General features: G+C 44.4%; 5 protein-coding genes across 7 annotated transcripts; 2 read left to right on the forward strand and 3 right to left on the reverse strand.

The window, feature by feature from the left end:
- Positions 1-12,133: 12,133 nt before the first annotated feature.
- On the reverse strand, positions 12,134-12,718 carry ARL14 (ADP ribosylation factor like GTPase 14). The gene has a single exon (XM_027745273.2). It carries the CDS (start codon positions 12,716-12,718, stop codon positions 12,134-12,136), a length of 585 nt encoding a protein of 194 aa, XP_027601074.1.
- A 2,846-nt stretch (positions 12,719-15,564) lies between these two features.
- On the forward strand, positions 15,565-21,704 carry B3GALNT1 (beta-1,3-N-acetylgalactosaminyltransferase 1 (globoside blood group)). 2 transcript variants are annotated; one of them, XM_027745270.2, is made up of 2 exons: positions 15,565-15,666; positions 18,429-21,704. In XM_027745270.2, exon 2 carries the CDS (start codon positions 18,497-18,499, stop codon positions 19,481-19,483), a length of 987 nt encoding a protein of 328 aa, XP_027601071.1. In that variant the 5' UTR covers positions 15,565-15,666; positions 18,429-18,496; the 3' UTR covers positions 19,484-21,704. The 2 variants fall into 2 exon arrangements, with proteins under 2 accessions (XP_027601071.1, XP_027601072.1); XM_027745271.2 differs by lacking the exon at positions 15,565-15,666 and adding an exon at positions 17,424-17,702.
- Positions 21,705-27,512: 5,808 nt separating this feature from the next.
- PPM1L (protein phosphatase, Mg2+/Mn2+ dependent 1L) lies at positions 27,513-103,348 on the reverse strand. Its single transcript, XM_027745267.2, has 4 exons — positions 102,344-103,348; positions 38,626-38,800; positions 31,097-31,258; positions 27,513-28,019 (listed from the first exon to the last, which is right to left on the reverse strand). Exons 1-4 carry the CDS (start codon positions 102,740-102,742, stop codon positions 27,670-27,672), a joined length of 1,086 nt encoding a protein of 361 aa, XP_027601068.1. The 5' UTR covers positions 102,743-103,348; the 3' UTR covers positions 27,513-27,669.
- An 18,444-nt stretch (positions 103,349-121,792) lies between these two features.
- Positions 121,793-122,035, forward strand: LOC120324963 (serine palmitoyltransferase small subunit B-like). The gene has a single exon (XM_039389950.1). The coding sequence runs from the start codon at positions 121,793-121,795 to the stop codon at positions 122,033-122,035; it is 243 nt and encodes an 80-aa protein (XP_039245884.1).
- Positions 122,036-129,659: 7,624 nt separating this feature from the next.
- NMD3 (NMD3 ribosome export adaptor) lies at positions 129,660-137,753 on the reverse strand. 2 transcript variants are annotated; one of them, XM_027745293.2, is made up of 15 exons: positions 137,694-137,753; positions 137,210-137,344; positions 136,522-136,618; positions 135,815-135,895; positions 135,414-135,542; positions 134,784-134,874; positions 134,542-134,620; positions 134,134-134,230; positions 133,762-133,879; positions 133,056-133,201; positions 132,372-132,484; positions 131,635-131,707; positions 131,245-131,351; positions 130,897-130,967; positions 129,660-130,490 (listed from the first exon to the last, which is right to left on the reverse strand). In XM_027745293.2, the coding sequence occupies exons 1-15, from the start codon at positions 137,732-137,734 to the stop codon at positions 130,357-130,359; spliced, it is 1,512 nt and encodes a 503-aa protein (XP_027601094.2). In that variant the 5' UTR covers positions 137,735-137,753; the 3' UTR covers positions 129,660-130,356. The 2 variants fall into 2 exon arrangements, with proteins under 2 accessions (XP_027601094.2, XP_027601093.2); XM_027745292.2 differs by lacking the exon at positions 137,694-137,753 and adding an exon at positions 137,484-137,543.
- Positions 137,754-143,635: the final 5,882 nt, after the last annotated feature.

The raw sequence follows: 143,635 nt of genomic DNA on the forward strand, positions 1-143,635 counted from the left end.
TTAACAGTTTAATCCTTCTCCTCACTACACTTTGGATTTGTGCCCCTCATGGAGCCGAAAGTTAACTCTTTAATCCTTCCCCTCTCTAACTACACCTTGGATTCGCTCCCCTCATGGAGCCGAGCTGGTCTTTGCATTCACTCCCCTCACAGAGCCAAAAGTTAGCAGTTTAATCTTTCCCCTCTCTAGAGTTTGCATTTGCCCCCATCATGGAGCCAAAAGTTAATACTTTAATACATCCCCTCACTACGGTTTGCATTTGCTCCCCTCATGGTGCCAAAATTTGACAGTCTAATCCTTCTCCTCACTTGACTTTGCATTCGCCCGCCTCATGGAGTCAAAATTTGACAGTTTAATTCCTCACCTTGCTACACTTTGTATTTGCCCCTCTCCCAGAACCACTCCTAACTCTAAAAAAATTACTTATTGGAAACTTGTATCTGACAAGCTATTGCCTCTTGACAGTGAGTCTTCAGAAATACAAAAGAAATCTCTTAATTCTGCACCTTTTCTGTGATGCAGGTGATCAGACCGCAGAAAGTTTGTGGTAAGGTGGAGAGATCAACAAGAGCCAGGAAAACAAAGTGATTTATTTACAAAATACCCAGGGTATTTCCTTCTGAAAGCTCACAACACCCGTGATATTTGGGACACAGCTTTAACTTATTAAGAAAATATGCTCAGAGTTATACCTGTTCCTCCCAGGCTTCCAGAATATTGGGGGGGGGGGGGGGGGGGGGAAAGCGCTGCTGTTCAAACTCTTGTTAATTTTTATTGAAATGAGGTAAAGAGTATTGAAAGAAATAAACATACACTTGCAGAGCAGAGAGGATGGTAAATTTGTTCCCTCTTCTATAATTTGATCTAGAAAATGATACCTCTGTGCATAACTAGAAGTACTCTTTGGAAAGTGTGTCTATATGAATATATATATATATATATATTCTGCCCTGATCCTGCTTGTAGTCTGTACTCACTTCTAGTGACTGGAAAATCAGTCAGGGGCTGTGGGGATTCCTCTCTGTCGTCTTGCATGTTGACAGAAAAGAAGTCAAAGCTCTGGTGGGAAATGCAGCCTCCCAGGCGTGAAAACTGAGTCACCGAGTCAGTCAGACACTGACACTGAGTATCAGAAAAGAGAACTTGGTTCAGCTCTTTGTGAAAACAGGGACGATGATTTTTCAGACTGTGAGGAACTGTGTGTTTTGTCTCTGGATGTTTCTCAGAGGATGAGGCTCTGATAGTTCCAGACAGTTCTCACTGAGACCAGAAGTGGCAGAAGCTGAGTCACCACAGCCACATCTGTTGCATAAATGTAGCAGCTATGTCACAGCAGCACGAGGAGGGTAAATTAGTCAGGGCTAATTAGTCTGCTTGTCTACCAATATGTAAAGTGTTTTATTCCAGCCTGGTACAGGGACAGCAGCCCTTTCACATTGCAGTCTGGGTAGACAAAAAGGACATTTTCTCGATACACCTATTTACATTTTAAAAAGTAATGCGCTTTGTCCGTCTGGCAATGTTTTAGAAGACTGCACAGAGAAAAAGTGAAAAAATCATCTCTTTAATTAGTGTTCTGTCTCATTTACAGGCTGGGAGAGCTGGGGATGCTCACCTGGAGAAGAGAAGGCTCCAGGGAGACCTGAGAGCCCCTTCCAGGGGCTCCAGGAGAGCTGGAGAGGGACTCGGGACAAGGGAGGGAGGGACAGGCTTCAAACTGAAAGGGCGTAGGTTTAGATTAGATATTGGGAAGAAAGTCTCTGATGAATAATGAAATTGGGCTCTAATACATTGGTACTACGTGTTCCATTCCTGCCCATGCCTTCGGCCTGTAATTAGTCAGGCTATGAAGTAAAAAATACAAACTGTCCAAGGCCCAGCCCAGAAGTTTATGAAAGGAAAGAAAAGCCCTTTTCTTCGATCACCACCCTTTTCATCACCGCCTTCTCCATGTCTTTGCTGACCCAAACCTGCTCATCCCACCTCCACCACCCCCCACTGTCGCCCCCGATTACCCAAAACGTGTGCTTTGGGAATGATGGAATTGGAAAGGCAGCACATTCTGGAGCGAGCAGACTGACTCAGTGCCCCAGCTGGTGACAGTGACCTTTCAGTGGAGTCATCCCTGCCGACCTTCCGCCTGTGCTCTTGGAAAAAGATTGACAGAGTCAAGGGGCTGAGAACAATCACGTTTTATGAGTAACCATTTGAAAATAACTGAGAATCACCCCGGAGAATCCTCCTTCAAATCCAGACCTGCCTACAAATGGCACTGCTGCATCCCCAGGTCTAACAGCCCACTCTGACGAGCACAGTTCCCTTCCGTGTAACTTCATGTGAAATACAAAACATGCTTCGCTCTTCCTAAATTATGGATGTTCCGAGGAAGACAATCCTTCAGTGCTCTTTGATCTGGTGCCGTCTGAAGAATAATTTATATTGTGACTTCATTGAAGACATAATCAGCGGTTAATCAAGTGCATTTTGTGTAACTGTAGTCTAATTAATCTGTTTTGCTCTCGGAGGAACAATTACCACGTTATTTGTGTTTGATTTTACCTCAGATCTGCAGTGCAAAAACACTCAGAAGGCAAATTCTGAAGAATAGACAGGATTCCCTCTGAATTCTTGACCCAGTGTCACTGGGCTGTCTTTAAAAACACCCAAACAACTGGATATTTTGAGTCTAAATTAGCTTTTCCTAGAAGGATATTTTTTGGCTCAGTGTAGGTGCCTACAACGTAATAAATTATGCATGTAACACAAATTCTCTTGTTATGATACTGTTCAAACTTCATGTGCTACTGCAGTACAAAGCTCTGCATCTCTGATATTTTTGCATAGTTCTCAGACTGGGAAATAGCAATTCAAGGAGGAAATTTTTATTAGCAACAGATATATATAAATACATATTATATATTTACTAAACATATATTTAGGTAAAAGGCAGTTCCTGCGAGTGGCTTTTCACAGCAAGTAAAACTATCTCCCTAATATAAGAAACAAAGTCTTATGTAAAGCTGCAAAGATTTGTGGTGCACGTAGAAAAATTCCCATTAATCCGGGCGTTTATACAAATGGAATAGCTGCTATTAACAAGAAAGCAGCCCACGGGACTGCTGGTAGGATATTTTCTGGATATCTTTCGTGTGGTGTGCCAAACACAGGGTTGTCCAAAAGACAGGTCTGAAGGTGGTTGTGGATGGAAGTTGGCTGAAGGCCTTTGGATGACAGTGGGAATAAAAGACGAGGCCCACAGACACTTAAACAGCTCTCCTGTCCCTGGTTATGCTCACATTCAGGGGTCATTCTCTTGTGTGGGGACATTTCTGCTGGATGCCAAAGCTGTGGAGTTCCTGGGCATGTTTCCCTTGGATTTGCTCATTTAGAATCACTGGTTATGCTGTATTTTAGCTTTTCTTGTACTTAAAAAAAAAAAAAAAGAGGTATTTTTCTTCAGAAAATACTCTTTAGTTGGGATGGTGCTAAAACCTCACTGTCTAACATCACAGTTTCTTAAAGTAATGGACTGTACAGACTTGAAAAAGAAAATCAGCCTAAAATGTAGGTAGGAATCAATGCCTTTCCATTTATAACACTTTGATCATGTTGTGTGAGACACTGAAATTACTGAGGCTGTTCTGGCTCCTGGAGCCAGTGCTGGCCCCTCTCAGATGTTAACACGGCCAAAGCCCTGTGGATGTCCCTGATGTAGTTTGGGAGCAATCCCTCATTTACCCTGTCCCTCCCCAGGCTGGCTCTCCTGCGTTCCTTCCAGCCAGAGCATTCCAGCTGCCCAGAGGATCTCCTCCCACGAGGCCTCTTTGAGTGTGAAACACCCCCTAATGAACCCTTTTTTTCTTAATCAAAGAGTCTCTATATTTTTATTTTCGTTTTTTGAACCTACCATGTCATTAGTTCTAAGATAACAGCCAGTATTCTGTTCCTCCCAAAGCACAGCTCCCCAGATGGTGCAAATGAAAGGTGGTTCCTCTGGCTCCTGTGGCCTTTGCTGATTCCCATCAGCTGAACATCTGCTCCTGCGAGCAGAGAATCCACCCAGGGCTCCCACATTCCTGCGGACACAGAGCAGGAGGCATCAGCTTCAAATTTATCCTCAGAGTTCCAAAGCTGCCTCTGGAATAACACACCAGCCTATTTCTGATCTCAGCCCTTCTCTTTTAATATCACTTTTTGCCGAATAGAACCTTTGATTTGGGGATTGCTTTTAATTTCCATTGATGACATTTTTTACAATTCAGCCCATAAACATTCAGTTTTTAATGCACCGGATCAGACAAAATTATAGATGAGGAAATGACCGTTGGAAAAAAAAAAAGTTTCTTTGTATCAGAGCTGGAGTCAATCCCAAAAATCCATCAGCTGCAAATAGCCCAGGAAGAAGAGGAATTGATCATCAATCAGCAGATTGTGGAGCTGCACTTCCCTGCCTGTGTTCCAGCTGCTCCACCTTTCCAACAGAACAATTCCCCATTAAAGGCAAGGGAAGAAAATTTAACTTGAGATAAAAAGTGAGAAAATGCAGAGTGAAATGAGCCATTTTGGTGTGGCCTGAACGATCCAGGGATATAGTCTTTCCATGCCAAAACAAATCCTTCTTAAGAAGCCCCTGGTAGCACCACTGATGGTAGGACAGTGCCAGAAAACATTTCTGGGTTTGGGTGGGTTCCAGAACGTTTCAGAAGGGAAAGGAAAACCTAATATCTGCTGGCAGGCCTGGGAACTCCAGTACTCTGGATCCTGTTCCACTTGACTGTCTGCAGAAAGGGAAGTTTCTTGTCCTCACACTCCCTCAGGTTTCCAAACGGGAGGCTGATCCTCAGAGCTGTGTCAGAAAAATTAACAATATAATATGCTTAGATAATTAAATGCTGGTGTGAAGTGTTCGATAACGTGTGTTGGACACAGAAACACTGAAAGGATCCCAAAGCCAGAGACATTTCTGGGAGCATCTCATATTTAAGCTCTTTTAGCACTGCCAGGGAGCAGAGTTTAGCACATAAAACAGCATCAAATCCAAGATGCATCTTTGAGGCAACAAAAATGTAAATGTCCAGATGCAGATTGCCATTGTCAGGGCTGTGCTTCGGGCTCCTTCTGAAAGGAAACTGGGATACACACTGAATAAGGAATTCTGAAAGGCTCAGGGACTCATATTGGGCAGGGATGTGAAAACACTCCCAAGTTTGCATGCCTCTTTGTTTCCCTGTAATGAAGAAAATGAGGGCTCTGAGCAGCTCTAACGAGGCCCATTCTCCCAAGGATTAGGACTGACATTTCCTTGATTTCCTGCTGTCTGATAGAGGGTGATATTTCTGTTTCAGCTTTTCTTTTGAGGGGGAGTAATGGCCAAAGAATTTTCCTGAAATACACAGCATTTTAGCAGCTTCAGGAACTGGAGATCACCGAGATCAACTTTCTTTTAATATTCATTTCTTCTCTTTATATTCAAATCTCATTTTAGTTATGAACTGCTTCTCAGGGCTCTTACAAATCACAACCAACTTAATGTAAAAAAAACCCCCAATAAAGGCAATTCCAGTTTAGGAATCTGCTTGTTTGGACCTCACTGTTGTGAAATTTCAGTGCCACAAAATTCTGCACTTGTGAAATATTCATCTTAAGGCGTAATGACAACGAATGTGAATTTATCAGAAATTTGTATTTAACATATATCAGAAATTTGTATTTAACAAATTGTTACTATCAGATTTGAAATACTTCCTGTCTGAAAATAAGTCCCAGCAACGCTGTAATTAGGCTGGTTTTGTTTCAAAAAAATGAGGTACGGGATTTTTAGCTGTGTGGTTTAAGCCTCTCAGAATGAATTTGCCATCCCCCCAGTTTAGTTTTGCTGAGCTGCAGGACACCTGACACACCACAAGATGTCTCAGCACGGAAACACTGAATTTTATGCAGGAATTTTTTTATAATACCACTCGATGAGATAAAGATTTTCTAGTGTTTGCCTTGGGTTTTCCTTAATACTCGACAGGGGATTTTAGTAGCACATGGGGGAGAACAGCCTCATAGTGTCAGCAATAAATGATTCTTTTAAATAATCAGTGAACCAAATGACTCATTGGAAAAGCTTAAACTTCCAAAAGGAAAGGCTCAATCAGCTCTTAATAAGCATCTGAGAAATATCAAAGTCTTCCCGTGTAGGTTAAATGGAAGAAGTATTTGAAACTATGTCTAATTTCCACGACATTTGATTTTAATCGTGCGTTCTATATTTTTAGTTGTTCGTACTCAGGGTTCATATTGTTTAGAGTTACTACAAGCCAGTTATTTGCATAATATTTTCTCTAGGGTTACGTCTTTGGGGCCTCTAAAATCTACGAAACTGTTGCCTTCAGTGTTCAGAGGGAACCCAGGGAAGTTCTGACCTGTTTGTCCACATTAAATGTTGACTTTAGGAGAAGAGAAGGCTTTTCAACAAACTCTTAGCGCAAGAGTGGTGCAGAAACCACTCCAGACTTGATGGCTGGAAGGTGATTTTGCTTTCTATTGCTTTGTGTATCTCCACACACTCAGGACTTTGTTTGCCCTCAGAACGTTTCTCATTTATTTTTCTTTTCTCTTCCCTTTTCCATTGTGTTGCTTTAGTTTATCTTCCCCCACTTCCCCTCCTGATTAACTCCTGAAGTTCTTTTTTCTGTAACATCCTCTTTCTTATTTTGTTTAACCTTTTTCAGAGGAATTCAGGCTGGGTTTGTATGCACTCAACATACGAGGAGCACACAAACATATTGTGACCAATATATACTTTAAATACATTGAACCTTACAGTGTAAATCCTCAATAAAGGAACCACCACGTAAATTCAGTCAGAAATCCACTGCCTTTTGTTGGGAAGAGCTGATGGCACCAGCAGTGGGCTCTGGGGATGAGACCCCTCCGATGAGGAGATTAATTTATCATAGATTAATTAAGCTGTTTGCAAAATGACTTTACATTTTGTTTGCATCCAAATGATAGGAGGGATTCTCACAGGAATCTGCCCGACAGTCCTGTAAGAAACAGAATTTTCAGGCTCCTGAATCAGTTGAGGGAAGGTCGAGAGCCCCACATTCTTCAGTGATTAATGTGTGTGCTTTAGATAAAGTAACTGAAAACTATTGATTAAGGCACAGTTACCCTTTAACGGCCAAGGAGAATTCCAGAGGAGATTAGCCTTTGTCTGGATCAATGAAATTGTTGCTGCAGTTGCCATCTAGATTTGCTAAAAAGAAACAACACACATGGCTCAGGTTTCAGAGCCTGATGGTTTATTAAACTCACAAAATTCCTTGTTTTAGGAGATATTTCACCAGATTCAGGCTGCTTACAGCAGATATAAGGCCTAGGAACTTCTCATCAGTGCAGAAGCACAGAATAAACAGGTGATCTTTGCACCAAAGAAAGCACGACAAGGGAACAGATGAATAAATACGGGGAGAACAAGGAAATAATAAAAAATACTCATCAAAAGATATGGGTCAAGGGCCTGGTCATAAAACCCTAACAGCCATCGGCAGGAGCTTTACACACATCGTGGGAAAGGAGTGCTTTGAGGAAGGACCTGGAGGAAAACAATGACATGGGATTGTAACTGTGTTTAGGTAATTCCAAGCACAAGGAGTGGCATGAGAACGAGCATAAAAGCACCGTGAAAATCTGATAAAGAGACCAGGAAAACAGGCATTGCCTTTGTGATACCTGGGGAAGGACAAGAGGACGAGAAAGCTCTGCTGGGGCGGGACCTGCAGGTGTAAATGTGTAGCTGGGGAGGGGACACAGAGGTGACAGGGGTGAGGGGCAGTGTCTTTGGTGACCAAAGAACCCAAAGTTATCACATCCAGCCCTGCCCAGAGCTGGATGAGGGGGACAGGCACACTGCAAACACGTCCTGGATGAGCAGGAGGGGTACAAGAACATTCATCACAGCTGGAGGACAGAACATTGCAGAAACTGGAGCACAAAGTAATGCACAACCTGCTAAAATCCCTTCAAAATCAGATGTGTTTGGACTTGTTGCTGTTCATGAATTTACATTTGCAAATGGTCCCTGCAGTGTGGTGTGTGCTTTGGAAGCAGGGCCTCCGCCCTCCAGAGTTTCCATCCTAAATTACAGAGCCTTGGATAATCCAGGCTGTGGGATCTGAGGAGATACATCTCCACAATCTTGTGCTGAACAGAAATACCTGAGCTAATTAGAAGTGGAAGAAGCCTGGTTGTAGCTTGGGTTATTTGCTTTGAGAAGAAAACCTGCTTTAAGCTCTTTAATGTTTATTCAGCACTTCAAGGCATTGTTGTCTCCCTTTGCAGTAGATTTAGGACTCGTTTATCCAGGAAAGTCTTTCCTTTAGTTCAGTTACTTGTCAGGAATGAGGAGGAGACACAGAGACATTTGAGTAACGCCCAGCACTGCACTGTCTGATATTGGAAAAGCCTTGTCCTGCATTCCTCAGACATTACACTTCCCTCTGATTCTGCAGAGTGCTCAAGTTGTTGGAGAGTTGTCTCCCAGGCAAAGGAGGAGGGAGTGTTACCATCCAAACTTGCAGTGCTCCACACCTTCCCTTCCAACGGCATTGCATCCTGCTGGATCTGTGTCCAGGGAGCTCCATGACTTATTTCAGGTCTCTGAAAACCCATCATGATTTCACACCACAGCGATCTCGTCAACAAATGGCCAAAAGGACAGGTCCCCATCCTCAACTTTTAAATTGTCCCATCCAAACACGTCCCGGTGGACGATCTCCTTGAGAGGGCCCAGGGTCCTGCATGCCTTGGGTCTCACAGATCCTTCTTCCCCTTGTGACTCCTGATGTCAGGTGTGTTCCAGCACACCATGGATGACTCTTCTGTCAGCAGAAGGGAACAGGAACAGCAAACTGTGTAAGGAATGTGAGCAGACACCGGAGGACTGGAGCAGTTTAGCTACTTGACAGAATCCAGTGATAAAAAAATGCAAGAATACCAGGGTGACTAATGGAAAAAATTCCCAAACCTGAAGCAATAGAAACACCTGACCCAAACTCTTTAAGGCCTTTCATCCCATGCAAACTTTGCAGCTCACGGGCTTCAGTTCCCCTCCCACAGAGGGCAGTGTTCTTAGTATTCTGAGTTCTCACCTTCCCAAAGCCTTCAAAAACCCTAAAATTGTTTTCACTGAGTGACCTATAAGATTGTAAATAATGAAAAAAACCTATCCAGGAATAAATTTTTCTTATGGTACTGTGGAATGCATTTTTAGCAGCAGTAGAATTCCACTTGGCTGTGCTCTGAAACTCAAAGACAATTCTGCTCATCTTGCTCAGCCAAGCAGCTGAAAGATCCCAAGCTCTCCAGAGCAGGATAAAGCTGTGGAACACCTTTGTGACTCCCTGGATATTGATTTCCCCACGGAGCACGTGATGGGATCAGATATCCAACAATTCCCAGGCCCTGGGGCGAGCCTGCGGCACCAGCTCTGCTCCGCTCCGGCCACAGCTGAGCCACAAAGTTCCGCTTCCTCTGCCCCTTCCTGCCCGTGGAACTTCCCAGACCTTGCTGAGTGGTCACAGAGGTTCTTTGCTGCAGGCCCAGAAAGGCAGTTTGGAGCAGTGGATCCATCTCCTGGGTCTCCCCACCCTAAGGAAGCCCCCAAGTATTTTGCTTATTCCTGCAGGATGGAAAAGACCAACCAGCTCCGGCAGCAAAGGAACTAATTAAAGCCAGGCTCTGTGGATTGATGATCCCTTGGCTCTCCTGTGACTCAGAGGGAACATTTATCTCCATGGGGATTCCTTTTGTTCCTTATCAGCCTTGCCCTCACCGGGGGCACTGCTGTGGTCACTTTTTTCTGATTTTTTTTAATTAAGCTTTCAGGCATATAATTCCTTTGAGAACCTGCACCTCCAGCTCGATTGATATTTATTTTAAAGCTTCAAAATTATTCCAAAAGGTTGGGGTCTCCATGGGCAGATATAACAGGCTTCACTTCTCCGGGAAAGCAAGCTCTTAGAAAATTCAATTTTTAAGTACTTGATATTCCGCAAAGTGAATGGAATAGAGTTTATCTCTCTCCTTTAAAGCATAATGTAAAATATTTCTTCAAGCTGATGTGTCATTTGCTGTAATTTGCTAACCTGCAGAAGGGCCTGTGTGCCTGAAAGCTTATTCTCATTTTTAGCTGTAAGAGCTGGCCTATTATAGGACTTTATTTCTCCCTTCAGAACTTGCTTCTTGTCTAATTAGAGACCCTGGTGCACCCTCATTAAATCTCTCAGGAGTGTTTCTCCCTGAGGGAGTCCTGAGGCCACAGAACTAAGCTGAGGTTTATAACAGACCCATGATTAGATTAAGAGAATTCAATATATACCATAAAATGCAAACGCTTATGAATGTATTCATTTGAAATATTACTTTTCTTAACGTTGAATTGCTGGTTTTGGAAAACTCATGTTAATGATTTTTAAAGATCTTTCTAGGGCCAGAGGATGGTATTTGATATTGAACCTAAATCATCAGCCCAGGCAATGAGAAATCCAGATCCCTGCTCTCCTTTTAGCAACAGAGTCTCAACATGAGTCAGGATTTAGCCCCTGGTAATTAGTCTCAGTATTAACAACAGCTTCTGTTGAGAAACCTCCCTTTGTTTGCTATTTCAGCAAATTCACCTGGTGATTTTTTGGCCTTTGAGTAATATGTTCATGAGACAACAGGGTATGTCTGGGTGATTTTATTGCTGCTTCACCCTCCTGTAACTTGAAATTCCTGCCTGTTTATTAGTAAGAACGAAACACAAATTCCCTCTGTGAATGACTTGGCATCATCATTTTGTCACCAAAGAAAAGGTGCATAAGAGGACCCCTTTTCCAGGATCATGGCCACGACTTTTCCAGAACCCATGCCTGGGAAATTCATCTTTCTGAGGTGCTGTTGAGGCACAGAGTGGTTGAATGACTTGTCTGTGGTCAAAGATCGTGGTAGGAATAGGGATAAAAAAATCCAGGCATCTAGGAAAGCATCCTAAGCACTGGGGCATCCCATCTTCTGCCAAGGAGGCAGAAGGAATTGAACTGGATTACAACCAACAATTCAATGATCTATTTTCTCCTGCTTTTACAGAGCAGGCCTTATTAACTCGTCAGCCTTAAACTGCTTCCATGGTTGATAGAGTTCAATTAGTCTTCTAGTTATCAATCCTTCATTGCCTTAATTCAGGATATTAATTCCCTCCTTCAGCCAGCAGGAAATCTGCACAGAAATTTCCTTTGGAATTGTTTTGTACAAACTGTAGTAATGGGATTAGTTATGTCAAATTTAATCAAACCTAAATTTATCAGTAACAATATTTCAGATGGTTTCAGTAAAGGCAGGACAGGATCTGTCAAGATCTATTAAAAAAATGACCACGGAGCCAATTCTCCCGTTCCTCCCCCACCCCAAAAATATTGGGATTCAGCACTTTCTGGACTGATCCCATCCCTCTGCTCCTGGCTAAGGAGAGCAATCCAGCAGTGAAACAAGGAAAGCAGCAAATGGAAATCTGGGACAACGGGACATCAGACCTACACCTTAGAGACAGCACTGGATCCCAGCTCTGCCTGGGGCTGATTGAGGGGCAGATCCTGCTTGTTAAAACCTGTCTGGAGTAATTGTTTCTAGAATGCAGTAATAGCCAACAAGTTCTCTTGTACATAATTAAGAGTTTAAGCTCTAAAACCACTATTTCATATATATAAATATACATATAAGAGAAATACATCCACAGAGTATTTATTAAAACAGCGTTTTATCATTGCTGAACAAATGACTTGGCTCGTTTGCCTCTTACAAAATGACCTGATTTAAGGGATTTAAACACTTCTCACCTATTTCGTTTCCAGGTGCTCAACTCCACCTTTCTCATCGTTCAACAGCCACATTTCTGAGCTGAACAACCCTGAGCAAATAAAAAAAAATAATAAAATGCTGCAGAGTCGTATCTCGGGAGCATCTGCAGGTATAACAGTAGACTTCAATATTGTCAAAGTTCTTTATAAATATTTATGTATAAAAGTTCCCCAGACTCCAATATTTCCAGATTTAGTCAGTCCAACAAGATCTGTTAACATTCTCCAGGGTTTGATGATAGAAATCCTTAAAGTGTTTCGAATTCCTTCAGGATTTTGAAGGACTCCTTGGATCTGCTGTACTGTTTGGCAAACGTGGTCACTCTATGGAGAGCTTCTTCCAGCCCCTCTCCCGTGATGGCACAGCAGGGCTGCACGTACCAAGTCCTGTCACTGCAGTACTTCTTCATCTTGAACCTCCTGGTGATTTCCTCGGCGTTCAAAGCTCCAGGCAAGTCCTGCTTGTTCGCCAGCACCACGACCGGCACGTTTTTTATGGATTCGTTCTTCAAGATGAGCTCAAACTCTCTCCTGGATTCCTCCAGCCGTCGCTTATCAGAGCTGTCCACCACGTACAGCAGTCCATCTGTGCCCTCCAGGAAATTGCTCCAGACCTGCCTCATTTTCTCTTGCCCTCCAACATCCCAAAACGTCAGTGTAAAATCTCTCCCGGTTTCAATCATATCCACATTAAAGCCGATGGTTGGCGTGGTCAGAAAAGCATCTTTATACCTGAGCTTGTACAACAGCGTGGATTTTCCTGCAGAATCCAGTCCCAGCATCACTATATTGGCTTGCTTCTCTCTGTGGGGTTTGGTGTTCTGGTGGCCCATTTCTGCCCTGGAGTTCTCCACTCCAGCCAGGCTGGGATATTCCCTCTCTTCCGTGAAGCCAATTTGCATCGATGTCTTTCCTCCTCCGTGAGATGAAGCACAAAGAGGCAGGAAGGGGAAGAAGCAGCTCTGTGCTCTGCAGTCAGTAAAACCTCTGTGCAAATACACCGGGTGGTTTATCGGGTTGATAACAGGCCAGCAGTGCTCAGGAAGGTGCACCCTCCGTGCCAAGCCTGTGGGTGGGACACCATGAGTAACCTACAATTGGTCACGGGCACAAAGGTTACTGCCTTCCAACAGGTCTTCCAGCACTTCCAGGACCAGCAGCCTGGCTGTACTCCCTGATCCATGGGCTGGGGAAAGTCTGCCCTGTCTCAGTGTGTGCTCAGAGATCAATCCCTGCATCCACATCCATTCTGGAAAAGGAATTATGTATAAACACAACCAGGGAGGAGGGGAAGTCCTAAGGTTTGTTCATACTTATCAATCCATAAACCGACAAGGTGCCCTCAAAGTGCAACTTCCAGCAACAAACTGATGTCACCTTGCGTTCTGTGTGCAGTTTTGGGCACCACAATATAAGAAAGATATTAAGCTATTAGAGAGAATCCAAAGGAGGCCACAAGGATGGGAAGGGTCTAGAGGGGAAGCCACAAGAGGAGCAGCTGAGGGCACTTGGTCTGTTCAGCTGGAGGAGACTGAGGTCAGACCCCACTGGGGTCTTCAACATCCTCCCAAGGGGCAGCAGAGGGGCAGGTACCAATCTCTTCACTCTGTGACCAGTGACAGGACTCGAGGGAATGGCTGGAAGTTGTGTCGGGGGAGGTTTAGGTTGGATCTCAGGAAAAGGCTCTTCCCCCACAGGGTGTTGGGCACTGCCCAGGCTCCCCAGGGTGGTGGGCACAGCACCAAGGCTGCCAGAGCTCCAGGAGGGTTTGGACAAGGCTCTCAGGCACAAAGTGTCATTCTTGGGGTGTCCTGTGCAGGGCCAGGAGTTGGACTTGATGACCCTGCTTGGTCCCTGCCAGCTCAGCATTCTCTGTGATTCTGTGTCAGTGGTTTCTAATCTGAGTCTCTCCAGGCCCAGGGACTCAATCAAACTGTAACAGAGCTCCTCTAAGGGCGGGCTCTGCTCCACCCGCCTGCCTCTGACCACGGCACTGCCTCCTCCTGCCACAGCTGTGAGCTGGGGGTTCTGTTTGTATAAACAACTTTAACTGCACTTTGTATGATGATATAATGAGTAAATATAGACCTTACAAACCAGTCATCGCTGAGACTCTGCTGCCTGAAATTAAAAATCTCTGTTAGCTTCATTCTGCTCTACTCTGCCTGCCCACTGATGAAGATTTCCTTCAGTAGAGGGAAAAGAGTCAGGGAAATAACCGTGTCTTGATAATTTCTTTTGCCAGCATTCTAAATAGTAAAACAAACCAAGAGGAGACAGAAAATTTAGTCTGATATTATTGAATTCCTATTGAGTCTCCATTTTTCAGACAGTAGACAGACCTACACCGGGCTGGCCCAACACATACCAGGTACTGTAGTACTAACTTGCTCTCACATCCAAGAAACCATTTGTCTTTGCTTCAGAAAATATATAATCAGCAAAAAGCTGTGAAGGTCTTGGTGGCCAAAGGAGCTGCTGACTGATAGCACAATCATTTCAATAATTACGACATTGATTGCTCACATATTACACGTTGCGTAAAATAGCCTTGTCAGACAAGTTATAATCTGGTATCTCTTGAAGCTAAAAGGGTTAGACCAGAACTAATTGGGGGCAACAAAATATGACAGTGATGTTCTCAGTGCTGTGCATTTTTCATAGTTAATAAGACGTATAGATTACGTGGAGGACTTTTTGCAGGAGCAGGTCATGATGTATTAAATCCGGGAAGAAAGGGTTTGTGTTTCCTTATAAATAATGTATATGAACGAACTGAAAGACAGGGAGGCAACTCTGAGATGTGTAATACAGTCAAATGAATCAGAATTCCCTGGAAAACAGCATGCAGTTCTGAGGAAACATGGTATCTTGAGCAAGGGCAAAGCCTGGCAGGGATGGGTGGTGCTGTGATTTGAAGCTCACACAGTTCTCTGCTCTGTGTCTGCTCCAGCTGTGTTCAGTGTTTATGGTCACCACTGTCATTCCTTACATCAGGCCGTCACTTCATGGCAGTGATCAAGCAGAGTCTGATTTTCACCAGCTAATTAAAGTGAAGGCCAGCACAGAGCAGCTGCCCTGGGAGGGCATCGGGGGCTGGTCATTTCTAACAGTACCAGAGCCCACACGAGTTCAGTTCAGAGCAGGATCCTGTGATCCAGAGCTGCTTCCAGTGAGGATTCCCTGCATTGCTTCGGAGTTCATAACTAGTGTGAGATCAAACCACAGGACAGGGTGTGATGCAGCTCCTGCTGCTGGGTTCTAACCCCATATCTGCTCCCGAGCATGGATGGAACATCCACCTTTGCTTTGTCCAAAGGTGTGTTTGCCCGGCTGGGCCGGGACTATCCTGTGTTTAGGGTTTGCCTGTAGGTTCGGTTGCACAACCCCGAGTCATAAACCCGAGACAGCTGATTTAGCTCCAACTAATCTGCGCCCAAAGCACAATAACCCTTTTGTACACCCGGCGGTTTTGTGTAAACTCTGCAGGTCGCCGAGTTGCCCGGGCAGGTTATTCCACTCGCTAAAGTCAGCAGATGGGATGGAGGGAGTGAATCCTCACGAGGGCCATTCCAGCGGCCGAGGCAGGAGGGGGAGAAAGCGCCGCTTGCTCTGCCCGGCCCTGCACGGCCTTAGCCCGGGATTCCTGCCGGAGGGAGCCACCGGGATGCTCCGGGAGCCGGGCGGGGCAAGGCGGGGATCGGCGGGGCCGCTCCCGGCGCTCGGGGAGGCGGAAGGGGAGGTGCCGCTTCCCGGGCCCGGCAGCGACAGGAGGGACACGGTAATGGGAACGGGAATGGGAAATTGGGATGGGAGTGGGAGCGGGTCCCCCCCGGGCCGCGGTGGCTGCGGTGGGTGCTCGGGGGGAGCCCAATGACCGCGGGCACCGAGCGCGGCTCCGGTGCCTGATTTTAATAAAAACCACTGAAACGGCCTTAAATCGCTGCCTGGGTTCAGCAGAGGGCGGCAGAGCCCCTCGCACCGTCCCTCCCTGCTGCTTCTCAATCCATGGCACGAGAGAAGGCGCCTGGAACAGAGAACCGGCGTTGCTCGGGCGGTCAGAAGTGAGAGCAAGTCGTTGTTAAAACTCCTTTAAAGTAGTTCGTAAAGTATTGTTATATTAGAGCATCGTACACCGGCGTCTTGCAAAATTTCCCCTAGATTGGTTGTAAACCGCATGGAATCACTGGCTGGTCTGGGTTGGAAGGTCTTAAGGATCATCCAGTTCCACCCCTTGCCATGGGAGGGGACACCTTCCATAGACCAAGTTGCCCAGAGGTCCATCCAACCTGACCTTGAGGCCAAGGGACAGGAATAAATTTCCAAATAATTTCTGCTGGTAGCTTTATAAAGCAAAAGGATTTGTTTTTCTATGCATCTAACATTAAGATATTTAAAAATCTTTAAATTGGACGATATCATAGTTAATTGGAATTGTCAGTCTTCAGTGAATATGAGATTTTCCCACCATTTTCCTGCCAAGCGTGTTCACACTCCGTAATTCCCTGGCTGAAGCAGAGTGTGAGAGACAGATCTAAAATCCCTGTGGAGCATGTTCAGCACATGTTGCCTCACCTTTGTTCCAAAGTTCATCGGTTTGATCTCTTGGCTCAATCTCAGAGCCGGGGAGTTGTGAGCTTGGAAGAAAATGAAAGGAATTCCCTGGAAGGAGCAGTTCCTGACCTGGTGCTGCTCCTGATGCGCCTGCTGTACAGCTGGAAGGGGAAAACTGCCAGCAGATAAAGCCTGGAAGTGGTAGAGAACCCACCCTGGGAAGCTGGAAGGGCTGCACCTGCACCAGGACCGGGCAGAAGGTCCAGCTCCACTCAGACCTCGTTGCTTCAACCTCCTTCCTTTGCTTTACCCTTTTGAAATAGGAAGAGATGGAGATTTTCTGAGGGCTGTGTTTGGGGTTTCCCCTTGGATTTGCCTGTTTTCCTGCCTGTGTTTGAAGTGGTCAATGATCCTGGAGGGTGACTGCCATAAAAAATCAAAGTCCTTATGGTTTTTTTCCATTAGGCAGCCAAGAACTGATCCAGCTGTGACATGCTTTTACTTTAAGTTGGTCATCAAACCCTGATAAATGTTATTGATATAATATCAAATAATAAGCACTGATATATAAAACTTAAATTATTTTCTTCCACTATGTATTTTCATATTGTTCACTGAAAGTCAAGTTGGTGGATATAGAGAGAAGATTCCTATTAGTTACTTCCTGGTTTTGAGAGGGATCAGTCCAAAAATCTTCTATTAAATACTTATTTATATAAAATTGCTTTAAATCCATTTTAAAGATACATCTTTGGTGAATTTTAAAGAAACGTGCTCCAGATTTTTCTTTTAAAGGATGATGAATTTAAAGTCAGATCCTACACAGAAATATGAGGCAGGTGGGCTCTGGCAAATCAAATTTCCTTGGATTCCAGTGTGCTGTGTATTTGTCAAATACAAAACACTTAGAAGCCCTGTGGTGATATTTTTGAAGTTAAACAGTAATTGTGCTGAGAAATTGAACCTTCCCTCACCCTTACTGTGTCTTTGTGAGTACTTTACAGTGCAGGGTAAATATTATTATTGCAAACATCAGAAATCCTCTGGAATTCCTAAAGATGTCTAATGTATGAGCACAGCATGTGCAGTTTTAAAGAAATACAGGAAAGGTAAACAGTGGTACATGGAGGGTACAGGGTTTAAACTGAGTTTTGGGAAGATGTGTTGATTGGAATCTCTAATCCTGACACTGTAGGAATGGCTTCAGCACGGATTCCATGGGGTTTGGAAGTACCTGCTGAGGAGCTGGGGCTCCAGGCCAAGGTGTGTGTCTCAAATCCAAACATGACTTGGCTAATGGTAAAAATGGTGATGGTTTTGGTCAAAAATGGCTTTATTAAATCACTTAATTTAATTAAATGAGTTGATTTTTACATTCTTGCACCTTCAGAACAAGCAGCCGCTCAACCCTTAAATAGGGGATGAAATATTTTTGTGTACTTTTGCTGTCTTTGCTGATTTGCTCCAGCTCATACAAACCAGTAGGAATTCCTGTGTTTAAGAGAAATCCCACATTTTGAAGCCTCTGAACATCCACTTGCTTTGTAGCCACTGGATTTTGTTCCTTCCCGGCGGTGGAATCGAGAGTGAGATCTCGAGAGCACAACATGGATCTCTGAGATCTGTGGGATCACAACATGGATCTCTGAGATCTGTGGGATCACAACATGGATCTCTGAGATCTCTGGGATCACAACATGGATCTCTGAGATCTGTGGGATCACAACATGGATCTCTGAGATCTGTGGGATCACAACACTGGCTCAGATCTATGCAGGGGGGATTTCCAAGGAGAAAGCCGGGAGGTTTCAGTCCAGGCCGTGCTCCATGCTCTGCTGTGATCCATGGAGTGCAGGATGGAACAGCTGGATCAGGGAGGCTTGGATTTGTCTTCACTTTACACCACGCTTCCTGCTGACACTTTAGAGAAGGAAAAGGTAATATTTGGATAACACTGCTCTGAATGCTACTTGTTCCTTTCTTTTCCAGCAAGAAAGATGCTTCAGGACTCATGCAATGGATTCTGAAGGTCACCAGTGCACTTCCACAGATAGACCATGACGCTGCTTCCAGTGGGTGCCACGTACAGGAGGCCCTTGAAGTGGGTTTTTGTGTTTCTCCTGGTGTTTTCCATGGTAACAATGTTGTACATAACCTTTCCTTCCAACACTGTGCTTGAGAAGGTGAACCTGATGTATTTCTACGAGTATGAACCCGTTTACAAGCAGAACTACCTGTTCACGCTGCGGGAGCGCTGGAAGTGCCGGGACATCCACCCATTCCTGGTCATCCTGGTGTCTTCCCGCCCGAAGGAGGTGAAGGCCAGGCAGGCCATCAGGATAACGTGGGGCTCTCGGAGCTCCTGGTGGGGCCACCGAGTCCTGACCCTGTTCTTGCTGGGGCAGGACACCCAGAGGGGAGACAACGCGGCAGAGCTGTCGGTGGAGGACGAGAGCATCCTCTATGGAGACATCATCCGGCAGGATTTCCTGGACACCTACGACAACCTCACCCTGAAGACCATCATGGGGTTCCAATGGGTCTCCGAGTTCTGCCCCAGCACCAGGTTCCTCATGAAGACTGACAGTGATGTCTTCATCAACACCCCCAACCTGGTGAAGTTCCTGCTGCAGCAGAATTCCTCGGAGAACCTTTTCACTGGTTACCCCCTCATCGACAACTTTGCCTACAGGGGCTCTGACAAAACCAGATCCATCTCCTACCAGGAATATCCCTTCAGGCTGTACCCTCCCTACTGTAGTGGGTTGGGCTATGTCCTGGATGGAAAGCTGGCCCTGAGGATTTATGAGCTGATGAGCCACGTCAAACCCGTGAAATTTGAGGATGTTTATGTTGGAATTTGCTTAAATATTCTTAAAGTCAACGTCAGTGTTCCAGAAGATGCAGAACAGTTCTTCCTGTATAAAGTTAATTTTGATGTCTGTAAGTACAGGCACCTGATTGCAGTTCATGGCCTTACACCGAGTGAACTCATCCAGTTTTGGCAGGATTTGTCATCCAGCAGTTCCGTGACTTGCCTTTGATTCTGGATTAACACGCAAACTTAAAAACCTGTTTGGTGTAAAAACATTTAAAGGGCAGGGAAATGCAAACCAAAAGCAGTTCTAGAGATGCCTTTGACAACACTGCAGTAGCAGCATTTCCCTGGAACATCCCAGTAGTCTTAAATAAAAATACCAGGAATTCACAAAGCACTTTTCCATGTGGGTATCCCACACACTCAGGGTACTTTGGAATGCTCAGGGTACTTTGGAATGCTCTGTCCCATCTGCCTCTGACACCTCCCCACATGGTCAGCTACAGGGATTTCTGCCTGAATCTTCTGGAATGGATGAAAAGGAATAATGTTTATGCCAAGAAACCAGCTTTGAGGACGCTTCCCAAATTCCTGCCTGGATTGTTTTTATGGTTTTATGGCCACTCTTCATTATTTGTTCTCTGCCCTGTGTGAAGCAAAACAACCTTCTTTCTGTGTCTCACCTCTGTGACCCTTCTGAGAGTGTCACACCTGGGTATTTAAATGTATCACCTCTGTAAGGCTTCTGAGAACATTCCAAGCCTGTGGGATCTGCAGGACCTGATGGGAAATTCTGGGAAAGTGGGGCACTTTTTGTGTGTGTCTCTACAGACATAAAATAGAATGGCTTTGGTGCCTTTGACAGTGTTCCCAGACTCCTGGAGGGCAGGTGGAGTTCGCTGGTTATGAGACATCCCAAAACCACTGGGATAATCCACCCCCATATATAAACATCTCTCTGTGTGTACTGATGCATCCCCAGAGCTTTGGAAGCCACAGGGAAGATGAAAGCAGAATAATTTCTCCTGTGATTTATGTCTGCTTTTCTCAATTAGTTTCCTTCCCCCACATTTTAAAACGTGAAAAAGGAAGAACCCCCCGATATTTATATTTAAAGAAGACAAACTCTGCCCTGTGTGTAAAGACCAGTTTTTAATCACTTTATTCATATCAGCAAGGCCCAGTTTTCAGTAGTTTACACTTCTAAGAGACAACAATACAGAATTTTGCAATTGCATGAACATAATTAATCTGGACACATCCACTACACGGGGAGGAGACTACGGTGACATCCTGTCCATGGAGCAGCTCCTGTTCCCAGGGATTTTGCCTGGCAGAATTCCACAGTGTCTCCTAGAGACAAACCACAAGAGGTGCAGAAACCTCCAGGACCACGGGGGGAGGTTTCAGCAGTGCCTTCATTCCCTTGTGGTCAGGATTGAGTTTGGCTCTTTTCCAACGGCTGCACGTGGGGTTCGGGTGGGATCGGAGGACGGGTTATTTTTTTAGGTATAAAAGTGAGATTTTGGGGACAACACTCTCTAGACAAGATGTCAGTGTTCTAAGGATGGATGGTAAGCTCGAAGTTTTTAAAAAATAAGAGGGTTTGGGTTTTTTTTTTTTTGTTAAATAGCTGAAGATACAGAATTGGGTAACTGAGGGAAGGATGCTCTTGTATTTCCAGAAACAGGTACAACTACAGCTGTGCCACGGGTTTAGGATCTGGGATTTGATTGTTCTCTGGGCAGATCCTGAGAGCTCTGTGAGAAATATTTGCCTCGTTCTATGATTGTTCTTGCATCTCAGAACCCAAACCCCTCTGTTTTTTCGAAGCCTGCCATGTTATGTGTTCAGAAATAAATTATTTGCCACAAGAACACTGATACTACAGCACAGTTTTTATTGCTTCCCCCCCCACACCAAAAAAAAATGTAATTATGACTCTGCAGGCTTCAGAAAATAGATAAAGCAGAGAGTGGTCCTGGTGAGGGAGAAAGGAGGGTCACAGAGGACCAGAAACACACCCATCACCTGCCAGTATTTGGGGTTTCTGTGCCCCAAGTGCTGACACTGCTCAACAAACAAAGGTTTGTACACAGTGATCAGTTTGAAATTAATTGTCATCTACAGTGACAGCAACTCTGCAACGAATCCCACTGGAAAATGAGTCCTGGTTTTCTGAAAAACCCCTCCTTTCCAAATCTGATTTGTGTTTGAGTCTGACCTTATTATTGCTTAAAAGGCTGGAAAATTCCTAACTGTAAAATTCCTAACTAAGCTCCTGTTTCTGCTTAAAGCCATGATTAGGGAAGTTTTTAGCATGAGCAGCCATGCAAGAGGTGAAAAACCTTCAGACCATGAGCTAATCTAAGAATTGAAGTCAGAGGTGGGCCCAAATTTTATTGCATCTGCCTAAAATATTGTATTAAAAATGCCTAAAATTTTTCCAGATCCTAAGGGTTGGGTTTTTTTCTCATGCAGTAAGTGGTTTAAAAGCTGTAGTAAATCAGAATTCCAAGTACTTGTGATCTTATAGGAAAATTGGGGTTTCTGACTTGAAAAGCCTAATGGTAATAATCCATTGGGCAAAGATGTTTGGGAATTGCTGCTGGATGGGGAGCAAAGGGGGGTTCTGATGTGGAATTCCCTGCCTGGATGTTACTCCAGAGGAGTTAAAATGCTGAAATGCTTTGTGTGCATTTGGAACAAACAAATTCCAAATAAACCAGGCAGGGGCAGCATTCCCTGTGATCAGTATTCCCAGGACACTTGGCATATTTTCCAAAGTTTTGCCTTATGTTTCCCAGTCCCTGCTAAAGCATTTCAATGCAAGTAACTCACAGATGCCTGGATGCACAGCAAACAATGGAAGTTTATCAGGTTTCTGTCAAATTTAAACTAAAACCTGAGTGAAGGATGTGCCACTGAGTTCCTGATCCGGCTCCATCTGTTTCCTTAGGGATGCTGAAGGAGTGTGGAGCACCATATTTCCCAAATTTCCCTTTGTGTCCAAGCAGCCTGTTCCACTCTGGCCCACTTATGAAGTGTTGACAGTTTGCCCAAGGCAGAGGTGGCAGGGACAGGGATCCCAAATTTTGGCAGGACAGGGATCTCATTCCTCCCTGGGAGGGTGGGGGGGCCCTGGCACAGGTTGCCCAGAGAAGCTGTGGCTGCCCCTGGATCCCTGGAAGTGTCCAAGGCCAGGCTGGAGCAACCTGGGACAGTGGAAGGTGTCCCTGCCCATGGCAGGGGTGGAACTGGATGGGCTTTAAGGTCCTTTCCAGCCCAAACCATTCCATGATCCAGGGATTTAATTAGAAACATAATATGGTTCTCTGTTTCAAGTATAAACCCATAAAATAATACCTTATACAGCCAGGTAGGAATTGTTCTGTGTTGGACATTAAGCTTCAATCTTACAGGTTCAAAGTAATTTCTATATATCTCTAAGAACCTGATGTTTCTTTTAATCTATTTTAAAAGAGGGAGTTCTTTTAATTTTCGGGAAGAAAACCCCACATTATGTTGAGATGATTAAAGAATTATGAGGCCTTGGATTTTCGGGATGGTTATTTTTAGGTTCAGACTTTGCAGAACTGATTTTTGAGGAGGAATTTTGTTCACTGGGAGATGGGGCAGGTGCAGCTCATTGCAGGAAACACCAGCACTGAGGGATTTGGGAATTGGTGCCTGGATGGTGTGTTGGCTGTTTGGTCCCACACACTTTGAAAGACATTTGAGGAAAAGGAGGTGGGTGCTTTAAAAATCCACATTTTGAAAGCTGTTGGGAGCATTCACAGGCACTTAGCCCAGCAATTTGCCAAAATTGTGTATTTTGGAGATTATAACAGCATTTTCCCCAACCTGTGGAGCTTCTGCTGAAAGAAGTTACGTGGCTATTTAAACATTTCATAACCTAGAAAGGAGTGAAGGACAAACTGTTGTCTCAAGAATTGCTCCTGAGCCTCTTATTTATGGTTCTAGAAAGGCTTCAGCTGCATCCATTTGCTTACCAGAGCACCCAGACCATCCTGGAGAACTGGAGACACCTGGAACTTTTGAGTTACCTAAGGGAAAACTCTGGAACAGCTGCTTCCCTAAACCTTGTCTGGTCAGCACCACAGAAATAAAACTAATTAAACTTCAACTCAGTAGTAACTCTTTTTTTTTTTGCTGAGTTCTCAGGTTTAGAAAGGTCATTTATGAATATATGGAGCACAGCAAGGGGCAGCAGCTCCGGGCTCTGCAGTTGCCAAATTCCAGCAGAACATTCTCAACTGTAAACTTGGAATTTTGTACAGAGGCCTAAAAACCTACTTTGGGAAATGAAAGGCTGGAAAGTTGGTTGTTTTTTTTTTTTCTGTAGTATAATCACTCACTAAATGTTTCTCTGTGTAAAACAAGTATCAGCTACATTAGCAATATATCCATATTATTTAAAGCAGGGCTGTCCTGTATTCTGAGAGGCAGCTGGACACAAAATCCCTTATTTTCAGGCTGTGGCGTTGGTGTTTCTGCAGCAAACACTGTTCAGGCTGGTGCAGCACTTCAGTTCTAACTCCTGGATTCGAAAACCTTCCCAATATTTTACTTTTACCTCTGTAAATGGTTTAACTGTGTAAGAACAGCAGCAGCACCCAGTCAGTGGACAGTCCATGATGCTGGATAGCATTTGCCTTATTTATATTTATATTAATCTAGACAATCTATCAGTAAAACTGGCTCATTCATGTCAAATTGGGTGTTTTTAGACATTTTAGGAGTACAGGTGGTGCCACCATCACAGTGCCACCCGTGCCACCCCTCCCTGTGGGATGAGATCCCTGTGCCTGGTGCTGGATGGTGCAACAGGAGTGGGATCGGTTTGGTGTGAAATAAAACGGTGTCTCCTGCCAGCCCTGAGGTGAGCAACGAATTCCTGACTCCAGCTCGGGAGACAAGGGACAAGGGGGACTTTAAATCCCTCCCCTTTGCCCCACGGGCTGAGAGAGCCGCTGTGGAATTGGAGGGAATGCTGCGGAGTTCCCATTCCCAGGGCAGGCTCAGGCCACTAGACGGAGCCACAACGCCACCAACCCCAGCCCTGGAGGGACAAGCAGGGAAAGTCCCAGCCCTTCCAGGAATTCTAGGAAGGATCAGCCTGTCTGAACCCCTCCCAGTGTATAATCAGAGTGGTGAACTCCATGGCACTCCAGGATCCCAATCCTGATCACTGAACATTAAAATGTCCCACGTGAGTTAATGGGGAGCTTGTGACATCCCTGGGAACAGCCCCAATTCCTTAAGCACTGGACCAGCTGAACTAATGAACAAGGTACATTTTGTCACATTGGACCACAGGAAAGATGCTCTGGCAGCAACTCAGTCCCTCAGTTCTGTGCCACAGGAGGCTCTTCCCAAGGGAACAGATGTCACCAGCGGAGCCACTCGGGCTCGGGCTACAAAAAACTTCCATGGCAAGAGGAGCTCCCAGCTGTGTTCTGGCCACTGCCACCAAAAGGCAGCTCTTTTTTTTGGAGAGGTGCCCAGGCAGGAGAGCAGCAGGGAGGAACCCCTTCTGCCACGGCGGATATTTCTGGCTACAGCACCTGGCAACCCTTCCCAGCTGGAGGATGGAGCGTTAAGGCAGTGGGAGAACCCTGGATTGTTCAGGTTGCATCAGCAAAAGGTACATTACTCAACCTTGTCGTCCCACAGCTGTGTCACGACAGAATTTGGCACAAATCAGCAAAGTTCTACATGTCTGGGTTTGGATGAAAAGCTTTGCAGGCTGGCAGCAGAGAGCACAGGCAGGCACTGAGCACGGAGGTGGAAGAGCACACAAAGCCTCTCACCTCCTTCAGGCCTTCAGCTTCACACCTAAAGCAGCTGAAACTCGTTTTTTAAAGTAATAAAAGCCCAAATCACCAGCTCAACAGAGATGATGGGCCTGGATGGCCAGGACAGTGCAGAGGGAGGGGGAGAGGAGGCTGCAGAGGAAGCTGAAGGTGCTCCAGCAGCTCTTGCTGCAGCTGCAGACACTTGAAGGCTGGAGCAGGGCTGATTTGGTGCCTGCCTGGAGGGGCTGGGAGTGACAGAGGGAATGATCCTGGAATAAACATCCAGGCAAACCCCTTCTGTACTGCACTGCACTGTTTTCCTAAATCCTGTGAGCAGGGCTTGCTTCCAGAGTGCTCCCACTGCTCCTCATGGCTGGGAATTCCTGCCACCTTGTCATCCTGTCTGTCATGAGTGCTGGAGCACAGCCAGTGAGCCAAGCTGTGGAGAAGGTCATGGATCCCTCAGGGATGCTCAGGAAAAGGTCACAGATCCCTCAGGGATTCTCACCTCAGGAGTGGGAGCTGCAGGAGGCTCAGTGCAGCCAGCAGCTTTCACTCCAGTGCTTTTAATCTACTATGTTTTTTTGGGAGCTGACCATCATTGCAGTTCCAACTCCCCCAGTTCCTGTGAAGGTGATGCCTCTGCTACACAAACATCCCTCTCCTTTGGAGCTGCTGGGTCAGATTCTCCTTCTCCCTGGGCAGCTCCCCAGGCTGTGTCCTCCAAAGGAGAGCTGGTGCAATGGAATATCTCCTGTGAAGGACACAGGAGCTCTGACACTGCTGCTGTGCCATTCCTGGCTCCAGGACTGAGCACTCCCAGGGAAATACCACACAAGGTTTGCATTTCCCAGCCTTCTGACCTCAAACACCTTCTCAAAGTAAAACAACTGAAGTGCTCTGCAGTTTTTAACGTTTCCTGGGAGCTGCTCAATTGAACTGCCAAGCTGCATTGCCAAGTCACTGCATGTACTGCTCAAGGGATTAAAAAAGTTGGGAGCCTCCCATTCTCCAGGGAAGGAGCAGTGCTGGACACTTCCCTCTCCTGCTTTTCACTTTTCAGAGTCAAAGGGCTCCACTTGGAGTCTGGGATGAGCAGAGGCTGCAAAGGGATCCCTTACACGTTTTGGACAGCACTGGTAAAGGCAACAGATCCAATTAAGAGCTGTGATTATCCCCAACAAATTAAAGGAGGGAGGTCCCTTGGGGAAGAGGTAACCTAGGAACAAAACTGAAAAGACTAAGATAGGAATTCCCTCTTGAGCAGGATTTTGTGCTCTTTGATTTTCTCCTTGAGAGACCCAGACCTGCTCAGCACCCAAGAACAGGCCAGTTAATGCAGCAGATCCCTGATTCCCCTCCAGACCCAAACACCAACAACCTCCAGCACCCTGAACCTTGAGCAGATGGTCCAGGACCACGTTTTGCAGGGAGATTCCAAGGATTATTACAATTCTCCAGCCTGGTCCGTTCATGTCACACACCCTGTCCCTCAGCAGTTGTTACCACGTGCAGAACAAACTCACACTGTCCTCCTTCAAACTTACAGCAGCCACAGGTTCCAAAACACAATTAAATACTGAAAGTTAGATCTAAGCAGGCTTTTCTCTAGATTTAACACAAGCTTTCATCTCTACAGTGCAACGACGCTGCCTGGCATTTGTACATTATCCCAAAACACGGCTGTGCCCCGGGATTAACACCACGAATCCATCTGCAGTTGGTACCAGGAATAACCACGTGAGCAGCCCTGACTCAGGCAGCTCTGAGGAACTCCCTGCTCTGAGGAGTTTTCCAAAAGTCACTAATGAAATTAATTTTACCTTGCATTGCTTTCCAAGTCCATGCCAACAAAATAAGGTCAGGGTGATCCTTGGTGGAGGACAAACACTCTGCTCTCACAGCTGAGCTGTTTTCTCACACAGAAGGTGTCAGACCTCAGAGTATTTCGCTGAAGTTTACCATGAGTTGGTTTGGATACAATATGGCCTAGAATTGTTATAGAGTAATGCACAGCCTGAATAAACATGTGGCTTCAGGTAATTCAGTATCTCTACCTACTCACATGCTTGGCAGGGATTTGTTGAAGGGGGGTGAGGTTAAATGAAGCGAGAGAGCCAAGAGTGTGGCAGCAGGGGGAGAGTTGGCTCCTCTTCCTCCTTCATATAAGAGGCCAATAATCACAAACCTTTTCCTATTCAGCCTTATCACTGTGGGTTTAAGGGATGAGGAACATGAGCAGTCCCAGCTATGGGGGAAAAGCAGCAGCACTGCCCTGACCCTGCCGTGCACCTGGACCGACCTCGGAGACGGGAGGGGAGGAATCCAACGGGAAGTCTGCACAGGATTCGTAAAGAAAATGGTGCAATGGAAGGTTCCAGTCAGTTTTGGAGGAGCAGCAGCAAGGTCACCAGAGGCAGGGACACGTGGACAAACTGAATTCCTGTCATTGCTCAGCATGGATTTGTTGTATTGCTCCTGTTGTCAAGCACAGAACAAAGAGCAGAGGCGTCCGCTCCTCCCGCGGGGAATCGGAGCGGCTTTTACTCGAGCTTCCTACTGTGTTTGTGCCGAGTTCAGAGGGAGCCTCTGCTCACTGCTGCTCTTCTGCTTTGCTGCTACTCCTGAACTTCACCACCATGACTGTGATGTTGTCAGGGCACCCTCTGTAGAAGGACTGGAGGACGATGCTCTTGGCCCCGAAGTGCGGCTCGTCCAGGCGCTCCTTGATGAACCTCACGGCCTCCTCGTTGCTGAAGGCGTCCCACAGCCCGTCAGAGGCCAGGATCATGAACTCTGGCTGCAGTTTGTCCAGGTCAAAGCTGAGGATGTCGGGATCAGGGATCACAACGTTCAGGTTCTTCAGGGGGTAGTCTCCCAGGGAGCGGGACATGGCCAGGATCCCCTGCACGCGCCACGAGCCGTTGAAGCTGATGAAACCACCTGCAGAGAGACACCAGCACTTAGAGCAGCTCTTTGAAACCTTAAAAGCATTCCTCTGGTTCCTGCCAGACCCAGCCTAAACTCCATCCTGAGGGATACAGGGGTTACAGAGCTCAACGTGCAGGAGATGCCTTCAGCACATCTCAGAGTGCTGAGCAGGATTGCAAGAGCTGAAGCAGAGGAATCAGCAGTGGATCTGCCTTCAAACAAAGCAGCTCCCCCAGAGAGACCCCCAGCTCATGGAACAGCACAGGAATTCCTGTCCTACACAACTCAGTGCTCAGGAAAACTCCCGGTGATGCGCAGAGGAAAACAGCGAAACAAATCTTTCCATTCCTGTCTGTGAACGCCTCTTCCTGTGTGGGTCACGTTTCCCATTTCACATCCCTGAAGGAGACAGCACTGAGAACACCCTGCAGTGGGACACACGTCTGCCTTCAAGGCACAAAGCAAAGAAACAAGTGCAAAAACATTTACAGGCTCTTCCCAAACTGCCTCTGTCAAACAGGACCAAAATTCTGTCGGGGACAAACCGATGGCAAAACTCGACTTCGAGTCAGGAAAATGCACCGTGGGCCCTGACTGGTTTTGCCATCACCAGGATTTAAGGATCTGGTTGAGTCTCTTTTCTTTAGGGCTGGCTTGGAGGGAGGTCTGTTCTGCACTGCACTTGCTGGCTCTGCCACAGCCACACCTGGCTGCTCCACGGTGCCAGTGTGCCAGGAATGGGAATCAGGCAGCACTCAAGGTCACCCAGGAGACTTGTGGCACCTCCAGTTCCTGTGCATCCATCTGCACACCAACAGCTGTTCCATCACAGTGTTCCTGTCATCCTAACGGGAAGGAGAAGTCACTCGAGGACAAACAATTTGCAAACATGGAACACTAAATGTAGGACAGGATTTTCTATCTGCAAACTGTCTGCTCTGGTGTTCTTACAAATGTCTTTGTTCTTTCTTCAGCCTGGGTGTTATTTGTCACCTGTCTCCTAAATCTTCTCATAGCATTCCCATTCCTGGCTGGCTGATCTTATCTGTAAATTCCTTCTGCTTTCAGGTGAAACTATTTCATTTAAGGATTCATTGTTGCCTAAAGCTTGAAACTTGATTTGTGTTAAAACCAGCAGAAACAAAGTTCTTTAACTGGGTGTTCTTCTGAACATTCCTCTGGAGCCTCCATGAGGAAGATGTTTCCTTCCATAGTCCAAAGAATTTGGGAGCATCCTCTTTGGATCCACAGCCATGCAAAGCTTACTCCACACTTCCTCCAGGCTTTGCATGTCCTATGTGGACAAAGAGACTTTTGGTGCCATTCTCAGGTGGCACCTGGAACTGCCCGTGGCACAAGTGGTTTCCTCAAGTGTCTTTGGCACTTGCAATATTTTCTTTTGTAAAGGAATCCCAATCAAATCCATAGAAATGCTCGGGAAAAGCAAACACTGCAGTGCTGGCTGTGCCTGGAGAAAAAGGCATTAAAGGAACTGAGGCTTCTTGGCAACAGCACAAATGTTTTCCCTGTGAACGAGGGCTGAGCTCACAAGATTATGCTCAAGGTGAATAACTTGAATTTCTGTCAGTGACAGTCACCTTGTGCTTCCTCCCAAGCCAAACCCAGGCTGTTCCAAGGCCATTCTCCTACACCAACAGGGCAATGTAAAGCTGGAAAATGTCAGTGAAACCTGGTGATGTGGTTATTGTCACCTCCTCCAGTTCCTCCCAGCAGGGATCTGGATGCTGGGAAAAGCCAGGTGCCTTTTGTCACAGGAGCAGATAATTCAGCTGGGGCACTTTGCTTCAATTTTACACTTAGTGGATGGAAAAAAAAGGGATGTTCCAGAATGTAAAAGTACCTGGCAGTGGAATAAAAAGTGAACTGTATGTTTTTAACAGCACTCTGAGGCCATAGCAGTGATGAGGTAACAGAGGAGGGAATTCATGAAGTCACAGGTCTAGAGAGAATATTTCTTGTTCTGACATTTACCTGCCCATTAAAATAATTTCTTCCCAAGTTGGAAGTTCCTGCAAAAATCCAGGTTCATTTTACCTGCTGTTGTGTTATAAAGCCTCATTTTCAGACAAACCAAATAATCAGATTATTTTTTTTCTCCTCAGTGAATTCCTCCTGGGCTTGGCTGAGAGGGAAGTGACTTTATAGATAAATTTTATGAATACATGCCCCAAATACAAAAGGGGAAGCAAAGAGAGACCAAGATTTTTCTATTCCTTCTTCTCAGGACTTGTATGGTTTTCCTTCCTTCCCCTGGGGGGAGCACACGTGGCCTTGGCTCTGCCATCATAGTGATGACCTGTGGGTTTTAAGTATGTTTTGTACTCATGGAAAATCTTGTTATTTCCATTTTACAGCCAGAGGAAGGCTTGGAGGCAGAGAGGCCCTGCTCCTCTGGGGGCAATGCTCAGGGGGGGGTTAACACAAACCAGAGCAACTCCTTTCCTTCAGCAAGTAATTTGCTGCTGCTGTGGGAGCCAAAGCAGAAATGGGTTCAAAAAGACTTTGACAAATTCCTGGAGAATTGGCCATTAAACTTGATGATCCCAATGTAATTTCTAGCCCAGGAGGTGGCTGAACTGACGAGTGATGAAAGCGAGGAAGATTTATTGCAGAAAGGCTCCTGTTTGTTCCATCCTTTCCCTCTACTCCTGCCACAATTTCCACGTTTGTGCTCATTAGATGGGAAGAAAAAATAGCTTTGATGAATTAGGTTCATGCTCTGCTTATTTTGGAGACTAAAGCTGGCTCAGGCTCAGACCCAGCCAGGCTGTGGGCAGGGTTGGGGTGAAGCAGCTGCTGCTCCTGGTTATTCACTGCTCCCTGCAGAGATCCCAAGGGATGGGATGGTCCACGGACTGTTGTTGCTTTTTCTACCCCAACACCAGCTTGTTAAGGAGTGGATCATCTGCTGCCATCTCTGTCTGCACTGTGATATCCCACTGGAAGGGGGAGATTTGCTCTGCTGATCCCTCAGTTGGGCACTTCCCAGCCTCTCTCAGGGAAAAAACTGTATTTTATCGGCGGGACAAAAAAAGATGGACTTTCACCCCAAAGCCAAACCAACTCACCAGCTCTCTTAATCCTCTTCCTCTCCTTCAGCTGGTAGGGCTTGTGGTCGTGGGACAGGGGGATGGCATTCCCGTCCTTGTCACACAGGACTCCTCGGGAATCCCCCACGTTGGCCACGGTGAGCTCCTTGTCGGACAGGAGCGCGATCAGACACGTCGTACCTGGGAGAGCAGAGGGAGTGGGGAGCAGAGCAGACACACAGGGGGGGTGTGTACACACAGAGATGTGAATTATTAGCTGGGAAATGTTCTTCCTGCCACAGAATCCCTGAATCACTGAGGTTGGGAAAGCCCTCCAAGAGCAGTGAGTCTGGTGATGATCCCGGCTTGTCACCCGGCCCAGAGCTCTGATCCACACTCACGGTGGCAGAGAGTGGGAGGAGTGTTTCCCATCTCCATCCTGGAACTGGGCCTTTCCTAATGGCCAAGGAAAGTAATTAAAGCACAAATTAGCCCCAGAGCCCCCTGGCTGCTCCCAAGAACTGAACCTGGAGCTCTGGGATAACCCAGAGCTCCCCCCCCTCGTCCCCTCCACAGCTGAGGTCACTTCTTTATGGTTTTACTGGAAAAAAAAAGGAAAAAATTGGACATTTTTAATTACTTTAGCCTCTAAATATACAGCAAATGTAATTAGTCATTGATCACTATATCCAACAGGTGTTTTTTGGCTCATATGGCAGGAAATCCTTGGAAAAATGGGGTGTTTTTCAAGTATGAACATTATAGTTTGTATTTTCCTCGTTTAATTGATAGAGTGGGATGGATATTGAACAAAGCAGACCTTAGTAAGACCATGACTTTTCTATATTTCCCCTCCAGCTACTAGGAGCTGCATTTATAAAAACTCCAGCTATTACAAATATTCCTTGCACGGGCTTTGGACCAGACAGCACCATTTCATCCATGCCCCAGAATCCAAAGATGGAAAGGAAGTTTTTAGACACACAGGTAAAAAGGGAACAAAGATTAAAAGGGAATTTTAGCACTGATGGCACAGTTACAAAAGGCACTCTGGTATCTCTCAACAGTAAATCAAATTAACTTAACGCTGTGCCCTTTTTCTTTTAGGCAGACCAGAGAAGCACAGGGTTGAGTTTTCACCTCTGTTATTAATTTACAAGTGATTATTCATTGATAAAAAGCTTTATCTCTGGGAGAAGCCTGCCCAGTCTTGGGGATGAAACTCCAGCACCAGCACTGGGACAGAGCAGGGCTTCAGCCTGTGCTCTGTGGCCTGAAAACCAATTTCTCATGGCTGCTGCTTGTTGCATCTCTGCCCAAAACACAGTTAAAAGTTCTGCTTTGCTGTTCCCATGTCAGTAGCTAAATATCCCATGACTGGTATAAATAAAATAGCCAGTAATAAACAAATTGTGCCCAGATGCCCTGTGTCCCCAGGGTTTATTTTTGACTGCCCTGCACAGCCCTAAACTAGAGCTATTTTTTCACAAGGCAGGCACAGATAAATATATATATTTATTAGTAATTTTTTTGCCATGGATGGACACATTGCAGACCTGTATGGATATAGTTTCTCATTTGTTGGTAATGGCTCACTGCAGACAGAACACAGAGAGGAACCTGCCCACCAGGATCCCCTCAGGAACCCAAAAAATGAGTGTCCTGCTCCAGAATTATCTCCTCTGAAGCCTCCAGGATTTGGCCCTGAGGGCGTGAAGGCTGTGCCAAGAGGGGCAATAAGAGAATTACAGCAACAAACAGCACCTCCCTTGCTTTTATTTATGGAACTTTCCCTGACAAACATCCCAGCAGCCTCGGGCTGCCCTCCTGCATCCTGGAGGGCTGGGACCTGCCCTGGCTGGGCAGAGATTCCCAGAATCCACCGGGTTGGAAAAGAAATCAGCAGCTTCAGGGAGAGAAAGAACAGCTGCCTTGGGAGTTTGGGTGGGAAACAAAACCTGGGAGATGTAAAATTGAGTCCTGCTGGAGCCAAAACAGCCCCAGGAGGACCCCAGGGTGCTGCAGGACAGGAGACTCCAGGATCCACCACCCAACTCACTCTGAAGGTCAAAGCTTTACCTGCCCAACACTTCCATGTCTAAATTCCTGGATTCTCCTGCGTCCCAGCCCACCCTCCTGCTCTGCACCCCCCCAGACTGTATTTTTCCCTCAGGGAGCACCAACATCATGTTTCCTACCGAGAAAAACTGCGAATAACCCTGTGCAGCCCCCGTGCTCAGGAAGTGAAATGCTTCCCAAATAGAGCCATTATGAGCACAATTTATATAAAAATGATAACACTGAACATAGTCTTCTTGGTTATATGATCTGTGTGGACGAGGGAGAACGGAGAGTCTGCGACAGAGGGTGATTTGCAAGGTGATTTAGGAAGGATCAGCTCTCTCCAGCTCCCTGATGGATGGCTGGGATACCCTTCCATCCCCCACCTGCCCCGAGAAAGCAAAACTCATTTTGCTTTGTTTTCCTTCCCATCTATTTTTATTTCAGTCGTTTAACCTTGTGTGGAGCGAGGGAAACACCGAGCCCTTGTCAGCAGCCTCAGATTTAATGCAATTGCCCGACGGAAAATTCCCAGCAGAAAAGGGCCTGGAATTGAGAACACATGTTGGATGAGTCCCTTGGGGTGGCAGCCTCAACAACCCAGCCCTCTGCAAAGGAAAGCAGCTGAAAAGTTAAACCCTGGACTAGACTGGCTGTGGAGATGTTGGATTTTTTTAAGTCAGGTAAGATTATTGGTGTATTTTAATATTTTAGCATCAGAAAAGGCACTTGGTAGAAGTCCAAGTAGCAGTTTGTGGATAATTGTTTCAGAAGGGGAGAAAACACCTCATCAATACATTAATTATATTCATAGAATATTATATATAATTTTATATATAAAATATATTTAAAATATATTCTATATATAATAGGGAATATAATTAAATATGTTATAATTAACACATCAATTATATTTATATAATATTATATCTATAATGTATATGCATATATTTTATATACTAGAATATATTTTATATGCATTATATACAATACATATAATATATATTATAAATTATATATAATATATATTAATATATTATATATTATATATATTATATATATTATATATTATATATATTATATAATATATAACATACACTATTTATAATATATTATATAATATATATTAATATATATTATTATATTATACATAATATATATTATATATTATATATTATGTATAATATATATTAATAATATATATATTATATACAATATAACATGTATATATTTTATATATATTTTATATATTGTATATTAAATATATATTCCTCTTTCTGGCTCTTCTCTTCCTCCTGTACAACTGTTGTTTTTAATCATATTTAGGGCATCACTTTATTTCCTGCTCTTATAAACCCTCCTAAAAACTTACAGGAAGATTTTCAGTCATTTTCCAGGCTCAGGCCATTTCACTTCCAGCACTGTTCCATGTTCCTGCAGGATCACTGTCCCTGCACAGTTGTGGGATTACAGATGTCTGCTCTCAGCAGGGTGAGCCCAAGCTCTGCCTCCCTGGGAACAGCTTTAGCCAAGGCTGGGAGAGAAACATTCCCAAAACTCCTTGTCAGGACAAGGATTTAAACACACCTGGTGAGTTATTACTATTGGAAGTGTATTCCCATATTTCCCCAAAGGACCAAACAGAGCCCTAAAGCACAACCCAAGAATGACTCTGGATCAGTAATTTTTTTTAATTTTAAGGAAAGATATAAATCCAACAGATTTAGTCTTCAGTTTTAACGGGTTGCTCTGACAATGACCCACAACATCCCACCACAGGTAACTTATTTATCCTCACTGCAATAGAGCATAATGATAAATTCCCTGTTAAAGCTCTTTGCAGAGAGAAAAAACCCCATTTTTCCCTAACAAAGCATTTATTATCCCTGTTATTTATGATTTCTGCTGCAATTTTCCTGCTTTAATGTTCTCGTTTTCTCCTTGTAAGCATTTTCTCTGGGGGGAAATCACCTCCTTCCTGCAGTGGCAGAAAGGGAGCAGTGTCCTGGGAAAGGGGGCATCCCAGGAAAGGCTGAGCTCAACCCCCCACCTCACCCACAGCTGCACCCAGCAAACATCAGCTCAGAAAACACATTTTTGGGCTGACACCTGGCTCTGGATGCAGCTCCTAAATATCAATATCTTCCCTGACTGCCTGACAGCAGGGAAAACCGGAATTCATCTCTTTTGTCGGGCAATAATGAAACTCAATTTCTACAGGACTCTGAGGGGAGAGGGACCATCCATTACGGAAAAACCAATTGCCCACAGGACAAAACCACCTCTGGAATCTCCCAGCAGGTTTGAGCTCCCTGTTAAAATTCTAAAAATTGCCTTTAAATGCCCAAACTTTGCGTTTTTCCACCCCGGATGTTTGGAGGTGCCATAAATCAAAGGAATAGGATTAAGGGGCCGACAAAGCTTCGGTGGGAGAAAATATTCCTGCACAAAATTACCTCGGCCTCAGTCAAGAATGCCACTTTTTAAACGAAGGGATTTAAAGATTATGAGAGGATTTGTATCCATCTGTCACTTTTGGCCTCCTTTCATTTAGTAAAGCTTCCTTAGTCAAACCTCAAATCTTGCCAGCGTTGGCTGTTTTCAGACGGATTCGTTTTATTTGGGTGCTCCGAGGGATTGATTTCCTGAAGGGAAAAGATTCCCAAAGAGGCACTGGGATGTTGAGCCCACGGAAGCTGAGTTTTATTAAAATTGAATCTCGTCAGAAAGGCCAAATCAACCTGCAAAATTGTGCCAAAGCCCAAGGCATTTTAGGGCAGTTCTGTTTGATTCTGGGCAAATGGATGCAACTGGATTCTACCCCCTTTGGGAGACACTCCTGGGAGAATGGAGTGAGCTGGGGGTGCAAACTCTTGGAAAATGGCCCTTCCAAGAGGGATGGGAAAGGTTTCCTGGATGGAAAAGGTGTGGAAGTGCTCCTGTACATGCAGCTACTGACCCCTGGATCACCTTAAACATCTCCCTTTCCAGTTCCCCCGGCTGACGTGTGGCAGAATTCCACGTGATTACTGAAATGAAACCCTTGACAACACACTCCAGGCTGGGTTTGGTTGATCCCTCAACTAATTCCCTTTCACCACAATCACTTCATTTTCCCAATTTGGATTTTGAAAGACTGTTTCTTTTGGTTTTCCTGTCCCACCAGCAGCTGGAGTTTCTCCCTGAGTTGATTTTGGTGTGGAAAAAGGCCAATAAAAGGAAAATGCCCCCCCCCAAGAGCTGACTGGTTGGAGCACCTGGGATCACCCACAGCTGCTCAGTTCTATTTAACTGCCCATTTTCTGTGCTTTGCTCACAATCACATCTTGTTTGAAGAGCAGGGAGCACCATTTCTGCCTTTCTAGTAAACAAGTGCCATGATTAGGATGATGACAGGGCTCCCTCACCGTGTTTTCATCTCTAGAGGTGTCTCCACCTGACTGAAGCTGAAATTTGGGGGTTTTTATTTACAGCTCTGCTGTCTCTCCCTTCTGAATGTGTGTAAATGCTGGGACTTTCCTAAACCAGTTATTTCTGTGGCTTCTCATTTGCACCTGATTGTTTATTGTGTGACAGAAATCCCCAAATATGGGTTTCAAGCAGTTTTAATCTTAATTTTCACTGTACATAGTTTTCCATAGAGGAAAAAGCTTTTTTTTCCTTCTGACAGGAGTCAGTGATTTCCTCCATTTCATTTTTTCCTTCCTAACAAAATCCCATCCATCAAAATATCTGGAGAGCTGGAGTGACCAAACCAGGGGACAAGATTTACACGACTCACCGGACTGGGAAATTCTGCGTGAAAAGACATAAAGAGAAGCAACAACTTTGGAAGCTGATTTTTTTATGCATCATTAAAAACAGGCCGTGTGTGATTAAGGAGATGTTCTGCACCCTCATTTTAACTCTTGATTTTGAGAACTTGAGTGACTCTGAGCTCCTTCTGTCTGCAAAGGCAGCACCCGGGGCTCCAGAGCACCTCAGATCACAGGAGTTGAGGGAACCAGCCTTATTTATTGGGTTAATGAGGGGATATCACCCATAAAGAGACAGAGCTTTGTAATTACTTGACTCCAGCAGAGCTCCCAGCCCTGTGAGCACCCTGTGAGCTCCATCTGCAAAGGGCATTTGGAGCTGCTCGAGCGCCCTGGAGATCAAAGGAGGTCCAAGAGAATCTCACTGCTGGTGAGTGGGAGGCTGAGGAGGAGCCTGAACAAAGCTGATAAGTAGTTGGAGCATCTTAAGCACTTCAGGGCACTGCAGTGTGAGTAGAAATCATAGAATAAAGTACCAGCAGCTTGGCAGGGCTGGGTCTGCCAGAGCTGGGAGTGACAAGGGACTCGGATGGTGACAAATTCATCAGGGTGCAGAAACCAACCCAGAGGGATCCACAGGGCAGTGTCTGCAAAAATCATCTAAGGAGGGTGAAAAACCATCTAAATAGAGTGAAAATCCATCTAAACAGGGTGAAAAACCCAGTTATGAGTTCAAGGCTCCTGCCTAAAGCAGCTGGGAGGAAAACCTGGAGCCGAGCTCAGCACAGTTCCCCAAGGGCACCAGGGGAGGGACAGAGCAAGAAAGAACCCCAAAGTGGGGTCATACTAAGTATAAACCCTCTTTTTGTACTACAAGGCTGCCTGAGGCTGGTGGTTGATGGGGCTGTGGATGAAAGGAGATGGTGAGTTCCAGCCCTCAGCCACGAGTGGAGAACAAAGAACAGGATCTTTCAGATCTCCATACACACCTCCAGCCCAACTCCTTGCCAGGAATATTAATTCAGCAGTAAAATCATGAACTGCTCTGTCTGCTTGATTCTTTCTTTGCAAGGTTGCAAGTTAATAACTTACTGAAACACTAAGAAACTCGGTAAAATTCAGGGCATACAGCATTTATTGGGGGCTATTTTGGAAAATCAGTGAAAAGCATCAAGAGTGTGTTTTTTCCTTGTAACTGTAAAGGAGTCCCTGCATCAGGACAACTCTGAAGGATCTAAAAGCTGGAAGAGATTTCTACCTACTAGAGAACAACATGCTAGTAAAAAGGAAGTATCAAAGCTGAAAACCCCTGGAACTGCACTGTTAAAATGCCTCCAAACCACACAAACTACCTGGGTTTTACTGTCCACGTGCATCGCGGACATTTAAAATCAGGTTCTGGGACCAGCCAGCACACTCTGAGCTGGGAAAGCCCAAAAATAAGTTAGTTGTGAAGGAGAAAAGAGCAAAAAAGCAGAGACAATAAGGAGGCACAGGCAGATCAATCACCATCAGTGCCCAGAGGACAAAGTGCTGGGAGAAGAAGAAGTGTCCTCTCAGTTGGTTGACACTCCATCACTCAAGGGGAACATTTTCTATCTCAGCCTGAGGAGGAAGAAATATTTCACCGAGTCACCTCATACCTGTGAGGACAAAGTTCAACCTTCCAGCACAAGGTTGTTTGGGGAGAGACTGAGCTGAGCAGCTTTTTTGCTGCAGGAAAATGTAACTTCGAAAGGGACATGGCCGTACCTGCTTCGTCGTAGGACACAGTCAGCTTTTCCAGCATTTCCCGGTCGATGGATAAGATCTGCTGCTCCAGGATGGTCTGGTAGGACAGGACACTGTTCTCCTTGTCCTTCTCATAGTCTTGGAGGTGCTGCTTCAGGACCTCGGGCAGGCGGGACTTCACGTACTCTGCCGCCGACTGGGGAGAGAAGAGGCAAAGCTTTAATTAGTTCCTATTTATTAATTAGAGTCAGGGATATATAATGGACCAAATTCCCCTGAGCTAGGACACAACCCACCCTCCAGCAGGGAGTTTGGGGCAGTCCAGAGTCACCCACACCTCCCACAGCAGCTCGACTTTGGCGCTGAGGTATGTGGAAAACAAAACCACGAAATCCAACGTCTTTATTCGGAATTTTAAAGCACAAAGTGCATCCACTGGCAGAAAATTGTCAGAATTTCTCTCTCTGACTGCTCGAGGCCACGAGGAGACAGCAGCTGACACAAGGTGGCATGGTTGTACTGGTGTTACACAGCCTGGTGTAACAATGTAGTAACGTGGTAGTAACAAGGAGAGCATCTGCCCCTGCAGAGGTGCCAGTTCCATCCCTCTGGAACTGGGCTCTGAGAGACCCCAACACACCCTGGCTTCCTGCTTTTCAGCACTACCACCCCTCTCCTGTGAGTATCACACTCCCACTGTAAGAGGGAATAGGAATTCCCTCCTTCTGGCACGGGTTGGAGTTGGTTTTGGAGCTGGAAAAGCAGGATGCAGCAAGGGATGCTGCTCCCTGCTCCAGCTTTCCTGCCGACCTCGAGAAAAAAGAGCAAAATAAATCATAGCAAGGTTGTTTTATTCCAGGCCTGGGACTGACCAGAAGTTACCTCTGCTCTCCAACAGGCTCTTCCTGGGGTTATGTTTACTTTTCCAAAGTCAATCACCGATTAAATTGCAACCTTAAAATATCCCTGAAGTTGTGTTCCATGTTTCTGCACGCTGAGCCATGTGAGACCGAGGGAATTACTCTGGGAAAACTAAAGGAACTCTCCACCTGAGTCCAGAGTAACCAATGTTACATTTTTATAGTTGTTTTCTTACCTGGGAAGGCCAAAAGATACATTGGACAGGGATTAATTTAGCCCAAGTTCAGGCATTTGTGTGTCATCTTTGAGAAGAGGTTTGACTCTGGGGGGGGGGGGATTTCTGTGCTCTCCCTAAGGGAGAATTTAGGAATTCTCAAGCAGAAGAAAAGCAGAATTGATGCACATTCATTTTCTGAAACACATCTTGTGCCAGTGAGTGAATGTTGGTATAATACAGGCTGTACACGTGGAGGGAAGAACACCCATCCTGTCCCAAAGACCTTGGGAACTGGAAACCAGGAGACAGATGGGAAAACCATCAGGACCATCATCAAGTTTTTCCACAGGGATGACACCTATTCCAAGTGTGATCTCACAGGTGGGGGCTTTCCCCCCTCAGTGAGAAGCAAAACCCAACACTTGCTTAGCCCACGGCCTTTATCGTTGTGTGGAGATGTTATTGAAGATTTAAACTCCAAAGATTTAAACTCCTCTCCCTTTGGAGCAGGAAAGGGGCTCAGCCCTGTGGCAGTAATCCCATTCCAGCTGCACTGCAGGGACCAGATGGATTGTGCCACATCCTACTCGGGGCAAAAGCCATTTTATCTCAGTTTTTCAAAGTAACTGGATATTGAAAAAGAAATAATGTGAGGGGGTGAGTGCAGGTGTTCATCCAGAGAGTTGTGGATTCTCCATCCCTGGAAGTGTCCAAGGCCAGGTTGGACAGGACTTGGAGCAACCTGGGCTAGGGGAAGGTGTCCCTGCCCATGGCAGGGGGTGGGATGAGATGGGCTTTAAGGTCCCTTCCCACCCAAACCATTCTGGGATTCTGTGATCGTGGTTTTAAAGAGACCAAGAAGCCAACTGTGCCAGGTGAATGAAAATCAAACAGCACCTAAAAAAGGATGACTTCCCCCATTTCCAGGCTCTCCATCTCATCCCACAGACCACGAGACTCAACTTCTGACCAGGCCAGGAACTCCCTCCATGTGCCTCCCCCTCATGGATTTTGGTGCAGACCCATTTGTTGGGATGCTGCTCCTCCTCCAGCCAGTCCTGAGGTCCCCCTGCATTCCCAAAATCTCTTTTCATTAATCTGTGGGTTTGTGTCACAGGCAGAAATCAAGGTAAAAAAACTATTTTTGAAGCTCCAGACCAGCTTTATCCTCTTTTCCTCAGTATGGTCCCTCTTACAGGAAGGAATTACAAATGCAGCTGCTCCTGGAAAACACCTGAGCTCAGGGATTAGATTTGTTGGGCATTCTCCCTCATCCCTGTGGGAAAACAACTCGGAGCTGTGGCCACTTCTTTTATAAATTGAAACTCCACCATCCCCCATAAATCTGCTTCCAGTCTGAAACACCCTCCTCCAAATTAAATACAGGATTGGCTTTAATACCTTAACTGACTTTAGGGTATTTTGTCCTACCATGGAAAATTAATATTTCATATGTAGAGAATATATTTCAAAATGTCTACATACGATGAAATACACTTGAAAAGCTTATTCACAAAAAAAAAATAAAAATAAAAATAAATCACATTTTACTCTGTTCACTAAAAAAAATCCCTGATAAAAATCCCATCAGGAATTGCTGCAATCCCTCGTTCTGCAGCAAACTGAACCCCAAACACAGCCAGTGTCCTTCTGTCACCCTGCCCAAATCTGCCCACAGTTTTTAACTGCTGAGAAATCCTTACTCAAAGTAAATTTGCCTTTTATAAATTATGCCAACCACACGCTGAAATTTGTTCTGCTTTTCTCAAGTGGATCCTTCTGGGAGCCGCTTCGTACGTGGGGAAGGAAAGGTCTAAAATGGTTAACTAAAGGTTTCTTTATGAAGCTACTTCAAAAGTCAAGTGGTGGCTTGAGAAAGCATCTCCTCACACACTTATTTGGGGGATTTTGGAAAGGTTTCCAACGTGCAGCAGAGTTTTGGTGGGTGGGAACCCACCATACCCAGCAGGGAGAGCTGCATCCTTCCTCATCCTCATCCTCATCCTCCTCATGTTCCACGGGCTCACCACGTCCCAAACCCTGACTTCACCAACCCACCTGACCTTTCAAATTCAAATTTCACCAAATCCTGCATGTTTTTGGCCCTTGAAACACTCAGACAGGTCTCATGAAATGGTGCTATTGGCTGATAAATGCCGGGGGAAAATGGAAGACCCTTTCCAAGAGGCAAAGCCCTGGGAATGCTGTTCACCCCGTGGTGGGGAGGAGGAGGAGGAGGGAGGCAGAACATCCTAAATTACATGGTTCTCCACACAAACGCCCACACAGGGAAGAGATTCCCTCCGTGGGCACAAGTGGGAACATTCCGGGAGCGACCCGAGCGCTCCGTGACAAAATGTGTTAATTAGGACGACGAGGGTTAAGTGGCTCCACGACCCCGTGAAGCCAAACAAAGGCCATGGGAAGAGCAGAACACAGCGATGGGAAGCACCAAGGGACCAAAATTAGCTGGAAAAGCCATTATTTGCAGTCACACAATTCCAATTTAAGGAATGGAAGATGGAGATTTTGCTGCCTCAGACCAACTCTCGGCACCGACTCCCAGGAGTTACAGGGGGAGGAGGGACCCCACAAATTTATGATCTTAATGTTCTTGAGACAATTAATTCTCCCTGCCCAGCTGCTGCAAACATTCAGGGAGCAGGGGAAATACAGGATCCAGTTTGTAGTGTGGCACTGGGGTGTAGCTCCCACACCAAGATCCCTCTGTCACATCTCACTCCCCCTGTTTTCCACAGGTTTCCTTTCCCTCCAAAGACACGTGGGTCACTGCAAGTTTCCTTCTTCAGAGATGATGATCATCATTCTTCCAGATGATCCCTGGAAGTGGATCCAAGGCCAGGTTGGACAGGACTTGGAGCAATGGGGATACTGGAAGGTGTCCCTGCCCATGGCAGAGGGTGGGGCTGGATGGGTTTCAAGGTCCTTTCCAACCCAAACCATTCCAGGATTTTATACATAGCGACCATGCAAAGATGTCTCTTGTGTTTTGAATATTACTGGTTATGTATTTCAGAGCATCCCAAAAACCAGTTTGGGTGTGGAATGTTCCAGCACTGAGAAGCCCCCTAAGATAAGGAAGTCAAAAGAAAACTTGTATGAAGGTGAAGATTAATTCTTCAAGGAGAAAACAACATAATAAAGACAAAAGACTTCAAAGGAAGAACAATTCTGAGGCTTGACAGTACAAAAGGTCCAAGAGCTGCAAGTCCAAGGAGAAAAGAAGATACAGGGAACAAACCTCAGAGAAATGATCTGAGTGAAAACTATCCCAATGCATAAAAACCTGGAATTAACCTGGCTAAGTCATCTCCAACTCACGGACACACAGACACAGTCAGAACACCACCCAAGTATAAAAGAACAACAAACACTGAGAAACAACTGGAGACTAAAGAGGAAAATGACCTGGAGCTGGGAAAGGCAGCGAGAAAAGGTTCTACAAATCCACGTGTAATAAGGAAAAATCCAGGGATTTGTACTGCTGAGTACAAGAACTATTGACAGGTGAGGCCATGAAAGCTCAATATTTAATGCACCACTCACTACCCCACCCTTGTTGGGTTCAACTGGCAGCTAAATCCGAGGCAAACAACCAAAATCCCGAGGCAGAACAGGGCAGGAACAGGTTGGGAAGTGCTTCTAAAGATATGATATTTTCCAGCTGGCTGGGGCAGCTCAAATCCACTTGGGAATATGCAGGTAATGGGTGGAAATAATGTCTTTAAGGACCTCTACCACTGAGAATTCCCAGGGGATGCTGAGACGCTGTTTGGGAAGGGCAAATGTTGGGGTTCCTTTTAAAATGGTCTAAAGGGAGAAAGGCAGAATTCCAAGCTGAACTTGGATGCCTAAAAAACCAGGAGAGCAGATCAAGGGATTTCTCCACACAGGATTTTGTGAGGCACAGAGAACAAAGTGGCTCCTCGGGGTGTCCGACCTGCCGGTTCCATTCCCATCCGCTGCAGCCTCAGGAGCAAATATTCCCATGCTCATTCCAGCAAAAACCTTGTGCTGCAAAGCCTCGGGACCACTGGGCACACCCTGAGCACACACAAATGTTCCCTCTGTTTTCCTAAGCCTTAGGGGATCCTGAGGGACAGCCTCCCGTGGAAATCAGGATGCTGAATCCCACTTGGATTAAGAATTTTCCAGGATAAAGATGCATCTCCAACACTGTTGGGTGCTCTTGGGGCATGGGAGACTCTCGCTGTCACCACCCAACACTCATGGAAAAGATTCCAGCTGGAGGTGCTGTTTGAAATATATGATGATCCCCTTTGGAATTTCACATTCCACGTTTCGCTCCTGAGCAAAAATCCCTTTATATTGAGGTTTTTGGACTTGCATCTTAAAATTAAAAAAAAAAAAAAAAAAAAGCCCAAATCCACCCACACAATTCATTGTTCTGAGAATCTGAGAACAGTGCACTTAACTTATTAGGTATCTCCCAATAGGATAGTAAAAACCATGGAATGATGAGGTTCTGGACAAGAAATACATTCCAGAGAGTCCATTAATGATTTTTTTTGCAGCAATGCTATAAGGCTTTCATGGTCATTTCCAAAAAGTACAGATATATATATATAGTTACATATATATATATGTATATATACACATATATATATAAATTAAGATTTTTAGATTAAATAAATCACATCCCAGACTAAAGAAAAGACCTGGAAGTCCATCTCTCCATGATCCACTTGATTCTGGTAGGGATGTCCCTGTTTCCAGGGGTGAACTAGGACCACTTTGGGAGCACATTTCATGCCCAGCCACGTTGTCCTCAAACCTGGTGAGGATTTGTTCCCATTTAACATCATTCCAGGAGTTGTTTCTTGGCATTCTGGAAATGACTAAAGAATATTCTTTGTGTTCCTGCCTCCCTGAGAGCTCAGCTTAGGGCAGACAAACCAGGAAAAGCTGGTGGTGATGGAATTAGACACCAAAATTCTGCTTCCAGCCCCACTGATTTCAGAGAAATTCCCACTCCTCAGCCCCAGCTCTCCCATCCCACACTCATTTTTGGGATCAGCTGCCTGGCCTTCAGCAGCAGGAACATGAATAACTGCCCTGAAGTCAGTGGGATTTTGCTGAGCCAAACCTCTTGGAATAAGGACATGGAGCTATGAATAGTTATTCAAAGGGAAAACACATGAGAGCAAAACATAATCTGCTCTCGAGAGGATAATGCAAGATCTACAAATGGCACCAGGACAAACAGTTTGCCCTCTAAAGCAAAGAACTATTTAAAGGACAAAGATGCCAACAGAAACTATTAGGAGAGTTTTCCCCTAACACAAAATTCTGGTACATTTAGACTATTATTTCTCTTAAAAATGTCCTTTTTTTCCCCTCCACAATTACCATTCAGTTCAATACTATTGAACTAGGGGAGCCAAACTCACCATTCAAAACCAATTCATCGGCTGAAAATGTTTGAGGAACTCAGAGATCCTCTCCCAGGATTTTCAACAGCACTGAACACTGAAAACACCACTATTATTTTGCAGTCCATGTACAGTTATTTCCACAGCAAGAAAAATATTAGCCTGACAAACGTCTTCACTTAATCAGACACTGTATAATCACGAGAAAATTAACCTGATTCCAAGGGGGTGTCGAAAGTTCAAATTAACATCCACACTGGACTGTCAGAGATATATGAAATCTATAATTACAATAATCTACAGCTGCTTCAACTGTGGAAAATAATGACTTGCCCCGTGAGGACTGGGGTCCATGAACTGGGAAGCAAAGGCCATCTGGTGTGAGCTTTGCTCCCACTTCACTCCCTGAGCATGGAGAGCTCCATCTCCTTTGACACAGCCTATATGTGGATTTATGGCTACCAGAAATGCAGATAACCACATCCCCACACGGCTAAAAATACAAATGTGACGATTTTCTGCCTTTAAACTCCGCGTTTCAGTTCATTCCCTAAAATAGCCCTTGTCGCTCACTGCTTAAATGGAATTATGGAAGTGTCCAAGAAGGGGGAGCGAGGAAGTCAACGAGATTTGTGACTCGGGAAAATGTTCTCCCTCCCACTCCCCCCCAACATCAGGCACGTTGGAATGGGTGGCATTGCAGGAGCACACACGTGAGGGCTGGAATGGGACTTCATCTGGGATGGGGAGGAGGAAGAGACCAGGGGACAATAAATACACACCCAATTATCCTCCATCTTCCCATGATGGTGAAGTACTTGTACCAGTCATGCTCTTCAAAACCTAATTTTAATTAATTAATTAAAATGAGCAAAGACATGCTCCAAGCAGTGCCACAGACGAGGGAAGACAAAGCACCAAGAATGATTTCTCTTCACTGCACTTGGCAGAGCTGCGAGGAATATTCTGGAATCTGGATGGCTGATGAAAAGATTAATTGTATCAAGTCAAGGGGCATCATTCTAATTATCTTGTCTGGCATCTTGAATCAGGACCACAGCACTTCCCTGTCTCGTCCTCTGAAGGAATAAGTCATTTTGAAAAATATGAAAATATTCACGGACAGAATCTTTCACAGCCCTCGGAAGTTAATTATCTTTGCTGGGAGAGGATAAATTCACATTCCACTGAAAACTGTTCACTGTTATTTCCAATCTGAATCCTCTGTTATCTGTGACTTTCAGCCACTGAATCAAGTCAAATGTCTGCTCACCTACATTCCCCTTTCTCATGTAAATGCATGCAAATGGCTCAGATCACCCCATTATCTTCCCATTGATAAACTCAACAGCTGGAGCTCCCTGAATGGCACATTAGTACCTGTCACATTTTCCTGCACCCTTGTTCATCTTCTCTGCCATTCACCTGGTTCTCCTTGGAACACTCCCATTTTCCAGCTTTGTTTTTTAGGGGGGGAATGGTCCCAGCGAGGCAACACCCCACGGAGAGGGAGGAAAACTCATTAACGCCAAAACTACTTCCTTACTTTTATTAACCGTGTGCCTTCCTGGCTCACCACTGCCTTGGGATCTCCTGGACAGCTCATGGAGCCCCTGAATCTTCCTTTGGGACCTGTGCAATATTGGATACACAGACTTGTGGTTGATTACACTGAATTTCACGTGATCACCCAACAAATGAGTCAAATCCCTCTGGATCGATAATTGAACGTCATTATTTGCCACAATCTTTGATGACATTTTAAGTCACATCCCCACAAGGACCAGGATGTTCACCAACTCAACAACTTCTGTTTATCTGGCTTGGGGTTGAGCCCAGAAAGCTCTGGAAGTCAAGGTAGATTGGGAAGTTTTCAGCTAAAAATTACAAAATTAAAAAATTTCTGTGACTGGGACTCAACCACGATCCTTGCCTTGGACAACTGTTACGAGACTCATGGAAAATAACAGGTCGAGTGGGAATAATTCTGTGGGAAAAATCCAGATGGAATAATCAGCAGCAGGGAAAAAAAAATCCCACCAGAGTTCATCCATCCTCAGGGGGGATGATAATTTATGATCCTTCAGAACGGGCACAAGCTGAAATACAGGAAATTCCACTGAAACCTGAATAAAAGCTCTTCTTTCATGGCCAAACACTGAGGCTGTGGAGTCACCATCCTTGGAGACATCAAAGCCCAACTGGACTGTTCTGGATGAACCTGCTCCAGGTGTCCCTTCTCCAGCAAAGACTGGACTGGAGGGTCTCCAGAGGCACCTCCAACCTCAGCCCCTCTGTGACCCTGGACAAATATTTCCAGGGAATCCAATGGGATGGCTACTCCACCCAGAATATTTATTCCAGTGGTTTAGACAACTGCACAGATTCACCCCAAAATATTTAGTGAGTATATTAAGAATAATGAGAGTCAAAGGAGTTGTTCCCCTCGTGAAAGGAAAAGCACTTAAACTGCATTTGCACTGACACAAACTCTGAATTTCCATTGTGCTGGGAAGGCAATTATTACCCATGTCCTTTTTAGGAGAAGAATTAAGATTAGTGGGGAAATTGAGAATTAGCCACAGACAAAGCACTTTTAGAACATTCCTAGTTTAAACAAGCAGGAACCTGAAGCTGAGTGTAAGGGTGATGGATTTCCTAAATCCTGGAGGATGCACAAGCACAGACACAAAAGAATTCTGATTTTCACATCTACGTGGCCACAGGTAAAGGATATTAATATTTGGGACATGAAACTGATGTTTTCATTTACCAAAGGGCATGATTTAGTTGATGGAACAAAGCAAAATATGTTTGATTGAAGTACTTTAAAAAAAAAAAAAAAGATATGTCAAGATTTCACCTGATTTTTATGCTAATTGGTTGTAACTATCAACACAGATGAGCTGAATATTAAATTAGGATATAGAAAAAAAAGGTTTTCAAATGCATGGAAAGACTCGTCCATCACCAGTTAACAGTGCAGAAAAAGCTAGGTGCCAAAATCCAATTTATTTACTAAATATAAATGTTAGAGAGCTCTACAGCAGGGACTGCACTTGCTCAAGGCCTGCCAGAAACACTTCACCCAAACAGGATGAACTGAAACATCTTCTTTTATCACTGAAATCAAATCCAAGCAAAGGGGGATCATTTTTTATATTGGCACCAACAAGCAGAAGTGAGAGAAGGAGCAACAACCCAGAAAATAAGGGTCGAAATGTCATAAACCAACTGTTGAAGTGCTCATTTTGTGCTCCTTTTCCATACAGCAAAATACTGCATTTTGTCTTTTACTGAGCTCACCAACTTCAACACAGAAGGGGAAAAAAGGAGGTTTGCAAAACAACTGCAACTTAAATGACATTTAAAACTTGGTGACTGTAACCTCGAATCAACGCAGGCCCCGCACGGAAAGCTTTTATCAGGAATTAAAATGCCTTAAAACTACTCCAGGGGATTTCTACAGGTGTTTCTGTGCAGAAGCTTTTGCAAATAGCTATTTTTTTTTTTTTGAGTGAAAAACCAGTTTTACCAGAAGCCTTTCATTCTGTAGCTGAGGGGGAAAAAAAATATATTTATAGCCTATTAGACTCAATTAAATAGCAAGGAGCATTCATCTTTCTTTGCCATTGTTCTCTCCCTCCGAGCACAGAGTAGAGGGGAATATTTCAGTCTAAATGGTCTCTCCTGATTTAGAGACATCACTTTGTGCCAAGCAGAAATCATCACAAAAAACAGAGAGATTCAGCCTGGCTTTGTTACACAGGGGACCAAAAAGACTGTATTTTTCACTCAGAATTCCACCAATATTCAACCATCTGCTCACAAACAAACCTGTCTCCCGTTCCTCCTTCTCCCGCTCCGAAAAGAAGCATCTCCGTAATTTCATCCAGTACGACTCCAAAGCCTTGCAAGTACAAAGCAGAGAGGAATTTTCAAATATCAGCCAAGTGCCAACGTCCAAAAGGTTATTATTTTGCCTTCCTCAGCCATAAATCATCTGCACGTCCTCGCCTGAGACAACCAGCAAAGCTGGAGCAGGAGCTTTAACCCCGGAGCCAAGTCCTGTCCCGATAAGGCCTTTACTAAATGGGTTAAATCTAATGCTGGAAACAATTCTTAAGCTTCTGTTTAAGTTTCTCTTACGAGTGACCTTAAAAAAAAATCTGTATTAAGAAATCCTGTTGCTAATTAGCCCCGTGTTACATCCAGGGAGGAGAAGGAGATAAGACCAAGATAAACCCCCTCGGTGAGAGAAGGAAAGTCTGTGAAGCTGCAGAGCCTCGGGGTTAATCCCAGCAGCTCCCAGGGAGGGATTCCTGGATGGAGACACAACTGGGAGCTGTTCCAGGTGGATTTACCACAGTGTGTCTCTTCCAAAGCTGAACAAACCCTGCACAGGAAGAGTTAATAAGGAAAAGGGAATCCTTTCCATGATTCACCTCCGGCCCGATGACATTTTCCTTCAGCGATGGATTAAAATCTGGGAGGAGAACAACTCTGGGACTCGCTGAGCTCTATTTAAAGGTAATTATTGCTCTTTTGCTCAGGTCCTCTCCTCTCTCTGGCTTTGAAAAGGCCACTGTGTTGCCCCATGTCACGAATAACCAGCTGGAGCCAGCGAGGAAAGCGCCGCATTCCCGGTTCGTGTCCAACTAATCCAAGGGTGTGCAGGAATAAAGCAAACTTTTGTCTCCTCTCCGTGTGCTACTGTAAAACCAGCCTGCCAGGAAAAGAGATTTCTCCTGCCTGCCAGACTTGGTGATCATGTGGGTGATAAGCAGCTGAAACACAAGATTATGGGACAGCACAGTGTTTAAAAAGGAATCCCAACATGTGTAAATAGTGGGGTAATAATGAGTGACTGGGGTAAAGTTATTGAGGAGTTGTTAGAGGGGGAAACTGTGTCCAGTTGTTACAGCTGGAATGTGAGAATCAAGAGAACAACTGAGAGTTTAAGAAAACAAGGACAAAAAGAGAAAACAATTAGGAAAAAAAAAAACCCAAAGGGTTTTCCCAGAGAAGGAAACTTTCCCTCTGAGGAGCAACAGGTCCAAGAGGTGAGGATGTGGAGAAGGTCCTGGAGCAAGAGGGGCCTAGAGATGCTGTACTGACACAGACTGGATCACAGCTCCTCTTCCTAAAAAGAGGAGGAATCAGAGAATTCCTTGGTACATCAGAAAGTGAGGAGAAGAAGAATGGCCTTGGCAGGATCTCACCCCACCCAGCTCAGCTCATCCTGCTGCAGGAAATGTCTTTGCCTTGGGATTCTCCATTTCTGTGGGGGGTTTTATCTCCCAAGCTGAAGGACCTGGCAACTCACATTAAATAAAACACCTTCTTCAGTAAGAAAAGACAAACCTTTCAGAGTGGACAGAATTGATGTCAGGGAGTAATTAGATAAACCACTTAATGAAATGGCACAGACTCAAAGACAGGGACTTCATTAAATATAAAAAGCAGCCAAGTCGAATCCATAAATAGTTTCCAAAGTGTGTTCATTTTCTGGGGCCATTTCAGTGCATAAACACTGAGAGCTGGACCCTTGAGACAAGGAGAGGCATAAATCAGGCCTCAGTCAGGATAAACACCAATGTCTGGGTGTCATTCCTTCTTGCCTCTAAAAACGCACATGTCAAAGAATAAAACCAGGATTTCTCCTGCCTGTGGGATCAGCACACCTCTGGTTATTGAGCCCAAAAGCACAGGGGCAGCAGGGAATGCTTTGGGGGTGCTCCTGCTCACATCCCTGAAGGGCCTGACCAGCCAGATCACACCAAAAAGATAGGAAAAAAGAATGGAGATACTAATTAAAGGGAGCAGGGTGAGAGAAGGGGAATGAAGTCAAAAAAAGGGAAGAAAAAAACAATTTCATTCAAGGAATGACTGGATGTCGCACTCGGAGCTCTGGTCGGGTTGACAAAGTGGTGGTTGGTCAAAAGTTGGACTTGATGATCTTGGAGGTCTTTTCCAGCCTCTATGAGTCTGTGATTCAGTGCCAGGGAAATGTGAGTGACCATTTAAGCGACATTTTCCTGAAACACAATTTAATTAAATAAGGTGGTACACAGTAATTTTGTTTCTCTAGCTCATTAGGACAAGGGTTGTTAAATTAACAAGGGAGAAGGTCAAGTAGATTTTGCAGCTCTTGAATGGATGGAGAATGGGGGGGCTGAGCAGGGAATTATTCAGCTGAGGGGAGAAAACTAAATATTCAGGATATGCCTATCTACAGACAGGAATAAGCAGAGCCCTGTCACGAGCTGAGCCCTCACCCACAGACACACACTCTGAGTCTCTGATAACATTAAAGAGTGTGTTGTAGTCATCCTTTAGTACTTTTTCTCTCCCTGCACATCACCAGGCTGTGCTACACCCAAACACCACCACTCCAAGTGACAGCCCTGCCCGGGGCTCCTCCTGGCAGGGACAGAACCAGCCACCCCTGTCAAGTGAGGCTGATTAAATCCATGTTCAAGCAGCTCCTTCCCCTTCCTGCTTCCCTTTGCAATTCCTCTTTCCAAGAGCACGGATTAAATGTCCATGATAGCACACCATAAAAACTTCAAAGAAGCGACTGGAAGTCATTCTGCTCCTGCATTAGAACCTCCTTGAAAAAGCTCCTGGTCTGCAGAGATAAGAGCACACAGCTTTGATTTTTTTTGAGGCTTTTTGTATTGCTTGGAGTGTTTGTGTATTAAAGTGACACAGCCTGGAGTTTTCAGATTTCACGGCGAGCCTGGAGACAACAAAAAGCACACACACCTTTCATCGGGAGCACGGAGCAAAGCAACTCACGCAGCAGGGCTTAATATTTTGGAAATGTTCCCGAAAATATTCAACCTTTTACTTCCAGGAGTTTAAACCAGAAATGGAAGCGAATGTTTCTAAAGGAAAACAGATTGGAAATTCGGAGAAACCCAAGAAATCACAGAGGTTTCTGAGGGTTTTCCTCCCGTGGGGTGGTTGCTGGTGAACAGCAGCGCCCTGGGAGATGGGTTGTGCTCCAACCCACCCATCCCAGGGACGAGGACCCAAACCTGGGACCCAAACCCACTGGGGCATGGCTGGAGAACTGCTCAGGAGCAGCGGTGCTTCCTTTACTCCAGAGCATCATTTTTAGGATCCCAACATTCCAGCGCTCTGGCTCATGGGAGAAGAACAATATTGCTCAGATTTGCACCAAAAGCAACACCAAATATAACATGAACAGGGCTAACAAGCTGCTCCCCTCAGAGCCTTCCCTTCCCAAACCTCACAGAACCTCCTGAGCTGGAAGGGACCCACAAGGATCAGCACCTGCCTCTCGGGAATAAATTCCTCAGGTTTTCCTGATTCGGCTCACTGGGAGTTACAGAGCTGAGAGCTGGTGAGATCCAGTTTATTTTCTCAGCAAAAAAGGGCTGGTAGCAAATCATTCCTGTGCTGTCACTCAGGTTTTGATATATTATTTTCTGAATTCATTAATATTTTCCCCCAAACTCTCTGGCACTTGGTCTCTTTGGTGAGATGCTGCGCCCTGTCCTTCAGCTGGTGCTGTGCCCTACCTTCAGCGTTTTTCCCCTGAGGATGGATGAACTCTGTTGTTTTGTTTTGTTTTGTTTTTTTCCCTGCTGCTAATTATTCCATCTGGATCTTTCCCACAGAATTATTCCCATCCCACCTGTTATTTTCCCTGAGTTTCATAACAGTTGTCCCAGACAAGGATTGTGGCCGAGTCCCCTCACAGCAACCCCACCAGCTGTGATCTTTAGCTCATGGCTTCCCAATCTACCTTGACTTCCAGAGCTTTCTGGGCTAAAATCCAAGCCAGGCAGCTCTGGGGATATTCCCACAGTGCTGCAGGATGAAGCAGTGGAAGCACCACTCTTAATCCTCTCCTGCAAGTCCTCCTCTCATCCTCTTATCCCAGAGACCAGGAAACCCCCAGGATTACTCTTAGAAGGATGTCTCCAAGGTGTTATCTCTGACTTAGCTGTGTTCACTACACCTGATTACTAAACCATGTCTAAACCTTCCCTGTTGTTCCAGCACATCATCTCGAGGTGCAGCTGCTTTTAAACCCACGTAGGTGACACGTTCCCTCCAGGCACTGCACGATCCCAGCTCCTGGATCACCCTTCCTGCTGTCATCCAGATTTAATTCCAGCCTTTCCAGCAACACTGTTCCTCTGCCAACGCTGCTGCAAACTCTATTTTGAGCAGTAAGGGGATGAACTGTGGTGAAACCAAAAGAGTGGAAAAGTATGTTACTCTGGAGTGTCTCGACAGATCAGGACAAAAAATGTGAGAAAATAATTCAGAGCAGGAAACTGGGGGGGTTGTGGTTTCCCCCACCAGAAAGTGGGTTTGGTTTCTTGGTGACCGAAGTGGGGACACAAACGGAGAGTGAGAAAACAACCTCTGAAAGAATCCCCGGTGTCGTGAGTCAGGTTGAAAAAATGATGCCAATCTTGAGCAAAAAAAAGGATAAAACAGGGTTTGGGAATGCTGTGGGTGTGATAGAAACTAATCTAAATAGAGACAAATAAAATATCACCAGGAAATGTTGGGGGGGGTGGGAAAACAACCTGGCAGACACACGGGGTGGAGAAGACTGAGAAACCAATTTTGGAGCCAACACTTGTGTACAGCCAAAGAATGATGGCAAGGGAGGACAAGGGACAAAAGGGAAGGCTATCCATCAAAAACTGATTAAAGGACAGGAAATTTTAAGAGCCACCTTTAAAGAGAGGTTTGCTAAGAGGTTAAAAGAGGTGCTTGAGGCATGTTGGGAATCAGAGAATGTCGTCATGGACACACACCTGCCTTTGGGTGCCTTTCAGGGTGTCCAAAATCCACGCACTGGGCTCCAGTTATGTACAAAACTACACTCCAGTGACAGGAGTTTCCAAGAGAAAGTCACAGCCAGGGAGTTCCAGCTGCTGCTCCAGCTCCTGGTGCCCACAAATCCCGGGGTCTGGCACTGCCCAGTGCCCTGACAGGGATTAAGTCACCACCCAGAGCCCGTGGATTCCCTGTTTTTGGAGAAAAGCCCATTTGGGTGGGACGAGTGTTGATGAGAGCACTAAGCTGGACTCCTCTCAGAGGGGAACTTGCAGCCCAAGGTGCCAATCCCTGCCCAGGTGTCTGTGCCAGCTCAGGGCACCCAAACCAGATTAGTTCCCCTGGCTTGGCCTTTTGATTGAATCTTGGCTATTTTTAATCCATCCCATTATAGAAAGGAGAAAATCCCCTGCAAAATAAACACTGAGAGGGAGCTTTACCTTAAAGAGCTACTGATATTTCTATTTAACACCTGGAATACCCCAGAACGGGAATCTGAGAGGAAATTCATGGGATGAGATAAAACTGGACACACGTGTGGCTTTGGGAGGCAAAAATGCTGCTTGAAGGAAACATTTCATTTCGTTTCCCACCTAAGAGGCTTCACCAGAACAAAATACAGAAGCAAAAAAGCCCAAGGAAATGTAATTAGGGCTATTTCTGAACTCCTTATCTCAATTTCTGAGCCCATAAATCCCCTTTCCCCTCCATGTCGGTGCAGGATTTTCATAAAGTGGATTTTAGTCAAGTGGTAAATCAAATTTGCGAGAGCAATGACTGCGGGAAATCATGATAAAATGCCTGATGTTTCCTGACACTTAAAATAATATTCTAATCTGGTTTTTCTAAAATAATATTCCAGTCTGTTTTTCTAAAGTTTTGCAATAAACTCTGCTGCTTGGAAATCAGGAGAAACCACGGAGGGAATGAATTCAAATAAAAAAAAATTATGTAATGAAAGTTTCCACTGGATACAAATACGAGGGATTATATTTTTAAAGAACTGCAGATTAAACCACCTGAAAGTGAAATCTTTAATCCCAGCAATCAAACTGAGAGAGAAAACTGAGTTTATCCTGATTTTATGGGTAAAAAGATTCTTCATCACCTCCATCCACCCATGGATTTCTGGGGAGCTGGTATGGAAAGATCCTGGATTTCTCTTCCAGGAAGGTTATTTTGGTCACTATTCGAGTTTCACATGGACATGAGGAGCTACAGGCTATTTTTTGGGACCAGGATGATCTTTATCCTGCTATTTTTACTTCTCATTGCCAGGCTTTTGCCCTTGGCACAGCTTTCCTGCTCCTGTTCCTCCCCCAGCCTCAGATTTTTGGCACCCTTTCCCAGAGCATCCCAGTTTATTCTCCTTAAATCCATTAACAACTTCGAATTTATGGACTCAGCTTTCCAGTGTGGCCTCGACACCGTCACCCAACCTCATGTATTTTTCCCACAGTGAAACATTTTGAATATTAAAGTGTATTTGACGGGATTTTTGGGGCAATGATACGTTAAATATGGCAGGACTTGATGAAAAGGCTTTTCACTGCTGATTCCTGTGATTTTATACAGGTGGCAGCTTTTTGCCTTTGTGTTACGGCTCATAGCAATGAAATAAAATAAAATATATAAATACAGGGCCAAGCAAAATGCTGTTCAAATATTTTCATAGTTAGGTGTCCAAGAAATAATCTGATTTTCACTTAGAAACCAAATTAGAAACCCATTCATTCAAACAATACCTCGTGTACTTTTTGTAGGGAAATCAATTCCCAGAAAAATCTGCGCTCTCTTTTCTTCTCTTCCCAAATATTGCCACAATAACATAATAATTTTCTTTCTAAGAGGACTGGCCTGGGCTTTAACTTTGAAAGGCCTCTAATAAAATAATTTCTGTGCAATTTCTCTGAGAATTCATCTAGAGAACAACATGAGCTGTTAATACAACAGGGAATTTGGGGTAAATCCCATCTTTAATGTTTGGATCTCCAGCATTCCCGGGACTGTTTTCCTTTCCATTAAAGGTGTTTTGCCTAAAAACTTACATCATGTTTGGCCTTTTGAGTTTTTTTTTTAATAAAACACAAATGTTTTAACCATAAAGAAGGGAAGCAAAAAATTCCCCTTAATTCTCTCCATGACTTTTTTTTGAACCTTCTCATATTTTTTTGGTCACGATCAACTCCAGCAATCCCAGGTGACACAGGGGAAGCCTGGCTTAAATTTCTGCATCCTGGGACACTGGGATCAGCACAAAATACATTTGATTTATGCCAGAGGTCCAAAATGGAGGTTTTTGCCCGGACAGACACGGCGACTTCAACTCTTGTGGAGACTTAGGCCTGGAAGTGTGAATATTTGATTTTTTTTCCCAAAAAAAGGAAAAATGGGCTGTTTGCAGCACTGACCTGCTCCTTTGCAACAAGCCAATGAAGAAACTAAAGCCATTTTGCCAAGGAATGGGTCAGCAACTGGGAAAAAAAGTCAAATACTCCCAATTCCAGGCCTAAATCTCTGTGAGAGTTGAAGTTGCCGTGTCTGTCTGGGCAAAAACCTCAATTTTGGACCTCTGGCATAAATCAAATCTATTTTGTGCTGATCCCAATGCCTTTTCTGACTGGAATAAATACTCCAAGGCATTATCTTGGATTTAAAAATGGAGTTTTTCTGGCCTGCCTGAAGGCTGGGAGGCACCATTATATGTTGCAGTGTAAAACCCTGCTTTGAGCTTTATTGCTGGTTTGCCTCGTTCTGTGGAATTAAAGAGCTCAGGCAGGGCACAGAAAGACAAAACCAAGGCCATAAAGTGCTTAAATCAGACTCACAGAAGAATCTTGGTTAGAAAAAGTAGTGGCCATGAAGGAAAATTGAAGGAAGCTACAGAGCTACAACGGTCTGAACAAAACAGAAAATATCTGATATGTTCCTAAAGCTCAATAAATAGAGGAAAAAAATTCTCATTGTCCTGGACAGACCATGATAAATTGTGGGGGTAATTTATAGACAGCTTCTAAATAAAGTGGTTGGAGCATCCCGTTCCTGGAGGTATCACATTCCAGGGGAATCATTATGGGCAGCATAACTTAATTAATTTTTTCACCACTGCACACATGCAGGTAAGATGTAGAACTGAAGGAAAAGCCAGCCTGCCTTAACTGTAACTCATAAATCCAATTAAAACCCACTGTATTGAAAGCACTGGCACAGAAAATGCTTTATAAATAGATAAACCCTGAAGTTCACAGATCCTTTTTCAACAAGGAAGCAACAAAAAATATTATTAACACCCACATCCTATGCAGGGTTTTGTTTGCAGGATTATTTTAGATGGAGGGGAAAAAAATTGACAAGGTCCCTCTTTGATGTGTCCTTTTCAGCGTTTTCCTAAGAGACATTTTTGGAAGTGGTATCACAAAAAGTGCACAGGATGTTTGTACATTCTGTATTTGAAAATGGAATTATTGTGCCCCGGAACAAACAGCAACGCTTGATGTTCAAAACACACGCTTCTCATGGCAGCTGCCAGAATAAAAACTGGAATAGCATTCAACCCATGAACATTCCTGGTCCAAAACCCACCCTCTGGTAGGTTTGCACAGTCCCCACTCAACACCAACCATCTGCGAGGAGAGCCAGGGCTGGGACCTTGGGAGACAGACACTGAATAGATTTTAAAAACCCCCCAGAATTAATATAAGACTGGAAAAACCCCAATGATTAAATGCTGAATGATTAAAACCCAAGAACACCCTTAAAATGCAGGTGGTTAGGGAGAAGAAGGAATGTGGGAAGACAGGAGTGTGACCGGATAAAATTGATAAAACACCAAAAAAAAAAAAGCCCTGTCGCCACATTTTTGTTCCAGCAGCCAAAATGCTCCTTGGCCACGCTGTTTCCCCACACAGATGCCAGATGAGCTCGATTTAACACCAGTTATCCTCACCAGGGATGGTCCTGCTCTCTCCCACCACCGGGCACACATTCCCATGGCACTCACATTCCACCAGGAAAAAAAGAGGCCAAGGATTGTGTTGGATCACCAAGCTCTGGGTGAATAAAACCCCACGTTGCTCCTCATACAACATCTCCACGAGCAGGAAGAACCATCTTTTCCAGCTTTGTTTCCCTTGCCACTGACTCCAAATATCCCATCATTTACTAGGAAGGGATTTTAGGAAGAGTAATTCTGTATCTGCCCAGCAGCAAATTTGTAGCATTAAAGCTTCTCATCATCACTGCTGGTGCTGTTCTGGCCAAGAAAGCCTCCAAAGGAGTGTTGGCTGGACTGAAACACTTGGTCCTGTTTCAGGAAGCTCATTTATTGAGCCTACCCAAAATACAGAGCTTTGTTGTAGGTTTTAATAAACTGTATTCTTTCCTAATTGCACTGGATGTTACACACTTCCAGTGTCCAATACACAGCACAGGATGAAAGCAGCATAAAGGAAAATCAAATTCAGGGAAAGGCACATAAAAATTACATTTATTTTCCTTTCAGGGCAACCTGATTTGGAAGGGAATGTGAAGAAACACAGAAAAGTGAGTTTGCCCAAAGGGCCTGATGGAAGCTTAGTCCTGTGAGATTGGAAAAATATTCTTTACAGAGAGAAAAGAAGAAATCACGTAATTATTTTGGGAATTTCAGCAGGAAAGGAGTATGGATAGAACAGAGTAGAGATACCTGCACAGAACATACCCATGGATAAATGCTTTTCTATTAGTACAGCCCATTCACAAACCTGTTCTCTACTAACCACCACCTCTTCTTCATGAAGAACAAAACCAGCAAAGTCCAAATATAAACCAGAAGTTCAGTAGGTCAGGATAATACAAGAATTGCTGCATTTCTTCCAAATAAAGAACCCGAGACCTTAAATAGGGGAGATAAATCTATATACAGAGACACATATATGAAGTTATCTCACCAGCTGGCAGGATTTTGGGGGCAGTGACACTGGCACAGTTCAGTAACTGCTGACAGCTGTAAAATAAAGCCCTGTACTAGGCAAAAAAAGAGAAGAGGGGAAAAAAAAACTGATAAAAGAATAGGAAATGATTTATGAGTAAGTGGAGAAAAAGTCATGTGGTGCAGTTGTGAAGGTCAGGACCTGGGAGAACAGATAAAGGCCCTGCCAGGTAACACAGAAAGGAGGAGATGGAAGAACAACCTGGCTCAGCAGAGCTGGGAGATCTGAGGGAACAGCTGGGTCATGGACAGCAAGGAGAGGAGCCTGAGCTGGGCTGCTCCTCACAGAGCTCTGAGCCCTGACAGCAACACAGGGAAAAGGAGCCTGGAACCAGAGGGTTTCCATGAAAACTTGGGCTTCTGCAGCTGCTGCAGGGGACCTGCAGGTCTGGAGATCTGGTGGAGGACAAGGAGGCATCAGAATCACAGAATCATGAGATAGTTTGGCTTGGAAGGACCTTAAAGCCCATCCAGAGCCACCCCCTGCCATGGGCAGGGACACCTTCCACCAGCCCAGGTTGCTCCAAGCCCCGTCCAACCTGGCCTTGGACACTTCCAGGGATGGGGCAGCCACAGCTTCTCTGGGCAACCTGTGCCAGGGCCTCCCCACCCTCCCAGGGAAGGATTCCTTCCTAATCTAAGCCTGCCCTCTTCTCAGTTTAACACCATTCCCCCCTGCCCTGCCAGGATCAGATGCTGGATCAGGATGCTGGAGGCAGATGTGGGGCCTCCCTCACACCAGGGGACCTGGGAACCCTCACAGAGTTCTAAAAGCCTCAAGTTGGAGCAAGATACCTGATGTAAATGTTGTATTTATGAAAAATATACATATAATATAAGATAAAATAATAAATTTTTGGTGCAAAAGCCGCCAAATCTGGAAGGAAAAGGACAGAGTAAAGAAATCCTGAAAAGAGTTACGGGAAGGTCTCATCCACAGGTGCTTCCCAAGCTGTGCAGCAAAACACTTCAGGGAAGTCAAAAGGATAAAACTGTAACCTGTGCAGGAATGGCAAGATGAGCAGGATTATCAGATAACACATCAGTTAATGGGTCACCTTAATCAGAGAATCATGGAATCAATAAGGTCAGAAAAGACCTTTAAGATCACCAAGTCCAACCATCCCAACCCAGCACCATTAAACCACGTCCTCAAGTGCCACATCCACACGTTTTTGAACACTGCAGGGATGGTGATTCCACCACTGAAGGTATTTTATTCCCAGGCAGGATCTTTATTTCCTCACAGCTCCCTGTGCTGGTTTGTTCTTCACTTCAGCTCTAATGCACGTGGTGAGCTCTCAGCTCAGGTTGGCAGCTTCAAGTACAGCCTGGTTATTTTACACCATTTTAGCTAATTCAGGCTAATCAAGAGGAATTGCCCTCCCAGTAACAGCTGCCTGCACAACTCACACACACCACGGAGTGTTTGGGGAAAAGCCACAACATTATTAATAATAAAGGGTGAAAATAAGAAGGATAAAGAAATTTCTGTTTAGAAATAAATGGATGATTACAAGTAACTACCTCCACACATTTAAATTGTTATTCCCCTCAGGAACAGCTTTCTCACAGCTTATTCAAATTCACATATTGTCTCTGTGGTAGATGTAGCTCTGGAGAAATAATTATAGAAGATGACAAATAAGGTAAATTGTGCCCAAGCTGTGGCTATAAACCAAAAAAAGCTGTCTGCTTCGTGGTGGATGTTTGGAGGTATTTTTTAAGAAAGCTCAGAGGTTAATTCAATAAATATAAAGGTGTTTGCCAGTTTTAGAACCCGTGTAACACCATTCTCCAACAAACCACAACCCCCAGCATCTCAAGAGCAACGTAATTTACCCCAGCAAAGGGAAGATCCTGCTCAAAACCCTTCCAGAGAAGATGCAGAAGTTAAAATTTCATGAACAGACTGCAGAAAAAGGGTTTGGAATTTACTGCTTAAATGAAATAGCTGGTTAATTGTGAGTTCTTGGGTGGCAGGTTCTGAGCTGGGAGATTAAAGCCTTGAGGAGGAGGCGAAGTTTGGAGCCAAGGAGGCTCCTCAGGTTTGGTGATGAGGAGGAGGAGGAGGAGGATGAGGATGCAGGTTTTGATTCTGGTCACGTCACAAACATCTCAGACTCCTGGCTAATCACAGGAATGATGGCACTGATGCACTAAAAGGCTATTATACCTTCTCCTGCTTCCAGCAGCAGCTCCACAAACAGTTGGTATTTATTACTTCTTCTCCACTTCATTAAAGATGGGTTATTACAGAAGGGAAACAACTTGTAACTGTTGTTTACATCCAACCCAGAAGTACAGTTTGATGGACCAGAGGGAACACAAGTTAAATGGCTGGAATTCTGGAAATGAAAACACAAACAGAAGGTATCCCTGACTACAGGCAAAGGTTGGTGTTGCTGTTTACCAACAGGCTGAATCCCAGGGAAAAAACCAGGGAAATGAACTGTGATTTGTGAAGGGAGAGAATCCCTAATTAGATATTTCTTCTCAGGGGTCCCATCACTGCCCTCAGACATCCTCCCTCCTGCCTCCAACAGATCAGCAACTTCATCAGGAGAACGGGGTGAAGGTGAAATCACAACCCTGCATTTTAATTTAATCAGGTGAAATGATTTTTCTTTTCCTTCTGTTAATGCAAAATTAGCAGCAGATTGTGTTTTAAACTGCTGCTGGGAGAGGAAAAAAAAAAATCCAAATTAAATCTGAAGCTGCAGCTAAAAGTGGGAATAGCAGAGAAAGTGAGTGTGGGGGAAGCGTGGGACACGGTGCAAGGATCAGAAACTGAACTCCAGCATTTCTGAATTTAGGGGATCACAGCCCAAATAATGCTTTTCTAAACATCCTTACAACATTTTCAGCAAAACTGTAGATTAAAGGGCATTTTCCTACACTCACTGTATTTGTGAGTGCCTGTAGCTCTGCAGTTGCACAGTTTATTGAGCACATACTGTACAATGCCTAAAAATCATTAATCATGGAGGTTTTATTCTTGACAAAACCCAAAGTGGCCAAATTGCTGCTGACGTGACTCTCACATGTCAGGTTTTTCTCCCTAAATTTATAATGGCACAAACATTTAACAAACAGGTTTCAGAAACCAAAAGAAAACCTCAGAACTAAGGGTGCTGTGACAGAGGAAGGATCTGAATTTCAGATGGAATTTTGGCTCCAGATGGGAATGCAAAAACACTGAGCATTTGGAATGTACAACCCATATTCCTAAATGTGAATGAACTGCAAAGAGAGAGTAAAGGCTGTGCAGGACACCCCTGTTGAGAGAGTGAGAAGGTCCCCCCTGAGCCTCTTTTTCTCCTGGCTGAGCTCCCCCGGCTGCTCCTGGTGCTCCAGACCCTTTCCCAGATCCATTCCCTTCCCTGGACACACCCCAGTTGCCTCCCAGTCACGGTGTCACCCTTTTTTAGCTCCAACAAAATCTATTTACACCTCAGAGTAACAGGTAAAGTCATGTCCTGGTTCTCTGAAGCCCATCTGGGATTTGGCAGGGAGGGAACAGGAGGTAAAATCCACCCCAAGTCAGGAGAGCTGTGCCTCTGCTGCCAAGGGACAACACAACCACCACACCCAGAGCTGAAAGGGGGAAATTAAAGAATAATTCTGCACTGTTATTCCCTGGGAAATTCCCAAATGACACCTGGAATGAGCGTGCAGGAGGACTGGCACAGCCTGGGAGCTCAGTCAGCTGAAAGGGCCCTGCTGCACCCAAGCTTTGCTGGCTTTTACTCCAGCCTAACCTCTAATGCCTCTCTAGGTGCTCATTTGAGAGATGTGATCTCCATTTAACACAAAAGCGCTACAGGGCAGTGAAAAGAACATTTTTTTTGTTGGCTTTTCTGCTTTTATTTAATGTTCTCAGCAGTGAGGCTGCTGCTTTAACGCCAGCCATGGATTTCCTGGAGTAAGGAAGACCCTCCCATTTATACATTTCAGGGAGACAAGACCTTGCCTCTTTTCACCACACTTCCCCTGCTCCAGCAGCCTGTTGCTCCTCCAGTGCTGCTCTTGCAATGCAGCTTTTAAAAACCAGAGGTGAAAATTCACCCTGTAAATCGCTCTGTAAAATCTCTCCAAAGATGGAACAACAGAAAAGTGGAAGGAGAAGTCTGGCTGTAGTTCCAGGCATGAACAACCCTGGATTCAGTAACTCCTCTTGTAGCCCACTCTAGTTCCTGACCCTTCCTGAAAGCACTGGTTGTTGCTCCAGCATAGCCAAAAAAGCAGGATGAAGCCACTCTTTTGGGAGTTTCCTGCCCCAAATGTGGGATTTCTCCATCTGTCCAAGCAAAGGAGATGACAACAGCATTTGGGGACACAGGAACCCACCTGATGGGTCAGGAGTGACCTGTTAAAGATGCTTCTGACAGTGATGTGCCCTCAGTGCCAGCACAAGGTTGATGCTCTCAGGGTCTTTGACCACATTAATTATATCAACAATTTCATTAAAGTTGCTTGTGCCCTTTACACTTCATCAAGGACCAGTAATTTACAATAATAATTTGAATATTGTAGATATTACATCAGTATAAACAACATACACTCTAATATATACATCCACTTTTTCTCTGTCTGATATCACATATAAATAACACATCCAGCTCGTGTAGTGCCAGGCAAGCACTACACAGGTCCTTGCTTTACAACTGCAACAAAATTTATCTCTCAAAAGCTGTTGTCTCTTTGAACTGAGAAGTCAAAGCAGAGAAAAGCAAAGGAGTTTAAAGATAAATGAGGTGCAGCCGTTTCCAGAAAAGCTGGAGGGGGAAGATTCAGTGAAAAATGCTCTCCTTTGCTTTTTTGCTTCAGAGAAACCAAACCTACTTGCTTTGTTGTTTTTTTGACAGCAGTAGTAAAAAGGAGATGATTTGTTTGGGTAAGTGGGGGTGGGAGTTGTAGAAGAGTATTTTGGGGACTTGATGTTCCGTAGCCCTTCTTGCCAATCTGAAGCCTGGCAGTGGCACAGAGGAGACAGGGTTTGTTATCCCAAGAACAACATTCACTCAGCTGCTGCCAGAATCACTTGGAGAAGGACAATTTTCTTTGCTGCATTTCTCCATTTTTTGGTGATGCCACGGGAACTGTCAGGATTTATGTCTGCTCTGTGAGAGGACCAGGAGAAACAGTGAGCACTGCCAGGCTTTAATCTACGCAGGACATTAATATTATTACTGCAAAAACAAAATAATGGGCTTAAACACCCTTGCTGAAGTCAGGACATGATATAAAAATGACAAACCTTGTGTATACAAAATCAGGTCCCAAATAAATCCTCATGAATACGATCTGCTTTCATAAATTCTTTATCAGCACAAGTCTGGCACTGGGTTTTATTATGGTGCTATTCAAAGTGTGCACACAAATTAAATCAGCTTCATAATCTCGGTCCTTGGCTTTACACTAATTACTGATATGGGTCCACCATGGAAAACATCACCAGTTACTCAGGGAAAATGCAGCACCACCCAAATGGGTAAAGGCAAACTGTGCACAGCCAGGATTTATATCATTCCTGATCAGCTTCTACAACCCAAATCCTCCTCAAATTGAAGGCTCTTGCAAAACTCACCCCCCAGGATGTGCTGTTTTCACCTACGTGGGACCAAGTAACACCTCTGAAGCCAATTTACCACTGAAAACCTCCCAAGGCAAACATTTCCTGCATGGACAAGTTCTCACCTGGAGAAACCACACAAAGGAAAATGATGTTATGTCCCAACAATCCAGCACTCCTTCACCCAGGACAGGCAGCCCAGGAACTTGTAAGGCATGAAATATGTGTGTGCACAACCTGGGAGTGCTCCCTGAACAGCCCAAATACCAACGATCAGCGCCAAGACCGGGAATTCCAGAGGAATGACACTTCTCCAGAGGGGGAGACACATTCCTGCAGAACTCCAGGCTCCATCCAGACTCACCCTCACCTCCCTGAGTGCAGGTTCACAGCTGGTTCTGCATCATGAACAGGATTTTGGCACAGACAGCCCTGTTCCAGCCTGGTGCCACTTTGCCATCCCGGTGTAGACGAGCAGATGCACTTCCAGTGACAACTCCCCCTGTAAGTGCTGACAGCACAGAGCTGCTGCTCTGCCAAGAGCCAGAGGAAAAAAGTGACACTTCAAGCCACTTTTCATAAACTTTAAAACCTCAATAATTTGCTCCTGCTCTGGTATCTGAAGCGTGTTGATCAGCAGCTCCCCTCCTTCCAGGAGGAAGCTGTCAGGCTGATTAATAGGAATATAAAACTACACTATTAATACTACCCAAGGGCAGCTTTTTTTGCTGAATATAAACTGTCAAGAGCTGTTCCACTGGATTTCAACCTGCAAACTGCCATGAACTCCATCGATAAAGGGATGTTCCCCTTCTGTTTTCAGGAGAAATGCTGAGGCAGGGAGGGGATGAGGGGTTTGCACCAGAGGGCAGAGGAAAGGAGAGCACCAGGAGAAATAAACAGCTCTTTTAAGCTGTTTTTTTAAGAGAGGAAGACCTAACTCTTCCCTTTCTGGGAAAATAAAGGGAACAAGAGCTGCCCTTCCTTGCAGGGACATCACAGCTGGGAAGGGGTAAGAGGAAAAGAAGCCTGGGATGGGATGGTTCAAGGGGAAGGTGATCTTATCCCAACATTAAATTCATGTGTGACATCCAAGTTCCAAATATCCAGGCAGCCCATGATCCAGACCTTGGCATTTCTACCACAGAAGGCCAAACCCCAACTTTTAAATATATTTTTATATTTATATTTATATTCACACATATATATATACATGTGTGCTACAGCAGACTCTCAGCAGCCACCTCTGAAGAATGAACAAGGAAACTAAAAATAATCAGAAGGCCAAAATAATGGGACATAAGAATTTCAGTGAAGTCTGGAGAGTTTAAAACACTCTGGTGTTTTCACTCTGGTGAATTTTCAGTGTTGGTAACACTCTGCTGCCTGTGGTTTTCCAGCTGCTCTCCCTTAGGAACACGAAAGATTCTTATATATATTAGTATATTCAGTTCAGTGCAACAAATCTCATCCATCACAGTCCACTTGACAAGATCTATTTCCCTGCAAATCATGCCTGAAAGATGAGGGACAGTTATTCATAACTCTGTTTATGGGTGCCAAGCACCTTTAATAATGCACCATGTTTTGGGCTTCACCAAGGAGTTACAACTCAGTTGTGACTCCAAGGTGTATTTTATATTCATGAGCTGTGACAGAACTCCACCGAAAATAGGAACTGGAAATAGTTCTCTCCCCCAAAAAACCCCTGTAAAGCAGGACACCCATTTCATTTCAAGGTCATCACTGGGCACTGTTTGATGTTGCTGTCAGGATGGTGGAGCTGAGGAAAAGGAATTTCTGCTTTAATTTAGCAGACAGTTCGGGTCAAGGCGTGGGAGAAAAGTCGACTCTTTACAATATAACCACAAAAATGCTCTTCAAATAAACAGCTTCAGCTGCAAATGAACCGGGACATCGGACGAGAACAGTCTAGAAACCAACTCTGAGCTATTTCCGGAGCCAAATTCTCCTGCAAACTCAGTTCAGGGTGGAATTTGTGACCCTATAACAGAGCTCTGGATCTCAGACACGAACCTGGTGCTGACAAGGTTTTCAGCCACTTTCTTCCAGCCCCTGCCTTCCTAAGCCTGGCTTTGAAGGGCCATCAGGCTGAGCTAAAGCCATGTCACAGTTTTCACTCCATTAACACAAACACTTCCCTCAAGAGCCCAGAAATAGAAATATATTTCTATTATTGGAAGAGATACATCTTGTGTGGGCAGTGAACACCTTCAGGTGTTCTCCTGTCTCACCTCCAGCCTAATGGACCGACACCAGAGCACTTTCCCTTTCTGCCTTCTCAGCTGCTCCAAGATAAATATTAATGGCAAAGGATGGAGCCAACACTCCCATGACTCCTCTGCAGCTTCTTCAGACTAAATAAGCGCCTTAAAGTGTTTTTTTTTTCCCCACCAGAACGTTTTCTGGGCTTTGCTTGGGTTTCTCCTCAGTGATATTTAAAGGCTTATATAAAACTGGGTTTGAAGTTTGTGGGGGGAGCAGCTCTGGGGCCTCTGTGGAGGCAAAATGCAATTTATGTGAAACCTATCCTCTGAGGGGTGATTTTGTACCTCTGAGGGTTCACCCTCTGGCCACTGATGTGCCAAAACAACACTACTTTTACTCTGTGAGTAAAGGACACTCATGCCCCCAGGAACCATTTACCGTGACCACGTGTGCTAATACAGGGAATAATTCAAGGCACAGGTCTGTAAAATATCTATTTGCAAATATTACACTGATGCTTTTAATGGGAGATGGAGGCAAGATGGATGTTGAACATCCACTGGTTTTTTTCTTTCATTTTATTCTTTCATCGAGGCTTTTAAGGTTATGTCTTTCTCTCCTATAATAAGTAGAAAATTAATTAAGCAGACCAAGGCAGCACAAAACATCTGTATGGTTTGAAACCAGCAGCAAGGCCCAGGATTTTCTCCTCTCCTCTGAGCACATGAGATGATTTAACAGAGCTCACTCCGTGCTCCCCGGGATGAAATAGAGTCTAAATCCCCAAGTAAATGTAAAATGAATAGTCTCTAGTCTGCACATTCCAAAAATAGCTCTCCTGTACATTATGCTATGAATAATTCCTCAGTTTAGGAATACTGAAGTGCCTTTTAAAGAGTGAGAAAGCAGAGTCTGCAATTTGGACAATGATCTAGCTGGGGGCACCTCTGCTCACAAGGGCCAAGCCTGGATCATTTTCCTTTCACAGTATTGTTGCCAGAGCTCCATTTCTCGGGATAATTTGCCCTCTTTGGTATAATACTTCCCACATCCATATTCATGGAGAACACCAAGGGGGTGTTTTCCACTCATAACTCACAGATCCCTTTATACCTGCCAATAACTCTACCCCAAGTCAACAGAGAACGGGATAGTTTGGGATAATCGGTCTGTCCATGAGGGATGGGAGGATTGGAATGCAGGAGGAGCTGCAGACAGGACATCCAGACTGGTTTGGGATTTCAATCTGCCCCCCAAAAGCAGCAAAACAAATTATTTTAAGAGACTTCCATGAAAATGAGCTCAGGAAACACATATTCCAGATGTGGACTGCATAATTTCAGAGATGTATAAACACGAAATAATTGCTTTAGTTCGAGGCAGACAAAATACCCTCACAAAACTGATTTAGACGGGAGGATAGGGATAAATCTGGACAGCTGTTTGAATCGCCACGTTAATTAGGAGCTTGTTTTCCTTGCAATAATTGCATATTGATCACGGCAATTCGGCAGAGGATGCTGCAGAGATGGTTCAAACACGTGCCAGGCAGTGCCAACACCACTGATTTCATCTCATCTGGAAACAAAGGCCTTTTTAAGATGAAACTCTGCTGAATTCCTCATCTGATGAACTTAACAGCTACTTAAAAACAACTTAAGAAGAGGCATGTTTTAATTCACAGCTAATTGCCCAAAAGCTTCTTAATTCCTTCCTTTCATGGGAAGTCGGACCGGGGAAAAGAAAAATCACGAGATTATGTCCCTTAAAACATAACTTTATGGCTCAGAGAATATCAGTCTATAAACAGTACAAATGTAATGTTGTGCTGTGATTTGTCACCCAACAAAGCCCCGGGCAAAAGCACCTGACCTGGTGCCAGCAGCGGGACATCACTCCATGCCACACTTGAGCAGCTGAAAAATATAACACAGGAGATCCCAGGGAATGTATGTCTGCAGGTATGGCCAAAAACCCCCCCAAATTCAATGAGAATTTTACTTAAAAGAGCAACATCCAAATCCCAGATGGTGGCATCTCTTGAGGCTGATGCACAGTGAGCACTAATAAATCAGATTATTCTCGCAACGAATTAAAGAAAAACGAACATTTATATAAGAGATGCACCAAAAAGGACTCTGAACAGTGATGTTGCTTCCCACAGCCTTTGCATAGTAACAGTGTCAAAAAGCCACTCTCTTTTCAGTTCTTCTTTTCTTCTGAAAGCCACAATTATTCCATCGACCCAACATGCTCTGCCCCGGCAATTTGTAACTGAAAAACTGAGATGCTGTTTCATTAAGACAGGCAAATTAAAAGTGACGGGATTTGTCAGGCTGGCTGTGCAAAGGGAAGGAAAAGTGGATGTTTCCTTCCCTGAAATCACCGAAACAGGCTCCAAGCTGGAATTTTAGCCGCTTCTGGAAGTTATTCCCAGCAGCCGCTGTCAAACAACTTTTTAGCTCTTTTTAAAAAAACATTAAGCTCTTCAAGGGAAAAGAAAAAAAGGCCATAAAGTTAAAACCACCTACCAAAAGTTGCAATTAAATCGCTGAAGTGTTATTAAGACGTTCTAAGTGCGAGCAAAAAATCAATCAATCCATCACTCTCCCTTTCAGGCCAGAAAATCACAGGATATTCTGAGTTGGAAGGGACCCGTGTACAATAATTGGGATGAGGCTCTGACAAATCAAAGGAGGGAGGGAAAGCAGGTGGGATTTTGGGATCTTTAGGGAACCAGCCTGAAAATGGGATCTGCCTCTCCTTGAATATATAGTTCTGATAATTAATTCCTGCCGGTGCTGGTGGGGGAGAAACAACTTCATCCCATTCTGCCTCTGATATTCTTTTCTCTCGCCCTCTAATCCCACACTTCAATGTCCCTTTGGAGTCCCTCATAAAAACACCCCTAAATTCCAAGTGACAGATCAAACGAGATTAATCCGGACCCACTTTTCTCGCCGCACATCCAGGACAAGAAGAATTTATCTTGCACATTTCTGCGGTTTTTGTTTTTTAAAAGCGCCCGGGGAAAGGTTTGTTTGCTGTGAAACAGGAGGGGGTTCGGTCGCTCGGGGCAGGGAATGTTGTAGTAAATAATGAGCCATTTAGCGGCCAAAGCAAACAGCTGAAAACCCCACACAATAGGAGTGATTAGCCCACAAAATAAATGTACGTAAATGATTTGCGGGATGTCGGGAACCGCTTCCAGCAGGTACCGTCAGCCTTGGAGGCGCCTCCCGGGATACAGGTGTGGGTGCAAGGAATGGGGTGGGAGTTCTGACACAGACACTGCCCGTGGGACACGAGGGAGGCTTGGGAAGTGTCTGGGAAATGGTTTTGTGCTGCCACATCCCCGGATGTGTCCCTGGATCATCGCGTGCCACGCTCGGAGCTGTTCCTCACCTCCCATCACTAATTCATCCTCCTCAGGCGGCTGCTCCCGCTCCACACGGGAGACAGCGCTATTCCCTAATAAAATTAAAACCCTTCCCTCGTCCATCCTGGGTATTTTTGTTCTTAGCGTTCAAAAAATAACTTTGTTACACCTAAAAAAAAAAATAAAATCTGTTGGTTTAGTTGCTAATGTTTTTGTTGCCCTAAATCTATTCAGGACTCAAACCATAATCAAAATTTAAAGCAATAACAGGGTTTGTCCCTTCCTATCCAAATCTACATGAGAAGTTAAAATGGGTGTATTTAAAACCCTCTAGGTGACACAGTAGGTTTAAAATTAAAGTATACCTCTTAGAAAAAACCTGTATTATTTTTCAGTTTGGCCAAAATCTCTGGAAGAAAAGCAGCGATTACCAACTGCCCCTCCCTGCAAAGCTTGGGAAGCCTATTCAGCTCTCCTGAAAGATGAGAAGATTAGAAACACCTCCTGCATACAAACCTGCCCAATAAATCTCATTTTTCTTCTCATTATTTTACATGAAGGTGACTTAGGAGCAAACAGAAAAGCAGCAATAAACATAATATGTCCCAAAACGTGTTGTCTGAGCAAGTCCTGGCTGGCTCCTGGAACCCAAAATCACCTTTGATCACAGAATCACCAAGGTTGGAAGAGACCTTTAAGATCATCAAGTCCAACTGGAATAAAAGGTCCTGATCCTGCAGGATCTCCATTTGGAGCCTGCAGAGGTCACACTGACACCTTCCCAGTCCCCAAACTCCAGGGATTTGCAGCCCAGCCTACTTTCCTCTTTTGGAATGCCAGCAAACTCGGCTGGGCCACCCCCCCAGGTGCCCAGTGACGTAGATGGCTCTTCCCAGAATAACTGGGAAGGGAGCTGGGGAGCAGGGAGCACCACTGCCTCGGGCTTGGCCTGGGGAATGCAGGGAGAAAACAAGTGCCTGAAATCAGCCCTTCACTCGCAAATAAATCCTGTGCATGGTCCTTGTAAAACCAGCCATGGATCTCCCCGTTCCCAGATCGGTGCCAAAAATCCCATGAAATGCAAATTGACACCGTTTTCTTATTTCTGTGTATTCCCTCACGGTAATAGTTAAACCCACGTGAATTTTCAGCAATAAAACTACTGGGTTCCACGGTCATTTTTCTTATTAGGATTATTCCTAATATAATCCTCAGCCTCTTGGGAGAAAGGACATGGAGATGGCAAGGGACAGTCACTCCTCCACCCCACCTGGGGAGAAGCTGCTGCTCCCACATCCCCAGGTTCCAAAAGTCTTTTAAAAAGGTGATTGCAGTCGATATTTAGTCAATATTTACAGTCGATATTTAGTCTGGGGTAAGAATTGGCTCATTTAACACTTCTGTGTCAATCCTGCTCCGTTTCTGTTAGGACAGGGATGGAGTGAAATCCTACAGGGAGACCCTCAGGAGAACTTTCATTTTGTGCCTCAAAACTTCCTTAATCAAGAGCTGTTGCACGTGATTAAGGATGGTTTGCATTGATAGAAAGCTCAATTCTCGACTGACTTTAAGCCTTAGGACAACTTGCCAAAGAACAGGTGTCAGGTAACACTGTCATCACTTCTGGGTAATTAAGGGAGCCAAAATGATCTCTCTCTCAGATCCTCCCAAATCGGACTTCACTGCAGTGAGCAGGAAGGTGGGAAGGCCAGAGGATTTCACAAGCACAATGAAAACTCAAGGCAGCCTCTTTTCACTGTGTTTTACACCAAAAATGATCACTGATGGGCTGTGACTGTGATCAGCCCCAAAGCTTTGCTCTCCATCCTTCCCCCTGTGCAGAAGGACAGACATCTGGGCTGCTTTGTGCTTAGAATCTGCAGAGTGAAAAAGGCAATTTCCATTCCATCAGTTATAGTGGTTTATTCCCAAACTCTCCATTTTACAAGGACGATAACCTTATTTAGTGTTATGAGGAAAGGAATTAGGAATTTTGAGATCCTGCAATGCTCTGCTTGAGGCACTAAATAAGGAAATCAGGCAGGGACAGATATTTTTGAGTTTCTGGGTTCTAAAAGATACAGATGGGTGACTGTCTCAATCCTGTTTAACTAAATTAAGTATACAGTCACTTGGGGAAAATCTCAGAAAATAACTGCCAGGCTGGATAAACACCCAAAACATTTTGTCATCAGTTTATCTGTTCCACAGTCAAGCTTTACACTCACTGAACCTGCTGTGGAACTTCTCTGCTTTGCATTAATTAATAAACACAGCTTCCAATTAAAAAAAATGCAACAGCAAAGGTACTGCAGCCTCATCCATCACTTGATTTGGCTGCAGTTAATGATGTCAATTCATCTTTTTAAGTCACAGGTACTAAGCCAAGGATTCAGAGCTACAGCTCCCTCCAGCCACTCAACACTTGACATGCATTAAGAAGAATATTTCCAACTGCTCTCATGGAAAAATTACCACAGTTCCAGCTCAGCAGCCTAAAACCAAGTGTCCCCACAGGAAAACAAACTTCCATGTTGATGTAGAAACGAGCTTTGTTAGGTCTGATGAGACCAATTGTACAGATAACTACCAAAAAAAAAAAAAAAATCCCTATTTTGGGTTGTTCATCGAAAGTTTGTTTGTTTAGAAGGTACATATTTTTGGGATCAATGTGCCCCTGTTTCAACCTGAACTGGGGTCTTTGGGGATGGGCCTGTGCAGGGCTGAGGGTTGGACTCCAGGATCCTGGTGGGTCCCTTCCAACTCAGCATATCCTGTGATTCTTGTAAGCCCCCATTAGATACTGGAAAATACTATTTGGGGGAAAATACCCCAAATAACACGATTTTAAATCAGCCTTTTTTTTTTTTAATAGTCTACTTCATTCTGAGAAATTACTTCTCTTAAATGTAACACATGACTCTTCTCTTAATGTAATACTTCTCTTAAATGAAACACGTCCCTGAACAAAAGGTCCTTGAGAAATACAAAAGCTGCTGTTAAACGATCAAAGAAACGCTTTCGGATCAAGGCAAACAAAAGGAGGAACAGCAACAGAACCACCAAAGCCTCAGCTGCTCCCCCTCCCTCCACCAGCACACCTCAGCTCCAAGGAATGCACTAAAAGCTTCCCTGCCTTCCCATGGCAGGTCGGGAAACACTTGAGAGGGTTTCAGGTTCCTCCTAAGAGGAGCTGGCTTTGCTCACAGCAAAGTGTTTAAACTTTAACCATCTCGAAGAGGTTGAAATGCTAAACCTTTCCAATCAGTGGCAAGACACAGAATTAGGAGAGGTGGCTCTTTAGGCAGAGCTGTTTGCAGCCTGAGCCCAGATTTACTCCACACACGCAAACTTCCATCCTAATACTGGCCTTTACACATTTATATGATGTGATTTATCTCTGAATTTGTTACTGACTGAAATTATACTCCTGAGACTGCAAAGCTCAGGGTTTTCAAGAGAAAGATTTTTCCAGAATACCCCTTTTTTTTTTTTTGAGATTCTCACCATTCAACAGCCAGATTTTATCAAAAAGCAAAGCAGTGAAGGAGGGAGAAGTGTTGATGTTGTAAGGTTACAGAAAGGAAAGCCAAACTTTGGATAATACACAGAATTTGTTCCATTTCATAATGATATTTATTTGCTATTAATGTTTTCTGGGAGTGTTTATTCCCAGCCAGTTCATTCCCTCAGTTTCATGGCATGAAAGGAAACGAGTTGATACGTTGATATAAAGGAAGGAGCATGTCAGGAGGAAATGTAGGTTTTCATTAACCAACAGAAGAGAGCAAAGCCTGATCCTACCTCTCCAATCCATGTGGATGCCCTTTGGAAGCCCAGCTGTGACTACAGGATTTAGCTCTGGGAGGCAAGAGCTGACCAGGAAGTGTTTGTGCTCCCAGGACAGACTGGGTAAGAAAGGAAAGCTGGAACTGAAACAATTCTGGAGAACAACGTGGTCCTGTGATCATTTATTCCTGATCTGTTCTCTGGGGGGACCAGGGACAGCACCCAGGAAAGGGCTGGAGCTGTGCCAGGGCAGGGTCAGGTTGGATCTCAGGGAAAGGTTCTTCCCCCAGAGGCTGGTTGGGCACTGCCCAGGCTCCCCAGGGCAGTGGGCACAGCCCCAAGGCTGCCAGAGCTCCAGGAGGGTTTGGCTGATCCTCTGGGACACAGGGGGTGACTCTGGGGATGGGTCTGCGCAGGGCTGAGGGTTGGACTGGATGGTCCTTGTGGATCCCTCCCAACTCAGAACATCCTGTGATCCTGGGATTCCCAGGGAACTGCCAACATCGCAGGCTCCAGGTTTTATATAAATAAAAAGGACGCACATCCAGGTGGAAAGCCATGAAAGGATTCACTCCCACACTGGGAATTCAGTCTCGTGCTTCTCATGGAGCTTTTTTTCCACCACAGAAGCCCAAGACTGTTTGCTCTTCCCACCCCGAAGCCACTCACATTACAATTAAACATCGCTGGGTAGTTTCCTACTCCTCACATTCTACTGCCTGTGGGAGGGTTAGTTTTTAGGATTTTGTGTCATTAAACATTTAGCTCGACATTTCCATGGCCCTCCATACCCTGTGATAGCTCATTTGTGCCCATCTGTCCTGAGATGATTGGGGCCTAATCCAGTGAATTCATTGGGCTGCTCTTAGACCCTTCCTGAATTATAATGACCAAAGAGCAGCCAAAGTACTGCAAGATGCTGGGTGTTATTGTGAGAGATGCTGATCTCCATAATAATGGAGATCTGCAGGAGGGAGACACACAGATCTGATGGAAGGAGCAGCGGGGGTGTGTTAAGGTCACTTAAAGAATCACCGCCAAGGGTATCAGGAAACGAGGATTAATATTAAAGCCTGGCTCAGGTGTGGGAGATTCACTGCAGCTATCTGGCACCGAGCGTTTAAATATTGATTTTTCTCCCTGTTCAGATCTGTCACTATAAGTTACCTCCCCCCCAGAGCTCAGCAGATGGCATCAAGCCGTGCAGGGATGTAATTAAACACACCGCTGGACCTAGCGACTCTGCAAACAAAAAGTGACACCAAGATGAATTTACTCCCATTTTCTTCAAATACCTGGGTGAAAAGCAGTTTTTAAGCAAGGTATCTAACAGCCCAGGCCCACTGCTGAATACTAATAAACAAATAAAAAGCTCTTTTGTCAACACAGCCCAGGCCAACTGAGGGGGCCAACATTCCAGCACCACAGCAAGGAGGCGAAGAGGGAAAGCTCTGCAAGAACAATTCCCTTCTATGAGGACACCATGCCAGACAGGCAGATTTTGGGGGGTTTTTTTGCTCTTTTTTTTTTCTTTTGTACACACAGTGCATTGTTCCTTCCTTTCCCTCACTGCACCCAAGGACAAGAGCTGCCTGCCGGGGAAGTGCCCGTGGGTTCTGCACAGAGATGGGTTTGTTCAGCTCAGCCCGGGCCCAGGACTCCATCAAATGAGCAGAGTGCTCCTCACAGCTGAGGACTCTGCCCAGGGCACCTCATTAGGTATCCACAGAGTGTCCCAGCACTGCAAGACAATTCCTCACTCTCTTCCCATATGTGGGAACTGCTGAACAGGCAACAGCAGGATGCACAGCACAGGGAGAGCACACATATGCAGGAAATACTACATATAGCTAAAACCCCAAAGATTTATTCATTTAGCACTACAAAGAACAAGTTTAACTACACTTTTTATCACCCTCTCCAATTCTGTTTCACATGTGTAGTACTAAGTGATAAAATCCTCCAGTAAATCAAGCCAGGCAGTGAATAACAGCTTATCCAGCAAAGGAATAAATCAGGACTCAATGAGCCAAAGGGGGAACAGCTTCAAGCTGAAGGAGGGTAGATTTAGATTGGATATGAGGAAGAAATTCCTCCCTGGGAGGGTGGGGAGGCCCTGGCACAGGTTGCCCAGAGAAGCTGTGGCTGCCCCATCCCTGGGAGTGTCCAGGGCCAGGTTGGAGCAACCTGGGCTAGTGGAAGGTGTCCCTGCCCATGGCAGGGGGTAGAACAAGTTGGTCTCTACAGTCTCTTCTAACCCAAACCAGTCTCTAATTCCATGATAAGCACAGTCAGATGTTGCTACAACAGTGAGAAGTTAACGTGTAAAGTTGACAAAAAAAGTAAAATACTGGAATATGTTTGCAGAGGATTATAAAAATATTTTATTAGTAGCAGTATCATTTTTTTCTGTATCACACTCACTCTCTAACCTGCTTTCAGCTCTGCTGGAAGGCTGCACACTCATCCTGTAAAATCAAAGACCACAGTTCACTCGAATAAAACTAGAAAAGCTCCTCCAAAACTCACAGAATAATAATACAGAGATAAGAACAAGGCAATGGGAGTCCAGGGCTCTTTCCCAGCAGGAAAAGAGAGACAGGACAGTAACACACACAGGACATGAGCTGGATCTGAGCCTAGACCCAAGACTGACAGACTTTAAAGCTCAACCAGAGAGCAGGAGAACTCAGGACTAACAACCAGTGGAGCCAAGAGGGAATTAATGAGCAGAGAAGGTCCCTCCCTACTCAGTTTGAAGCAGTTGTACTTATTAGGAAAAGCCATAAAAAAAAAAAAAAGACAAAACACACCCAAGTCCCAGGAAATTAATGATAGTGTGTCAAGGTGTTGCAAAATTTAGCCCTCAGATATATGGAGTGTCAGTCAGGGAAATGAGGATAGAACAGTGACAGATGAGCAGGAGCTGCCCCTGAACACCAGGGTGGGAAATGTGTACATCTGAGCTGGAAAGGAGAAAAAGAAGGGCCAAGGGGCACCTTCCAGGGCCTCTCCCAGAACGTGGGGAGGGGAAAGACCAAGGGAAAACAAAAGCACTGAGAAAGGAGAGAGAAAGTGAGGAGGGAGATAAAACAGGAAAAGATGAGACACAAAAGCACCAAGAGGTCTGAACTCCAAGTCAATTCGGGTCAGGAGATCAAAGATGCTCACAAATATCAGAGAGGGTGAAGGTTTTGGAAGAAAGGTGCTGTAAGGATGTGATAATTTGCAAACCTGGCATAAAAACACGGGAATGCTGAACCCCAGGATAAGTGTTTGCTCTAAAAACTACTGTGCTGGGAGCAGGGCACAAAAAGGCCACAGTGGTGAAAAGCAAAATCAAACCTGGTTTGTTTTTCCTCTCCTGTTGGAGGGAGTTACTGTTTTCAGGGTCTATTTAAGGTACAGAGAGTTTGTGGGGACAGCCCTGCACAGCACAGGGTGGGAGATCCATCCTAAATATCAACTTTGGGCAGGAGTTAGATCCCTGGAAGTGTGACTTGAAACCTCGGGAGCAGTTCCTGGCTTGTCTTTCAGACACAGAGGTCAAAAATATGGAGCAACATCGACTCAGGTGTCAAAATAAAAGCAGTGAAAGGAGCTCAACAAGTGCTTCCAAGGACAATTCCCTCACTCTCCAAACTCCTTACAAAACTATACAGTATATTACAATCCTTATTGACAAGCAACCTATTAATATATTCCCAGAAGGTTTATTTGGGGCTAAAAAAAAATTAGGTTTTTTATGTTCTGGAAGGAAAATTTATAAAACTACAGCAATAACCCCACTCTATTATTTCTACAATGGTGTACTTTGAGGTGTAATTGATTTTGCAGGGACTCAATTATAAAATTTGAGGTTCATTATTTGTTATCTTGACCTCTCCAAAAGGTTGGCTTCGTATCAGGTTTTAAGAAAGCAGCAATTCTAATTTAAAACCTCTCTTTGAGTCTTGAGAACTGGGAAATAATTACAGTTTTCACCCCTCAAATTTGCAATCTGAAGCCATTTCAGGGTGTACAGGGATTCTTATTAAGTTGTTTTATCTATTTCTCCCTCACCAACAGCTTGACTGCCTTGTGGATTTAACATAAAAACACCCTTTTTGTGGCTGGTCCTCACCAGACTGAAGTATAAAGTAATTTTTACTGTGTTCACTGCTATTTCCACAAGCTCTGCTACAAATTAAATGCTGATAAAGCAACACCCCTGAGTGTGTTTTGTCACAGGCAGGTCTGTCTGTAGGGTTGTGTTTTTTTTTAAAACAAAGCAAGAAGAGACTGGCACCTTTATTTTTATAAACATAAAAAGCAACTTTTTTCCCTTTCAAATTTATATTTATATACACTTCATTAAAGTGCAAATTAAGAATGTTTTCTCAATGAAAGTTATATAACACACAATTTTACATATATATATTTATATTATATATATATATAATTTGCAAATATAGTAATCTTAGCTGCACTGTCTTTTTTTAAAAGAAATTGATATTTTAAAAAAAATTATTTCCCTTTTATTTCTCTCTGCCTGATTTTAGTCACAGTTCTAGTTTTAGTCACAGCAATGAGAAAACTTTGAGTTACTAAACTATTGTTGCTCAGACTGATTCCACTGCAGTCAGACTGTATTCACCACACTTAAACAGACAAAAATTCACCTTAAAACACCCAGCCTAGGCAATGTAAAAATAAACAGGCCCCAACCACTGAATAGTTTTAGCCCCTTGGGTCTAAAACTCATCAGATCTGAGCTGATTTCCACCTACCACAGAGGAGCAAAACTAATTAACCCATCATTATTGCTACAAGAAAATGCAGTGTTTAAGGCCATATTTAGAAAACTCACAGCTATTATTAGGTAATCTTTGATTTTTTTCTCTCATTTTTGCCACACTGAAGGGCCAACACAGAGCAAAGATCAAACAAGACTTTGCTTTCACATTAAAGGAATCCAAAATGCATAAAAATATGGCTGAAATGGTGCCAAATGGGTCAGGGGGCAGGAAAAGCCCATTTGGAACCTCGCACGTTTTTAATTACAAAATGAAAATAAACTGTGATAGCTCAGAACACGTGAAATGCAACCAGGAGAACCAAAGCTACTCCACAAATGTCACAGCGTGTCATTTCAGTAAGACTGACATTTATTGGGATTTATTAATATTGATAAGATTGATTTTTATTGATATCAGCTCCATGAAGGCACCTGAGCTCTGGCTTCACCCACTAAATAAATTTATAGAGATACCACCTTCAGGTAAACAACAAAAAAAAAGGAGTAATACCCATATATACAGTGTGGGATGATTTTGCAACTAGATCCTGTAAAAATGATGGACCTAAAGAGACTTTTTGGAGGGCAGATAAACAAACCTTCCTCCCCCCTTTTGCGGGATTGGCAACAACATTTCCCTCAAATACGTGGAGGAAGAGTTCAAAGGGTGTTATTTATGCAACTCGTGGTGATTTTCAAGGGAATTTGTTAAATGAGAAGCATTTCTTTTTCCTGGCACGGATTTACTGATTATTTTCTCTTAGTTTATCACCACCACCTCACTTTAGAGCTGAACCAGGTGTGTGGTGGCCCAGCACAGAAGAAACACCATCTGAGATCCCTCAAGCTCATTTTTCCCCAGCAATTCCCATTCCAGCCACTGGTGTGGAGACAATCCCTTGTCTCTTCCAGCACCACAGTTTTTCTAGGAACACATTGCTCTATTTTAGCCACTTTCTATCTGTAAAAAACAACTCTTACTCACCAGACCATCCCCAAAACATTAAACCATGAACAAAACCAAGAATAAACCACGTCACCATCACAAACAGCCCCCAAATTCAGAGATGCACAAACAGAGTTCACTTTTAAGCAGAGTGGTGGTTTCAACATGTGAGATTTACTTTAACACAGGAGCCCCACACGCACTGAGGGGGGCATTTCATCATGAACAGGTTCTACCAGTGGGTTTTAGGAGCCCTCAGAAGTGGCAGGTTTTGGCACATCCCCTCGGTTTACACGGGCTGCGTGACAGGCTGCCCAAAAACCGGTGCCAGGAGACTTTTCCAACTGAATTTATGGAGCTCAGAATACAATGCTATATTTTACTTGCCTTTTTTTTTTAATGGCTGGAAGGAGAGAAGTGCTGTTACTCCCTGCTGCCAAAATTCCTCAGCTCCCAAAGTGCAGCCTCTACTTTTAGATCCGAGAGGCCTCGGATTCAACCCCCACGAAGTTTCTTCTCGTCTGGGTTTGTATTTTTGTCTGTTTTGGAGCGTTGCAGTGCTGGTAACTCTGTAATGAATATTAACACAGGCTTTGGGGAGATTTTTCTGTGTCTCTGCCTATTATGGAGAGCTTTTAAATCCGCAATAACAGTTTATCACATCAGAGACGAGTCATTTATTGTGCCCCTGCACAAAGGATGCACACAAAGCCCTGCTCTCAAACACCACCTCAATTACCTCTCCTGCCTTCTCCCCACAAAATATATCCTTTCCCAACACATGAGCTGGGGCTGAATTCTGCTGCTCTCATTTCAAAACCCAACACACCCCACTGCAAGTCTCCCACACCTCCAGAATTCCTGAAGAATCCGTTGCCTCTCCCACAGCTTCCCAGACTGACTCAGAGCCTCAAGTCCAAACCCCACACAAAGAAAACAAAATGAACCCAACAAAGGGTCAGCACTGAATACCTGGAACACCAAGGCTGAAGGAGCTCACTTAATCTTCAGAGGCAGAGAAGGGTTTTGGGGAGGAAAAGGAAAAATATTCCTAACGAGACACAGGTGTAAAAGATTGGGGAGGGTGGGGTGGAAACAGCAGAAGGAGTCACAGAAACACCTGAGGATTGCCCCAAGGAGCCTAAAAAAAGGCATTGTAAGGAAAACCAGGTTCTTTAGATCATGTTTACACAGCAAAACAAGTGCCTGGCACTACAGTGCTTGTGCAGTGAAGCCCAGCTAAGTTCTTGCCTAAGTCCCCTCTGCTCCTTTCCCTGGCTCTGGATTAGCTCCTGCCTGGGAGCACCTGCTGGAAAAAACCCACCTCCTGCCAGTTTGGCAAAGTGAGAGTCAGAGAAGTCTCAGGGCAGCAGCAAAAGGGAACTGTGTATTTTTTCCCTTTCAAATTTATATTTATATACACTTCATTAAAGTGCAAATTAAGAACATTTTCTCAACGGAAGTTATATAACACACAAATTTATATATACATATATTTATATATATAATGTACAAATACAATAATCTTAACTGCACTATCTTTTTTTTTAAAGTCATACTTTAAAAAAAAATATTTCCCTTTTATTTCGCTCTGCCTGATTTTAGTCACAGTTCTAGTTTTAGTCACAGCAACGAGGAAACTTTAATATGAGTTACTAAACTATTGTTGCTCAGACCGATTCCACTGCAGTCAGACTGTATTCACCACGCTCAAATAGACAAAAATTCACCTTAAACCACCCAGCCTAGGCAATTTAAAAATAAACAGATCCCAACCACTGAATAGTTTCAGATCAGCTCAACACCCCAACCCACATCCTGGGTCCCGTGAGCAGCCCCTGCTCAGCAGATGAGCTGTGAGATGTGCACCTCGGTGAGAAGGGAAAACCACTCACCCCCCTGGAACAAACTGATGTACTTTTATTATTCTCTGCTATTTAGGCCGTTTCTCTCTGCTTTGGGGTCAGTGGGTGTCTGTGGGTCGGGGTGGCAGATCCCCCTACCACAATGACCCACCTGGAGCTGATTCCAGCACAATCACTGGCTTGGATTTATTAATTTCTTCCTCATCTTGGGAATTGTCCTGGCCTGATGTCCTGGTTGCCCATAAAGTCTGCATTTTTCCATGTTCATTCATTATCAATGCTACATCCCTCCCCCCAAGCCAAGCTTTAATTTGGTTTTTCTACCACGTGGACATCACTCAGAGCTTGCTTGTCAGCTGCTGCTTCCTGGATTAAACCTCCTCTCTTGTTGATTAAGTCCTAACATTTCCCCTCCACTGCTGCACAGGTCCCTTTTTAAATAAATAAAACTAAAAAAAGAAGAATATATTTGAAGAAATGGTTTGGTCACAGGTGCTGTGGCTGAGAAGCAACTGGTGGAGGCCCAGTAAGATGCTCCTTGCACCAGCTGGGCTCAACTGGGCCAGATCTCCAGGAGCTCCAGCTGTAGCTCTGAACCAGCCCTTGGTTTTTATCCAATTTCAGTGGCTAAAACACAGCTGGGGAGAAAAGTATTGTCCCCTCAGGGCAAGGGCTCCACAGGGGGGTTATTTGGCTTGTTTGCTGTGATAAAGCAGGTTATAAACATGAGCAAACCCCACAGTTTTTGGCTTGGTAGAGGCACTGCCAACCCACCTGCATAAAACAACCTCCCTTCAATTTGGTCCTGCTGGGTTTTTATTAGGACAGTGCCCAGGGGGGCTGTGGAATTAGGAATTTGGAATTAGGAATGCCCTCCCCTGGTTGTTTTTTTAGCACAGTGAAGAGGTGGAGGAAGCAAAATCCACGGAGAGTTAACCCAAGAGTGAGACAGAAAACTTGGAGCTGTTTTGAGCAGCCAGAAAAGAAAAAAAAAAAAAGGAGCAGGGCAGGCAGGAAAATGGCAGGAAAAGGGTGAAACAGGTCACTCCACACTAGAGGATTTTTAAGGGCTGTGTGTTGATGCAAAGTAATTTAGTGCAAACAAATTAAATGTCAATCTAGTGCAACCTTTGCAACCCAGCTACAGAAAATACAGGTTTTGTGGCAGAGCTATTTATGGTGAGCTTGGACAGAATTCCTCCATGGCTGTAAATCCCAACCAGGAAGTTGCACAAATTTCCTGGTGATCCCTGGCCTAACTCACGCCTGGAGTCAAGTGCTCTGTCCAGCACTGAAATGTTCCATCATAATTGTCTTTTTTGTCTTTTTTTGAAGAAGGTATGACACGCTCCACTAAAAGAGCCACCAAAAATACATGTATTGACCACACTGAAGGTTTTCTAGAGATTTCAGACAAATGTTTTAACAGAAAAATTCAGAGATATCTGAATTCACTTATATTCTTTCCACTTATATCTAAGCATTTCTGGGGCAGGTTTCCTCCAAGGCAGAGAAAAGCAGGACCACCTGGAAGGCCAAGGGCTCTGAGATGTCTCTCCACTGCTCTCTCATGCTGATTTCTGCCCCACCAGCCTATTTTCCACATCTGCATCTCCAAAAGGCCAATATTTAATCTAGTGCTTGATAAGCATCTCCAGTTCAGATGTTCCCTCTCTCCAGATCCTTCCCCTTCGACCAACCAGCAGGAGAAAGATTATGGTGGATACACACAGGTTTTGCCACAGAGAAAGAATTAAGTTGCATTTCCTTGTGGTAAAATATTCTGGCAGGTCAAAGCAAGGCCCGTTTCTTGGAGAGTATTTATTTTTATGTATAAAATCCTGCCTTAGGAGAAATATATATTTAATTTTGTGCATATTTAAGAGTACCGACTGCATCACAAAGCCACAGAGCTCATCCCAGAGAGATCCTGCTGCACACGCCCTTTGGAAGAGCAATATTGTTATTTTATTCTCCTTTATTGAACTATTTTATTTGAAGGAAACTGCTTGTGCCCAGTCAAAAATATTATCAAATTACAGAGGATTTCTGTTTCGACCTCTGCTTTAATTTCCATGACATAAAATAAGATTAATTCAAACTATTTACGTTTCTTTTTGCTCTGCTACCAAGTCCCTCCGGCTTGCACCACAGCTGGAATGGTCCTTCCCAAAAGGTGTATTCCCATGTGCCTCAATCTTAGAATAAGATAATAAATTCAAGAAATAGCCTCATCTTCAGCACAGAAGAGTTTTCCAGGCAGGAGTGCACTGCTGCAGGATTTCTGCAAAGTGCTTCAGAAATTTAAAAAGTAATAATGGTTTTGGTGCAGTAAATAAGAACCAAATTCAGACCGAAAAGCTGCAGTTATTAGAGATTAACAGCTTTTATAATATGGCATAATTTTATCTTCTTCTCTACCTTTCTTCTCTTAATAAGCAAAGAATTAAAAAGTCAGGCTGTCAAACTTAACTTTTCAAAAGGGAAATGTGCTCTGAACTCTGGAGGACACCACTGAAATCAATATTTGCCACAGGATGGTCATTACCTCAAAAGCAAAGCATTAGTGGGAAAAACATTTATTTATTTGGATTGGGGAAGAGCAAATAATCACAAAGTGTGACTGGATCCAAGCTTTAAAAATCCAAACTGCATTATTTCTCTAAAGAGGAGTCATATACTAAGATGGGATTAATTTAAAATGGGGCTAATAAATCCAATACCACAGAAATTATTTTAAAGGATCGTGTTTCCAACAGATACTGAAAATATTTTGAAAGCAAGATGTGGTTTCCACAATGGAAGAATTAGTGAGGGGAGGGTTTGGATATCACCACTCCATTCCAGTGGCAGATCCAACACGCATGGCAAAAGCTCAGCCTCTCGTGTGCCAACCTATTTTCTTTCACTTGGCACAATTTAAAACAACAAATGTTCAAGACCCTCTTGAATAACAGACCTAAATAATGCTCAGGGATTCTTTACATCCTACGTGGTTGGTCTCGACTCCACTCCTGACATTTGGCTCATACGAATATAAATAAATACATATAAAGACATATATTTATATATTATATATAAATACATACATATAAATAGATTTTGTGGATGAGCAGCTGTTGCCTTCAAATGGCACATTTTGAGTCAGAGCTCCTGTCAGTTGGGGAAATATCACAGTGTTTCCTTCAAGAATTCTTTACTTTTTGCTACAGAAATCTCCACCTTTCCTTTAACATGACACAAACCTTTGTTAATTGGGTTCTCCCTCATAAATACTTGTCATTCCAGTCTTCTCCTGCCAAAAAAGGGCTGGGAACACCAGCTGGGAGAACCAGGAGAGGTTGGACTGCTAGTCCTGGCCATCCCCAAAGAGCAGCAATGACTTTGATGCTGAACACTGCAATTCTCAGCCTCTTCTTGCCCTTCCTCCTCCCTCCTTGCTAAATCTGATCTTTTTTGGGTCTCAAAGTTCTGTTTCCACCTCATCCAGATCGATGCCTTGCAACCAAAGGAGTCTGGAGAGCTGGAATGTGCAGCGGGAAGAGCTGCAGCTGCCTCAGGATTCCACCCAGGGAGCAATGAATTATTCAGCCAACATAAATCCATGGTTTTTACCGTATGGGCAATTTTAAAAATGGATGAATTTCACTTTGAGGGCAGTTTCAAGCAACCTTTACAAAGTGGGAGCAAAGAGTTGCTCTGACAAAAAAAAAAAAAAAAAAAAAAAAAAAATTACAGGCCAATCATCTCCTGCAGTGGGATCAGGAGCAATTTGGGCACCTATGAGCAATAGAAGGGAAAAAAAAGCACTGATCATGGAATCCCAGAATGGTTTGGGTTGGAAGAGACCTTAAAGCTCCTCCAGTGCCACCCCCTGCCATGGGCAGGGACACCTTCCACCAGCCCAGGTCGCTCAGGTTGTATTTTAAACAAACACAGATGTAAGAACGTGTTTTATTTTAAAAACCCCTCTCAGCTGTTAATAAACCTCTATTAAATACACTTTTAGGGTATGAAAGCTTTCTGGTTATTATCTGCTTTCAGCTTCAATAGAACAGGAACATTTTGGAGTGTGACCTCCTGCAGTTCACCCACACAAAGACCAAACACGAGTTTTTCTCCCCACGCTCCATTCACTCAATGAACACAAAAGCAAATTTCTTGTCCAGAAAAAAATGCATTACTGGCTCTGATGAAATCCAGAGATAGGGCTTTGCAAGCTTCCCCTGTTCATGCTCCAAACCCATCTTGTCTAATTCTGTTTGGAATTCAGTTTTTGAGACATTTTTTTGGAGATCTAAAAAGCTGTATATAAAGTAACAAAACTTAATATCCACAGAATGAGCAATTAGTACTTAAGTCTTCATACAGAGCAGAATCTAACCCAGCATTTCTCTTCCCTACTGGGTAAAAATCCCAATTCCATCCTGCCAAACAGAACCTGGTTTCATGCACAATTACCAAGTATGAGCTCCTGTGGTTAAAACATTTCAACCTTGTCACTGGGAAAGATGCAGAGGAATTAAGTGAGCCTGGTGGAGACAGCAACAGTTGTATTTATGCAGAAGATAATCAATATTTCTGTGCTGAAGTGCTAATTTAAAGCAGTTTCCTTGCACATTTCTTGTGTGTGGCTGTTTTAGGACGGAGACCCACCCAGGGGAACTTTACACATCTTTATTTGGTGACGGTGCCTCAGCCTCCAACTGCCACAACATGATACAACTGTGTGTTCTACTGCAGCATTTCTCTTCTTAAGAAACATTTAAAATGAGTGTTAATTCCATCACAGCCTCAGGCTTCTGTACAGGCTCTTCTTTCCCAATTAAAACTCACGAGGCCAAGCAGGATTTGCCCTGGAATCTGGAAGTGCATTGTCAAGGTGCAGCTACAGAGAGATCCTGGTACCCAAGACTTGACAGCTGCACTCATTTTTCACCTGACATTTCTGAGATTATGAAATGCAAATTAAGAGCCTTGGAGGTCTTTTCCAACCTCAGTAATTCCGTGGTTTTATGATAACAGCCTGCACATCTCCCCCACAAAGCAGCCAACTTCCCTTTTGTCCCAAACTTGTTCTTCTACCAAGATCTTTGGGAACAACACAACTGCAAACAAAAGAGGCTGATGAATACCTAAAAACTCAGGAATGTCTCTTTAGCTGCTTCCATTCACCAGGATCTTCTTGTGTGGTCACTGCTCCTGCCTGGGATGCTGGTGGCTTTCCCTGGGAGGTCCTGGAGCTGTGGTGTCCATGACCATCCCACACACACACAGCTTCCCTAAGGCACTTCAGTATCACTGTCAGAGCCTTCTTTCAACCTTTGTTTTCAAGCCAGAACAGATATTCTTATCTTTATCAAAATGAATCAATTAACAAATGAATTGATTTTGGTTTTCTGTATAAAGGAAGGGAAAAGACTTCACTTGTTTCACTGTTGTTTTTTAAACTTTCCCTCAAACCTCAATTTGGAGCTCTACACTTTCTATTCTTTGCTAAATTAAGAAGTCAAACTCTTTTCATGCTGTAAATAATGTCCCATAATGCCATAAATTCTGCTAGTGGAAGAGGAAGAGAGGGATAAGAAAGATTTTAGACACCCTTTTCAGGTACATCCCCCCAGTGCCAGGCACCCACCAGGTATGTGAGGAATGCACCTGGCAGTCAAGCCCATCCTTACTTTGGTCCCTCTGGAATTCAACTGTCACTTAAAACTTAATGTCTCTTAACACTTAATGTCTCTATTTTATCAACTCTATTTTATCAACTAATGTCTCTATTTTATCAACTGATGCAAATAAGAGATCATTAAAACATTTAGTAATTACAAGAGGTTCAAATACTGGCTCATGTGGAAATATGGGCTCAAACATTGAAAATTATCCCCCCTGAAATAGTGAAGTCCCACAACAGGGACAGGTGAAGGCAACACTGGCCTTGTAACACCTACTGAAGTGGGGAGAACTCCTAAAGCAGCCCAGATCCTCCCTTCCCTAAGGAACATCCATGGGAGCTGTGCTCCCCTGGGCTCAGCACCTGCAGATACGTGACAGCAAGAAAAAAGCTTTGCTGGAGTGTTTTTAATGCATTTTCTTCCTACAAACACGGTTCTGCGACAGGCTCTTGAACCCTGACATTTAAATAATACCATTCCTGGGTACTGCAGCTTAATGAGTGCAGTACAGAAGGCACTGGTGATGCATTTTGGAACTGTTTATTGGGGACTTGAGATCCTCTGGCAGCTCAGGGCCTGGCTATGAGCTCATTCCTACCACTAATTACCTCTCCCTACAAAATATTTACAGATTTGCTGCTTTTGACCGCTCAGCAACTCCTTCTCTTCTTTTTCTTTTTAATTATCTCCTTCTTGCTGCACCAAAATAATGCCTGTAGGTTCCTCCCAGTGGCGTGGAGCTGTCCAAGCTTTAGCAATAGTAAGATCCATTTGATTTCCTCTCCTCGCGTGGTTTTACAGAGGCCTGGTAAAACACAGACCCCTCACTCCCACTTCATTCATTTAATTCCTTTTTATTGTTCCCAACTCATCCCTGACCACCTCGAAATGCCCCTCACTGCTAAGAGCAATTTTCTTGCAATACACAACTTTAATTCGGGGGAAGATCAGGCACTCTTAAATGTTTTAGTAAGGTAACTTCGAAAGTGAAACCCAAAACCACTTAACTAGATCTTCTGGGGCACTTCCACGAAAAGAATAAGCCCCTCTATGTCGCCTAATTGAACTTTTCTTATTTAAATCAGAGAAAATTACCCACACTCACTTCCAGCCTCCCCACGGGCTGCTCTGTTCACATCCCCCCCAGCCTCTTAAAAGTTCTTTTGGGCTCCTGGATCAAAAGCTGCCAGAAGATTTTAGTCTTCAGGGCATGCATTTAACTCTCAACAGCAGAAAATAAAAGAGAGAAGAAAGAGCAGTGCCCCAGGAACCGCCAGTGCAGCACCTGCAGCAGCTGAGCAAAAGGCAGGAGGTTCCTTGCAGTGCCTCTCCTTTATGTTGCTCAAGAGAGGGCAAATTATGCCGAGTTTTCAAGTCTTGCCATTAGTCCCTTACACTGAAGGGCTCTTGTTGGCAAAGAAAGGGAACAGTGAGTCCCCTTCCAGAGGAACAGGTGAGCACAGGGATTGTGTTCAGCTTCTCCCCCTGCACAGAACCTCGGGGAAGGGCTGGAAGTTAATTCAGTTATGAGTGTCCTCAAACTACCAGGCCCTGTCTCACGCTCCTGCCTTGCTGCTTAGGTCACTTTTTAAATCAAAATATTCAGTTTCACAACCAAATGCTGAAAGGGTGCACTTAAAATATGACAAATAGGAGCACAGGTTCAAATCAGGCTTCTCACAGCGACAGGGACGTGTCAGGAACTCATTTTGGCAGGAAAGACGACCGCCAAGACCATTTCACGATGTGAAATGAGCCTGGATGCTGCTGGGTCTTAGGAGGAATTATTTTCCTGATAATCACATTAAGAAGAGAACCGAGAAGGCTGCAAAGCCCAGCAGGAAGGTGATGGTGTTACACCAAATAACAGAAGGCACACGGCTGGTGTCTGACAGAGAGAAAAGGAGCACTTGCACCTGGGAGAGAAGGAGAAAGGGGGCTATAAAGTTCTATTTTCAGTTGTGTTACTGAGCCAAGAGGCATAAGCAGAAATTTAAGCCCGTAAAATGATCTGAAAGCACCTGTTTGCAGAGGTATAGTATGTTTTTGTGACCCACTTTTGAAAGGCTTCGATTCGGAAGCCCAGAGAGGTCGACTAAAAGCCACCGTGACAGAAAACATGTCAAGCTTTCAATCTGTGTATTAAAAAAAAAACAAACCCCAAACTCAATTAAATTGTGTTTGTCACTGAAATTGTGCTTGGCTTTCCTGTCAATTGGACGTGCTGGGAAACTCAGCAACAAAACATTCCAGTAAAAAATATCTCTCCTCACTATAATAGGTTCGAGGTTATGGCTTTTCATATTATTCAGCATCACGATTTTCATCTTCCCCTCGCTGTCAGGTTTTTTCCTTAATAGGGTATACACAACCTGCATGCCAAAAAAGCTTTTAAAACCTCCATTTGAACCGACTAATCCCAATATGCAGCTGGATCCACTTTCTTTTGGCTCTTGTGCCCGTGGAGGCTGTTTCGAGCTCAGCCATGGCAGCTGCCAACCTGGAGAGTTGACACCAACACTTTTAGAATACACCAACTCCAATTCGTGCAGCTTAAAAGCCTGGAGTGCAGATCCCAACACATCCCAAGGGATTGTCTAATTTAGTCAAGGGTATTTTTCTAGTCATCACATGCAGGCCTGCAGCACGACCCAGTGTGCAGCTACTGTCTGGAGTGATATGACACTACCAGGCACTGGCACTTCTTTACAAGGAGGCAAAAAAATTTGGATAAAAGTTGTCTTTTTTCTTTAAAAAAAAAAAAAATCACGTTATTTCAAAAGAAAATTATTAACAAAATTTATTTCTCCAAGTCTGAAAATATAATCTGTCGTTTTAATATATAATTAATTAAAAAAATAGATTATAAACAGCACATATTTGTCTCCAGAGGTGGAAGAGAAAGAGAGTTACTGAACTGGTGTTATCAAGGTACCACCTCCTCCCACAGCCCCAGGGACATATTCAGATGAGGACACCAATATTCTATCACCTACAGGATTGCAGGTTCTCCTAAGCAGGGGAAAATGTAGCTCTTTTGAAATCCTTGACTATCTTATCATCCTTCTCTTTGAAGATGTAGCTTGATCAGGCAGAAATACCCCCAATTCCTGTCTGTCCCACTCTAATTCCAGTTCTAACTGGACTCTGAGGATAAAGTATTTCACCTCATCACAACCTGGCCACCAAATGCAGGTCTCAGGAAAAGAGGCTCAGCAAGAGGAGCTCCACCACAAAATCAACCTTCTAAGTCCCAGAAGTGTCTCTCGAATCAATTCATGCTCCAGGGGCTTAAAATGTTGTGTACAATTAGAACTAGAAACGAATCACTCAGTAAATTCTAACAAATGTAGATACATTATTTGGCTTCTTATTTAGTTTTTTGTTCTGCTTTTATTTCCAGCTACAATATCCACAAAATCAGGGTAAAAAAAAAAAAACTCACCAAAGAAAAAATTGATAGTAAATACCATTCTCCTTTCCAGAAACAATGCAAAATAAAAATAATTCGAAGCAATATATCAGGATACATAACAGCTCAAATGAATACTAAAGCAAAAGAAAGAATACAGGTTGATGATTTAAATGTTTGTCAATTTAAAGCATCGCAGAAAGTGCTTATTTAAAGTGCTGATTGAAATAATTCCATCCCGGAGGCAGAAGATTGCTCCTGCCCTCCAAGTTAAAAATAATACCACCATTAACCTCAGCAACAATTTTCTAATTGCCAAAGATTACAAATCTTTTATGCAACATTCATCTCCAGGGAATTCAATCACTGCTTCGACTTCCAAAACCCGCTGCCGTGATTGAGGTTGTGAGGCAAAAAGTCAGACTTCTGGGATGTGTTTTATATGACAGCATAAAACATTCTGAAAAATGAGAAAGCCTCTCATACCAGTCTCTCTGTAAATTGTTTCAGCACCTGACATTAATATTTATACATGAAATATCAGCAAGAGGAGGGGCTGCCTGGAGCTCCTTGACGTGTCGATGCCAATTGGCACCGTCAACCAGGCAGCTGGTCTGGCACTTTGTTCCCTCTGTCCTGAGCAATAAGGACTGTCCTTATGTGCCAGCAAGCCAAGGACATCAGGAGAAACACAAAGAGGGCAAAGTTTAGTGTTCAGAGCACCCAGAGTCATGAATTCTAAGTGCTCTGTCAAGAGCCATGGAGGACTGGGGTCAAAATGCACCCTCGTGCGCTGTCACCTCAGACATGAGGGACATCACACATGAGGGACATCCTAAACCACAGGAACAACCCTCACACAAAAATCCATGGGGTTCTGCCTCTCAGGGAAAAGCAACAGGACACTGGAAGTGATAGTTCTGCTGTGGCTGTGATCTTGTTGGACAGTCTGTCACTAAATACATGGGATCACAGGATGTGCTGAGTTGGGAGGGACCCACAAGGATCACCCAGTCCAACCCTCAGCCCTGCACAGGAACATCCCCAGAGTCCCACCCTGTGCCCCAGAGGATCAGCCAAACCCTCCTGGAGCTCTGGCAGCCTTGGGGCTGTGCCCACTGCCCTGGGGAGCCTGGGCAGTGCCAACCACCCTCTGGGGGAAGAACCTTTTCCTGAGATCCAACCTAACCCTGCCCTGGCACAGCTCCAGCCATTCCCTGGGTGCTGTCCCTGATCCTTCCAGAGCACAGCTCAGTCCTGCCCTTCCTCTGCCCTTCCCAAAGAAGTTGGAACTGCAGTGAGGTCTCCCCTCAGTCTCCTCCAGCTGAACACACCAAGGCTCACAGAACTCTGAAATCAAGGCAAGTTCTGAGGCAAAACCACACACCATTGTCCCTTTTCTCCTCTCTCACACTCTTCTCTTCAAATCTCCAGCTCCCCTTCTCCTCTCCTCACCCACTTCCTGTGTTTAAAAGAGTTTTGCATTCTAAAAGAGACCTGAAAAGTGCTGAGACAGACAGGAGAGTGCTTGGACACGAACCTTTCTGTCATCGTGTGTTTAGAAGACGGGGTTTATTTTTTTTTGTTTTGTTCTGTTTATACATCAACCGCATTTTCTGCCTCCTGGCTTTCTGTTCTCCCCTTGAATTTGTGGCATCTCCCAGATATTCTGATTGAAATATTTGTTGTTTCTCTTGGGCATTGTATGTGCTGAGGGCCCAGTCAGGGAAGCTGGATAATCACTGAGGTATGGTGTGAATTCACAACAGCCTACTTAATTCATGGGACCTCTTGTGTGCACTGAAAGCTTGTCTGCTACACACAACTCAGAGTTAATCCAAGTCAATCCTTAAACTGAATTCCTGGGAGTCCCTGTGCCTTTTTATTCCAGTGAGAACACTGGATGCTTTCAACTGCACAGCCAGAAAAGGTGGCAGCAGCTTGTTTTCAAGCAGATCCTAAAGATTTCCTCTCCTTGTTCAGAGTTGGCTGCATCTCCAAGGTCACTCAGCTTCACCTCAATTTCATATAATCTCAATTAAAGGGTTGAGATGAACCTACACCTCCATGAACTGCAGTCCTACAGACACCTTTGGTCAGTTTGGCATCTCCCAGTTAACACCACTTTGGGATGGTCTCCTTGTTGCTGCTTCTCTCCTCCTTGTGAACTAGAGACTGCTTTTATCTACTCTGCAGTTACTGTCCTACTTTTCCCTGGGTGAGTCCCCTTTTCTTCCACACCAGTAAAGGTCCAAACTCCAGATGTGAGTCCCCTTTTCTTCCACACCAATAAAGTGTCAAACTTCAGAAGATAAGCAATAAATACCTAATGAATATACTGGTTTTGTTTAGTGAGATATTCAGGCTCTTGCCCAACTTCCCCTCTTCTTCACAGAAATAAACCCACTGGAACCACATCCCACATAAGTCAGTTTTTAAAAAAAACCAAAAACCAACATAAAAAGCACCTTTTACATCCTACATAGTGTCCTATACATCTCTAAAACCACTTGAATAATAAAAAGAAAGTGGAAAAAAAATAGAAAAACCCCCATTCACACTCAAAAGCAGGAAAGTAGATGAAAGCTCAGGGGTATAAACATCAAGAACACTAAGGAGACAAGCATGTTTCATCCTCCCCTTCCTCCTACTCCCACACTCAAGTTTTCATTCCTGAAGCACAGAGCCCTGGATAAGAGACTTCATTTCATGCCAATCACAATCAGATATTTCAATGCCTGGGTTTCAGTGTGTGTTTGGAGGAAGCTCACATTCCAGGGAAAAAAATACACCTGCAAATAAATCAGGTTCCCATTTAAAACAAAATTTAAAAAAGTGGCAGCCACAGAACTGTATTAGGGGCCAGGCACTTCCACTCAGAAGAAACGTTTCGTGCCCTCCAGCAGTTTCCTATCGGGGAGAGAATGAAAAAGTAAAGAGATTTATTGCATTAAACAGCACATTGATTGAAAGCGGTGCTGTACGACAGCTCCAGCTATTACAACAGAGCTTAATAAAATCAAATGTTTACCCCTGAAGGGGATTTGGAATAAAAAACCAATAAAAACAAAAAGAAGCCTTTTCAACATTTATGACGAGGAGAACATTTGCAAGGGGTAACATTTTAGGGCTGAAGGTGAACGCGAGGAAGCGTCGTTTGTGCAGGGCAGCTTCGAGGTTTGCCCACCCGACGTGCCAGGGCTGATTGAGGGGTGGCTCAGCAAAACACGTCCTTTGGTTGCCTGGCTGGAGATGTCAGCTGCTCCCACAGCTGGGAAGCAGGACAAGGTCAGGGATCATGGGATCATAGAGTCATAGAATCAGCTGGGTTGGAAGGGACCTCCGAGATCATCCAGTCCAACCCTTGATCCAACCCCGCTGTGGTTCCCAGCCCATGGCACTGATGCCACATCCAGTCTGTCTTAAACACCTCCAGGGATGGAGAATCCCCCACTCCCTGGGCAGCCCATTCCAATGGCTGAGCACCCTCTCTGCAAAGAAATTCTTCCTAATATCCAACCTAAACCTCCCCTGGCACAGCTGAAGACCCAGCCCTCTTGTCTTGCTGATGGTTGCCTGGGAAAAGAGACCAACCCCCCCCGGCTCCCCCCTCCTGTCAGGGAGTTGCAGAGAGTGAGGAGGTCTCCCCTGAGCCTCCTCTTCTCCAGGCTGAACCCCCCCAGCTCCCTCAGCCTCTCCTCACAGCACTTGTGCTCCAGTCCCTTCCCCAGCCTCGTTGCTCTCCTCTGGCCCTGCTCCAGCCCCTCCATGTCCTTCCTGAGCTGAGGGCCCAGAACTGGACACAGCACTCCAGGGGTGGCCTCACCAGCGCTGAGTCCAGGGGCAGAATCACTTCCCTGGACCTGTTGGCCACCCTGTTCCTGAGCCAGGCCAGGATCCATTGGCCCTCTTGTCCCCCTGGGCACACTCTGGCTCCTGTTCAGCTCCCTGTCCATCCCCACTCCCAGCTCCCTTCCTGCCTGGCTGCTCTCCAGCCCCTCTGGCCCAGCCTGGAGCTGCCGGGGGTTGTTGTGGCCAAAGTGCAGGACCCGGCCCTTGGCCTGGTTGAACCTCATCCCCTTGGAATCAGCCCAACTCTCCAACCTGTCCAGGTCCCTCTGCAGAGCCCTCCTGCCCTCCAGCTGATCGACACTCCTCCCCAGCTTAGTGTCAGCTGCAAATGATGAGAGCTGGGGATGTTTCAGCATCCCAGTGGATTTGTGTGAGCTGTGGGATGGCTCTTGGGGCTGAGATGATGCTCCTTCCCCTCCCCTCGCCCACCCTGCTCGTCACAGACACCCAGGCCCTGTCCCAGCTCAGTGAACACCCAACAGCTGCTCTTCTGGAATGGCTTTGCCACAAGAGTAGAAAGGAAGGCAGATTTTTCCTCCATCCAGATTATTTGATGACCTGCAAATCACTCCAGACCAGAAAACCTACTCTTCACTAGTCTTTTCTGGGATTCTGTGACTCTGGGATCTTTCTGTTCTTTTTATTTCCTGAATACAACCAAGATATTTCCCTTGCACCAGATCAGGAAAGTCCAAGGTGTATTTGCCATCAAATGACTTTTCCATAAGAGTAGAAAGAAAGGCAGATTTCTCCTCCATCCAGATTATTTGAAGGAAAATCACTCCAGATCTGAAAACTGACTCTTAACAAGTCCTTTCTGTGACTCTGGGATCTTTCTGTGCTTTTTATTTCCTGACTGTGACCAAGATATTTCCCTTGTATCAGATCAGGAAAGGCCTGACCTGGTACAAGCTTTATCTGCCATCTAAATATCAGGTCTCCTGGCATAAATGAGCAGTTATTTACACTACAATTTACACAATCTCCCCAGTCTTACTTACCCTGAGTATTTGTCAGCGTTCTGGCATCTGCAAAGCTTTTTTTCTTGTAAACTGCAATGAAATTTGCATGTTTTTAAAGCTTTGCTGCTTTCAAATGACATCTCTACACTTGGCACGAGCTTTAAGCTGCTTTAATAAAACCACTAGAAGTGTTTAACACCAGCTAAATGGAAGTAAAAGCACACAAACAGCCCAGAAGGAAAACAAATCTCCAGCTTGTTGCAACTACTGGTCCTGCACGCAACCAGGAGATCCAGAGGTGTCTTTATGGACATCTTTCTCAGGATGGAAACTTCCTTTTGGGGTTGCCTTAGTCTTTGTTGGGCTGGCCATGAGCCCGAGGAACTGGTCTGTCCAGCTGGACTGGGATCTTATAACAGGCACTGAGGGTGGGGATGAACCTGAGCAGCAAGTGACAGCAGCCCAAGGGAACCTGGAGCTCCAAAAGCTGTTTTAAAGGACACAGAGCCTCCCTCCCACCTAGTCCCCATTCCAGAGGGTGGTGGCTCACGGGCTGGAATGGGCTAACAGAGAACACCTTGTTGAGACACAGCATTCCCTGAATGGATGACTGGATTCCATGGCTCACGGGAGGCTCAGGTGCAAAAGTTTGGTCACAGAACTGCCCTGACAGCAGGGACAGGGACTCTGCAGGGCACAGAGCAGGGGGATGGCAGTAGGGCCCAAGGGGTGGGTGAGTTCACTGAAACTTTGAGGTTTTAACAAATATTACGGTGAAGAAGTGGAGCTGCAGCTCTGCAGATCACTTCTGGACATAATTACAGCTGCTGCTGCCCTCAAATTAGTCTTGAGAACTCTCCTTTCAAGGGCACAGATTCAAAGCAAAAGGAGCATACAAGGATTTTGTTCCTTTTTCCAGATCTATCAGCATTTCTATGCTGTGCTCTAAGCAAAGAGCAAACCCTGAACCTCGAGACCCAAGAAACATTAGTTCCAGACACCTTTGGATTGCCTTTCCTAGACTGGTTTGGGTTGGAAGGACCTTAAAGACCATCTCATTCCACCCCCTGCCATGGGCAGGGACACCTTCCACCAGCCCAGGTTGCTCCAAGCCCCGTCCAACCTGGCCTTGGACACTTCCAGGGATGGGGCACAAAACCTGGCTGATGGCACACCACAATCTTTCTCATTTCTGAGGAGATCAACACGTCCAAAGGCTTCAGGGGCTGGGAGAGGTGCAGCTTCACTGCTGTGAAGGCAAGACCTTTGTGCTGAGGAAGACCCCAGACAGGTCAGATGAAGGGTCCTGAGAAGAAGGGACGATGCAGAGGTGCCAGAGGCAGTGCATGGGAACCCTGCTGTGACCATGGGACATCCCTACAGAGCCAAAACTGCTGCAGAAAATCTGCTGCCACCAGCAAAAACCAGAGAGCAGCAAAGCAGAGCATCCACACAAAGCACTGCCAGGAGATTGTTTAGAAAGGGAAACCGCCAGAAGCCAAATCTCAGTTTTAAGGAACAATTTACACCATAAATATTTGGATCTGTAACAACAAGGGAGGAAGGAGAAACACTGCTCTGCTCCAAAAGAGCTACTGGAAGCACGACATTGGAGGCAGAGCTGGAGCAATCTGCTGTTTTAACTAAGCTCATATGACAGAGGAGATGGATTTTTTGTTCTCTCACGTTATTAAACACTAAAATGTCCAAGTTCTTGAGCTACAGAACAGAACTGACCCAAATCCTACTGCCTTAAAGCCTTATCCTCCTCACCCAGAGATGGAGGAGCTGCTGGGCATCGACCACACACACACAAACAAGTCCTATGGAGCTGAGTTACTCAAGTTAATGGAGAAACTTCAATGACTTTCATAATCTGAAAGCATCTAAGAATCAAAATTGATTAAATTTCACTAGTGGCAATCCACGTGTGCCCAGACATGGAAGCCCCAGCAAAGCTGGCAAAACACGTTCAAAATTAATTGACTTTTTGATTTCTATCAGAATTGAAAACCACTCAATCCCACACCCAGTGATACAGCCGTGAATGGCAGCAATTAAACTCCCTACTTCCAATTACAGAGTTTTACACCATTTTAATCAATTTGCAGTCACAGTTTTGTACAGCAAATGAGCATATGGCTTAGCCCTAAATCAAATCAGCATGGTTTTGTAGGGTGAAAATCATAATCCTGGAACAAGACACCCAAGAATCAAAACTTGCATAAACCAAACAAAATGACAGAAATGTTCCTATATATCATGTTGGCTTATATTTTAGGCCACTGGAGTGGAATTTATAAGCAGATTTGAGATTTGCCTATCAGCATGACCTCACCTATGTAAATATTTATTCAAACACTTGGGCACTTTGGATTTGAAACCAAAGGAAATGACTATAAAAGGGAAACCATCCCAGTAGTTTATTTTTAAAAGCTGCAAAGCCTCAAAGACCTCACCTTCCAACAAGGCTCTAACACCCAGAGAAACTCAAAAGCTGATGTCTGATTTATTCTTACCTTTTATAAAATCCCAAGCCATTAATCCTTAATGGCCTTTCCTCAAAAGCTCGATAGATAAATTTTCATCTCTGAGGTCGCTTAAGTAGTTCAGTATCAGAGGAAAAGGTTTTGAATTAGAATTAGAGATCTAGGGGGGAAAAAAACACAACCCAAATTGCCAAATTGTCAGCTTTCTCTTCTTTCAACACACTATAAACTCCTTCTGCTATTAGGAGAAACTAAGAAATAAGGAAGAAAAACCACCCAAGCACCTGGATTTGAATGCAGAGCAGGTTTCTTTAAACACAGCTGGCACAGTGCCCTGCTCTCCAGGTCTTACCTCAGCATTCCCGTTTCCATAGTCTCAGACAAGGCTCCTAAGGACTCTCACCATTATCTTCTGACCTTTTCCTAGGTTTTTTTTTAGTGTCTTTGTAAAATAATCAGTAGCCAGAGACTGCTGCCAGCACTTGGTGCTGCTGCTTTCAAGGTCCTGGGACACACAGAGCATCAGCCACTCGCAGCCAATTCCCTCCTTCCACATTCCAGCTCCACACCCTTCCCCTGCACCCTGAATACAAACTGCAAGGTGTATTTCACACACCACAGCAGCTCTAAAACCCAATTAGATCTTGCAAAAAGCTCTCACCTGCACCCACAGATCATCAAGGACAAGCCTTGCCACGTTCCCGTTAAGGAGGTGGAGGGAAATAAAAAGAGAGACATTTTTTTATGGGACAGTTACTGAGCTTTTAATTCCCCCCCCCTCGTTACCCACACCCGTTTATGACTCCAAACAAGCACAGGCAGCAGAGAAGGTACCATCTATTACCATAATTATTTTTAAAGCCTTCACCCCACAGGGTTAGGAACAAACAATGACATGCAGCAGAGCCATAACCATAAAACTGCAGATGGTAGCTGAGCTACTTTGTCTTGTCTAATACTGAGATCTCATTAAACTGAGTGCTTAAACCTTAAATATTTGAGAGTAAATGCTAGTTAAAATAGTTAAATCACTCCGATTAAGCAACCTTTGCTCAGCTTTCAAGCTCATTGTTATTTTGGTCGTTTATAGGGTTTGACACTGCTCCAGCTTCCACCTGGGCATCCCCGAAATTCCTAAATAAAGGAAAAATGGAAAGGGGGGATGAAAAAAGAAAGCACTCACGCCAGTTTTGAGCCTTGTAAAGAAGCTGATGAGAGAACAGACAAATACTTTATTCTCTTCTTTTCTTAAGTTAGATCACCTTGAAAGCTTTGGCCAAAGTGAAATAACAGAAAGAAACTTTTCTACTTCTTTGACCTGGTCTACATAATAATAATAATAACAATAATAATAATAATAATAATAATAATAATAATAATAATAATAATAATAATAATAATAATAATAATAATAATAATATAGTCATTTTTGTTCTGGTGGTGGTTTTGTTGTTGTTGTTATATCTCTAAGAAACAAACTAATGTTTGAAAAAACACTGCACCACCCACCATGTATGGAATTTTATCCCTGAAATATCACTGCCTTTACCAAGTAACTGCAGCAGCAGGACCAGATTCTAAGCAGCAACCCAGAGCATTATTAATTATTTTTGCTTACTGCTTTCTCATCAAGCCACCCCCAAAATTCAAGTAAATGGCTGCCAACCTACCCAGGCCAAAAGTGCAAGATGGAAGAGGAAATGGCACAAGGGAAAAGTAGAATTTATGCAGAATGTTGGTGATATTTAAGCAGAACTCAGAAATCTTCATAAATCAGCAGTGCACAGTAATTCATATTGCTTGAATCACGCTTCCCCATCCTTCCACTTCAATGGGATATGGCAGGAAGCAATTAATGGAGACGCACTCCCTTGTATATAGCTGGAAAGAATTAATCCAGCATCTAATTTGTGGCATTATCTGCTTGGAAAAACAGGTTTTTTCCTGTATAGAACAGTTTGTTTCACACTTAACTCTGGGGATTAGCAGTTCTTTCTTCTTTAAATACACATAAAGAAATTTAATGGCAGCCCACACGGAAAATTTAATCTTCACGAGGGCTTTGCTACACATGTAGATAAAGTCTTTTTCACAGATCCTTTTATCTTTTAAAGAAAATAAATAAAAAGTAAGACATACAAAAACCCCAATTCAAACAGAGACCTGAAATTTAGTATTATGTACTAGGGATTAAATAAGAGCAATAATTTTTGTTATTTCTTCTCTTTCCCCTGTTTTCTACTCAAAACTACAAAACCTGCTAAGGCTAAACCCTGGTTTTCATGATTTCTTTTTTTTTTTTTTTGTTGCATGCACAGCACACAGCTTTTGCTCTTCTGATCAGTTTTACTTAAAATTAAAAGCCAGAAACTAGTTAGAGTTTAACTTATTTTTGCGGGAGCAAAGGTCGTTAGAAACACTTAAGCTTTCATTAGAAGGATGAATAAGAGATGCGGGATACACACATTTATAAAATACTAAATCTAGAGAGATTTGAAGAGAGATCTGTTGAACCTTTTAAAATGAAACTCCTCCTCCATGAAAGCCTCATACTTTGTCACTGAATCAATTAGAACAAGTTCTGAGGAAGCAGAACACAAAAGGCAAGTGAGCTTTCCACAGATTATCATTAATGTAGGCTATAATTTCAAGATCCACAACAAAACAAGGAATATATAGAGAGCACATTGTTATTTAGTTACTCCCTGTGTTAGTTCTGGGTTATTTAACCCACTGAGTTTGCAATCAGGTGTTGGGCAAGACACATGTAGGATACAAAATTAATGAAGGGAGTCAGATGCCCCTTTCACACCAAGTCCAAGCATGTGTCTCACCCTTCCAGCTGTAACGACCCCAGGATTCTGTCTAAAAACACCACACACACACTTCCACAAACTTGTTTTGGCTGCGCGGCTCCCAGGCAAGCTGGCAGTTCACACAAAGGGGAAGGAGGCAGGAGGCAGAGCAGCAGCACTTCCCCCAGAGCCGCGGAGCACAAAGGAGCCAGCTGTCCCCGGCACTCTGCTCCGGGCTAATCCTCCTGCTGGACAAGCCACGAGCCACTTTGGGACACAGCAATATTTGCCCCCGTGTTCCTCGAAGGCCCAGGGACAGCGGACCGGCCCGGGAATGCCAGGAAGAGTTGGCACAGCTGTGCCCCAACCAAACCAGGCAGAAAAAGGAGAACGGGGGTCAGTCACCACCAGCATTTTTATGAAGGTGACGTTTTTCAGTATCCACAGTGCTTGCATTAATTTAAAGGGGGCAAAACGCTTGACACCGGAGGAGCAGCAGGACAGCCCGAGTCCCTTCACAGCCTTTTTGATCCCGTGCCTCCAGCCTGGATTTTCCAGGTGGCACTTCCAGGTTTAGCGGGGCAGCGGCTGCCATCCCTGTGCTCCATCAATGCCCGGTCACTGCCAGTGCTTTTCTAGGAAGGACTTTGACTCCTTGATCTGTGAGAGCAGCTGGAGGAACACCCAGGCTCTCTCGCTGCCTCATCCCTCCTTGGCAGGGCATTCAGCTGAAAAACTTCCAACATCATCCCCAAATCCATGAGGTTGTCTCACACCCTGCATACAACGCTTGCTAGAGCTAATTTGTCGCTCAAGGGCAAATTCTTTGTCCTTTCCCACAGTTATGAAACATGTGCTTTGTGCCACACAAAAAGCTATGTGGCAGCACCACATCCTAAACGCAGAGGAAGCTGCAGTTTCGACGTCTCTCATCTGTCAGAAATGAATTATCCCATCAAGCTGGAACACCAATTACACGGCACGACCCGAAGGAAGTCGCCCTGCCCGAAAAAGTTAGGAGGTTAAACACCGCAAAGTTTCAAAATGACAGTTTTCCTGGCTTTCCACTAGGGAAGGGACAAGCACAACAGCACAGTTGTAATGACATAAAAACTACACACAATTCACAAACGCGATGCTCATTCTCAGCAGACTCAGCTCCTCGCTGGAGAGGGAATTACTGGGAAGACACATTTTCCACGCACAGCCTGCCTTCAGGAGCAATGCTCTGTAACCTCTGTGATGAGCCCAGCTCTGTCAGGGGGAGAAACCAGGCCGGTGCCAAAATCACATCACACCACACTTGGCTGTAACAAAAGATGACTCCAGGGAGTTCGTGCTCATCATCGTTATTCCACGCACGTCAGAGCCACCTCCAACGGCTTTCACTCCAATTAAACCTTTACTACTGCAAAGGGCAAAGGGGGGATAAACACATTTATACCGTGCTGATCGTGGAAGGGGTAATGAGAGATAAAGGGAATGGAGTATTTCATGGTCCTTATTTAGAGACAACCCCCTCCTCCAAAAAGCCAGGGAACCCCCTTCCCCTCAGTGCCTCAAGACATCTCAAGATCATCTCAAGATAACCACACAAACCTGGTGGGTGAGAACTCATCCCCTCCTTGCCCTGAACCGCCCTCCCTCCCGCACCCCCTTTTTTTTGTTGTTTTTTGGTTTCTTTTTATCCAGCTGAGCACTTGCCTCTCCTCCGTGCCCATCAAATATCCCGAAGATGGAGGGGTGAGTCTTGTTCACCAGGTCGGTGATCACTTCGAACCTGTCCTCCATGTGGTCCCTCCGGCCTTGGATGGAGTAGACAGCCACGTTGTGGCTCTTGAACTCCCAGGTCTTGGAGAACTCAGCGTCCAGCACGTCCAGCCCCCCGAGCCTGTCATTCTGCATGATCTCGGCCACCTTGCCCTTCACCATCTTCACCGCGTCCCTGCTGGACTTAACGATGGTTTTCACCTCATCCGTGTGGAAGAAGTAACTCCACAGGGCCAGGCTGATGCACAGCAGGAACAGGGTCTCCGGTCTGAGCAAGAAGTAACGCATGATCCGACCCAGCAGAGACAGCAAAGTCATGGTATCCTCTATCATTTATTATCGCGACAGTGTATCCCCACAGCATGCACGGGGCGGCTCCGAGCCGGGCCGGCCGCTCAGCGCATCCCCGGCGGGCGGGCCGCGCCGAGCCCCGCGCCCGCCGCTTCCCGGGAGCCGCTGCCGCCTGGGATCCGCCGCTTCCCGGGATCCGCCGCTGCCCGGGATTCGCCGCTGCCCGGGATGCACCGCTGCCCGGGATTCGCCGCTGCCCGGGATGCACCGCTCCCTGGATCCGCTGCTCCCTGCGATCCGCCGCTCCCGGGGATCCGAGGATGCCCAGGATCCGCCGCTCCTTGCGATCCGCCGCTCCCTGGGATTCGCCGCTCCCGGGGATCCGCTGATGCCCGGGATCCGCCGCTCCCCAGGATCCGCCGCTCCCCCGGATCCGCCGCTCCCCCGGATCCGCCGCTCCCCAGGATCCGCCGCTCCCTGGGGACCCGCCGGGCAGCGGCCCCGCGGAGCCCGGCGCGGGGGCAGCGGGCCCGGCTATGGGCGATGGGCGATGTGCTGAGCGGAGCTCTCGCCGCCGCCGCCGCCGCGGCCCCTCCGAGCTCCGGCGCCCGGCCCCGCAGCGCTCGCAGCTCGGCCCGAGGGTGCGTGGCAGGGCCGCCCGCGATACCTGTGCCCCGTGCGCCCCGTGTGTCCCGGGTGTCCCGTGTGCCCCGCGCCCGCCGCCGGCCCTGCCTCCTGCCCGCGGGCGGAGCGATCGCCGCCACCGCCCCCGCCGAGCCCGGGCCCCGCCCCGACACTACGAGTCCCGGCGGCCCCCGCGGCGCGGCGCCGGCGAGGGGAGGGGCGGGCGGGGCGCGGGGGCCACCGGGACTCGTAGTCCCGCAGCCTCGTGGAGCTCCGGGAGCGCTCGCAGCCCACCAAAGGAGCTGAGAGGAAGGGAAGGGCCAGGGAAAGGAAGAGGAAGGAATTGTTTCCTCAGCGGCTGGGGAGGCCCTGGCACAGGTTGCCCAGAGAATCTATGGCTGCCCCATCCCTGGAAGTGTCCAAGGCCAGGTTGGACAGGGCTTGGAGCGACCTGGGCTAGTGGAAGGTGTCCCTGCACATGGCAGGGGGTGGCACTCCATAACCTCTAACTTCCCTTCCCACCCAAACTATTCTGTGATTCTTCTAGAGGACAAACTAAGCGAGTTTGCAGATGACACCAAGCTGAGAGGAGCTGTTGAGTCCCTGGAAGGCAGGGAGGCCCTGCAGAGAGACCTCAATGGATCCGAGGGCTGGGAATCGCCAGCCATGGGAAGTTCAACAAGGGGAAGTGCCGGATTCTGCCCCGTAATTTACTTGAGCTGATCTTTGAAAGAACTGGCAAAACAAGGGTTTATTTATCTTTATGTGTAAATTCCACATTAACAAAAGTCCAGAGGAAGTGGGAGCTTCAAGTAAATTACGTAAACCCAGGCCTGGTTAACCCAAAGTTAATGATTTGAGCCTTTCTGTGTCCGATTCTTCCACCCAGCTCTGAGGAGCAGGAAAATTCATGACAGATGTGGGATAGAAGGTGACACTGCTTTAAATCTTACAGGTACTTAACACTTCATTAGTGTTTTATCCAAAGTTTTTCATTTCAGGCCCGGAGAAACTCTTGCCTTTATCTTCCCATCTGTCATAATGTGCTTGAGTTGAGCCCTGGGGTCTTTACTCTTCACCTGTGAGTTGGTGATCTGGTACCAGCATGTTTTATCTCTAACTTATGATGGTGATTGGATAGGAATTAGCTAAAAATACTTCACAAAACTTCTAGGAAACATAAGGCTAAATGGGATAAATAAGTAGCACCAATGAAGTGATATTTTTCATATTAAAAACTACGTAGCTAATAATTCTAATAATACTATATTATGGCTTCTTTTCATTCTATTTGATTTTATATTTAAGGAAAGACAAAATAAGTGTAAAATAGGGAGAATACTGATCACTACCACCAGCTAATTATTTATTTAATCCTCATTTTAATGCAATATAAATGTGCATGTACTGTCAGGGAACAATGACTCCTATGGAAGTCGTGTTTCACTGGTGGCAATTTGAATTCAGATGATGGAATTGTGAAGTGAAATAAAGTGGTTCCAGGCCAGAGAGCACACAAATCACTCTTCCAGCCACCAACAGCTTCTCCTCATCATTATTTCAGTTGCCAAGGACTCGTATCCATGCACTGCCCAACAGTTTTCTCCAGGCAAGTGCAGCATCCTCCCTGTGCTAAATGCCCCCAGAAGCAGGAGAAGCTCGATCTTCTTGGAGCAGCCCATTAACAAAATGATTCTTGTTGCCTCTCTCCCATTACATTATACATATTTTAGGCTGCAGGAGAGATTGAGTTGGTTCCAGAGGCATCTTGGCTGTGAGAACGTGATCTGAAAGGCTCTGCAGCTGCTGAGGGGCTGAAACTTTTCTTGGAGAAGGGGCTGGAACAGCAGGGCACAGGTGAAGTCTGGTTCTGCTGGAGAGATGGGATGGGGAAGGCACTGCAATCGGGATGGGGCAGTGCAAAGTGATGTGTGTAAAATCGAAATGGAGCTGCCCACTGATTAAATGCCAATAATTCGGGTGTTAAGCTCAGGTTCTACACCAATTAAGTGCAAAATTCCAAGCAGCATCCAGGGAGAGCCACCAAATCCACTTCCAGGTCTCATCCTGCACCCCAGGGCTGAATCGTGCGCTGGTTCCTCTGTCAGCTCTTCCCACTGAAGAAACAGAACTTCAGGATCCAAAGACATCCTTTTAAACACTGGAAATCAACACTAAAAACGTCCTAAATATTCGGGATATCAGTTGCTATTTAATTTTGGGTTTGCTGGGGGGGCGAACTCAAACTTTTGTTCGTTTGTGAAAGGAATGAAAAGCGATCTCTGAGTCAGCTCCGCAAATAAACTGAATAATTACACCGGAGCTGATAATGAAAAAGTGGGGAAAAGCATTTCTTGCTCAACAGCTCCTCCTCCTGCTCGCGCGGAGCATGAAGTGGTTGAGGCATCATTTGTTTGCTGATTTTGGCTCCAGAACCAAATAATCTCTTAGAAATAAACATATATTCATTGTCTGTTTAGTGCTCTAATACATAGGCATGGCGTATATGTTACCTGATATGGAATAAAATTGAAAATCTGGGGTCCAAGAGGAAAAATTGTCATAAAATTTTCCTTCCTAGGCAATTTTTGTGGTGCCCAGAATTAAAATAAAGAATGAGAAAGCTCTCAGTATTGGCACAATACCACCACTGTTAACACTGTCATTTCTTGCTTATATTAAAAAAAAAAAATCCAGTGGTTTTCATTGTAAGAAGTCTCATTTTGTAAATATACTTACAAGGATAACCTAAATAATAACAACAATAAAAATCTATTTCATTTCCTGTAGTTGCAAAGTGAATTTATTATGGAGTTATTATTATTTCACCCTGGGGATGAACAGTGAGGATACAACACTGGTGGGTGATCAGCTTTACTGGGCAGTGTCACTACAGGAACTATTTAGTTGGATGGAAATTTCCTTGTTAAAATACTACCAAAATCTGTACAATTTCTGTTCTATAATATTCCCATGGGTCTTAAAATTTGGAGAATGCTTCTGTTACTGTTTTGTGCATTCAGCTGGAATGTTTTCTCATGATTTTCAGATTCAAACGCTGTTATTGGCACAAATCAGACATAAATGTAGTTTATTGCAGGTTAGTCCTGCAAAGTATTCGGGCAAATTATTCCCTGGAGGCTCCAGAGCCATCTCCTCTTTCTTCTGTTCAGATATAAAATCAGAATAGAAAAATCAGTCCCAACAAGAACTATAAAACTGGAGTTTTGCTCGTCAGGAATAAAACTGCAATGCAGTAAAATATCCCGTGCTTTTCAGATATTTTAAAAGAAACAGATTTTAGGATATCTGGGATGACACAGGCAGAGCTCTCCAGAGGAATAATGCTGCAGCAACACCATAAACTACTTTTTTTTTTTACATTAGTTTTGATAACAGGTAAATAAAGTTGAGTTTTTATCCTTCCTTTTTGATCTCAGTTGATACAAGCCACACGTCCTGATACCATCTCCAGGATTTTATGTTGCGGCAAATCCAAGCATTGCAGGTAAATTCTGCCTTCTCCTGCTTAAACCCCCGGGAAATCTCATCACAGGAATTTTGCTCGTCTTGCATCTCCCTCGGATGGGAATGTTTGCAGGCGTGGGATGAAAATAGCAATTTTCCACCCAAGTTGCTCCCTTCTGTTTTCTGCTCAGTTCCATTCCTCGTTACGGGACATCTTCATGTGTAAAGTGTGGTAGAATCACAGAATCAGCTGGGTTTGAAGGGACCTCTGAGATCATCCAGTCCAACCCTTGATCCAACCCCGCTGTGGTTCCCAGCCCATGGCACTGATGCCACATCCAGTCTGTCCTTAAACACCTCCAGGGATGGAGAATCCACCACTTCCCTGGGCAGCCCATTCCAATGGCTGAGCACCCTCTCTGCAAAGAAATTCTTCCTAATATCCAACCTGAACCTCCCCTGGCACAGCTTAAGACCCAGCCCTCTTGTCTTGCTGATGGTTGCCTGGGAAAAGAGACCAACTTACAGAAACCTTGAATTAGTACAATTCTAGAATTGCAAGAAAAATTGGCTATTGCAGGTGAAAAGTAAGATCAGCTCAGTAGCTGTGCAGCTTCCAGGTGATCCAAGTGTATAAAAGTATATCCAAGTATATCCAAGTGTATAAAAGCAACTGTAACACTGACAGTGCCAACGAAATGGGAATGAAAAGCTGGAGCTCTGTTCCCGCTGACCTCAGTGGGAATCTTTGCTTGGATCTTGGTGGAAGCACAGTCCCAAAAAAATTTTGATGAAGACTCCACCTCTCAAGCCCGTGACACACTCCTGGCAACTCTCCCTGGTTACTCTGAGCTCTCCCTGTCAGACCCTCTGTAGAATTATTCAAAACACATTTTTCCCTGTTGTTTTCCGGAGGGGAACTCGCTGAGAATTGGGGCAGGACTGAAATAACACCAAAACCACCCAGCAGATAAAGTAGAAGATGATCCCAACTGCCAGAGCTGCTCCCTAAACTGTTCTTTCACTTAAGCTGCAGCTTAACTTTGCATCCCTACGGAGTGGAGATATATTTGGAAATGTTTGTGAAGTACTTGCTGGTGGATTATTGCACCACAAACTTCCCACTTTTATGAAGAATTCCAGAATATGCAAAGAAAGTATAAATAGAAGTTAAGCAATTCAGAATCACTTTGCAAACTGGCAGCATTCTTATTAAACCCTGCTCAGATTTGAGCAGAAATTGATAAAAAGCAACAACAGAGCTATCTTAATTTTCTTCTTCATTAATTTTTACTCTGTTTAGCAGATGTTTCGTGTCTGTGTTATAGACTGTTTAATTTGCACTGAGCAAGAGACTGCAAAGTTGATTTATACATTTTAATTCCTCGCATTTTTACTTCTTTCAGGTACATTTGGATGCATTCAGGACTAAATCCTTAGGCCAGCCATGCCAGGCTTGTCCCAGAGCTGGGGGGAGAGGGGAACTGAGGTTACAGGTGCTTTTTTGGTGACTTACTCTAAAACTAAAATTAACTGCACTCAGCTGACTGCACAGTGTAAGACACATCCAAGTTGCACTCGATGCCATGACTTTTCCAAGGATTTGTTACAGCCAAGACGCAGCAGAAATCCAACCCTGACACCTTCCCTTGACCAAATTCCTAATAAAACCTAAAAAGTAAAGCCTTCTAAGAGGCATGTTGAGATAACTCAGTTCTGGGCTGCTGCAGATTTCCATGAGCAAACCAGATAAATTGGTTTTCTGAGTCCTTTATGGCCCCTGAATGAATGGCACAAAGCAGGCAGGCCGTGTTCCCTTTGTCTCTGGGAATATGGGATTGATTCTCACACACTGCTTCATTTTCATATTCAGCCTCAGGACAGGCTCCCATTACTCAGTTCAAAAGGCTCGCTTATTTTCCCAGATTTTGGTGATGGAGATAAAGAAATATTCAAATAAGAATTTTCTTATGGAGGATTTATTAAGACTCGCCCCGTTTTTTAAATGATAGTGTTTGTATTCATGCCCAGTGCTTGAAATTTGCTTGAACCGGGCCTGCCAATAAATAAAAATGAAGCATTCCTACCTCCAGGGCTGAAATGGGAGATTTATTTTATAAGTGACAGGAAAAGGAAGGGACTGAGGGTTTCTCTAATGAGCTGGCACTGAAAATCGAAGGAGCGTTGCTGATGTCCAGTGGATACAGCCCTGATCTCCCTCAGACAGCCCAAACCTGCCTCCAGGAGAAATGCAAAAGCACAGAAAGAGATACGAAAGGAATTAATAAAAATATCAGAAGGAAGAGAAACTCGGGGAAGACTCTTAAAACCTCCCGTGTTGGTTACAGGAGGTTTTCGGGTGTCTGTGCCCCCCCACCGAGGCAGACACAAAAATTTGGGTTCCTAAGAGTGGGGTGATGTAAGGAAAGGGATAATTCCCGAGCACAACTTTTGTTTTGAGTGATTTCCCTGCTCTTTATGTGCCTGCAGTGACAAACACGTTTCTTTTTGTTTGTTCTCCAGCTCCTCCCGGGCAATATGTGGAGTGCGACGTGAGTTCGTCCTAAAATAGCTGCACGGGCTGGAGCCTTCAGCTGCCAGAGCTGTCTCTCCTCCTCCCCACTCTGTGAAATATCCCTCCACAGCACCATCTGCTTCTCCACCATGCAGATTTGCCGCATTGGAGCCGTGTTTTAATGGGGAAAAATCCGAATTTTATGGCTTTGTTTTAATTTTCTTTTATATCTGCTGGGTGTTTTTCTCCCCCCCCGCCTCCAATTCCCACGTCAGTCCTAGATCTCCTGAGGCACCAGACTGTGGAGCTGCCACCAGATGTGGGGATGAGTTTCAAACAGCTGTGGGCTTCCCTCCTGCTGCTTCCAGCTCTCAAAGATTCATTTCTGCACGTGCACGTGGAAAAAAATGGGGATACTAAATCCAGTTTTCCACTGCTTTCAGCATCCTCCCGGCTCCCCAAAGGTGCCACGTTCTCTGTATCTGCCTGGAAAAGGGGCTGAATGAGTGGCAGCCGCCTTCAGCTGATGCAGAAAGCAGCAAACAAAGGCTGAGGGAGAGCGTGGAAGGGCTGGAATGTATTTACACGGGTCCCTCTGCAGGAGGCTCTTCATCAGATGTTATGAAGGGATTTATTTATAGCTCATGACTTCTCCAAAAACATTGTTCTCTGCTGACCTCTCTGCTCAAATTGAAAGTCAGGAGGCCGACTCTGCCAAGTGAATGAAACGATTTTAAACTGAAATACAGGGGGAGAAAAGCTTCTTGTTTGGAGTATTGTGAGCCCTTTGTTAACCTGCTTTTTTCCTCTATTAAAGTCGCTACAGAGAGCTGGGCTTCTCCAGAATAAGCAGTAAATCTGGGATGTGGGTAGAAAATCACCACAACTTGCCTTAATATGGGAGCTGAGGACACAGAGCCAGTAACCTGAGCAGGTCCTCACACCATCAGATCCTTATCCGGGGGTCCTGTCTCCCAGCAGCCCGATGCCCAATCCATTAGTAATGCTCCACAAATAAGGAGCAGGGATTTGCACTCTTCCCAGCTGACACAGTTAGTCATTGCTTCCTAAAAAAACCACAGAAAGCAATAACCAGGCTTTTCCAACCCGCTGGGCTGTCAAACCCACTCCCAGGGACACACTGGACTTTGATGTTGCACCTGGCGAGGATTTTGTCCTGTGTTTGATATCCATCCGTGCTCTCCAGAGGAAACTCCAACAGCCAAATATAACAAGCTTGGACAACATGGAAAGTGGAGACAGGAGATGCTGCTGAGTCTTGTTTGTTGGTGCTCACGGGAGGCACAAAGGAGACCTTGGGATAAATGGGAAGTGAAGGTGTTTGCTGGAGGGATGATCCAGTGTTCCACACACTCACTGTGTCCCGAGCTTTTGCTGGAGGAGGGAAGGGTCTGGTCCCATCCTATTCTCTGGCTTCCCCTTGTGTTCCTGCACTCCCACCCCTTGGAGTGGCTCAGGGAGTCCGGGAGCTGTGGCTTCACCTGACCTGCCACAGAAAAAGGGCATCACTTGGATTAGAAGGAACCTTGAAGCCCATCCAGTGCCCCCCCTGCCATGGGCAGGGACACCTTCCACTGGCCCAGGTTGCTCCAGCCTGGCCTTGGACACTTCCAGGGATCCAGGGGCAGCCACAGCTTCTCTGGGCAACCTGTGCCAGGGCCTCCCCACCCTCCCAGCCAAAAATTCCTTCTACTTTAACTTTTAAAAGCACCTCAGGACGGGCAGATCAACTGAGCAGAAACATCTTAATGTTAGAATTAATCCTGTGCTCTGGAAATAAAGCCAGATAACTGTGTGCCCATAAAGCAGTTTCTCCTTTCTGCTCCTCGCTGTAATGGAAAAAGTAAAGTATTCAAGAAATAATTTCACAGCTTGGCTAAGCATTAACTACCAGCACTTTCTGTGCAACAAATACGTGATTCTACGGATTTGTGATGGAACAGGAGATGGCTGATGCACTTATATGAGAGGAACTGGGCCACCAGCCAAAACTGGAGTTCTACTTGCTATGTTCTCAACCAGGAGCAAGAGGAATTAATTCCTGAATTGATGTTTGTGAGGAGAGAAAAGCAAAACACAGCATAACGTGCAGAATCTGGGGGCTGGATGCATATTCATCCGTCTTTCTTCTTTTGTTTTTCTTTATCTGGCCTGTCTAGAGCTGAAAATTTATGGAAGTCTTGAATCACAGAACTCCTTGGAAGTGGAGCAGGATGTATTTCCAGCCTGACTCCCCTGGAAGAGATGGAAGACCCCACGCCTTAAATGCCTTTGAACCTGGTGCCTTTGAAAGCTTTCCCTTCAGCAAAGGTTTCAGTCACTCACAGGGAACCGTAGAACCACAGTGAAAAACCTAAATTTCCTATACTTTGCTCCTGTAATGGTTGTTACGTTTTACTTGTAAAACTTGAAGGTATTTTTCTTTATTTTCATAAGTTTCCTATCTAAAACTACCAGGAACTGGCTGTCAGGAAAATCTGCACTGCTGAGGTGGAAGGGGAAGATGAAAGTTCCCTCACAGTCAGTTTTAATTCCAAAGCTGAGAAGTCATAAGGAAGTTCAAGGGCTCATCCAGTGAATTTGATGGCACATAATAAAGGCCTCTCACCCCAATAAAATGGGCCCTTAAATATTTCACAAGTCTCACACTGGCAAACATCAAGACAGGAAGGGCAATAAAAGAAATCCTCTCTGAAGGAGTGAGAAAGCCCCATTTTCAATAAAGATATATGTTTTATACTTTGGATGAGTCACATTGGGATGAAGTAATGCACATTTAAAACTGCAGCTGCCATTTCTAAACCTGCTCCATTACTTCCTTAAGGTTGATAAGTTCACTTACTCTTTATTCCTGCCTGATACCAAGGGACATTTAATGAAGTGGTGCCTCTTGAAATTAGTTTCTCCAAATAGCCAAGTTCTGCTGAGCAATCTAAAAGTGAAGGGTTTTTCAGTGTGACCCTGCTCTGGAAAGGCAGTTCAGCACATAAATAAGTGCCACTGACCTTCAGCCCGTGCTCTGCTGCTCACAGATCTCCTGGATTTATCTCAGGAACGTCGGGAATCAGTGGGGATGGTTGGAAGGGATGGGGTAATTATTTCACATCCAAGGACCTCTGCCATTACAGCCCAGTGCATAAATGAGAAAGTGGGAAAAAAATCCCATTAAATTGTTCTTTCCACGCTCCTGTAGTAAAGAAGAATGAATAATAAAATAATTTCAAAATAAAAGAATAAAAGAATGAACTAATAAATGATAAACTCCATTAACTACTAGTACTTGTCACAGAATATATTTTGACAGTCATTTGCCCAACTATTTAATAACATTAACAGTTGTGTGTTTAGAAGTATAAATAATGTAATTTCACTCTTGTGCTGCTGAACTGCATTTTGTGGTGTTTAACTCCTTAAAAGTTGCAAAAACCAGGATGTAAAGGTGTAACTATATTGGATTTTTCCTCGGTGTCAGAATTGAAGAGCCTGCCACTGTCACTCTGCCATAACTCCTGGACCCCCCTCTGTTTCCCGACAGCCTCAAGATTTAGTTTAAAAAATTGCCCAAGATTAATCTTCTTTACAGCAGGAATATTTTAAAAGGGTAGTGAAGATCTCAAAGTTGTCATAAGTACCTGCCTAAGAAATCACTGACATTGGTTTTAGGGTTTTCACAAAAAATACACTTTTGATTGAAACACTTGAAAATTACATGGTTTTTTTTGGCTGGAAAACTGTTTCCTTGGCCATGTTTTAAATAAAAATCGTTTGAAAGAACACCAAATAGCCCTGCATTCAATTTGTATGGGTGAAATGTCACGTATGGATATGACAACTAAATCCAATCTCTTGCAGGAGATGCAAATTGGATTCCTGTGACTCACAGATTCAAATGATTCATCGAGACACACAGGTATCATTTAATCACATCTAAATCTTTGCCTAATGCATTGCTTTATCTTGGAATATGTGGCAGAATTTTAGCTAACATGACTGTTTTGTGTCCTCAGAGTCTCTCCCCTTCTCCAGCCACTTGCAACTGAGAGCACATTAATAAATATTTTCATTTTAGAGGTTGAACTCTGCATATGAAGACAGGCAACTGTGACATTCCCACATTTAAGTAGCAATGAGGCAAACTATGGATAGTTTTGCCCTTTGTTTTCAAAAATGATATTTTACAGAGGTCCTCCGGGGTTACACCTGGAATGAGAAAAATGGGGCTGAAAGGATTTAATTTATCTTTAAAATAAGATCCACTATGTCATTCCAACAGCAAAGCAAGCCAGGGATGAATGTTTGATATAAAAGTTTATGACACATGAAATGGGCTTTAATAGTAAGTCTGTAAAGTCTTGGAAAAATAAGTCTCTCTGGAGTGGCAGAGTCCTGGTTTTATGGTGCTTTGATAGGTGGGAAGGTCATAAAATCGTTGTGTATGAGGAAAGAATTAAAAATGTAATTGAACACGGTTCGTAAATCCATGAAGGTTCCAAAGCTACGCTCTGGCTTCTAATTCCTGTTGGGAAAGGTTTCTCTGTAGTTACACTGGGAAGGTTGACAGTAAATACAATTTTAAATCTACAAATCCCTGGTGGATTTTTCTTCCAAGGTGTGACTTCCCATTGCCCTGGAGTTCTCCATCCTTTGGGGATTGTGTCTGCGTGTTCCAGGATGTCTCCCAATCTCCTTTGTGATTAAATTGGCCCCAGAGCTCAGATTTTGATTTATATGGAGCAGCAAAGCCTCGTTCTCCCAGGACTGCAAATGTCCTCGTTTGAGATCAGCCGAGGAGATGGGATGGAAGCCTTTTATAACTCTGAAAGGAATCACTCTTTTCTGGCTGGTCAATACACTTCTCTTATTAATCATAAAGAGGGATAAGCATAAAAGGAGATATTTTTACATCTGCCCTAAAATTCTGAAAATTCTGCAGTGACAAATGGCTTTTAATAAGAGAAGGAGATAAAGGGAAAAGCAGAAGGAAATGTTAAAAATGAGTCTTTCTGACAGTTTTCGACTAAGAAGGGAGCACAGAGGGAGATCAAAGATGAAAATTCCAGAATGGCAGTACTTACTGATTTGTTCATTATTTTATGTTATTTATTTACCAAATAACTGTCATCTTTAACAAAGCATCCACCTTTTAGGTGTCTAGAGACAAATAACATCCCTCTGGGAGGGCTTGATTTCATTGGGAATGAAACTATGGAGCAGAAACCTCTTTGCTGATCTGTTTTGCAACAGTATGAAATAGTTTTCAGAAAACAGCAATAAAACCTAATAAATTTCACACAGAGCAGTATTTTATAGGAAAGCTGACAGGGAAAATATTAATTAATCAAAGAAATACCCAATTAACATTATTGCACCAGTAGTAAAACACATACATGTGCAGCCAGTGTGTAATTACAGCTACACAGACTGGGTTTTAAATTATAAGTATGAATATATTTATTTTCTTTCTTTTTTCCCTCATGCGGTTCTAGAGCAGTCCTAATTATCCTTCAGATTTTATTTTTGGGAATTAGACAGAAAAGAAATTCCCATTTCTTACCCCACAGTCTCAGAGAAACTGGGCCACGTGTAAAAGGAGGATCTAAATAAAGAGAATTCCTGTCGAGGGAAAGGCCTGAACCTCTGTCAAAAGAATAGGAATAAAGAAGCAGCAACACTGATTATCTTGGCAGGGCAGAAAACGCAGAAGATCTGCTTTCCAAGAGAGAAATACATCAAGATTAAGAAAAATCTGCCTCAGATTCACTCACAATTAATCAGTTTAATTACAGGGATAAAATATCAGGTGAATCCTGCCAAGTACAGATGGCCAGAGCTGACTTTAAAAAGCTGAAGGTTCCAAATCTGTGTGTCCTGGAGAACAATGAATGTAACCTTGTTAAGCAAAAGGTGCATTTCTGTGTATTTTGGCCTTTCAAATTTATAAAGCTTCTTACAGAGAAAGACTGGATATTCGGTCAGAGAAATCAATGCACACAAATTTTATGTATTTGGGGTCTTTGTAGGCAGTTTAAACACTGTTAATAGATATGAGGATTTTCCTTTACTGTAATAATTAGTGCTCTAGGCCAAGTCTAACTTGGGTTATCCCTACTCCTCTTTCTGAGTAGTGTGAGGATATTCCCTTCTCTGGTTTCTAGGAGGCAGCAATTAAGCAAACAAATTATTTCCTGCGTCTTCAATTGGCTTCTCTGCCCTTAAAGGGGATTAAATTTCACTAAAAATCATCTCCCACCCTCTGAAAAGCACCCATAAGGCAGCCTGGGCTAATTCCTTAGTGCAAGAGAAACTTCTAGACATGTTTCCTTTACTGTACATCATCTATACCCCCTTTTTCCTTTCAGAGGTACAGGGAATATTCTTCTTCCTCATAGTTCTAAAGCACCAGAGATTGAAACAGAAATTTAAAAGAGTAGGGATAGAAGAAAATTTAGTTTCAGTATAATTAGGAATGGTTTCACCTTGATGGCATCGGGATGAAAGAAAATTGAGTTGAAATAAAATTAGAAATAGTTTCACTTTGATGACCTTGGCAAGGGCTTTTAAAGTCAGTTTTAGATAAAGCAAATACAGGCAGACTGATGTGGCCTTTTGGAGGAAAAATATGTGTTATTTGGGTGATAATTCAGTGCTTTCCTCTTGCCTTATTTTTTCACTTTCTACACTATGTATTCAAATGGAAGAAGAATTTTACCAACTGGGGTTTCACTATAAATAAGGACACTGAGGGGGCATTGAGGGGACACTGAGGGGACACTGAGGGGCTGTGAGGGGTCAGAGGGACATGAGGCCCCTTGGTTATAACAAGAGAAAATCACTGAGCTCATCCTTTCATCTTCCATATTTCCTTAAGCTCCCCAAATTTTAATTCTTCATCTTTCCCTCCTGAAATCCAACTCCTTGGACTTCACCCCACACTAGTTTATCTTCCTGAGGAATCCTCTGCCCCAGTTCTGGTGGATTCTCACCCCCTGCCACGTGTTTGTTGACACACTTGGGAGGGAGAACCAAGCACACACCCCTATTATCCTTTTGATGCTCCCTGTGGAATGTTCTTTTGCATATTCCAAAGCCAGAACACGGTTTCCTGCAGTTTCAGCATTAGATGGAGGAAGGTTTTGTGCTGTAATCATTTCAAATTAGTTGTTGCCCTTTTAGTCTTTGCTGCTCCAAGCCCAGGCCTTGAACACTTCCAAACATCCTGCGTGGTTTTAAATGTCCTGTTGATCAGTTCTCCCACAGAATTTGACACAACTGTGCTTGTTGTGACTGTCACAATTTGTAAACCGTGTAAAAATGTCTAAAACAAAGAGGAACTGCAGCTGTTTCTTTACTGGGAGCCAGATGAAATTTCTCCTCGCTTTTTCGGTCAGTTCTTGTATCACGTGTGCTGAAGCCCTGCAAGAAAGGTGGTGTCACCCCTGTTTTAAAGCAAAAATACAGAATGATCCTGCAAATTCCAGAAGAACCTCGGTCTGAGGAGAATTCCTGGTCTAATCAGCCTAATCCCAGCTCTGCAACTCACTCCTGGCTTTGCATCTGGATCGTGCTCAAATTTAAGCTCCTTTTAGGCAGCTTTTCCTGGTTAGTTCTATTTGTTTTGCACCTGAAAGAGCAGCAGTTATAAAGTGAGTAATGCCACAGCCTGGGAAAAGAGCTGAGACTGAGAAATATTGTCACCAGCTTCGAGAAACAAGAGGGAGAAAGCAGAGCTTAGATGTGCAGGGACACAGATCTGCCTTCTCTGATCCCTTCTGTTCCTGAATGACCCATCCTCGGTTCCAAAAGGGAGGTGAAAATCTGCCAGGGGATGGAACAAGGCTCGGGGAATTCACTGCTCCTCACAACTGACACAATTAACTGTCTAGCCGTTGTGAAATGCTCGGTTTGTGACACATTTAATGGTGGGGTATCACCTTGAATTTGGAATTGGCTGTGCCTGATCCAGCCGTGCACATTCCCCGTGCTTTTGCAGTTCCCCAGCCTGCAGAGTTTTCACTGACTTAATTACCTGCCTTGCTGCAGAATTAACCAAGCTCCTGAACTGGTCTGACTGGGTGTGGGGTCTGTGACTCCTGCAGCCAACAATGCAATCATCACAATCTGTTATTTGCATTACAAACAGCAGCAAGTGGAGCCCCAGCAGCTGGAGCCACATTCCTTCTGGAGTTCCATCCCTTATCTGGCTCCATCTCCCATCCGAGTTGTTCAGTGGTGATTTACAGCCCCACTGCAGGTGTGATACCACCCCAGATAACCTGGCTGCTGGTGCTGGTTGTTCTGGAGCCACATGCCAGCTGTTTTACCTCGAACCTTGTGAAGAATTGGGCAATTTTTGTCCTTTCCAGGAACACTGGTGTGTGTCCTGTAGGTTCTCTGTCCTGCCAGGCCTCACTGTGTCCTCACCAGGAGGAGGGACAGGGCAGGAAGAGGTTTTTCACCTGAACTTTCTGCTTCTATTATTTTCCAGCCTTCAGATTTTAATCAGACAGATAAATGACTTATCACAGGGTGTAGGTGTGGGGCACAGATGTTTCAGGCACTTTCACCTTGGTCTTCTCAGGAAATGAGGCTCATTTCCTTTCATTCCCTCTATCTCTCCATGCATCCCATACTTTTCAGCCCTGGACCATTTTCATTCAAGCTGGGAAAAGAAATTCTGGTCTCAAAGACATGAATTTGGTCAAAAGAGATGACCGAGAAGACAAAAGCAGCTTTATTATGTAGTTATACCAACCCAAACCATACCAGACAGCAGAGGAGCCACACAGAAGACAATCAAATTTATATGGGTTTGTATCTTAGGAGGCATCAGAAAATCCCATTAGAAGGCATGAAATAATAGAGGGGGGGAAAAGCTTATGGAACTAATCTTCTAAATTTTATATAAACCCAAATTTCCCGCTTTTGCATATGGGGAACCTTGGTGAACTGAAAAAGGGAGGTGGGTGATTTCCTTCAGTGCAGCGGTAATTTGAATATTCCTGCTTTGTTTGGTTAATTTTCCCTTGCTGGGGAAATTGCTGTGTCACCTTTATATGGTTGTGTTTGAATTTGCTTGGCAAGGAAACCACGGTGAGAAGCATTAAAAACAGATTTTGACATTTAATTGTGTGGGCAACAGGATCAAGAGACCTGAAAACAAGGGATCAGCCCCTGTGGGACAGAGTGGTACTGGGAGGGGCTCATTCCTGCTCTTCAGAGTAAGATCTTTTGCCAAAAAATGCTTTCAAAATGTGCTTTCTTCATGTACCTGCAGTCATCCATCAAAGGCAGAGTATGGTTTTGTCTGGAGGGGTTTGTTGGTTTATTTTTCTTTTAATTTTGAAGAGAATTTCTGGTGGTTTTTTTTTTCTCTCTGTGTGAAGAAGTATCTTAAACTGCCTTAAAAGGCAGGGATTTCAGGCGGTTTTTGTGTTCTGAGTGAAGCCATGCACACCTCATTATGCATTGTGAAAGGTATTAAAGGGTTCTTATCTCCCCTCGGGATTTTTGCCGGGAAAAGCAGCGGGAACAGCTCAGGAAGCAGGAACAGAGGACGCCTGGGGGGCTCCACACACCACGGAGTGACTTTGGGAATGGATCCTGCTTTTCCCAACCCCACCTGCACTATAACCCACCTCTTTCTCAACGGTCTCAGCTCTCAGGTAAAACTTTTGGGTACTCTTAGAGCTGAACAAACCCAGGCAAGTCCCACTTGCCCAGTTTCAACTGGGGGAACTTGTTATTGGAAGAACTGGTGGAGAATTGCTGGAAATAATGAAATGGTTTGATACTTGGGAGCGATAACCTGAGTTTTGCTGGCTTTTATGCAGATGTTTTTGGAGAGGAGTCAGAGGGCAGAGGAGACAGCCCTGCCTTGTGCTGCCCTGGGATTTGGGGCTCTGCCACAACATCTTGCTGAAGGATTCAGAAGAGGCTGACCCACCTCATAGGGAAGGTGAGGAGCATAAAGTAAAGATGCTGGCCCACCAGGAGGGAAGTGTCATCTACAACATTTTCCTGCCCTAAAACCCAAAAAAACTCCTTGTCCCACCCCAGCCCTCCACACTCCATTGAAATACTCAGCTGAGAAAGTCAAGTTGAAAGCAGAAACTCTTAAAATCCTGCAGCAGAGCCCCAGGGCAGTCATGTTTCACATTTGATGAGCCCATTCTCATCTGGACCTTCCATGATGTAGGAGTTGGTCCAGCTCAGGAGACACACCCGGGGCAGACCCTCTGCAGGAGAGAGGTTGGATGTGGGGCAGCCATTTATCATTTCTGAATTTTCTGTGGAAAATTGGACAGTTCTTAAACAGAAAATTTTCTTGAAAAGCCATGGGGGAAAACCAAAATTTTGAGGGAGCAGGTCAGTGTTTGCTCATGGGTGAGCTCAGGATGTGTTTGGTAAGGAAGAGAGGAAAGGTGAGGCCCAGGTACCTCAGACATTGCTTGTGGCACATTATCCCAAAACGAAGCTGACTCATATTTGGAAATGATTTGGCTGCAGGCAGATAGTTTAGAACATCATCTATTATAGTTTAGAACAGCATTTATTATGCAGATTTCTACCTACTTTACTTGTCCAATTAGATCATTAAAATGCCTCGAGCGTCTGTGGCTTGGTTTTGTTTTTGTAGCACTTTTTTGAGGAAAGCTCAGCACCTTTTCCTCACAAAAATCTTGGCCACGTGTTCTCTCCACCCCGGATGAGGATGATGGAGGTGTGGGAGATACCTGGAGCTGTTTGAAAGTGATGCCAATCAAAGGTTGCAAAAGGAGGTGGTGGCTTCAGCAGAGACTTTCCTGTGACATATTAATTGAGCTGCATTTTTGTGGCCACTTAACTCTCTGTCACCAGATTTTTGCATAGACATTAAACTGCCCCTTTGCAGGAACTTTGGCAGCCTCAAATCCCATTTAGGCAGCCTAAAATCCCACAGAGGCAGGGGTGTTTTGGGGGATTCAGGATTAGGGGAGGCACTAATCAGGAGTTTTTTTGCTAAACGTCGTTTCAGCCTCGTGTGTCCCTCCCTGCCCACAGTTCCACGACTCGGGCTCGGCACAAATTATCAAATTACTGGTGCCCCTGTTGCATAATTCCCAGTGCTGTGGCCAGAGGAGCTCTCAGCAGTGGTGGAGGAGGGCGGGGTGAGGAGGATTCTCTGTAATTGAGGATCAAAGCTCCTGGTTTCTGCCTCTCCATCCACAGAGGAGCAGCTCAGCTCCAAAGGGCAACAAGTGCTGGGAAGCATCTCCCACCTGGACGTGTTGTTGTCACCGGGGACGAGTGAAGAGGTGAGTTCTGCTGCTTAAAATATCGATTTTTTTTGGAGGAAAAGTCTTTCCTCAGAGCATCTTTGTGATGCATTTAATGATAAGAGGCTCAAGTGTAACCTGGATTTAGTAAAACCTGCCTGCAAAGGGCATGGATAGAGAGAGGCTATTGCTACAAGTAGTTATAGTTTTTAACTACAGGAGCATTAATTTATCTCACCTGTCAGGAGGAAAAGAGGTGGGGGAAGTTACGGGAGCAAAATGCAAAAAGGTGACACGAAATATCTCTAAAAACTTTGGGAAGTGGCTTTTGTTCCATGGAGTTAGATGTTTTTAATTCCTGAGGAATAAGTTTCTTTCCACAGATCTTGACACCACCAGGAGTTCCTTCCTTTCCAGTCAAACAGTGGGGAATCCCAGTTTTTGGGTTGTCTCCTCTTAGTTACCAAATGACAGGAACCACCAATAACTGAAATAGCCCTTTTTTCCCTTTCCCTCTCCAGTTTTGTGTTCTAAATACATAATGTAACACTCAGTAGTTATTAGCATTGATTTGAACGCAAAGCTTTAAAAAAAGTGTTTATTATTTCTTATTTCACATATTTATATATATTATTATATATTATATATTTACATATCTATATATTATTTTTATATATTACATATTTATTAATTATTATTATAATTTATTGTTCACTCTGGCAACAGATCAATTTAAACTTTGCTGCAGAAAAAGCTGGATAACATGTATATAGTTTCCTTTTATTTTATATATATTTTTAGATATATTATATATATTTTTTATATCTATTTATATAGTTCTGTATGGGTGGTGTTCTGCATATTCCCAGTTTGCACCTGGGAATTCCAGCAGCAATGAGGCATAAGACCTAAAATCCAGTGTGCAGGAGTAGAAATCAAAGTTCTATATCCAAATCCATGAGTGGAGAGGGAGAGAGGGATTGAAGTGCTTTTGGAATTAAGCTGCTCCAGCAGAGTCTTGAGCAACCCAGTGCAAGGCAAAATTAGGAAAGAGTTTGGCCTGGGGACTGGTATTGCCACAACTATTGGGCAACTGATTTATGGGAAAAAAGAGATATTGTGGTGGATGGTGGTGATGGAAGGGTTGGATTCCCACCAGCTCTCCTCTGTTTAGCAGGGAAGGCTTTTGGGAGCAGCAGGAAGCTGGGGATGGACGTGAAGAGCACCAAGAACTTTGTGTTCTGGCTGTTCTGCCAGTTCGAGCTGATCACCTGCAGTTACCTCATGGAGCCCTGGGAGAAGGTTCTCTTCTACTCCTTCAACCTCTCCATGGTGGGGATGTTGTTCTACACCACCTACGTCTGCGTCGCTGCCCAGCTCAGCCCAGCCCTCCAGTTCCTCTGGCATTTGCTTGGAAACCAGCAGGAAAACGCTGTTTCTGCTGTGAAGTAACATCCTCAACCTGCCTTTTGGATCAAAGGGGTGTTTTCTTAACGCTCTGTTTTGTTTAGAAACAAACTGTGTGCAAGCACTGCTTTATCCTGCAGCAGCACTGCTTTATCCTGCAGCAGCATCTCCTCCTGTTCTTGATTCCAGGGCTCTCTGACAGCCAATTATTTTGCCCAAACAACTCCAATCAATCCTTTTTTTTTTTTTTTTTTTTTTTTTAAACCATTTGCTTCTTAAAAGAGCTTTTAATTTTCAAGACTGGCTGGAGTTCCAGGGCTGGGTTTTGTACAGAAACAACCCCTGTTGTGTATTTTGTTATTCCAGGCAGAGCTGCTCGGATGTGGAGAGTTCTCATCTTGACAAATTCCGTGGAATAAATTTGCTCCTGTTTGCCAGAGATGTGGACATACCACTGGCTGGGTGGGACATTGATTTATAGAATGATTTCAGTATTTATTTAGTCACCTGGATTATCTAATACAATGAATTACTCGACTGGCTGATCATCGTTCTGCAAATCCTGCAGTTGATTTGTTAAAAGTTAAAAAAATTTTCTATGAAAATTTATAATAAAATTCTCGTATTCCTAGACTTTCTAAAGCCAGAGTATTTTTGTTTTGCTTTTAAAAGACTTATAAACCATGTATATCATATACAGAGCACAGAACTACAGATTCACTGGTGGGAGGGTGGGAGCTGCTTCTCTAAGCTTGGGGCATGTGTATTTATAGGGTGATTTTGGTATTTATTTAGTCACCTGGATTATCTAATACAATGAATTACTCGACTGGCTGATCATCGTTCTGCAAATCCCGCAGCTGATTTGTTAAAAGTTAAAAAAAATTTTCTACGAAAATTTATAATAAAGTTCTTGTATTCCTGGACTTCCTAAAGCCAGAGCATTTTTGTTTTGCTTTTAGAAGACTGATAAACTGTGTATGTCATGCACAGAACACAGAACTACAGATTCACTGGTGGGAGGGGTTTCAGTTGAAAATAAAACCCTACTTAAAATACAAGTCTCCTTTTTTCTTAAAAGGAAAAGTCTCTTATTCCCCTCTTTCACCTCCTCTTTTACTCTCCTGTAGTGTTTGAAACATGAACTCCTGAGCCCTCAGACTGTCCCTGCTGTGCTGGGTTTGGCTGCAACTGGTTTTGTTCCAAATTCCATATTTTTTAAGCCGTAGAAACACAAGATTCCTGTGCTGTGGCTTCCTCCAGTGGACGTGGGTGGGAGCCTGGGAGCCTTGGCACCTGGAATCAGGGTTTGGAATCACCCCAGGAGAAGAAGAGAGCAGAGGAAGACACATAGGGAAACACAAATCCAACTTCTCCCACCCACTCTGAGTTTTGTCACTTCTTTGGAGCACAGGGATGCTCCTGGAATGTCCTGCAGGAGACTGGGATGTTGTCAGTGGGTGGCAGTCAAATGACTTCATAGGCGGTGACAAAACCAAGTGAAGACACTAATTATGTTATTTGTCATCTCAATATGAGATTCAGTTGCTCTCCCAGTTTGTAATTAGGGGAAAATAAGACAGGATATGAAAATAATTTATTTGGGAGAATGAGGGCAGCTGTGCTTAAATTCACAACTCTTTTGACAGTACCCAAATAATCTCTGTGTTTGTAAAAAAAAAAAATCTATTTAAATCCTTTCAGATTCAAGTCCAACTGTATGTTTTATCAAACTAATAAATTGATAAAGTAGTAACTAGCTTGGATTAGCTCCTAGCAGCTTTCATGCTCAGTATGTACGTTATATTTACTGCTGTTTATTAATGCACACTGTATTTACTGATATTCATTCATATAAATTGTATTTACTGATGTTTAGGAAGACAATAGGGAACACACAGTATTTTAGTTATGTCAATTATTAGCCTGTTTATGGAGACAAGGATTTTATTTCCAAACTGTGAGTTTATAGCAGATAAAGAAGGACAGTATTTTGCATTAAATGTGCTGGAGGGACGTGCCCTGTGTGCCTGGCAAGGAGCTCAGTGCACAGATCACCAGAGCTGTGTTTACAGTCAATTATAGTGAAGGCTGCACACGTACATCCAGAGGATTTATCAACATGAAGGAATCTGACACCGGGCTGGAGGAGCAGGAACTCTCACCCTGGGTGTGCTTTTGTTTATTGTTGCCCTTTCCAGGTCTCCCCAGTGCAAATTCCTGGCATTGCCTCGAGTGCCTGGTGCCTCTTTTGCAACGGCCTGGATTCCATGTGGCCATCCCTGGGCTCCTGACAGTCTGCTCCTGTCATTCCAGGATCATTCCAGGATCATTCCAGGGTCATTCCAGCTCTCTGTGCTGTTCCACAGCCCCGAAGGTCCCAGCTGGGCTGGGTGAGTGGGATATGCAGCCAGGAAGGCACCAAAACCCAGCAAAGGAAACCAGGGGCTGAGCGGCAGCTGAACCTCCTCAACTTCTTGATTAATTTTACTCCTCACACTCTTGTCCTGACAGTCACTGATCTACACAATTTCCAGGATTAAATACAGGGTTTAGATATCCCATTCCAATTCCTCCTGGCTGTTTTGCTGTTTCGGTTTCCAAACGCTGACCTGCCCGGGCAGGTTCCTGCTGGAAGCAGTGCCTGAGGTGCAGATTTGGGAGAAGGGTTTGGATTCGTAATGTCAGGCCTGTGTCTGCTCATCTCCTGGCAGTTTGATCAGGGTCAGGCACCCAGGGAATGGCTGGAGCTGTGCCAGGGAGGTTTAGGTTGGATCTCAGGAAAAGGTTCTTCCCCCAGAGGGTGGTTGGCACTGACCAGACTTCCCAGGGCAGTGGGCACAGCCCCAAGGCTGCCAGAGCTCCAGGAGGGTTGGATGATCCTCTGGGGCACAGGGGGGGATTGTTGGGGTGTCTCTGCAGGGCCAGGAGTTGGACTGATGATCCTTGTGAGTCCCTTGGATCAGGAGATTCCATGACTGGTGTAATTTGGTGTCTATCAAATGAGCCACACACTCAGTACATTTATCCCAGCTGAGAACAGACACCCTCTGCATGGAGCAGAGCCACTGGAACAGGCTGCTTTGGGATTTTCCAAGGTTTTTTTCAATCAGTGCAGTTTGTACCAGCTCCTCAGGCTGCACTGAGTGGCCACGACATTCTTTTTGACCCCTGATACCAAGTGTTACAAACCCCAATTAATGAATGAGTGGCTGAGGCAGAAACTATTCCAAGAGGAACAGGAAATGGGACATTCCCTGCAGTGCCTACCTGGACACCCTTCTCTGGGGACACCTGCACCAAGGGCAGCTCCCTGGGAGTTCCTGCCAGCGCCTGGAGCTTTGCCATCCCTCTCTGCCCGAGTTTTTTACTCAGGCAAGAACAAGGAAAGTTTTTGGGATGAACTTTCTCTCACAGTCCAGCTGAGTAGGAGGTTGTTTGTCAGACACTGGGGTGGCTGGTTGGTCTCCTCAACGCTGTCAGAAGATCTGATCAGATCCAAGAGGAGCTGCCTGTGCCCCACAGAGCTCCTGATTCCACACGTGTTTTGCGTGTGGGCTGAGCTGGGGGGTGTGAGGGGAGCAGGGATGGTTGTTCAGCTGCTGTTGGGGTTTTGTTATCGGTCACATGAAGGAGTTGCTCTCTCCTGGGCCTGCTGGCCTCAGAGTGTGTGCAGTTTGGGCTGCTTAGGGACTTTCTGTCCATGAAGGATTAATTTTACTATTGGCCAAAGTTCTTTTCTGCCCTAGAACCAGCCTAGTTCTCTCATTTCCACTCCCCACCTTTGTGACCAGCTCTCACCTCCTGTGTCGATAAGGTGAAATTTATGTCCTTCGGGACTAAAAAGGCAGGTGGGGGTGATGTTCAGCACCACCCAGATCCCTGCCTGTCAAAGGGAATCTCCTGTTTCAATTGTACAACTCAAGCAATGCTGGTTCAGCAAGAGTTGAGACTAAAGACCAAAATAAAAAACAGCTGCTAAAATCCAACTGCTCGTGCTGTTCGCTGGGAAACTCTTTGATCTTTCCAGCTACAATCCATCCTGCTGGATCCACAGCATCCTCATTAAGAAGGATTATTATTGCAGGACTTTTACAGCTTATCTCATTAAACTTTAATCTGTGTTTTGTTGATCCAAGGAGTTAACACTTCCTAAAGGCAATAAGAATGACAATTCTGTTCACATTTTACCCCCTCTGCTTCTGATAACTCCTAGCAGTTTTTAGAAGCCTGAGATAAGTTCATACTCCTCATTACTTGTATTGTTTTGCACTACAACACATGCATTTTGTCTATGCCACTGTTTACATCTGAGCTCTTATCTTGGCTGTTCATTATCTGACTGGAAAATCCTGCTCTCAGTGAACCTGTCAGCACTTTATGGCCTCTGCATCCCATAGAACACCCTCCTTTTCATCCTGCATAGATTTTGGTTAGAGCAGGGTTGAGTTTGCAGCAGATCTGTTTGCTTTTGCCAAGCTGACCTTAAATTACTCCGTCCTGTCTGGCTGAAACTTTCTGCTTCGCTTTTCCTGCTCAGCTGAAAGTGCTTCGTGTGACAGCTGAGTTACAGCTGTCCTGTTATAAAATATCACAGTGTAAATGTTATTTAGAACAGGATTAACTTGGCTATTTTTCTAGGTATGTTTTATAGGGATAGAGGGGAGAATTTGACAGTGGGAATGCTCCCCAGGAGCTCTTTCTCCTGCCAGAGCTCGTCTCTCAGGGAGCGTCAGGGGAGGAGTCTGTGGGTGCTGGAGCATCAATTATTGTGTGATTTCTGCCCCTGCTCCAACTGATTTGTAATCACCCCATAAAAAACCCCACAGGGTGTTCAGTAGGTGAGTTGTGATCCCCCTCAGAGAGCAGCTGGGGGTCCAGGCACCAGCTCCCAGCTAAAAACAGGGATGTGGGGGCTTTGGATCCGAAGCTCTAAGGCAGTGCAGGAAATTTATTCTAAATTATTTTTTAAAAAATATAAATCTATATTAAAAGAACTGGTTTTTGAGGTTAAACAATCTTGTGTGTCCCTTGCATCCTGTGAGAGTGCAGGGAATTCCCTGGAGAAAAGGAGGCTCAGGGGGGATTTTCTCAGTCCCTACAACTCCCTGCCAGGAGGGTGGAGCCAGGTTGGGATTCCAGCCTCCTTTAGGACCCAGCTGTGGATTATTTTCACCAAGATCATTCAGCTTTTAAGGAAAAGCCTATACCAAACCCAGGACTTCAAACAACTCTGAGGGTTTCCTCTCCTGCTGCATTCCTACTCTGTCAGGCTCTCATAAATCAACATAACTTCACCTCAGCAGAGCTCTGGGGTAAAAACTGCAGCCTCTCTATCTCAGATCTGCCCTACAAACAGGTAGGAATTAAGGAAGAGCCAAATTAATAACACAGGTGTTAATTATAATCCTTGCAGTCTCCTTGACTAAGTGGTGCACAAACAACCTGCCAAATAATTCACAGCTGAAAGAGTTCCCTTCTGTCTTGTCACTGAGCACAGAGGACTTTGAAATAGTCTTTCGAGTCTTTTCAGCCCTCGGCGCAGCTGAAACGTTCTCCTGGTGGACATGAAAAGGTCCATTAGTTGTGGATTTGTGTCCTGCAAAGTGGTTTCATTTTATAAATCTGAATATTTAAATCAAAGGAGTTCTCTTTCTTTACCATCACGCTTTTGGGTTTGTCAGGGAACGAAACCCTGATAAGTTTGAAGCTTCATTTCCTGTTTCTGACGTGTCTTAACCAGGTTTCCATCCTAAATACAGAAAAAAAGTGGTAAATTCCGACAGCAAATCCCCCCTGAACCCACCCCATGAGTCTCCCTCCTACACTGAACTGCTCTGGGAGGTGGGACTAAAATAAAGAACCCTGGCAAGGTGTGAGCTGGGATGGATCTGCCACAAGAAGGAGCAGTTTACTGGAATGAAGTCCTTTAACATCAGATCAAAGCAGCTTTTGTCTTATTTTTCCTTAGGTTGGTGGGGTTTTTTAAGCTTAAATTATTAGGAACTGCTTGGGCATAAAGAGTTTCCCCAGGGTTTTTAGCCACCTTTTCCTCAGACAGCTGCAGCCTGGCTGGGGCCGTGCATGTGAGGGAACAGTGACACCAGGTGGATTATCCTGCTCATCACAGGCACATCCCGGTTTTTCTGTGGAAACTTTTACAGGAGAATGGGCCAGTGCCTGCCATGGTGGGATTGTATCCATCTGGAAACAGTATGGAAGAAGGAGCCAGGCTTTTCTCAGTGGTACTCACTGAAACAATGCCAAACCCCAACCAAGCAAAAGGAAGAAATTCATATATTGGGCTAAATTCTTGAAGGAAAAATTTATGATGCAATATTCCCCTGTAATTCCCTGGAGCTAAGCTACTTCCAAGAGTAAAAGAGGTTAAAATAGCACTGATTCTATTAGAACTCCCCACCAGATCAGCATCTCAACAACAACTCTTTCCCTCAGAGTGGAACCTCCCAAAACCCACACAGGAGTTGTCCTTTGAGTCATTTGGCACAAATTTCACAGTATTTTCCTGCCAATATTTCACCTGAATAATTTCCACCCGAACCTAATTTGGGAACCTCTGCAGTTACATAAGGGAATTTACTAACAGGGTTTTAAAGCATTTAAAGGTGAAATCATCACCCTTAAGCTTTTCATCATCAACATAAGACCGTTTCTCTAGAAAAAAAAAATTCAAATAATGTTTGCATACCCCAGTCACCTCTTTCTGAGTATTTGTTTCCCTCAGTCACCCAGGTTTTGTGCTGTAGGGTTTGGCTTTTGCAGCACAACGTTGTCCTCCATTTTCTGTGAGCAAAAAGTTTATAACTGAAGTCCTGCACAGCTTCTGGCATGACTCTTCCAATTCCAAATTATCCAACATCAATGCATCATTAAGCACTTCTGGCTTAAAATCCCGAATAACTTCTGTCCTATAAAAAGAGAGGAGGAGCTTTAAACTGGGGCTCAACCCACAGATAGAGATTCTCAGGACCAGCTGCAGAGCAAGTGGCAACTTTTTTCTATGTGAATTAAGTACTTTTTGTGAAATCATTGATCTGGTGTCAGGGAGAAGTTCTTGGCAAACATTTAATTTGCTGTACACCCCCCTAAGCCTCCCAAAGGGACACTGCAGAACCTAAAATCAGGACTAACTTTGGTTTCCACTCACTGGAGAGCTGTTACCACGTGCTTCCAGGCAGCAAACAAACCCTCCCACAGCCAAGCAATCCTTGGATTCAGGACTTTCCAGACAAAACTCCTGCTGGGAGACGCTTGAACCCAAATACAGGCTGGGAACAAAGCAGGGAAAGGGGGAAAGAAGAGGGACATTTCCAGTGAAAGCACAGCACCACAGCCAAAACTCCTGAGGGAAAACTTTAAATCCAGCTTTTCTGATTCCCTATTCACCTGCCAGCAACAGGAAATTATTATTCAGGGTGACACAAATTGTACTGGACACTTTATTGTATTTACAGAGTTGAATCAAATGTATGTTCACAGAAATTCTTAGTAAAACTTCTGTTGAAGCACCTCTGTGCAGCAAAATGAAATAAAACCAGATGATTTCAAGTCTGGGACATCCTCCCCCCACACTTCTGTCCCCTCTGGGCTTGCAGAGTGAAATTTGGTTTTAAAGCAAACTAAATAAAAATGATGGACCAAAAATATCTGTAGAGGTTTTTAAGAGTTCATAGCTGATTTATTTATTAGTTACACACTGTGCATATTGCTTTTAATCCACTGATACAGGCATGGGTATAGTACAATATTCATAACACTCCACAGAATTTTCTGGGCTTTGCAGGGGAGTTTTTTGTGGATATTTGGAGTTCCCTTCCCAAGGGAACAGGAACTACAGGCCTGAGCTTCCCCAAAATATTAATACATGGAATAATCTACCAATATCATAAAAGGCTTCAAACCACTGTGCCAAAGAGACAGGGAAAATTCTCCCCATGTAAGAAATTCAAGCAGTAAGAATAGGTAGGCACTCTACCTAAAAATCCACCAAACTGGAATAAAATCTCTCCCTCTGGACATCCTTCCTTCTCAGTTGTCTCCAGAATTCCAATGGATAATCCCCAAGTCAGTCAGCTGCCCTTTACACTGCAGAAGTTGCAAGGAAAGAGCTCTCAGGGATGGGAGGAACTTCTGGAATTACATTGCAATGCTTGCAGCAGAAATTGAACTCGGATTGCTGATTCTCTGGAATATTATCTATAAAAAGTTAATTCAGGACCATTATTTCAGGGTACAGAGGGGATTCTGCTCCTTTTCACGATCTTGAGATCAGTTTGAAATGTTTAGTGATGGTTTGGGCAGTTTTTGCTCGCCAAGGGAATATTTAGTGCATTGAGAGGGCCCTGTTATTCCGTCAGCATTTCTGCTCCCTCCCCACCAGTGGCATCCTCAGCAATATGGAGATCCTCCAGCATTTCAGCCAGGCTGATCCTGGGGGGCCCATCCTCATCTGTGTCACTCTCCACTGGAATATCTGCATCTAAAAACACACAGAAAAAAACCCAAACAACAGTTAAGCAAAGAAAACAAACCCCAAACCAACCCCAGAGAAGGAAGGAGAAAAAAACCAAACCAACAACCCCAAACCAACCAACAAATCACAAAACCAACAACCTCCTAAAAACCAACAATCCCATGGCAATTCCCCTCGTGGAAAAACATGAATTATGTATCAAAGCTTTCACCCAGCAGTGGGAGAAAATATGTTTTTCCCTCTCAGAGGCAAGGAAACAAAAACCATCAGCAGTGTAGGGGAAGTACACCTGTGAAATATATTTCTCTATTCAGGAGTAGTTCAGAGAATGCAAATACACAACTTCAGGAAAAGTATTTCCCCTCAAACAGCCATGATTTACAGTTGAATTAAGCAGATGAAAAAGCCTTACTTCTGTAAATGTTGACATTCTTCCTTATGGCTTCATCCTCTTCCAGATCTTCCAGGAAGTCCTGGTATTGCCTGTGAACAATGTGGAATGTCTTTACTCACTTCTCCTCTGGATTCATGCAAATATATCAAATAAACCCAAAGAATCAAAGCCCCACCAGACCTGCTTTTTGGGAGCATTCCCACATTTCCAACTCACTCTTTCTGCCTTTTTTTAACCACCTATTAATTTCCAACTCGTTTTAATTAAACTCTCATTGCCTCATTGTTTTCTACTCAGTTGGAGGTTATTTAGACTGTGCTGTTGCTGTATCAGCTGTCACTGGGCAAACCCAGGCAGATACTGAACCTTTCATCATCTGTATCCGGGGCTTCCCTGTCCCTCTCCAGCTCCTTGAGCTTCCAGTTCCGGCGCCGCTGCCGTTTGCTGCGGTCGTAGCTCTTCTTGATCAGCACCTGCAGGGAAAACCAGCCCCTATTTACACACTCACCCTGCAGTGCTGCTGGAAAACACTCCCAAAATCCAAACCAGCTCCCAGGTCTGCACTTGGGCAGCTCAAATCAGGAGAATGGGCGCTCAAAAATTCAAGAAACTAATTCTTAAATCCGACGCTGTTCCAATTTTGCTGTTAACATCCCCTCTTCCTTTAGGCACTGGGGAGTATTCCCTGTAAAATCATAGTCCCCACTAGCCCTGGGAAGAGCAGAGAACTCTGTGCAGAGAAAGGAATTTTCTTACCACATCAGGAATATTGTGTGGGTTCATTTTGTTGGCAAACTCGTCATTTAAGTTGCAGTTGGCCAAGTCGAACCTAAAACAAAGATGGCTGGTTTAATGTATTTTATATAAATCCACAAAACTGAACTCAGTGGATCATGTTCGCATTAAAGGGCAGCACAGTGTAAGTTACAGCTCCTAAGAAAGAGAAACGTTTCCAGATGAAGTCCAAACAAAACTCCACATCAATATTGCAGTTGTCACAACTAGGAACAGCTCGGAGCAGTTGCTGTTCCCAAATTCTGTCCAGTGGCACTTCCCAACCTCCTGACCCCAAACTGCAACATCCACGGAGGTTCTGTTGGGCTCACGACAGCTCCAGAAACATTCATGTTTAAGCCTGTTTGAGAATCACCTAATTTGCCTGATCCTACAAAAATTTCACTTTTTTCATCGTTGTGGTGATTTGTCGCTACCACACAAATAAAACTTTGGTGGTGTTTTACAAATCCTTCCCACTTATTTATGTCCAACTTGTTATTCCAACCTGCACTCTAAAGGCAATACTTCAGCTCTCTCACTGCTAACACAAGATGATTTTTTCTAGACTAAAGATTTCCTGGATTAGGACCAGCTCTTCATGACTCCATCCCTTTCACTGATTCCATTTAGAAATCAGACCAGTTCAACTGTCCAGCGAATCTGAAGAATTCAGTCATTAACTAATCATTTAATAAAGGCCAGGAAAGAGTACAGACCCCAAGACAAGGTCCCCAGGGTTCAGGATGTGTCCCAGGTGTGTGCAGCAGAAGTACTGATGATCTGTGTCCAGCTCCGAGGTTTTCCGGACCCAGGCCTCGGCCAGAGTGTGCTTGGGGAAGGAAAAATCAAATTATTGGAATCAATCACTGCTTAATGAAAACATCTGCACTGCTGCATCACTGCTTTAAAGTACATTTGGAATGAAACTTGTGTTTCTACACCAAACATCCCATGTATCAATTGCTACTCCTCATTTCTCATCCTTACAAAAGCAAGGAAATGGACATTCCAACCCCTTCCAACAGGAATTCCTGAAAGGCTATTTCTATAATGTGTTTTGGTGGCTTTTTTTTAACTTCATGACTTTCAACCACATCCAGCTTTCGACTGAGAAAAAGATACATTAATTCTGATCAAAAGGAAATGCTTATATACTTCCACAAAGCCAACTCAATAATTAAAGAGTTGCAAAGCTTGTAGAAAATCATTTCCATAATGGTAACAAAAAGCAGAGTTTAAGCTCTCCAACAGAGAAGAATTTCTGAAAATGATCCCAAGAAGAGCTTTTGCCAGTGGCAAAAAGAACAGCACTGTGCAAGGCAGAACAACTCAGAACACCAATTCAGCTGAGGGAAGGGGAACAGGAGTCCTAAAACATGAATCAAACAGAGAATTCTGACCTTGTTTGACCTTGCACCTGCCCCAGCACCTTTTTTCTTCTCGTGGACCCTGTTGATGTCCATGATGATAAACTCCTCCAGCTGCTTGGGGTGGAACAAGCTGTTGAAAGGGTGGCGCCAGTAGGTATTCCCATCGACTTCAGCAACTGGAAAAAACCCACCAACGTGGGAGAGAATTTCTTGGGAAAAAGGAACCGTTAAGCAAAGTTAAGGCAGCTGCCAAACACATTTTGTTCATTCATTAAATATTTAGGGTATGACCCCTCCTGTGCCTGAAGCACAGACCCTTTATCCACAGATCTTTTGTTCACAGGAATTACTCTCCTGGATCCATCCTTATCAAAGGGATTCTGCTGGTCAAGCTCCCACTGATCAAAGCACAGGACTTTTAATACTGAAGTGGCTACAAACTCAATCCAGAGAAAAACTAGATGCCACCTAAGTGAAATGCAAGTGCTTACAGACAGAGAACATCCATGAATTTAACACTAAACCTGCACATTTTGCCTGGGATCTTATGGGATAAAAAAAAAACAAACTCAAGCTTGGAGAGCAATGTCTTAGTTCACTATTACATTTCTACTGTACGGACAAATTTACAACATTAAGGTCCAAAAATACACGAGATTCTGTGGAAATAAACGAAAAGTAACCATGCCAGAAAAATCAGCTGTTGCCAGAGTGCAGAGAAGAACCCAACACTCACTCTGCAGAGTTCTGGGGTCGATGAGGTGGATGGCACTTGTCACTCGAATGCACACACAGATCTGGCTCATGTTCCCCAGGCTCTGTGCCAGTTTTGGTGACAGACACACAACATTGTCCTGGAAACAAAGAGAACATAATTTACACCCCTACTGCCTTCACTTGAGAAAGACTTCACTGCCAAGTCTTGAGAAAATTCTCAAATACAAATTTTAAACTTTTGTGTTTTCAGTTTTCTAGCCAGTATCACCCGGTACCTTCTGCATTTCCCATGCAGATCCCTCCCCACTCCCCAAAAACCACAATCAGGCCTCCAAATCCAAACTGTTCCCACTTCACACAACACCCTAAAGATGAGGCAGAGAGGAGGTACCTTGCATATTGGAACGATTTCCACAGAGAAAGTGCTTTTGTAGTTGTAGACATTACTGTGAATGTCATGAGAGATCAAACGTTGGGACGATTTTGATCTATAAAACATAAAAACAGAGCCTTCAGGCAGCCAGAAGGATATCACCTGAATTACAGGAGATAATCAGCACAAAAAACAGCAACAAAAGTACGTGTTCAACCAATACAAATATTAAGGAAATAGAAAAATGCATGAGGTGAGTTTTACAAGGGTTAAGTGGGAAACACGGGAGCTCTGCAGAAGAAATTTTGTCTCAACTAAAATACAGGTTCCTTACACTTTCACTTACAAAATTATTTAAAAATGAAAGATAAAAGACACTTCCCAAAAGCTTTTGAGTACTCAAGGCAATAAATTTAAATGCTTTACCTAGATGGAACTGTACACTGAAGAAAGTCCACCATCTTCTGGGCCTGTTGCTTTGAAGAGTAATAAAAATCCAGGCCATCTGAAAAGCGAAGAAAATATGATGAACAAACCTATTTCAAGGATAATCCACGGGCTAAGTGATCTGCTGCTTATCTGCACAGAGCTGCCAGCACACCCACATAAAACCATCCATCCTAAAACCACTTTATTCCACCTCAAGGCCACCCAACCACCTCACTCACCGTGGATTTCCTTGATGCGAAGTGTATTTTGATGGAGCTTGTGCTTTAAAATCAGCTGCTCCAAATAGTAGAAAGTCTTCTTGTGCAGAGTCTAAAACCAAGCAAAGGTAAAACTATCCAGCTTATTTCAGAACCATCTAGTGCAAATGCAGTATCTCTGGAGAATAAACATTTATATGGAGAGATCATCTGGAGAAGGGACATCCAAAGCCAAAATCAAGTAACCAAAAAGATTTTAGAGTGCTCTACTTATACCAAGTTACTTAAAGCTTCCATTTCTCATTTTTGTGTAACTGGTGGCTAGAAAAACGATTTCCTTTAAAGATTTAAATCTCTATGAATGATTTGTCCCACTGTTTCTAAACTACCTTAAAATACAGAAGGATATTTAGCAATTTGCAAAAGATCCTCCTGCCAGTATCATTTAAAAAAGAATATGTTAATAATACTGGGCAGCAGAAAGTTTTTCTCGACTAAGATCAGTAAGAAAAAAAAACAACAACCCTGAAGACAAGATGTATCCCTGTGGCTGTCTGTGAGTCCATCTTTTTCTGAGAAATCCAGAAAAATCACCCAACTCTTTGCCTGATTGTTCTGCCACAATCAAATGGAAATTCAGTTTGCCCCCACCTTTTGTCTGACTTGCACTACAGCTTTCCAGAAATCCTTGGCCTCAATCCTGTGACAGTCTTCACACATCTGAGACTGGACAACGTATTCCACCACAAACACCTGCTGCAGAACTGCTCCATTTATCACCTGAAAGGCAAAAGTGTTCAAGGCTTCCTCATTAGTCCTGTCAAGACTGTCAATACAATAAAATATGCGACAGACATATATTTGGGGCACAAATAACAGCAGTATTTTCCTAACTTTACTGGAACAGACAATAACCTTCTTCCAACTGCGACGAGTGGCATTTTAATGACAAAATTTAGGCAGGATGAAATCTCAGAACAATAACAAAATCCTGGTTTTTGCCATAAAAAAGCTTTTCAAAAATCACAAGGAGAATCTTGTGCTCCAGTTACCTCCTTCTGAACAGTCAGCTTCAGCTTCAGCCTCTTGGAATGTGGTTCTGTCCAAATGAAACCTGCATCAATCAGCCGGACCTGCCCGTGGGAAAGGACAAGAGCTCAGCACAACCAACTCCAACTACTTTAATTAAAAATATACATATTAATATCCTAAATCTAATTAATAATGCTTGAGTAGAACATGGAGGTTGATCTACCTAAAATAAAGGTGATAAAACCACGGTCTGTCCCACCAGAGTAACAGAATATACTATTCAACATCTCTGGATGCCAGGAAATTATGAATTTTGACAGTAAAATGGTTAATAATATTGTCTATATTTAAGTACTAACCCAGCAGCAACAAGCTCAATAAGGCAATGATCCAATACAAACCTTCAGGAGTGTGGTAAAAATCAATTCTTTGCCTAAAACACTATCTCAGATATTTTCCTCTAATAATACTCTCACCCTAAGAGATGCTTTACTCAACTTAAACCTGTGACTTTTGATTTAATCTACATATAGACCTCTGCAACCCTCTTTCATATTGTCACAAACCAGTGAGAACAAGTGTTGTACAAACAATTTTAAAAATGTTGATAAACTCTACACGAGTCCAAACAGCTCCTCCAGAAGGACGGAATCCTGCACAAGTTTGCTGGACTTTATTTTATGCAATACCAACACTCTATGAAATACCCACGGGATCAGCTGCTCACCTTGCTCAGGGAAGCTTTGATTTTTTTCAGGCACAAAGCAAGAAGCTCTCTTGATTCCAGGGAGCACTGGATCCAGGTTCCTGGAGGCTGCAGATACCTGTGGAAAACAGTTCTAAGATCATCGAGTCCAACCATTTCCCAGCACTGCCAAGGCCACCACTAACTCCCATCCCTGAGTGCCAAATCCATGTGGCTTTTAAATCCCTCCAGGGATGGGGATTCACGTCTGCCATGGGCAGCTGTGCCAGGGCTGGACAGCCCTTTCCACAAAGATGTTTTCCCTAAACCTCCCCTGGTGCAATTTGAGGCTGTTTCCCCTCATTCTGTCCCTTGTTCCCAGGGAGCAGAGCCTGACCCCCACCCAGCTCCACTCTCCCATCAAGGAATTTTCGGGAATGAGAAGGTCCTCCCTGAGCCTTCTCACCAGAGTTGTGCTCTTTTGCTCTCTACACCCCGAGACTGATGCATTCCAAGCTCATTTTACTGCCATCCCCACCGATTTCCCCACTTTATTTCAAGTACCACAAACTCACCACTTAAATCATCCAGACCCCACACACCAGCACCCTCACATACACAAATACACACAAGGAGGTGCTGGCACATCCCATGAGACCCAAAGCCTGTGGGCTTGGAGGGAAGGTCGGGGGGAGGCCGGAGGAGGGGAGAGGATGATCAGATACCTCACCTTTCACACTGTTTGCAGAAGTGGACGGTGCCCTGCTTGGGGATGCCCTCGGTGATGTCCACCTGTGCCCGCAGGCAGCCCACGCACATGTTGGCCGGGTTGGGCGGGATGGGCACCCCGCACTGGCAGCACAGGCTGGAACACAGGGAGGGGGGGAAGGACAGTCAGTCACCAACATATAACCGGGGTGCCCCCCAGCCCCTCATTCCCTCACATGTGTCCCTGTGAGGGCTGTGCCAGCCCCAGGTACTCCATGGCCCCCATATCCCCTCACATGTGTCCCTGTGAGGGCTGTGCCGGCCCCAGGTACTCCATGGCCCCCATATCCCCTCACATCCCCTCACATGTGTCCCTGTGAGGGCTGTGCCGGCCCCAGGTACTCCATGGCCCCCGTATCCCCCCATATCCCCTCACATGTGTCCCTGTGAGGGCTGTGCCGGCCCCAGGTACTCCATGGCCCCCGTATCCCCCCATATCCCCTCACATGTGTCCCTGTGAGGGCTGTGCCGGCCCCAGGTACTCCATGGCCCCTCACACGCGGCCGCGCTGCCGGCCGGGACAGGAAGGGGCGGAGGCGGCGGCGCCGGTTCGGCCCCTCGGGAGGGCGGGCTGGGGGAGCCGTGAGGGAACGCCGGCATGGCGCCTCCCGTTCCCTTCCGCATTTTAGCGGGAATAACATTTTAATCAGCGATTCTTCCAAACAATAATTCACTTTTCATTAAAAATCCACACCCCCCCCAGCTCCGCTGCCGCAGCGGCAAATGGCGGCCGAGGGCACAGCGGCGGCGGCTCCGCCTGTTCCACCCCTGCCACAAGGATCGGTGTCCTGATTAATTAATTAATTAATTAATTTATTTATTTATTTTCATGAAAATGTGAAATTTTATTTTTTCCCTCATTTTTCTCGTGTGTTTTCACACCCGCAAATCCCCACTGGAATTGGCGTGAATTTTGAGTTGTGCCTGAGGAGCTGCTCCTTTGCACCTAATTAATGCTTTAAGGGATGCTGCTAATTTACCTTTAATAAATACTGTTCTGAAGCATTTTTATTGTTTTCTAACCTATTTTTCGGCTGTGGCTGAGTGTCTCCAAATGCTACTCCAAGTGCTTTTTGAAAAGAATTTCCAACTTCAGTGGAAAGAGTAGGAATAGGGATGTTTGGGCATTGAATTTGTATTACTTTCAGTATTGATTTTGAAAAGAAAATTGCAAATCGTTTGAAAAAGAGTCAACCTCTTTGAAAAAAAAAAGCCTTTAGTTTCAGAATTAAATTTAGAATAGACACGCTCTTGTGGAAATGTATTTCTTGTAGAAGTGGGTAAACCCCAGATTTTCTGAACTTCTCCCTTTGTTTAGTCCTCCTATATCTGAGCAATAAAGTCATATATTTTTTTTTCCTGAAAACACAGATTTTAGATTAGATACAATAGATTACGTGATGGTGCAGATGCTTGTAAATGAAGAAGCAAACATTCCAGCTGGGATTCAGTCTTGATTTGAAATCGTTAGGAAGCATAAATAAGAGTCCTCATCCTGTCACTAATTTCTAAAGGATTAAACTGTGATAATTATAAGTTAATTTACTTTTAGGATGTGAAACTACTCCCAGAACCCACTGGCACCTGCAAATTTCCAAATGGAAGATGCAGTTTCAATAGTGGAATAACAGGATGTTATTCTGATGTTGGTTCATCTACTGACTTGTTTTTCCTGATGCCAGTTCTTAGCAAAGAATTTTAGGATTTTTATGACTTTACTTTCCAGACTGATGCTTGTCTCCAGTACAAAAATATTTGGATTTAGAAGGAGGAGTTGATTGAATTAGATTTCATTCCTGGTGTACCATAACAACCCTTTGGAAAAGAGGAACTGCCATGGCAAGGGGTTGGATTGAGATGATCTTAAAAGTGCTTTCCAACCCAAACCTTTGTGTGATTCCATGATTTTGTGATACCAAGGTTTGTTTGTGGGTCACCATTTGTGACAGAGAAAAGTGGAGCTGAATTGCATCAACACATCATATGGGATTTATTTAATGTGGTAATTTTCTCATGGAAAGGAAGAGTTGTTTCAGCTGGTGACTGAAAATCACAGTCTGTCGAGTTGTCTGATGTGTTTTTCCTTCTTTGGCACATTTTTCTTTGATGGGCTGCTTGTCTTCACAGACTATAACTCAGTTCTGCTCCTTTGAAATTAAGTTTCTTTGCAGACCTCTCTGGAGACTATTGACCATATTAATAAAAAAAAAAAAGAAAAGAAAATGGGAAAAAAAAAGTGTTTCCTTGCATCGAAGTTTCATTTCAGAACCTCTCCTACACAGTGGGTGTTATATAGTTTTTACTTTCAAGCCTTGATGAATCACTCAGCCTTTGTTTTCTTTGATTTATGAAATAATACCCTTCCTGTGAATTCCAGGCTGTCACTTGGAGAGTCTCAAGAGGGGTAGGACAAAGCCTGTCATTTATGGAAGTCAGATCTTCTGGGAAGTCACTGGGGGGGGGGGGGAGATTTTGATCCTAATAGTGCTGTAAAAGTTTCCACTTCAGATTTATTTTCAACTGCAGTTTTCTCCACCTAATTTTGGTGCTAATATATCAAACCCTACCTCAGCTCAAGGCTGAGTTCATATCAGAACTGGGTTCTTTGTGCTCACCAAAGTACTTTGTACTGCCTCTGTTGTCCTCTGGCTGCCACCCATCTGAGGAAAATTTGTATGTTTTAAACTGTCTCTGCACCACTTGTGAAAAATTTTATGCAATAAACGTATTTGTACACAATAAACAGGATAAAAAGCAAAGCAGAGAATTCCCTGAGAACTTCAGCAGTGGTGGGTCTGGATTCCAGAACTTACCGTGTGGGTTTTGGCCACGATAAATTCATGGGAAAGATATTGCTGTGATTAATTTAACAGACACCTGAGGTCACTATTCCCTCACAGAAACTGGATCCAGGAAAGGAGGTGCCAAAGCCACCTGAGGAGCTCCTGGGACCTTGTGTCCAGCTGGAGCTGCTCTGACCCTCCAAAAGAGGTTTTGCCCTGCTCTGGGCTGCTCCTTTCATTAACTGTGGAAATTTAGACATAAAATTAAAAAAAATTAAGAACGGAGGCAAAGACATTGTTTTACACATTTTTTTAATATTGACTCAAAAATAGATTTGGGATTCAGAGCAGTGTGTACAGCTCCCAGGACATTCAGCACCTCCAAGTCACAAATTAATAAAAATACCCTCATTTAACTGTAGGATTTTAGTAACAGCAATAACAATGAATCACCTTTATGATCTTTACTGCTGCCCAGTTTAGTTTTTAAGAGGATTGTGGTGACACCTCGTGTGTATTTTTAGTTGTTGAGGTCCTGAGCATTCCCACGCTCCTGACAATTTTGCTCTTTTCCTATTACACCAAGTAACAGTTTGGAGCAATGGAGCAGTTTCCATTCAGAGAGCAGACAGCAGGATTATAACCAGGACTGGGAGAGGGGAATTGAAGGCAGGGCTGTGGCCAAGAGGGATATTTAAGGATCCAAGGTGGAGGCAGCAGCTCCCTGTGCCGGTGGTTCTGGAAGCCGTGGGAGACGTTCTTGGGCAGGAACAGGTTGTGCCTGGCCTGCGTATGAGATGGCAACTCCCAGCTTCCAGTTGTATTCCAAGCAGGATCTAACTCCCAGTTCAAGTTGTAATCAGGCTGTAATTCCTTTGGGAAAGCAAGGCTTTCCTTGCCTTTCACGGATTGCCAGCTAGGAAGTTGCAAACTAAGAATTCCAAAAGGCAGAGCTGTCCCTCAGCTGCTGGTTCAGTTTGTCCTCTGTGGTCTCAAGGAGGGATGTGAATGGGAGGAATAATGTCAGCTGGTCTCACTGGGACACTCCACTTCCAGGGGCTGCTTTCTGTGAGTTCACCTGCACTAAATTTACTGGGATAATGCTCCAATTCTTTTCCAGTTCTTGCCTATTTCTTCAGCTCGTTGTGAGGAATCCAATTAGCAACCCCAATTTATGGTGTGAGCCACAAACATTATCCCTGCTGAGCTGCAGAGGCAGGAACAAAGAGAGCCAAAAAGAAACTCCTTTAAAGTGGCTTTGGGACGGGGCTCAGGATATTGTGACACTCCACTTTCAGCTGATGAAGAGATGAAACGTTGCATCATCAGCCTTAATGAGCTTCGTCACAGCACAAACACCTGTGGTTTGCTTTCCTTTTAATGTGTGGTGTGAAACTTGCATGTGGGACGGGTTTGCAGGGATACCTCTGGAATATCTGAGGGTGCAGAGATGGGAAATGCTGCCCTGTGTCAGCAGAGGGGGATAATTCCCAATCTTGCTGAAGCTCAGAGTGCCACAGGCAGAGCTGCCGGGTTTGTGCAGTCAGAGGCACAGGGGCAGTTTTGCACTGAAGGGCATCCCTAAATTCCTGGAACTTTTTAAAAACCACTGCTATGCCTGTCATGCTGTTAAAAATGGGGATTTTTCCTAGTAGCCTTTATAAAACAAAATATCTCAAACCATAAAGTTGCTTGAATTGAGCTGCTCGAACAAGGAGATATCCTAAATTGGTGAAATTAGATTTGTATTGGATATTAGGGAGAAAGTCTTCCCTGGGAGGGTGGTGAGGCCCTGGCACAGGTTGCCCAGAGAAGCTGTGACTGCCCCTGGATCCCTGGAAGTGTCCAAGGCCAGGTTGGACAGGGCTTGGAGCAACCTGGGCTAGTGGGAAGTGTCCCTGCCCATGGCAGGGAGGTGGAACAAGATGATCTTTAAGGTCCTTTCCAACCCAAACCGTTCTGGGATTCTGTGATTCTATGAAATTGGATCTTCTGGGTATTGCAAGGGAAAATCCTCCCCTGATAACTTCTGTTCCTCAGCAGCTCCCAATTTGTGTTTGTCAAACATCCCAGCTTGTTGTTTCTTGATAACCACGAACAGCCGTGGCAAAGATTTCATTTTAAGGAAAAGCATGGACAGCAACCAGGAGGGGTTGCTTTAGTCCTGGTGTGTTTATTACCTGCACCAGGATGCACTAGACTTAAACCTCAGATTAAGAAAGAATTGTTTTAAAAAGGTAAATATTTGCTCATCAGAACACGACAGGAATCTTAGAGACTATTGAACAGCAGCTGTTTGCTTTGCACTTGCCTTTTGTCATCTTCCGTGTCAGCTGAAAACACCTCATCCCATTAAAAAAACATCTCATTCCATTGACTGGCTAAAGGAAACCTGGTGAGAGGGTGGGTTGTGCTGAGCTGTGGAGCTGCCAGGAGAGGGTCCACACCAGTGTCAAGTTTGGACATTGGTATCAGTAAAATGAATGGATTTTTAAAGAATTTATATTTTCAGCTCTCAGCACTTTGAGTTCTCTTACGAGAGAATATGAGACTCCATGTGAGCTCCACACCTGCCCATGGCAGGGGGTTGGAGTGAGGTGATCTTTAAGGTCCCTTCCAGCCCAAACTATTCTAGGATTTTATGGGAATTGCGATTTGCAGGTAAAAATATTTTGCACATTTTGTCTGTTAAAAACCTGTGCATAAAAATTATGGATAGTGTTGAGGTTTCCTAGACTTGCTTCACTCTGGCTGGAAACAAAACCAGAGAAAATGCCAAAAACCAGTTCAGTGCACTTCCCCTAGAATCCAGCTTGCATTCCTTGTCCTTTGGGATGTGCTCTACTGCTTCTCCCTCTGTCTCTGCTGTTGGGGGTAGAGGGAGAGGACAGGAGGATGGGGAGGCAGGAATTGTGTGTTTTGATGTGGATGGAAGAGCAAGAGATTGAAGGTTTATGGGGGAGAAAGAGGAGTAAGGAAAGGAGAATTTGGTGGTGGAAATGGGAGCTAAACTACATGGAAACTATGATCCAGCTTTGCAAAAGGACCATATGGAGCCAAATGGAGAGGGTAGGAAGGGAAGGTGATGGAAAATTAAACCACTGTATGAGCTTTCTTGCACAGGGCTGGACCAGCCTGGGGTCTGCTCAGTCCATGGGATCTGCTCAGTCCATGGGATCTGCTCAGTCCATGGGGTCTGCTCAGTCCATGGGGTCTGCTCAATCCATGGGGTCTGCTCAATCCATGAGATCTGCTCAGTCCATGAGATCTGCTCAGTCCATGGGGTCTGCTCAATCCATGGGGTCTGCTCAATCCTTGCCTCTCCAGAGTGCAGCCAGGGAAAGGTGTTGAGAGCCTTTGTGCTGTCCAGACTTTTTGCCTCCTTCAGTAAGCCATGGGAATGTTCCAGCAGCCCTGTATCTCTGGGATAATCCTTTGAGACAGGGCAGGACTGCAAAAGAGTCCAAGTCAAAGGGACCTGGGGCAGAAAGAACCTGAGAACTGAACTGTGTGATTGTAGGGAGTTTGTGCCAGAGAGCGTGGACTGATAAATGAGTATTGCTTAAACAGTCAGGGAAGGAAAACATGGAATGAGGAGGAGGAGG

This window comes from Pipra filicauda, unplaced genomic scaffold (assembly GCF_003945595.2).
Source record: "Pipra filicauda isolate LSUMZ 115617 unplaced genomic scaffold, ASM394559v2 scaffold78_size3787270_pilon, whole genome shotgun sequence".
NCBI classification, from domain to species: Eukaryota; Metazoa; Chordata; class Aves; order Passeriformes; family Pipridae; genus Pipra; species Pipra filicauda.

Excerpts from the sequence above, each read along its gene's own strand:
- ARL14 (XM_027745273.2), bottom strand. The coding sequence starts at position 12,718 with ATGGGCCACCAGAACACCAAACCCCACAGAGAGAAGCAAGCCAATATA.
- B3GALNT1 (XM_027745270.2), top strand. The coding sequence starts at position 18,497 with ATGACGCTGCTTCCAGTGGGTGCCACGTACAGGAGGCCCTTGAAGTGG.
- PPM1L (XM_027745267.2), bottom strand. The coding sequence starts at position 102,742 with ATGATAGAGGATACCATGACTTTGCTGTCTCTGCTGGGTCGGATCATG. Across the intron at positions 38,801-102,343 it reads TTGATGGGCACGGAGGAGAG|TCGGCGGCAGAGTACGTGAA; the intron begins GCAAGTGCTCAG and ends TTCTCTCCCCAG. Across the intron at positions 31,259-38,625 it reads TGTGTCCTACGACGAAGCAG|GTACGACGTGTCTGATCGCG; the intron begins GTACGGCCATGT and ends CTGCTCTCCCAG.
- LOC120324963 (XM_039389950.1), top strand. The coding sequence starts at position 121,793 with ATGGACGTGAAGAGCACCAAGAACTTTGTGTTCTGGCTGTTCTGCCAG.
- NMD3 (XM_027745292.2), bottom strand. The coding sequence starts at position 137,533 with ATGGGGGCCATGGAGTACCTGGGGCCGGCACAGCCCTCACAGGGACAC. Across the intron at positions 134,621-134,783 it reads TCGCATCAAGGAAATCCACG|ATGGCCTGGATTTTTATTAC; the intron begins GTGAGTGAGGTG and ends TTCGCTTTTCAG. Across the intron at positions 134,231-134,541 it reads CAGTGTACAGTTCCATCTAG|ATCAAAATCGTCCCAACGTT; the intron begins GTAAAGCATTTA and ends TATGTTTTATAG.